This window comes from Strongylocentrotus purpuratus, unplaced genomic scaffold (genome assembly GCF_000002235.5).
Source record: "Strongylocentrotus purpuratus isolate Spur 01 unplaced genomic scaffold, Spur_5.0 spur5_scaffold_5, whole genome shotgun sequence".
In the NCBI taxonomy this organism is placed as follows: Eukaryota; Metazoa; Echinodermata; class Echinoidea; order Camarodonta; family Strongylocentrotidae; genus Strongylocentrotus; species Strongylocentrotus purpuratus.
In genome coordinates this window covers 43,850,932-43,972,964 of record NW_022145611.1, presented here as the reverse complement: position 1 = coordinate 43,972,964, position 122,033 = coordinate 43,850,932, and the positions used below count along the sequence as shown (strand labels likewise).

Sequence of the window (122,033 nt, the reverse complement as noted above, 5' to 3'; positions counted from 1 at the left end):
TTCCGGTTTCTCACCGGCATGTGCACTCAATCGGAACGGGGTGTGTTTCTATCTACGTTATCCGGTTAGCCTCCCCTGCATTATCCTTCTAAAAGAAGGATAATTTTGCCGGTGAACGCGTAAAAGCTCTCTCCGGCATTATCCGGATAATGCCGGAGAAAGTGTGTTTCTATTAGGAAAACTTTATCCCTTACCGGCCATTAACCGGATAATGGCGGATAATGGCTTTAGATAGAAACACGCCGTATGAGATACGAGCTTAGCAAAAATAGTAAAGACCAACAGGAAAAAATGCAATTGTGTCCTGTACTCCAAAATGCCTTAATTGAACAACAGTGTCCAATGTGTAACGTACATGTAGTCATCAAAACACACTGCTTATTACCTTCATGTTTCGCCAGAAATTATGGGATCTATATAATTATTATGTTAATCAATAATTTGAGATGTAAAATTAGATATCACTGTATAAAGCGCATGTATTTTACCTTTTTTAAATTTTCGTTCCATATATAGTCTGCATATTCCAATAGAACGGTTTACTAACAGTCATATTCAAATTTATGGATGTTTCTTTACTAGGGACCTAGCGTCGAGGTATTCCATTAACCCGTTATTAATGAATGAAATACTTGGAATCCATTCTGCATACAGTACTTGTTGCTAAGACACAGGGAAGCTTTCAAAGCCAACCTCGACATTTGAATATATTAGTGAATCGGTCTATTTACCAGGATAATAAAGTTATTTTGTTACAATTACAATTAAATATTGTATGGAAGAAAGTGGAAAGTAGACTTCCGGTTTTCACCGAAGCCGCCGCTTATATTAGGGTGTAGTATTTTGGACGTCTTGTTTCTTAATTTGCAATTCGAACTAACTCATTTTTTAGCAATTACATAAATACGTTGAGATTACATAACGTGTCTGCAGACTCTTTCAGAGACCAGTGAAACACCCGTTCCTTCAGTATGGTCAATCTACACTTGATCTCTCATTCATCTCTCTCTCCTTCCCCGACTCTCGCTCCACCCCCTCTCTTATCCACTATCTCTTTCTCTGTATTCTTATGTAAAGACTGCATTGTATGCCTATCCAATAGGTCTACAAGAAGAGGCCATTTAAAAAAAATGTAATCAAATTGAATGCATAAATCTTTGAAAAGTGCCTCGTTACAAATGATTCAATTCACCTGTAGCAACTAATTGTATTTCAATAGTCAGAATGCAAATTGCATACATGACGTGTTATTAGGTATAGGACAAGCCAAAATGTTTAGCACAGAATACATATTTTGAATCATATTTCATCAAGATATTTTAATATTACTACAGAAGATACTACAATATGAAATCAAAAGCTTCCCTCAAAATAAACCAATTCTATAATCAATATACTTACATTAAAAAAATCAATTTGAATAAAGAGTTAACTGTGGGCTAAATGCCAACCTAATCCCAAACATTGTCTTATGTAAACATATATATGTTAGCACCCACATCTTCCATGTCCCTTATTCAAATATCCCTCAAAGCAAATGGAAAAAAAAAGACAAAGTCAAAGAATCTCAATAATTAGTTTGTATCATGCATATACCAAATGATCACCACACATCATTTTCTGTAGTTCAATATATTGCATTATGTTTCCATTGACATTTGTATTGACATGTTCAAAGTACATGTATATAATATATCACATATAATGTCAAATTAAGATGCGTTTCTTCAATTTTCCTATAAAGAAAAATAAAATAACAAAATAATGAAGTCAACTAGCGACATTGTACAATCTACAGTGAAACAGACATGGCTCCAACAAACCAACCGACATTTACTTGTAAAGAAACAGATGAAAAACCTACCATGTTTTATGTAGAAGAAAAAATAGACTACGAATTAGACGTAATCAAAATTCTTGACTGAATTTCAAATTGTCAGATTTGCATGAATTCAATAGCAGCTCTCCACACACTTGACAAAGTAACTTCAGATAAACAAACAGTTAGAAGCGGTAGAGAGGATGATTGTGGAATGCAAGTCAATTCCTTCCATGAACATCAAGTCAATTCTAAAAAATGCACACTACAACTGCAACAAACATTAAATATACATGTGTACTTGAAAAATTGATTTGCAAATATTAATGTACAATCTAATAGAAGATAATGTGTATGCACTACCCTTCTATAATCAACTCACAGCTGCCTCTCATAATTGATATGTATTAAAAGAAAATAAATGATGACCTCAAACACATTACAGGGATTTTCTTAAAAAATAATTCCAAACTTAACATCATTTTGCTCAAAAGGAATCCAAAATATCCCCAAGGTAATAGTTCAGATAAATTTGGATTTATATTAGAGTGTACAGCAAGTGTAAGAGGTGTCCCAAATAATCCTCCAGTCAAATGATCAGACTGCTATCAAATATGGAATTGTAATTGTGATCTTGGCAATCAAACATTCATAACTTTCTTAATACTTGTCCAATATGCAAAGGTTTGATTGCCCTTTTTAAAGATAGAATTCTACAATGATTTAAAGATTAAATCTTCCAATCATTTCTTTCTTCATATCCAGAAGTGAATTCCAGTGGAAGTAATCACTTGTATCATTTACTTATCCTTTATATTTACAATCTGCAAACAAACTTTGTAATTACAGTCACAACTCATTTGGTATAAAACTTTCAGCTTAATCAAATCACTATTAATGAACTAAAACAGTATGATTTCTTAAATGTAATGACAAATGTGAAAACTTAACTTCATTTTCAATAACAAAACCATGACATATAATGTGCTTGACATGACTATGTACAATTTCTTGGAGAACAAAACAGAATCAACATTAGCAATTTAATATACTGATCCGTGATAAAGAGATACTTGAAGAAAGGGCATTACATTTCTTTGTTTGTTCACATTTTCTTCTTCTCTAAGGCACTTTTAAATTTAGGGTGCAGGCTTTCGAAGAGAAAACATCTTTCATAACTTGGTGAAATCTAAAAACTAAGATCCTTTGGAAGAGCAAGAGTTAATCTACATTGTAATATTAGCTCTTGTTTGTGTAAACTTTAAGCAGCAAAGTGAATGAATGAATGCTTCTACAGGAGTCTTGTAATTCAATGATGAATCTATCAGTTTATATCATCAATGACAAATTACGATATTATCTTCTCCTCTTCAGTCGAATAACATGTCATGTTTAAATTGCAGTGCTCATACGAATATTGCATAAGTGAATAAAGCAAACCATTCTACCCTCTCGATTCTGAATAGCAGATCAATGGGGAAGAATGCATGCAACCTTTATCATTTTTTTTGCTTTTTTAGTTTTAGTTTTTTGTTGCGTTGTCCAGCTCCCCACGGAATGCATACATGACATTCTCAAAAGGTTTACAATGGAAGTTGAGCCTTACAGATTTACAGACACTAATCATATGACTTCTATCACAATGATTAGCTTTCTAATGATATTCACATACCTTTAAATCATTATGAATAAAATCTGCTTACACATCATTATTTCAAAAATCAAAACAAAAGTTAAATAATTCAAATATATCTACAACTCACTTTTTTCACAGCAGATACTTGGGGTTGTTTCAAAACCCTAACAAGAATTATAATCACATGAAAAGAAATTTAAGAATTTTTTTGATATCAGTGATACAACAAATTAGCTCTACAAATGCAATCAATTTTGTAATATCTGTTGTATGATACACTCATTCAGAGCACTGTGTAAATGTTACAAGCATGCTAATAAAAAAAGAAGATAAGTGAAATACTTCAAGCGAGCAAAGTTAACTTACTTATATTATCAAGCTACAAATGTATATCATATCTTATCAGTTCTACTATTCATGCCTTCATGAGAACTGTACATAAATGATAAAAGAATATAATTTGTAGTTAACTGACAATGGAAGGCATTGCAGTTAGACTGATAAATGGTAGATATGGAGAGGAACCCTTCCATACTTCATTCATTCATTCATTCATTTATTTATTCAGTCAAAGTCATTTTTAATTTATTAATGCTTCAATAGAAAGGATCCCGACGCATCAGTAAATGTCAAATTAGGTAAATTTGAAGAAAAAACTTTTCATTATTTTAATAAATGTGACAAATATGTAGATCTTTTGTAAATGTAAAATTACAGAACTCTTCCTCCCAAAATATCACTACAATAATACTTTTTTATCATGAACTGGTAAATTAAGGCATTGAAGGTACAAGAATGAATTACAAGAACTTGTATGACTGTCTTCAATGTTAGATTTAAACCCACTACTAGGTTTGGTTTGATCTACGTCAAGTCTAACAAAAAACCTTGGACAAAGGTCTCCATCCTCACTTTCATAAATATTTCAGACAGAGCGTGAAACCCAGCTGTGATTGTAAAACATTTAGTAAGATATGTACTTTGGTGTTCCATCCAAATTCATCTCTTTCTTCCTCTCTCTCTCTCTCTCTCTCAAGCACATATCTCTTTCTGATACAGACACAAATACATAAATTAATATGAATATTCATGTGTCTGAGTTTTCTTCATCTTGTCTTGTACTCAGATAGCTTGGATTCTTAACGTGATGAAGATGTTCATTCCATCTTGTTCCTCTCCACATTGGTAATGAGCTCTTCTTCAGAATCATCAAAAGCACCAAGGGCCCTACACAGAATAACAAATATTCATTCATGGAAATGATTATGAAATGACTGTAATGAATGTTGACGAGATGATTGAAGTGACTATAATACATGTCATTCTATCATGGAACTGTAAGTGACAGCTAGAATAAATATTTCATATGTCTAATTATTAAGATATTTGTTTTATTTCATTCAATTAATTGTAAAAAAATTGAATGCAATAAAATAATAGCGAATAATAATAACGAAAACAAATTACAAATACATGCTGGCAGCACAGTTTTTCCTTGTTTTCTTTTCAAAGTTTGTCACCTACATAAAATAAAAAAACACTTGAGGTTTTCTTTTGAATTAGGCAAGATGAGGGAATGTGGTCATAGTATTTTTCATCCATGATCAATTTAGTTCTTAAGGTATCAAATGGATTTCAATAGAGCACCATGCTTTACTGTCTATTCTGGTTTGATCCCACATTACTTGCAAACACCTCCACAACTATAGATTAATTATTTGATTTGTTCATCTTATACTGCTTCTAAATGCCCTTAACTGCAATATTATGATTGTCTACATGGCATGAGAGAGATAGAGAGAGAGAGGGAGGGAGGGAGAGAGAGAGAGAGAGAGAGAGAGAGACTTACGCATCAGCCACAGCAGCTGGAATGTTATCTTCTACCCACTGTAGATCATCCACCTCCTTGGGTTGGTTGCTGGACCTGTTAGAGTGTACGTTCCGCATCTTTACACTCTCTACAATCACAAGAAACATAAAAACAATACTTTTGAGATTACAAGATGTAACATCCCTCCATAAATTTATAGGAAGCTAGTAAATATGGGGGGGGGGGGGAGGGGCGGTGACAATTTTTCTATGGAATTTAAATTGAAAACTCCCTGTTTCCTTCAAATTTTAACTAATTAATTTTTGAGGTTCTTTCAGAATGATAAATAATCTTTCCCATTAAATAAATGTTGATCAGTTCTTTAAAAAATGTCCTTGATGCTGTTGCTTTTCTCACATTTTGATACAAAGTAATAAACAATATTTTAATGACCAAGTTAATATGAAGAAAAAAAAAGTGTCATTCAACATTACAGTGTCCTCTTCCAAACTAAATCTTGGTAGACCTACCAAAGGCATCGTTCATCATTGGTTCTTTACTCTCATCCTCTTCCACTGCATCACTGAGTATAGAGTAAGCATAACGTTGGTTGTTAGCTGTAGGTCTGAACAGGATCATGATCACAACCAAGATCACACAGAATAAGATATGCCAATAGGCATCATCCACCCAGATCTCATTCCAGTTCTAAAACAAGAGAACAAGAGAACATTAATCAGTTTACATTTGAAAGGCCTACTCAAACATGAGGTAAGAAACCATTTACAAGGTAAATATAAGAGCAGACAAAGTGTGCTTCACATGTCTGCATCTCCTAATATTAAGATTTTTTGGCATTTTGGGCACAGCTATCATTTTCACCTACAAAATTATTGCTTTTTGCTATCAATTTACAAGCGAAATTTTTCCACATGGCTTTCTTGTGGCACTTTACCATGTCATGTATGAATTGGGCTACCAACACAACGGTTGGTACCTTTGGAAACAATCACTTTAGAGCATTGTTTCAGGAGTATTGAAGCTGTAGTCGCAAAACATAATGATCAAAATATATCCATGATCGTTTGCTCACCACTATCAATCTTCCATATTCTCTTCTTTCATTCCCCCATGTGTCTCTATCATATACTGTTGTATTTTCATTAAAAAACTGTAACTTACCTTTACACAGGTGTTGATCCTATGTGCCTTGAGAGACCACACTAAGAAGACTACAGCAGCAACTACACAGAAGATGAGGGCGTTAGTGAAATGACGATACAGCCAGAGTTTGACCAGGTTACGCCTCAAACGTAGCGTGCGACTGGTATCCACCAGGCTACGGAAAATGTGCATGGTTTGGTCAAGGATTATAATTCACTTTTTCATTATAAAGTCTTTACTGACTATGGTATAGAACTGCAGATGCAGATATTTGCTTCCTTTAAAATAATTGACGGACAAAGTCAATACACTATCATACACCTGGGAAGAAATCCAAAGGGACTGCTTTCACGCGAGTATACATATATAATATCGACTGCTTAGAGAGGACTGGCTGTTTTTATACGCACCCAGGCGCGCCTCGGGTTGATAGCAGCTGAGGCAAATTTCCCGAGAGCCCGTATAGAAACAGCTAGTCCTCGAGTATTAAAGCAGTTGATATCCCTTTTATATGCCAAATTCAAACAAAAATCTACCAAGAATTCTTACCTTATCCTTTAATCGAGTAAAGATTGGTTAAAACATCACAGAAAATCTGAGAAACTGTCTGTTTATCACCGTCAGAAAAATGACTGACATTTTTTATCAGTTGGGAATCGCAGACAAAAAGCACTCTTTGGTGTCCGCTCTCGCTCAAAGAACATTTTAACACGTAAACCAATGGGTATCGCAGCAAAATGTTATTATTTTCCCGGTAACTGGAATTTTACTCTTGGTTCGTTTCTTTACGGGAATGGCTAAATACGACTGCAATTTCGACCAATCAGATGGCTGGATTTCTTAAGTGCGGTATATAAACAGTTATATTCATAGTTACAGAAGCATTGTATACATAGACAGTTATATTCATAGATACAGAAGCATTGACAAGCAGACAGTTTTCATATTCCACAAGCATTAAGCTACGGTTGAGCAAAGATGTACTGATTTATTGAATTTGTGGTCGCAACATACCTTAACTACTGTTTACAGAATTTTCCATTATTCTCTTATTTTGATAGGAATGTCTACCATAGAAGTCTATTTACAAGTATTTGATAACAAAAAGGATATCCACCAGCAGAGCACAGCATCCAATACTGATATTGGAAGGAGGGCTATCAGGTCGTTGGACTTGTGCTACAAGAGTAAGAACAAAATGAAATAGGGCAATTAATCAACACCAGAAATCAAGTCTGCAGGGAAGGAAACAGCAAGAAAAAGAGTTTAAACAGGAACATGGAAAAGAGAACTGTAACCTGTCATGGTACAAGGACTGGAAGTAGATTTGTTTTAATGATTATTGACATGTTTTCAGCCTGACAATGAAGTAAACAATGGCTCATCCTTCAAATTGAAGAATGCTATAGTGATCAAACAAACAAAGAGACATGGTATACCAATCTGATGATGATCCCATCTTATACATCTGTCAAACATTAAATGTCTGCATTTTGTGAGATCATTCATTTACTTGGTCAAATTACATACTCTTGAGTGCTTCCTACTTCTTAAAATTTCCATTGATTTTGAAATGAAATGAGTGTTCTAATATTTACCGGTTCAAATACCCTGAAGTATGCTTCAACGGAAGAAAGCAAGAAGAACAAAACACCAGCACCTATCAACCAGTTGAGGTCTCGTCCCAATCGAGGCCTGCAATGAAACAAATGGTTTCAAAATCGCAATTCATGACTTATCACAACCTCTGTCGATTTGTAATGCACACCACTCTTTATCATAAACACAATACAACTTCACATCCTGTCCCCTAAAAGCCAAAACAGGGTTAACTCAAGTTAACACACATTAATGGCATTCAGGCTCTCAGCTAAAAATATAAAGAGAAATATAGAGGCAAGTGTTCATTCATAGACTGTGCCATTTCATGTCAACTTGACCACCACACTATTCAAACTATTTACACAAGAAGTTATTGAATCTAATATAAAGATTATGCAATTTGGAATCTATCCTAAACCAAAGCACTGTAATGTTTACTAAGATAATTACTATATGTACGTCAAAAGTATTATCATAGTCAAAACAAGTCCCTATCAACCACCATGCATCTTCCTGCACCAGAACAATTCAAACTAGTTGAATAATTTAAAGTCAAGAATAAATGGATGAAATCCAATGAAAATGTGTGTCACATGGTTGAATTGAGGAGGATTCTTACCTTGTGATTCCATAACCCAAGCTGACAACAATAACAAGCATACGAGCCATAGTACGCTTCAATACAGACAACTCTTCAGCAAAGAATAAGCCTGCAGATGTATTCGAACCAGAATTGTTATGACGTTCATACTCTGCTACAAATGCAGCCTTCTCAATAAGCCCTAAAAAGTAAAACACACACAGACAAACAATTATACAGACATCACAAACAGAGTTCCTAAATCACTCAACGAGTCTATCATTTACTAAATAGTCTTGTCAAAGCTTTATAAGCCTAATAGCTCGCACTGTTGCACATGAAATGTATTTGAAGACCCAGTTGGGTTACGACAATCCAGTCAAAAATATATAAGTAATCATTAAATCATGTCCTGATTATGAAGTGATGCTCTATCTATTAACCCTACATTAACTGGGGGGGGGGGGGGGGGGGGAAAGGGGGGTCAGTTTGACCCCCCCCCCCCGTAGAAATTTCGCGACTACTCTGAAACCGCGGCAGATATAACATTTTCCTTTCATGACTTTTTTCTTTTGAGTCTTACGCATCTTTTAAAATGATTTTTTCAAAAATCGGACATATAGTTACAAAGTCATGTGACCTTTTGTCTTCGCATGTCAGCCCGAAAATCGCTCATTTTTGTGATTTGTGTACAAAACATATGGAAATGTCATTTTTCCTAAAAAGAGATAAAACATTGGTTATTTAGTCTTGTTTAGAGTTTAGGTGTTTGTTTTGGGGTCAAAATAGTTTAATTGTAGTTAGAAATGAAATAAAACAACAAAAACAATAAAACACATAAGTTAAAAAAACAATGAAATACATAAGAAATTATCAAAACAAGAGATAAAATAAGGAATAACCTGGCTCTTTCAATTTTTTGTGTTGTATTATTATTCCAAATGGTCTAACAAATATATGCAGTGAAAAAGAATGCTTAAATATGAATAATGTATGATTTATGGGCAAAAATGTGAATTTTAAGACCTTATTTGCCTAACTTACCATAAATATGCAAATGAGTGAATTTTTCAAAAAATTGAAATAACCATAGTATTCTATACACTTCACTTGACATGTACGCAAATTTAGCGCCGATCGGCAGTAAAACGGCCGAGATCTCAAGGGGGGGGGGGGTCTGAAATAGCCCAGTTAAAATAGGGTTAATGTCCCCTATTACTCTTCTTCTATGTCACTGATGTTTGAATGAAATAGAACATTCTCTGAATATTCATCGTACTAGATAAAGATTATTTGACAAATTATGTCGTTGAGAGCAGTTACAAACTCCAGTTAAAAAAGACACAAAACAAGTTATTAAACACATAAGGGAAAGTCTATGCAATACCTGGTGCTAGTGCTCATAATAATGAAAACATTTCAGAAAAAAGATACTGGTAATTTTGTCTTAATAGTTTTTACCCTTATAGTAGGAGACCAGCCTGTAGGTCCCGTGACCGATCTCTGGGAACAAAGGTTTGTAAGTGTTTTTGTGTTCCCTGATGAATACCGAACCATTGTGACTTGGGCTGCCCCCTTGAAAATCCCGGGCATTTTCGTGAGGGGTCAACAAAGGTCATACAGGGTAGAAATTCAAATATGTTATAATTGTGTCGATATGCAAATCAAATTACTCGTCTGGTCATGAGGATTCCAAAAATGTATAGTTTGCTATATCTCCGACCTTAAATAAGGGCGCTATGGTAAAAAACGTTGAAAGGTCAACACACTTTTGGCTGGTGGTCAAATTCACCAACACGGATAACCTTATCAAATTGCATATCAAATTACTTGTCTGGTCATAAGGATTCCCAAAATGCATAGTTTGTTATACCTCCGACCTTAAATGAGGGCACTAGGGTCAAAAAGGTCAATGCACTTTAGAAATTCACCAACACAGTTAACATTGTCCGATTCTAATGATTTAAGGGTCTAATAATATGTTTTCTGACATGGCAATTTAACTATACAACTTTCAAAAGTAAAATTGCTTACCTTGACCATGTACATTCAAAATGGCTGCTGTTTCGGTGACAAACATCTAACAACTACTTATCCATGGGTTTGAGGGAAATTTCAAGGTTATGGCAACCACTTTTGATTTAAGAGTTGCTTAGTTGAATTTGTTATGTCAGAAAACATATTATTATACACTTAAATCATTAGAATCGGACGATGTTAACTGTGTTAGTGAATTTCTAAAGTGCATTGACCTTTTTGACCATAGCGCCCTCATTTAAGGTCGGAGGTATAACAACTTATACATTTTTGGAATCCTTATGACCAGACGAGTAATTTGATATGCAATTTAATAAGGTTCATTGTGTTGGTGATTTGACCACCAGCCAAAAGTGTGTTGACCTTTCAACGTTTTTTTACACGATTGGAACTATTTGAATTTCTATCCCTGTGTGACCTTTGTTGACCCCTCACGAAAATGCCCGGGATTTTCAAGGGGGCAGCCCAAGTCAAAATTGTTCTGTATTCATCAGGGAACACAAAAACACTTTCAAACCTTTGTTCCCAGAGAATGGTCACGGGACCTACAGGCTGGTCTCCTTCTATTATGCTGTTTTGATTAGATACTAACCTAGTATGATGACAACAGAGATCCAGAATTGAATTCTGAGAAGATCTCTCCACTGTCTAAATAGCAATACAATCCATATCAATCCTAGTATGCTATACATAGCACACATTACTCCATAGAACTGGATGAGAGAGAGAGAGAGTATGCTAAGTTATTACAATAACACATAAAGTTCCTAATTTTTGTTGCAAGTTCTCATATTAAAAGTCTTACAGTGTTTCTTGAAAATTATATCAAAGTGCAAACTGACACTATACAATACAGATGCTTCGATTTGGAAACATCTGAAACCATCCACGTTTCTCATGTATGTCAACCAAAAGTCTCAAAGTAGTTACAGAACCCATTGCTATAACATAATAAAACTGTGTTCTTACAGTTTTTATTTAATCATAACATGTACATACATACAGTGGACCCTTATGAACTAGATGGAACTTTGACTGCGCGCAGTCAAAAATGATGCCTCCGCCATAGAGCAATTTTACAAACCAAAACAGAAACAATTTTTAAATTCAAGTTTGATTGTAATCCATCTGTGGGTTTTAATGATAATGCATGCACAAGCTATTTTTGGCATACATAATGAGCCATGTGACCTTTGACCTTCGACCTGGTGACCCCAAAATCTAATCAGTTCATTGGCTCTGCAAGATACATACATGACTTGAGTTTGATAGTAATCTGTCTATTTGATCTCATGATAATGCGATCACAAGCTATTGTTGGATACATAAAGACCCCTGTGACCTTTGACCTGGTGACCCCAAAATCGAATCATTTCATTGGCTCTGCAAGATACATACATGACCTGAGTTTGGCAGGAATCCATCAATCGGTTCTTGAGATAATGCGATCACAAGCTATTTTGCATACATAATGAGCCCTGTGACCTTTGACCTTCGACCTTGTGACCCCAAAATCTAATCAGTTCATTGGCTCTGCAAGATACATCCATGACTTAAGTTTGGCAGGAATCCATCAATCAGTTCTTGAGATAACGCGATCACGAGCCATTTTCGCATACATAATGAGCCCTGTGACCTTTGACCTTGGATCTCGTGACCCCCAAAATCTAATCAGTTCATTGGCTCTGTGAGATACATACATGACTCAAGTTTGGCAGGAATCCATAAATCGGTTCTTGAGATAACGCGATCACGAGCCATTTTCGCATAAATAATGAGCCCTGTGACCTTTGACCTTGGATCTCGTGACCCCAAAATCTGATCAGTTCATTGGCTCTGTGAGATACATACATGACCCAAGTTTGGCGGGAATCAACCAATCGGTTCTTGAGATAACGCGATCACGAGAACGGGACGTACGGACGTACGTACGGACGGACGTACGGACGGACGGACAACCCAAAAACATAATGCCTCCGGCTACTTTGTAGCGGAGGCATAAAAACAGCAGTGGTGCTGATCAGGGTGTTCTATCCCACACAGCAGTGGTGCTGATCAGGGTGTTCTATCTCACAAGTGGTAAATAAATCAATTAATATCACTCATCCTTCTTTAGAGTTTTAGTTTAAAATTTTCTTTAAAAAATGTAATATAAAAATATAACAAAATTCAATTTCAAGAGAGATGTTTCATTAAATCAAGTTTCACATCATGATACATGTACTTACAGGTAGAAGCGGATACTGTGTAGCTGACAAGTAACCATGGGGAGATTTCATTCTTATTCTCACTGCAAGAAAACAGAAAAACATTGATACAGTCATTTTCTATATATATCCCCTTCTACATTCATTTGCACTAAGAACAATTATCTTTGACAATGAGTCCTGTTGGAGTGGAAATTCTTGTTTCTTAACTTCCTAAAATGAATACAACTTCATAAAAACATAATTGTCATGAGATTTATCACCTGTATAGTTCATTTGTCAAAGAGCATCTGATTTAATGAGGTTTGAAGCATTTTAAAACTATCCTATCTTCCTTAAAACCAAATGCATATAATATTCATGATCACTGGGATCTTTAGCATTAAGAGTCTTATTTCATGGAAACAAAAATATAACAGATAATTCTTGTTGCTTGCTTTTTCAGAGGGTTTCTTTCAAAATTGAAGTAAATTCTATTTTATGAAGGATAAGCCTGTGTTTTAAGTTACAAATATCATTCAAATATTGAAGAAAATTTCTGAAAGTTGTTAAATAGATAAAAAAAAATAATCTCCTTACTCCAAACCTAAGATCTATGAGCCTAAAACACATAACAAACCATACCATTACATGTACTTACATGAGATATTTATTTGCTTTGCACTTAGTGATGTCACATTTATAATGAAGAGAAAACGACCATCTTTCTGAGTGGTATGGACAACACGAGACTTCAACTGGAAAACAAACCATAAAAACGCAAAATTAAATTACCAATACTACTTGACCAAAAAGATAGATAAACCACATAAATTAGCTATCAAAGCTATCTGAAGAAAATTGATGATTGATTTGGTCTTCCACTCATCTTGAACATCAAATATAGACAATTCCTGTATAAGTATAATAGTCAGTAGTAATAGCATGGGAAAGTTTTACACTTTTTTTAAACTCTGATTGTACATGATAGTATGTTTTAGTATGTTTGTTTTTCTGTTCTTTTGTTCTTGTTTCCTTTTTTTTCCTGTATGTGTGTGTTTTAGGGGTAGGCTTTCATATAAGGAATCCCTCCTTTCTGCAAGTTTTATAAAACAAAGCCACACATAGTTTATTGAATATATTATGCTTCATCAAAAGTTGTCTAATTACAAGAAAACAACTGAGAAAGTCATTCCTTTGTTTAGCCTGCAACCCTCATAAAACATCACAGCAACATTTTGTAAATGAGAGATCAATAAGTAAGTTAGCATGTCAGTCATACATGAATATTACTAGATGTGTTTTCAGTTAGTAGACAACATTCATGACTGGAGATGTTGATCCGCACTGTATATTTGCAAGTCATCTGGACAAGTTCTTAAGCATACTGTAAAACCAGACATTTTCACAAATAACAAAACAAATTATCATGGTACGACAAATTTGGTATTTAAAAAAACAAATTCTTTTTCAATCATTTGCCATCATAAAACTTTTGAGAATTTAGACTACTCGCATAATTCGCAAATTTTCATGTTTGCAAAAGTTTATGGTTTAACAATAATACAACACTACTATTTGTAAAATTCCCTGGTCTCGAGATAATACAAGGAGACTTAACAAAATATGTTCAAAAATTAATCTTGGATGGTAACGTATTTTAAAAACATTTGTAGAGAAAGAGAGAGAAAAAACAACTTACCAGTGTGTTATTGGCGGCTATGGCTGTAACTTTTCCCTTATGAAAAAAATAAATGGATGTATGAACAAAATTAATGGATGTAAAAAAAACAACATGCAATAAGAACCTTTTCGCAAAAATTGAAGTATGAATAGATTGTATCATTAAAATAAATTCTTAAATTGCCATAGGCCTAAATTTCACAATTGTTTTATTTTCATGACCCACAAATACAGAGAGGTAAAGGTGACCAAACTAAAACTTTGTTTTACTTTGTTTTACTATGTATGTTAAGGATTGCATATTTTTGGTATCCTAAAACTGAAATATCAGCTTTCAACATGATTTCTGTATAGAGATATTGCAATATAGAAATATACTGGCCTTTCACTCAATCTTTCCTGTCAATCCAAGATTATCCAATTCTCCTTTATATATGTATCAACTGCCCTATAATAATCATCTGCTAAATCCTGAGCCCACATCTCAGGTGTTTTTTCCTAATTTGTTGTCAAAATACAAGAGTAAAATAAATATTTATCATTACTTGTTAAATAAAGACAAGTCTAGTTCAGTCTCAGGAAGACTGCCAGGTTATGAACACTTCCCCACCCCCCCCCCCCCAAAAAAAAAATAGGCTAAAGTTTTTTCTAATTTTCAGTCTATTCCTGTGTTCATTTCTAAAATACAAATATTATGTATGTCATTTTTGTCTAGAAATGAAATGAAGCAATTATTGAATCAGCTTTTACCTGGTCCTTGTCTCCTTCGTTGGCATTGTCTGTATCACCCTGAAATTTAAAGAGAAAAAAATGAATCTCTATATCTGGTAATGTGTTTTTGTTGACTCCTATATATTCAGCAATAAGGATATTTGTTGTTGTTAGTGTTTTGTAATTTCATACAGGTAAAAAATGATTGCATGAGCTTCAGAAATACAATAACAATATGAATGGAGCAATGCTAACTGAGTACAGCGAACAGAAACCTAATATATTTTTAAGTTACCTGGCCTCCAGCTCCTGGGTTTACTGTAGCCTAAAAGTGGGGAGGAAAATGAAAGAAAGATGTGGTAATATCTTCTTGGTGACTCTTTTCAATACACACCAACAAGGATTTGTATTTGCTGTCCATGCATAAGGCTTTTGGTACATTTATTACACATTTATGACAACAGCTCAGTGCAAGCCCTGGAGTTCAAAATGTAAAATATGCTCACATCACAGAATTAACATTTTCTAGAGAGCAGTCGTAATTCCCCAAAGAGTATTTGGAAATATTGTTGCTCGAGTTAAAAATATGTTGAATGAGCATGTAGCATTACAATGAGCAATTGTGTATGCACAAATCTGTTTACCTGGCCTTTGTCTGCTTCCTTAGCTACAGGTGTTGTTACCACCTAAAAATTAAGAAGAAATGAAAATCTAGATGAGACAGATCAATGTTGATTGGCTCAATTTTGAAGTCACTACCTTAGCACCATTTTCTCTCATCTTAACGCTGTTACAAAGTCCCTTTAATTCATCCTGATGATTGAAAAGAAATTAATAAAATTCTGTATTAAGATTTGTCCTATAATCTGAATGTACCTTCAAAAAAATAAAACTGTTTTAATTAGTAAATTGATGAGAAACAGAGTAGTATTAGGTATTTTTAAATGTTTCTTTACTACTACAATACATCCACATACATATAGTAACAAATATCTTTTTTTAATGGCTAGAAAAATACATTTTTGAAACTTATGCATTTCAATGAAATACTAATTTAATAAAACAAAAACAAACAGCTTATATTAATCATTCACACACTCAACAGTCAACTGAATAATGATCTAGTTCTAAGTTACCTTTCCTTCATCTCCTGGGTTTACTCCCTGAGGTACATGAAAATGGGGAGGAAAATAAATGAAAGACGTGGTAATATCTTCTTGGTGACTCTTTTCAATACACACCAACAAGGATTTGTATATGCTGTCCATGCATTTCTAAATGCTGGCTATAACTGTTATAGTCAGTCATTTTGAGGATAGATTGGTCTTATTTTTTATTAATGCATGTATGAAACATTTGTTGGTATTGATATGGAACTGAGAAAGTAGGTTTGAATAGATTATATTTTTAATAAATCAGCACTCAGTCATGCTACTGACTCTTTGTGTAACTAATATAAATATAGCAATCCAACCCAATTCTAAAGGATTTCAATGTGGCAAGCAACGACATAAACAACATTTGAGAGAAAGCCTGTACACTTTAATCATGAACACAATGTGAATACTTGACACATATATCTTATCATGCATATGGAATGAGAATAGACCCATAATTACTCTCCTTCGACTACAAAATCAATAGATATTTTTTTTCTGTTTGTAATTGCAAAATAAATGTTGCAATTCATTATTACAAAATGGCACATACCTCTGGATCGCCGACTTCAGCCCTCTTTTCTCTCTGAAAGTGATAGAGAAATACACATTGTATATTGGCGTGAAAGGGGTAAGAAAAAGAAAGTATATTTATTACTGCAACTCAATAAAGCATGTTTCTCAGAGCAAACAATATTTCAAACTCTTGAGCTAAAACCTACAGTAAACCAAATTTAATGGAACTTCAAATGACATATTATTGAGCATATAATCTCTTATATGCTCAAGTATTGTTTTAAACTCTTGTAAACCTAAAAAAATGTGTAATTGTTCATCATGTAAGGGCACACACTTATAATTATGAGGAAGAAAAGGTACACCCTTTAAGAATGTTTTTAAAGATTTGCACAGAATAATGTGCATTAGATTTATTCTTATGCAATAACAATAACTACATGACATGAAATCAATTTTAAAAAATTGTTGTGTTGGAATATTAAGCATAACTTCTGATATGTTGTCTGATCATTAAATTAAACAAATCTACCGGTAATCGTTATTCCAATTTAGCAATGTTGTTGTGAGCTACTGACTTCATTACTCATTCAATTCATAATGCTTTGGACAAACAGTACAAATTTGGAATTTAGGGAAGATGTGAAACAAATTTGAACATTCATGCACATAAAATGGAATTGTAGATATTAAAGCTAGTTGTTCAACCTGGCCACTTTTTGAAGCTGCTTGTTTAGTGTCTACTGAAGGGTCGTCTTAAGGCTGCTGTGCATAAGCGTCCAATTAAGTAGCCATATACACGTCCGGGCATACGGTTGAATACATGGGTACATGTACATTGCCGCCATGTCTTAGTTTTTTTGTTTTTTTTACCATAAATCTCCATGTTTAAGATACATCCCTATTTTTTAAACAAGGCCAAGAAAAAAATGTTGTAAAACTAATACCTAGCCTTTTTGGGGGTGATTTTACCTACACAAGACATCACAATACATCAGTTTTTCATGAAACATTGGCTTCTATTATTAAGAGAATACTTGATACTTTTCCGTCTTTCTCAGCGAGTGTGGGATGGCTGCCATACTGCACAGCACTCGCTATGATAAATCACATTTCGCCAAGAGAATTTTGCTCAGATTTTTTTTTGCTGACTCCATAGGAAGCAAGACAGGTCTGTGTTTGAAAAACCATGCAGGGAAGGACCCTTATTTTACTGCGAGGTGCAGTTGAAGGCTTGTGAACTTGTCACAAATAGTAGTAACAATGTTGTTTTTAAAACTAAAGATGATGTCCAAATAGAAATCCGGACATTGGCAGCTTTTAGTTTTAGTTTCAGAGTGGTGAGTCGACACCTCGTGTATGATTGAGCTGGGAAATATTTTTATTCACGGTGCCATGCTAGTGCCCTTCTGGTCACGAGTGTGCATCGCCCAGCAGTGTCAGGTGGAGGGGCATAAATCAACACTTTAAAAAAATAATTAAAAAATCACTGCGGCCGTGTATAAGTGTACTAGGAATCAAACATGTGTAGTTGTCTAATGGACGTGTACATGGAAGAACTGTGTCATAATAATAATAATAATAATCATTATTAAAAGGTGCTTATAAAGCACTTACCACTGAAGTGTCTACATGTAAGCCCTATAACAAACAAAATACAAAGATGAACAATTACATATTAAACAAAACAAAAAATTACAAATAAACCTCCAAATTACAATACATATGAAATATAAATCAATGTGAACAGAGTAAGTTAATCATCGTGTACACGTCGCAGCCTTACTTTAGGGGGTTCAGCATTCTCTCCTTTTGTAGAACTATCAACAGGTTTGGTAGCATCAGCAGAACTCTTCTTGTCTTCTGCTTGGAGAGTGCAGAAAGGAAGCTTGTTGCAGACCTTTGATGTGTTTGATTTACTGGAGCAATTCCAATAATCTCCTTTCAAGTCATTCAACTATCAAGGACAATAAAAGTTATAATAAAGCATTTATTACACACGTTTCTCCTTGTAATGATTTTTAAATCTTTTTATTCTAGGTAAAATTCATCCCTTTCAATATAAAAAGTCAGTAATAATATCTTTTTCTGTGCTATCTACAGAAATGATCTGAAGGTTCCTCTTGGAGTGTGCACTAACCTCTTTGAAATGGTCTTACATACCACATTATCTTTGATCAAGTAACATAAAAGGCCATAATTTACCTCCAAACGGATCAGATATTGTGGTATCACATTGGTGACTTGCAGGCATAACATCTTCAACAAGTTCAAAACTTGATATGCAAGCAACCTGAAAAATGAGGGATTTCGGTTGCAACAATAGAGTTTCCAATTCGCATATAATCTATAATGGGTAGACCTTTATAAATGACATGTTCATAAGGTAGCTCGTTACTGTGCCACTTTTTAGTAAATCATGACAAATGGATCCTTAAATTTGCTAAAAAGAAGGGGGAGGGGAATCATGTTTGGTTTGTAATAAAAATGTGAAATGTTGTCAGCCTGTATTCACTTCCTGTGATACATGAAATTCCCCTTTCAAGAATCGCTCTTGGTAGCACCAACACTTACCTTATCATGAGTGTCACCACCATTTTCAGAGCAGAGTAAGACTGGATTGGGCACATCTACACTCTTAACGAAAGAGATAGTGTGCTCCTCTGAGAGGAGGAAGCAGTCGGGACGTTTGTAGAGTCCATCCAAACTCTTTGTCCTGCTAGTTTTATTTAGATCCTAACAAAACAAGTAAAACAGAGAAGGTCAAAAGAGACCTTAGGTCAAATCTCTTTCAGATAATCTAGCACATTCTACCTGAAGATTGTGTTATGGCAGAAGAAACCCTGAGAAGAAAAAAATGCACACAAGCTCAATATAAATAATGTATAACTTTTAATGCGCAAACGCTTGTGTAATTGAAACATACTAGCACATGTAAAAAGGCGAGTTGAGATTTTCATCACTTAGTTGTTGTAAGTTAGTCTCTGATTTTCTAGCTAATAAGCTAAATTTGTTTTACCTGTCTATTCAGGAATTAATCCATCCAATATATTTATCAACACAATACAGGAATGTGTGACAAATGCAATCCTGTACTTCTTACAGGAACAAATATGAATGATTACATACCACAAAGAGAGGCCTGTAAACACCATCACAGTCAGATTGGCGGACAGTCCACTCAAGAGTAAAGGAACATCCCTCAGGATCTGAACTGCAGTTAAGCACTGTTCAGACAAACAAAAATGGAAGAAAAAAAAATGAACATGGTGGGAAAATGCTGCAAAAATAAACGTCACTTTGTAAATGGATAATGTTTTGCATGAAAATTGGTTACACATGAAGTACGGCAGTACCAATAGGTATCAAAGTTTTTACACAGAAATGATGCTTCCCTATATATAGCCTGGGAAAAATTAAATATAGATCAATGATTTGTGACTTTATCAAATTTTGTGACAATATACTGATTTTTAACTCAAAGCGATCTTTAAAAACATAGTTTACCTTCGACTCCTATCTCAGAGTTTGCGTACATACTTTTTTGCATCATAAGATACTCAAAAGCTTCTGGAATTTCCTGCAAGAAAGAATATTACAAAAATTAAAAGGTTTTCTAGAGATTGCATTACAAAAAAATACTACCGGTAGGTACTACAGTATACACTACATTTATAATACATGCTCTGGAATTTTACTTACACGACCATTTGAACAAATAAAGCATTTTCAAAATACATTTAAATGGAGATTCATTCAATTAACGATTGTTTTAATTCCGATTCATTAAAAACCACAATTAAGAATGAAAATGCATTTTATTTTGATGAATGTAAATAGTTGATAAAATAAAGATCATAAGAGATCATAATGCAATGCAAGATATAAAAATCCCTGCTAAATGGGAAGTTCACCTTCACCCTCATATATATCAAATTGATAAATAGAAGCAACAAAATTAGAGAAACAATTCAGTTTGAGAAAAATCGGACAACAAATAAGAAAGTTATGAATCTTTAAAAAACCATTGTACCGGTATGCAAATCTATGGAGAAACTAGTAAGAAAACGAGTCATACTGCATACATCATTTAGAGCAGAACAATTTAATGTGTGATGAACAACATGGATTTTGGGCTGGAAGATCTTGTTCAACTCAGCTTTTAGAAGTCTGTGAGGAGTGGACTGGTGTCATTGACCAGGGTCATAAATGTAAAGCATTTGACAGATTAACAATTTTGACAGATTTGAGGAACGAAGCAATTCATCATTACGGTCACTAACTTCTCACACGTGACCGCGCGCTTGCACCCCACCATTGATACGGTATGCAATTGCAATTTTATTGTGCAGTGGTTTGTCGTGAACCCTGTGAGAAAATTTATATCATAAGTCAATTAAGTCAATAAGTGATTAAGTCTTCATTTTGGGGGAAAATACTTCAAAAAATATAAGAAATTGACACGAAATAGGTAACAAACATAACAACTTTTAAATCATGACCATTATTTGAACAATTGATGATAATTTGGTTGATTTTTGGCATGTTTTAGTAGAGTATCACGTCAAAGCTACGGGTCAAAGTATAGATATGTTTCTGAATTAGCGCCAATTTTTTTTGTCAATTTCAAGTGAAATATTAGATAGATCTACTTCTAGTCTACGCAGACATGACACATCGGCGGATAGGCAGATTTTATTCATGTAGGCCGTACCCGTAGGCCTAGAATGTTACTCTCTCTGTCAACAACGTTAATGAATTTATCAACATGATCAGAATCATCACATCAGCATGATCAGATGATCAAGACATACTTCAAGTTTAATAGACATCCTGACATGTGATAGACTACTGATACTAGTCTAAATAGACCCTAGATCTAAAAGTTAGATTCCTCTAGATCTAGATCTAGCAATCTTTTTTACTTTACCGAATCCGAGGGTGTAAATGGAAGCGACACTTGAATATCAAAAACACCTGGTTCCAAGAACATCTCAGTAGAGGCAGCGACAGAAAATGTGAAGTAGAGAAGGACAACAATCCTCAAGCTGACAGTTTTCATTGCGCCTTGAAGCTCCATGTTACCTTCTTTGAAATAGAGTTTATGATATGACCGGTGGCGCGACGGTGTTCGTTGCTCAGCTCAGCTCAGCCTGGGCCTCGGTAGCAAAACAATGGGCCCGGGTCAGTCTCCTCGACAACTCTGTCGACTGTCCGGTTGACCGGGTTCGGTTGATGTCACAGACGTTGAATCTACTTTATATCTAAGCCTAACCTCTATCTGCTATGATGTTAATTAGAACGATAAGGACGTAAGAAGTCTTTTACATTCGAATTCCTCATCGAGGCCTAAACTGATATTAGAAAAATAACACGTTACGTTGATCGTCGCGCGTCGTGTCAAATGAGGAAGTTGGACACTACACGTCACAACATTCATGTCGTCAGCTGCAAACTCGCCCTATCATCATCATATATGTTCCGATCCAACTCAGCAGACACTCGGCGCATCCAAGGCATGGCAGGGAATGTAATTAAGTTAGTTTCAATGAATGCAGAAAAATTAGAGAAACAAATAACTGTAAATTTGAGCATTATCCTATTAATAAGAGGAAAGTTATGAATTTGTTGGAGTTGTCATCAGTGAAACACAAATTGGTAACACTATATATCTTGCGAGCTCCTCTCAAATTTGCTCTGTATACAGATAATGATGATAAACTTTTATTATCCTTATAGTTATTGATGACAGAATAGATTTGTTTTAAAGGTAGGCTTTACTACTTCAGCCAGAAGGGATTAGACCGCCCAGCGAGCCAGCGAGGTTACTGTGACAGGTGGCTATCTCATTAACTCAGCTCTTATTTAACATAAGAAAAAGAGGACCATGGGGGGACCAACAGGCACCGATTGGGGAAGTTTTCTATATAGAGGGAGCAAGTAGCTACAAGTAGGACAGTGTGCCTTTAAAACAAGGGTTGTATAAAAAAAATATTTGCAATACTTTGGTGCTCCCTTTTGGAGGAACTATGAATATGTCAAGTATGTCCTAACTGTGAAATTTAAACGTTAGCAGTGTCATAGTATTCAAATTATTCACGAAAACCCGACTTTCTAGACATCACTGTAAACTATTGAGTGAAAAACTTTGCAAATCACAAGACAAATTGGCAACTCACTGAGTCAGTGACACCATTGCCTCACTATCCACTAATCGTTTTCTTTATATTGATAATATAAATTTCCAATTTTCCCCCTAAAAATCATGTAATATGTTTTTGAGTGGATGCACTATTTTTATAGAGTAATTTTTTTTCAGTTAAATCATGAAAAATGTGAATTTTGATGTGAACTCTTTATATAAAAATCAATGATTATGAATATACAATAATCAGAAAATAGTATCAATTCATAAAAGTTCATAAAAGATTTTTGTGAAATGTCATGCGCACGCAATATGATACAAATCAAATAACCTGGGCAAAGGCATGGGGAAATCAAGTTCTGGGGGATAAACAGGGAAATTAATGGGATAACAATAGTGAGGCAAGGACGTCACAAACTAATAACCAAATTAGCAATTTGTGTAGTGATTTTTAAGTTCCATAGTTTTTAATACAAAACAAAAAAATCATAACTTCATTATTAGTTATTCGATTTTACTCAATTTGTGTGCGTTCTGTTTCTCTTGTTTTTCTTCATCTATCAAAAGCAAATTATTTTTGGAGTGGACTTAGCCTTTGAATCAAGTGAGAGACTAAACATATAAAGTAAGCTTAATTGTGTTTTTTTTTTTAAATAAAAAAACTTTACAGGCATTGTGAAGTTTCATCACAGTGAAAATGAAACGGCTCTTCTTCTGAAGAACACATTTTCATAATAATGGGAAGAAAACTGCCTCTGCCCCTACATCCCAGCATTTGTAACTTTATCCCTTTTTTTATCACAATACCTTAAAATGAAATAAACTTTTAGTACAAAGTAGAAGTATTTCATGCATTTTCCTTGTTGATATGAATATAGTAGCTCATCATAAAAGACATATCACAGTGGTGTTATATAAGCACAAGACTGCTTCCTACACCTAGCTACTCACCCCCTAATGTATAAACCCAATCAGGGAATATCTACAAAGTCTTTCCAAAAATCTGATAAGTTTCTCCTTATTCTCATATCAATCATGATGTTTAACGCGTTGAACCATCTTGTTCTGAACTGGGGATTTTGACTGCAGTCACTGTCACCAAAGGTTCTCTTTTTCACAGAAACTGTTATTTGTAAAGAATACAATGAACGACTGTCTTCAATTTGATGAGTTTATTTCAAGATTCATATGAAATGAAGAAAACTATTCTTTACTTTCTGGAACTAGAATAGAATGCAGGTCTAGAGATGGTGCACTTGCATTTAATACATAGATAAATTAAACTGTTACAGTTTAATAAGTTTGGCCTCAATCACAAATGTAATTTCTCAAGAACAAACAAGAACATACATGAGATAGCATTATTTCTTTTTACACACTCTTGAGGCAAACATTTCCTGTACTTCATGATCAAACTGCTTTAACTTAATGTACATGTAATAATATCATTGGGTACTTAACAATTGACATCATACCACACCGAGCGATGAAACATGTTTATAGTATCAAACAGTTATCAACATTTTATAAAGACTAAAACTTTTCAATAGAAAAGATTCCTTCCTATAAGAGTAGTGAAAGTTCTAGATAGAATTTAGCAACTAAGACACAACAAAAAGAAATTTTCCCTCACATTTTAGTAATAATATTTTACCGCGAGCATAATTGTTTCAAATCAATAGCCAATATAACACTTTCCTTTGTTTCTATTCTTGGCAACATTATGCTTTTTGTAAGAAGATATGGAACTATTCCTACCACACCTGTTGCCACTCCATACCTCGTTTATTATGCAAATCGTTACACCATAGTAATCTTGGTATAATTGTGCATTGTTTTTATGACACTACATGTAAGTATTATTTGCACACTTTTTAAACATGAAATCTTTCTGTAATTTCCACGTAAACGTTGCAGCAAATTAAGGATTAACCCTGTATGTGTTGCAAGGTTTACTGAAGTGTATCACAAATCAGTATGGGGGAAAGATTTTCTGAAACTGTTCATGATCCGAAATTCTGAATAATAGTTAAACAGAAATATGTTGTCACAGTCGGTACAATAGGCTTTTTGTGAAAAACAACAACTAACGAATAAACATATTTTCTATGTAGATAGTCTACAAAGAGACAGTCAGACAGTGAAAGACATCAGAATTATATAGTACATGACATATTAATAGTGCAAAAGATATAACCACAGAATGTAGAAGAAAATAGATGCTACAATTTGCATTACAGGTATCTACAATGACTAGACATATTCACTTTCCTTTTCTAGAAAAATTATTCCTCAAAACATGACTTATACCTAACATCTAGTATAAAAGAAGATCCATATCATTGAGATAAAAACCACAGGAAGACAAAAAAAGCATATATATATGTATGATTATGAAGGCAAAGAAACTACAGCTAAAGCAAGATTCATGGCAAATGAGGCTGGCATGAAAATATGATAAAGAAAGATTTAATATGAAAGATGAGCACAATATCATAGTTGTGTCAATTGGCCTATCAAAGAACCGGTTCTGCAGCCTTCATCGCATTATCAAACTATAATATGCAGTCTGATATTTATTGGCACTAGCCTGCAAAACAATGGCATTTTTTCATACATATTCAAGAGAGGTAAATAATTAATTATTGAAAGCATGTGATAGAAAGCATGAGTATGCTTGTATGTAAGCAAACAAGACTTCCTTTGTTTTTTTATATTTACTATCAAATGTTGACATAGAAAATTTATTTAAAAAAAAATAGAATTGGTATAAATGCAAAATGCGATCACATTGTATATCCTAAATTATGTACATAGCCTGTCAGAATGATAGAATTCCAGATGAGAGTCTGGGTCTGATCACAGCCTAGTTCCTCATTTCTACATCACTATTGAATGATCGCCTCTGATACATCACCATCATTTATAACAATGGTTTTAATAGGAGTTATGCGCATGTGTTCATAGTGATGAGACACAAAAAGACTGGTCATTCACATGTCTTATTACATGATAAGCTATGATACAATCCTATACAAACTTACTATGATGCTGGTACCTGCATGGATGATTTAGATTACTTAATGTCAAGTAAATTAAACAAAGTGTTACATCAGACTTTACTTTTAGTCAGAAATACATTCTGATATACATATAAATTTAGAGGCTAATATTCATCCCCCCCCCCCCCCAAAAAAAAAGAAAGAAAAGGGGTGGACACTGGATGGCATTCTACATGTGCAGAAAATAATCAAATGGCAGACGTATAAATCAAAATAAAGTAGAAAAATATCAGCTGCATAAACATAAACAACTAAAAGTACAAAAGTAAATTTCTGTAGTTAGCCGATTTCATAAAGAACAACTATTCATTGTACTTATTTCAGTGTCTGATTTATTTGTTGCTGATTATGCTCAATGAGTACTCTTCAATAATCACTTTCATGCTGTCTCTGAGCAATTCAGCAACACATTTTTGCACCCTCTTATATTCCACTGACCCAACTGAATACATTGTTTCATCCGTTTTGACCATCTTCTACTGGTTTTAGGCAGGTATTCTCTCTCAGTTTGATCTGTCTCTCAGTTTGATCTGTCTCTCCGTTAATCAACAGTTGTAGTTGAACTTCATCTTGATGAGGTAGCGCATTTGGACCTGTGCAACATCATATACAATGTATCTGAAAGGGAGATCAAATTAAGGAAGAACTTCATTCAACTTTGGCAGAAATGGCATGACTGGTGAGGAACTCTTGAGTTGTAGATGAATAATGGAAACTTAGCCTGATACCACATAGCCTTTGAACAAGGCCACCTGTCTGATATAGACGCCGAGCGACTAAAAAGAGACTAATCGCGAAAGCCCAAGTGAACGACAGAGCGAGAATCACAGCCAGTTAGCCTTTGGTAATCTGGTTTTGATTTCTTATGTTAATCTTTGTTTCCGACTGGAATACTCTACCGAAATAGTAGAACGTTGAGGAGTATCCCAGAAGAAGAAGAAGTAGCGTCCAATCACCGAACATATCCTCGCATTACGTCAGCATAAAGTATCCATCACACACACACACACACACACACACGGAGTAAACTGTACGTATATTACAAACATGGAACTACTAACTATGAACTGACGTTCATAGTTCACACACACACTGACGTTCTTACATGTTTTGATAATGAACGAATCACGAACGAAGCCAACTGGGGGCTGGGGGATGGCCGTTCTAATTGGTCAATAAATCCAATGCTATGAATAATTCATGCGGAGCAGTAATATCCAGATTGCAAAAGGCTCTCGTGGCGGTCGCGCTTTCACCCTGGGTATCTAGACTCATCTCAGCCGCTTAGCCAGAGTCACGAGGCCTTGTCAAAAGGCTAGATACCACAATGCTCTGAATAACCTCAGATAACAGGATCACAGATAACATATTTAATTTTTATTTTCAAAGTTATGAATTTTTGTGTAGATTATGGCATATAGTGTTCATTGAGTATACCATACAGACAACTCTGTTGTGTACTTCTCCCTTTCTTCAAACAAAAACATTTTTTTCTATAAACACATGAAACAGTCACATTCTCTATTATCTCTACTACCGATACTCAAAACTAAAATTTGGTTACTCCTACAAACTGCACTTCTTTTAGCAATGATTTAACAAATATATTTAATACACTTTCCACGTAACAACATGGGGTCACCATGCAATTCCATTCCTCAGATTTTGTGAAAAGATGAACAACCAAATTATACTTGGGTCTATAAGTACATTGTCTTAATTGAAGGCATGTCCCAAAGTCCTCATCTAAAGAAATGTTCGCAGGATTATGTAAACTGAATGAAATAGTAAAAAGAAATGAAAGAGTCAAATATTCTAATACAAAGCTTACATAACCTTGTGACCAAAGCTGTAAGTACAATTCTCTCTCATAGCAATCCGTAACTTGTTTTCCATCCAAACAAATATTGTTATAAAAAGTGACTAGTTTGCCTGGTTGAAAAGGATACTCATTGTAGAGAAGGCTGGTATTGTTGATGTTACTATCGCAACCTTTGCCCATGGGAACCTGAAGATTGTCTTCAATGGTAACCAATCCAGATGGATCAGGACAAGTGCGTCCAAGACCTGTTAACAATCAGTCAAAAGTACCAGTTAACAAGTTACTATTAATGATAACATGATACCCGATTGGCATTTAGTGTTATGGCAGCAGCATGATAATCAAGAGTCTACATTTTCACCAAAAAATAATATCTACAGCAAATTTGGCCTTTTGGGCAAGTTTCATACATTGTTTATTATATTTTTATATTCATAAAATGGTCAAATAAAACGTGTTGTATACAAATATAAGCCCAAATCCTTTTTTCACAGAATTCTTTAAATAATATAATTTTCAAATCAAACGCCATGCAAAAAGATTCTTTTAATTCTATTCATTCAACCAAAGTTTCAAAGTGGTGAATAGCACTGAGATACAAAGACAACAATCATGTCTGTGAACAATTCTTTTAAAAAATGTGTTCCAAAACTGAGACAACCAGAAGTACTTTAGTTGATTTAAAAAGCTTTTATCTACCAAAGTTATTCTGAAGCTCTAATTTTGTGTTGGCAAATTTTAAGAACTAAAAGTTCTGTGAATTTATCGTATTAACAATGTCAACAGTCAACTCCTGCAATTCTCTTGTCAATATTGCCAATCACATTTCATAATAATAACAAGGATGTCTTTAAAATAATTTGCTGGTGGCTAAAAGCTGGTGGCCCATACCTTTAGTGCTGTGTTTGCCTGCAGGTGGCTTTGACATGCCCTTGGCTCCATAAAGCTCATACATATCACCTAGTGCAACATCGGAGAGAATCATCAGCCCAATGTTACTGCTGGCATTGGCGTAACAGTAGTTGGCGCTCTTTGTAACCATGTCAGCAAAGTAAAGACCCTTGCCAAACATGTAACCAGTCTGCGTGGATAATGAATTGGAAAAGGAAATCATGACTGGCAATCAATTTTATGAAATATACAAAGTAGAGTATAATCACTATCATGGGTAATGTGCAAAAGCTTTAAGTTTTTATTTTTGTATTAAGTGGTTATCCTGACCAGCTAATTTAGTTTAGAATACAAGACAATGATCAAATCTTTTTGTCAGATTTGACTTTGAATGAAATTGATCTTCGGGCCCTTTCACCCACATTTAAATTGTTTATAATTATATAGTCCAACCACTTCACTGGAATGACCACCTGTCTGTAAAGTTAGCCATTTTGTTTTGTAGAGCAGTTTTTCTCATTGATACATAGGAAAAGGAACCTGGCAAGAATACCTCTTAATAATGATAAATATTTTTGTTTCTTTCAAATCAGTTCCAGGTTCACTTTGTACCCTTAAACTATTCCACTGGCTTTCTTTGATCCTTTAGAACAGAAGCATCAAATAGAACCAGAAAGTTGTGAATAACAAGTTCCCCATTTGGTATTTAAAGTTATATTAAGATTCAAACTTACTGCTGGGGCTTCTGGGGGTGCAATCCTGAGCCCCTGAGACAGGATTCCTCCAAAGTTGGTTTTACGAGATCCATGCCATAGCAGCTGTCTATTATGAAGCTTCTTGAAAGGCTTGAACCTTGTACCTTCCCCATCTCTGTTAATCCTAAAGACCTCTTCCACAGACAGGCGATACCAGTTGTGGGTAGCTGCATGAGTGTTGTCTGTGTACTCTTTAATCAACTTGAATTCATCACTCTTCTTATCAACCACCTATAGTAACAAAAGGCAAAAGATGTATAGACAAAGTACATATAGCACAAACATTGGACAATGCAATAAAAACAAAATCTTTGTTGCTTGCAAGTATGATGCATATCAATTACCAGAAGACCAGTACCGCTTGCAAACCTTCCAAATAAACAAATAGGAATATATAGAAGGGACAATTGTGGAGACAGTTTCACTTAGAGCAGGAAACTGGCTCGGGCTTTAACACTGTTGCTTTATCCCTCTTTCTGTTCTTATTATTTCACACAAATTTTGACATGATAAGTCCAAGACGTAGACCTGCCGGTATCTTGTTTTTTTAATCACCCACTCCATAGACATACAGTCAATATGAATGGGTCTTGTACGGTACAGTGGATTTTCTTTCAGTATGATTAACATGAATATTACAAACTTTGTGTTAGAGCAAGAAGGTCATTAACTCATCCTCCTCCACATCATCTTCTATCTTTAATAGTAGAAAGACATACCTCCATGGGACATTTGAGTTTTTGATAGTGAACATCGATGGGGTCTACACCTGCTTCTCCTGTTTCTTTGAGCATGCTGTATGCAATCTCAATGTCTAAAAGACTATCCAACATCTGAGTCTTGGCCTGATCATCAGAGATGTTTGTATGAAAGCAAAGATATGCGGCATTAGCAGAAACAACATTAATTGTTACATTAATCTCACATGATCCTACTTAACAGATATAGCTGGATTTAAGTACTTGTCTTTTCAATTTCTTATTTCAGACAGCAAAAATAGTCACTTGTATAATAAAGCATGAAAAAATAGAAAGATATAAAGCCAAGTTTTATAATGAAATGATAACCCCACTTTCAATCTTACTTTTCATGGCAAATTTTGTTGACTTTATAGAGTACATACAACTGATATACTATCTGATCTGCTCAGTGTATCAGTAAGCGGCAATGCTAGTACTCTAACGACCACTCAATATACCTCTCAATACTAAAAAAAAAAACAATTTTAAAATCAAAATCTCAAGCTCAATGTCAGAGAAAGATATCTTTAAGAAATTTTTCTTTCAAGTTAGGAATACAATCTCTTTCCAAACATATAACCTATACAACCTATAGTTCCAATAATTTCTTGTAAACCAATATTGCAAATTTCCTGATCACGGCTTCTTCCAACCATTTGATATCTAGATGGAAATGAAAGACACAAAATATTCAGAATTTTTCTGTTTGAAAGTCTCTCCTAACTCTCACTATAGTGCCTTTCTGAATCATCTATTTTGTGAAGTACATTGTGAAGACTCTTCTCAGTACATCTGCAGAATATTCTATACTGACCTGTATGATGTCTAGTGAGTCCAGCAGTGGAATAGATTTCAGACCAAAGTTATGCGGAATCAGTGTGTAGAACTGGTTAGAGGCATCTAAGATGCCTGATCTAGGGGCTTTATCAGTCAACAACTAAAAGGGCAAAAAGCAATCAGAAAAAAAGTTATTAGTACTTACAAAAATAAAGTGTATAAAAGCCACAGAGGCCTATATATTATTACTATCTACAAACACAGTTCAAGAAATTCAGTTTGTGAAGTTAAATTTGACAGCATCTGTCTATAAATAGTTTATAACTGCATCAGTGACAATCCGGTGGATGATATTTCTCTCAAATATGTTTTTCTCTTATTCATGCATGTTTATACATATCTTGTCATATGAACAGGGTAAATAAGTTGTTTACCTTCTGAAGGTCAGTGAGTACTCTGTAAGCATCCTCAATCTGTTTCTTAGACAGCTTTCCTAATGGCATCTTCTCTAGATCAATCTAAAACAAAGAGAGAAACAACAGTAAGCACATCACACTATAATTGAAATAAACTTTTGAAGAAAATTGTCCTTTTACTCTTTAAAGGGATCCGATAACTTTGTCTTAGATCCTTTAGAAATAATCCTTGATTTAGCTCATGCTGCAATGATAATTATAAACCTTTAGGTCAGTCAGGAACTCAATGACTTTTACAAGCCGATCGCCTGTCTGATTATCAAGATATTAATGATTGGAATTACCAATTTTGAAAACCGTTCACCGAACGATGCATTTTGGCCTTTTCCAAACCGGTCACTTAAAGATTTTTACTTTTTTGAGGCACTTCTTGATGATTTTGAAGCGTGATTTTTTAGGGCTTCAATATTACACCATATCACAGACACTGGTAACATGTAGGACCGTGTATCTCAGATTTAACATTGTTAAACGATCCCTTTAGTACTATCTCTATCCATCTTTAAGCACTGTATAGAAACAGTTATTCACCATGCACATTTGAATGACTTGACCCTCATACTCAGAGCATCCACAGAGAAAGATTTTCCTTTTCAAAATAGAAGAAACTATGCACTCTTAACAGTTATAGGCTATTACTAATTTTTCAATTATTATAATCTTAACATTTTTCTGACCATCAAATTAAAAAAAATGTTTAGCCCCACTGTGAAACAATGCATTAAAGGCAGAATCAACAACTAAAAATTAAAAAAAGGAAACTTTAATTCATAAAATGTATGCAGTCTGCACACAAAAATAATATGATGGTACATTTAGAGTAGACATACAGATAAATACCTCAAATTCCAGCATGGTTTTCTTGAGCTCCTCTAAGTCAAAGATCATTTTCATCAAACTCTGGATCTGTTTTGGTAGCTGAGATGTCTTCCCTGCACGCTCTTTACTGGACGTAATACGCTCCTCCTCCTACAAGGTAACAAAATATGACATATTGCATTCAGAATCCTCGTCAAAAGAAATACATCAACCATTGGTAAAATTCTTTACATGGGCTCTCACTCAAGTTACTGAAGAGAAATGAAGTAGCACATAAAGACATGGATGAAAAGATATAAACATACTCACTGAAAATTATCAAAAATTAGAGAAATAGATCAGTGACAGTTAAGAGAAAAGTCATCCTACAACCATCCTTTAAAGGGATCCAGTAACTATGTCTTAGATCCTTTAAAAAATCCTTGATTTAGCTCATGCTGCAATGGTAATTATAAACCTTTAGGTCAGTCAGGAACTCCATGACTTTTACAAGCCGATCGCCTGTCTGATTATCAAGATATTTATAATTGAAAATCGAAATCAAATTTTGCGTTTGCCAAACTGTTTTCATAACACTACAGTCTATTGGGGAAAACGAGTATGGTAAAACCGGTCACTCAAAGGTTTTTACTTTTTTGAGGCACTTCTTGATCATTTTGAAGCGCAATTTTTGTTTTAGGGCTTCAATATAACACCATATCACAAACACTGATAACATGTAGGGCCATGCATCTCAGATTTAACATTGTTAAATGATCCCTTTAATATCTAACCTCATCATAGCTGATGTCTAGAGGAAAGAACCTGATAACATGTAGGGCCATGCATCTCAGATTTAACATTGTTAAACGATCCCTTTAATAGCTAACCTCATCATAGCTGATGTCTAGAGGAAAGAACTTCATGGGGTGCTTGATAGGGTTCTTAGCACCAAACTTGTTCCCGGTCTTCTCCAGGTATGTGTTCTTGAACATCTCCTTAGCACCAGCCAAGTCAGACCCATAGTGCTCTGACTTGCTTCCTCCGATAGTAGTCCCAACTCGTCCCCAGGATCGGTAGACCCAATATCTACAGGAACAAGAGAAGAGTGAGTAAAATATATTCTTTCTTCATGTCAGCTTGTGTATGATAGTGTGATAGCTTCAACCCTCACAAAATATGAGGTTCATCATCACACCCCCTCCAACCAACCCCCTCCCCTCACAAAAAAAGATTTGCAACTACTTTGCAACCCATAATCTCCCAAACAGTTTTTTTATAAAAACAATTAGTCATACTCAACCTTTGACAAAAAGTTAACAAAATGTGGCACACCACCGGGCATCACATGACCTTTTGTGCAGACAATGGATAATGTATCGGTATGTCAAAAATCCCTTTAGAAAGAACAGCTGAAGAGACTTCCCAGGGTAAACAAATTTATTGTATCATCATTATTATTATTTCTGTTTTCATTGTTGTTCTTCTCCTTCTTCGTATCAATTATATTCATCATCATCATCAAAATCATGATTATTAATACTATTATTATCATCATTATTATTTTAATCATTATTATCATCATTGTTATCATTATCATTATAATTAAAATTATCATTATAGTCGTCATTACTATCATTACTATGCTTCCTCTTCTTATCGTTTTCATTATTATCATTATCATTATCACTACTACTACTACTACTACTTCTTTTTCTATTATTATTGATAATAACGATAATAATATTCTTACTTGGCTTGCGAATCATGTTTGATAAGTTGCAGTTTGTAGTAAGAATTTGTTCCACGGCTGATGTCTACGAGACCCAATGTTGCACTGTATAACACACCTTTTTCCTTGTGAACATGTGTGGCATGACCTAACAAAGTAGAGAAAAACCAAAGCATTACAAATTATGAAAGTACAAACACGGAGTTAACCTGTTAAAAATGAAATAACTGATAAGGCACATTTTAAACATATAAATTATAGGATCAACGGTATAGACACCTTGGAAACATTTACTTGATGTGAATTACCTGCAGAGAAAATTCATTTGACGAACAAATCAACAAATCTACAAGCAATCATGTATATTTCATATATAGTGGATTGGACTCCACATATACAACGTTGCTAGAACCATCAAATTTTTATTGAATTGTAAACATTTGTTTTATAACAAATGTTGGCCAAAACTCCTCAAGAATTAAAAGAAATAAAAAGAAAACTCAACCCAAAATTATTTGCTTTCAATACAGGTTTAAATACACAACACAAAAACAGAAACAAATTTAAAAAACTTAAAGAAAATTCAATTAATTTACAAAATAATAATTTGTCAATGACCTCTATAAAACAAAATTACCAGTACGGTATGTAAAATCAAATTCATAAGAAGTAGTACTTTGTAAAATCTTAGAAATTTTCACAAAGTGACGTACTAAATATAATCTCTGGTCCTTTTTTACATGCTAAATACATATTTTTAGGGGGCTATTTTATATATACTTTTATCTTATTTCCTAGAAAACTTGACTATTTTCTTCTGTTTTCAGAAATAAATGTAAAATTTACAACAAAACATATTTCATTGGCTAAGGATTTGGAACAAAAAGATAAATGAAAATATATTTAGAGTTGAAAATAGTTTTAAAAAACATATTTCTGTGCTGGTTTTTTCACCATTTTTCAACTAGTTTTTTACTATTTTATTTTTACTAAGGGTAGTACATGTATGTGCATGTGTCTACCTGACCCCTCTCCTGTTCAGAAGCTGCCTGGCTCAGATAATAATACATCTGAATTCTAAACCTCTATGATACTTCCTTCATACTTCATCTACTCCTCATCTTATTGGTCTAGTAGCATCACAAGCTCATGAATATTCATGTCCTAGTCTTTGATTCTGGATTGAGTGTGCGATGACTAATGTGTGTGCATACTGGTAGAGTCATACGTAGAGATGAGAGGGGGGACTTGCAATCATACATCACTATCTTATTAGAGGAGAGCAGGACAATATTGACGCTCATGAATAGCTTGTAGGAAATCACTGAATCTTCTTCAGTTCTTTCTTTTGCACCAGATTTTTCTTTCAACAATTTCTGATGGAGAGTCATATAGTACTCTGTTGAGCTTTTTTTTTCTGGGAGCAGCAGCAAATAGCTCCAGCAAGGCGCTAACAACAAGGTATGTACATTTTTTCTTACATTTTACATTTCCTGGTTTGCTTAAAACGCACATCAATACCATTATCATTAGTATTAAAACTTACAATCTAGCTGAGCATGGTAGAAGACATCACTACTTAAATATCTGTTCTGCATCCATTTTTTTAATTAAAGTATTTCAAAGAAAATAGACAAAAAGTGATAAAAGATATCTGCATCTACCTCATGTTTAATAGTAATGTCACTCCAATATTCTTTCTTCACTAAAAGAAGCTGATATATCTTTATCAGATTACCAAATTACTTTTGTTACAAGCAGGCTTCTGTTGCTATGACAAATTAGTAATGAAAGGGGAAGTCCACCCTGATATAAATTGGTTTTAATAGAAGCAGAAAATTAGAGAAACAATTCAGTGAAAGTTTCAGAAAAATCGGACTACAAATAAGAAAGCTATGAATCTTTCAAAATCATGAAAATCCTGGTATCTTTCAGACAAATTGGCAATGCGGTCAGAAATTGAGATGTCATCCCCTCACTATTGACCACTGACCTGAAGGACAGAATGACCCAAAATCTCAATTTTTCTTAATTTTAGTAGACCTATCTTTTAGGGGGGTGCATGAAAGATATATGATCGAGGTAGACATGTAGAAAATATATCTTTTTATCAAAATAGAATTTAATGACATTTCTTGCATTCAACAAAGGATAAAATGTAAGGGGGTGACATCATATTTAGAGACCGCGTTGCTAATTTGGCTCACAGATATTTTGTATTTCATGAAAAGTTATGGATTTTAAAAATCCATAACTTTCTTATTTATTATCCAATTTTTCTGTTCTTCTCATTTTTTTCCTTGTATTGAAACAAATTCATTATCAATTCAATTCAATTCAATTCGTTTTATTCATCCAAATTCACAATTCAAATTTGTTTTGGTCACACATTGTAAAAATATGTAAGATATATATGAATAACTATATCTTTGTGTTTATAATCACAAAAGAACCATCAAAATAAAAGATAGACAACATAGCAAATTAGCAATATTCTCATTATTATCAGGGTGGACTTAACCTTTAATAAAGGAATGCTGCCCTGTTATAGCAGAATAGATGAGGCTTCATCAACCCTGGTCTTCACACTATCCAATAACAACCTCATCTGCAGAACACTTGTGAAGAGATTGGTCAAGGATGATATAAGATCTAACATCCGTGTGAAAACTGGTATTAATTGTCAATTCACAGTCACATATGATTGATGCCTCATTCTTACTGCAAACCTCTTAAAACTGACTGGGATTTTTTAGTCTCCATATCTACTTTAGCCTCATATTATAGAGATAATTTTCTTGTAGTGAATCTTGCAGTGAAAAATAAAAATGATTTCCTGCTGTTTCTGTTTTGTTTCTATTTTTAATTCTAGAAAAAGGATAACAAACTGGACATTTGAAGATTAAAGTAAAAGATATCAATGGTGCAAATACCTGAATATGAAAGAATTCATAATCAAATAGTGTTGATAAAAGTCACTGTCAAGTGCAGGATAAAGACAGAGAAAAGCTAGGGCACTTTGTTTGTATCAGAACAGCTTAGTATGAGTGGCCATTACCAGAAAGGGATTACTAGCTCTAGATGAGAAGTGTGGCCTGCCGAATGTCATGGACGCTTACATCTTGTTGATAAATCTGATACTTCAAGCTAAGCCTGGCACGTACAGTAGGTCTGTCATCATCAGCTCGAGATTGCCAAATACCCCGCTTTCATGTCTGTACCTTTCCTATCGCACTTTGTATAAATGTATCATGTATGTATTTCATCTTTTGCACAAGCTGCGCCTTGAGCATTTGACTGTCAAGTGGATTTGGCGCCTTATAAATCATATGTATTATTATTATTATTATTATTTCAACTATCCTGATCACAAATTATCCAGTTAGTTTCCGTCTTCATCAGCCCGAAGATGTAATTAGTGGGCTATTTGGTTGGGATAATCATCCCAAGATATCTTGGGATAGTTTGCAAAATATCCCACTATTTGGCAAAATATCTCGCTATTTGTCCGGTGCGTCATCACCAGCCCGAAGATTTGCACTATGCACGGTTGAGTTTCAAGTTTCGAGGTCGAATCTCGAGCTGATGAAGACGTGATTTGTAACTTCTGGATTATTTTCCCAAATCAGAAATAGCGGGCTATTTGGCAATCTCGAGATGATGAAGACGCGCCTAGTGTGCTATTTCAAAACAATTACTGTCTTTCTGTTTGATCTGAGAAGTCGATAGTGATCAGATGAAGGAGGGTTCATTTGTGCTTGTGTTTCCATGTGTAAGGATGATGAGAGGTGGGGAACATGATGTTACATTCTTTATCACATCTTGGTAAGAATCTACTAGATTGAAAATAAAATATGAAAAAGTGTACGTATTTGCCGGCATATAGGCCGCAGTATTTTTGGAAGAGAAAATATCAAAAAGTCGGGGTGCGGCCTATGCGGCGAAAGAGTAAAAAATGATTTTTTTTTTTTTTTAATTTTTTAATTTTTTATTTTTTTAATTTTATTTATGGCGCTATGCCTGGCAATGTCTTCCAGCTCAGTAATCAGTGTGTTGACTCACCACTCGGAAACTACAACAACACTCAAATTTGTCTGTCATCTTTGTTTGAAAGTAATCTTTCTAACAGATCTCAATATGTAGTTTATAATAATAATTCCTCAATTTTTTTTTCTATAACAAATGGTGTACCACAAGGTACACTATTGGTACCATAGGTACTCTATTGTGTTTAATTTACATTAATGATCTTACACATTCTTCTAAAAACGACATTGTTACTATTATTTGTGACAAGTTTACAAGCACAAATCAGCGCCTTTAACTGCACCTCGATGTTAAATGAAGGTCCTTCCCCGCGTGGGTTTTCGGCAACAACCAAAAAAAAAACGATTTTTTTTTTTTTTTTTTTTTTTTTTTTTTTTTTTTTTTTTTTTTTTTTTTTTTTAAATTTCAAAATCGGGGGTGCGGCCTATACGGCGGTGCGGCCTTTACGCCGGTAAATACGGTAGTCATTTTGTCTCAAATCCTGTAACGTTACAGAATGTCTATTTTTTTTAACAGACTTTTGTCAGTTTTCCTAAAAACATTCAATCCCAAGTAAAGAAAGATTAAAAAACGATTGCTGAATTGGATAAAAGCCAGGATATATCCTAAACATTCTCAATTGGGTAACATGCAATCTTAGTTAAAGATCTTTCACACAGTACACATCAAGAAGAACTAGGAATCAGATTATATCTTTCAACCTGACCTGTGCCTGTAGGTCCCTGATGACTGTGGTCCACTTGGCCTATTATCAAACTGACCATCAATCAAATTCCATCCACATACCAACTCAGCTTTCAGTCAATTTGTACCTTTGCATTAAATTTCATCTTTCAACTCCTAAATGGTTGGAAATTTTCTACAGCCCCCAGAGGAAATAGAAATCATCTCATCTTCTAAAGTCTAGATTGTTAATGGGATGTTTATCTAGGGTACTGCACCACTCTCAAGTGGTTTACCTGTGGGTTGTAGCAAAGAGCTTCAAATATTAACCCAACAGAAGGGCTGATGAGTCTCAAAAAGAAGAAATATTATAACAATTTGAAGTAGAAACTCTTCAGCATATGATAAATCCTTCTTAGTGAAGAGAGGTATAAAGGGTGATCAACTACCTGAAGATACAAGGACAGAAACTTTTTTTTTTAATGGTTACAACAACAGATATTTGGACTGACCCTTCTTTTCATCTCTCTGATCTGAAGAATTCATCATCATCCCTTAGAATTCATAACTGCAAAAATGGGTGCAACAGGATCAGTTTATTTGCTCATTATCTTATTTTGTTGTCTTCTTCAAATGATACACTTTGTCACACTATTGCTCTTTTATTGGATCATACCAATTTCATTTTTACCCAGCAAGAAAATCAAAGAAATTAAAACACAAAGTGGCTTGTAATAGATAATATGCAGTCCCTATTAAGAGCTCTCGGCAATGAAGTAGATATATTTGAGCCTTTGTCCAAATTTCTATTGCTACATGAGAATGGATGGTGTTAATCCTATATGATTCAGAGTATTCATGTTTGTCTATCCTCTCAATGAAACAACAGTGAGCCATTCTTCAGGCTCTATGTTGACTCAGTGAATAAGAGTTTTGAACCTGTACTGATACACACTGAGGGATACCCCCATATCCATTAGAATGTGTCATGCTAAAAAGCAAGCTTCCTTTTACAGTTCAATTCTTTACATTATCTGTTCATTCATAAACATGATAGATTCAATATTGTGCATGATTTTAAAAAAAAAGTTTGTTTATCTGCTTTGAATGAATTTATATATAATCAATTCATTGGTTTTCAGCCCTCTCAAATTGGAAATAAAACTTTGTAAACTCCATGCTAATATAAAAAAGAAAGAATGCATTATCAAAAAGAGCAAATACAGGATATGAAAACAGGATATGAAAACAGCAAAGAGATGTTTGACATCTGAAAGTTTACTGTGTGACTATGTGTCCTTGATAATACGGGGACCAATGAACTTTCTCAGCTAAAAACTGCTCTCAAAAAACAGGTGCTTTTCTTTCCATTTACCAAGAGGGAATAGGCCTAAAAGCTGAGATATATTACTTTCAACATAGTGATTAGGGTCAAACAAATTATGTATAGGCCTACATGTATACGTAATAGACTCCATTCCCTCTAATAGAAGGTACAAACAATAATTGCTAGGACTAATTTTGATTTCCCCAAGCCAAAACTAAATCCTTAATAAGCAATTTGTACACAAGGTTTCTTATCCAATCTCTGAGGTTATGTTTACTAATTCCTTCTTACATTTATATGCATCTCAGAAAGGATATTGACATATTGATCTTGGTAGGCTATTACAATTTTATAGTGCTGATAGAAAGAGCATCATATGCACCGATTTCAAGCTCTAATAAATTCAAAACATGTGAGGATGATTGATACAATTTCTATTTTATGTAAATTTTATAAATATAATCGTTGTATAAAAACACACAATCCAAATTCTATCAACTTATGTAATTGATGAAAATGACAAAAATAATTCAACTAGCCTGTAACTCTTCTTTTCAATTCTTTTGCCCAGTACAGGATACACATAAAACAGTACAGAATTCCTTGTAATCATAATTCCTCTAGATACTACTTTCCCCCTCTGGTCATATCTCTCACTACTTGCTGTAAATCAGTGGGTAAATGACCCATAATGGTCCTCTATCAGACCTCTATCATATTAAATCATGTCCTGGGGGAATATAATTTATGGAGAATCTCCAGAGTCTGATAACCCACTCTGCTCTGCTGGCTCTTCTACCCAAACTCAACTCATCACTGATCACAAAATGAAGTTAGTCAAGATAGCTTCCTTCTTAAACCTTGAATCCTTCCAACAAAATATTTTTTTCGCATCAAATTACGTTTGCAAGAGAATTTATGATGAATTCTGTCACTAATGTGATACTAAAAACAAGTAGAAAAACCCTAATGTCAATGGATCATATAACTAAACAGGAAACAATATAAACAAATTCTTTAATATGCCATGCATTACATGCTTTGTAAAAGAACACTGGTAATCAAAGGGGGAAATGCCAGAGAAAAGTAATACAATTGAGAGATAGAAAACAGAACGATTCACTAAAGTTGCCTTTATCTTCAGACTAATGTATGAAATCTCTCAACTGAATGGGATGGTAATGAATGATTAGCATCTTTAACACAAGTAGGTCATTTCCAAAGTCCATATCATCAGTAGAAAGCAATGTGTTCCTAACACAGTGAATGACAGCACCATGAGTGCACTTCAGTTTGTCAGATTGTTCTGTTACTTTATTTTGCAATCAATTCTCTAAGCTCCAATTTCAAGAAACTGTCATTTCACACAAATGGGTGATTTTTATTAAACTTTTTGAATTTGAATTTGAAGGAAAAAAAAGGCTTCACAAGTTCAGACATTATTTTAACTTTTAAAATACTGTCTTTCATGTAATTCCTAAATGGTCATATCACAAATATATGTGCAAAGTAATGCAAAACAGGACACTTTTGCCTTTGTTGTGTATCATCAAATGCATGATATTTTAGTCCTTAGATGTACTACACATCCAGTTTCTGGAAATTCTCTATTGAAATGACAAAACAATGTTGATTTGATAAATAAAATGTTTGATCATAGTTTGTAAGTCAAGAATGAAATAAAAATTAGATTTTGTTGTTGTTGAAAAACAAGAGATTTGAAATTCAGCGCAGTAGGCGTATATGTACAAGCTTCTAAGCACATGGAAATACATGTACATTACAGTACCTGTAAAGATGCGCTTCAAAATGCTAACAAGGCACCTGGTATGAAAGTAGTATGCTGTCAAGAGGGCACATCTCCTGTTAAAAGTAAAATGTTTACCCTCCGGTCTCCCTTCTCTCCTCAAGAACAAATTTAATCAGTGTCACACACGACAGGTATACGTTACCTGGCCAAACACGATGCTTTTTCTTTCTATTCTACCTCCAAAAAAATTCCCTTGTGAAAGAAGAAATGGAGTCAAAATGTAATTAAAACTGTGTCTGTATCAGGATATGCTTTCGTCCAACCAACAAGGTTTTGAACATGTAACCGAATAAGGTGACCATTTAAGTGACTTTATGCAAGATAGGCAAGTATCACACTGATGCAGAAATTTCTTCTCATTTTCCTGACTCCTGACTGACAAGTACAAATTTGACATCGGAAATCCGACGGTATCCTCATCTCTGTAACTTTATATGATCGCTTCAGGCTGATTTTACCGATTTTCAACATATATCTTCTATTTCTGACAGAAATCAAAGTATTTCATTTATGGATCACAGCTAGAACTTAAAATAAAGCAATATGAAGCAGAACCAGATGATATTTTTTTTTGTGGGGGGGGGGGGGGGGGGGGGGAGGAGGGAGGGGGGATGTTGTTTTTATATTGCATATTATAAATACAAGTTCTATTTAAAAAAAAAAAAAAAAATCATCTGCTTTCTATGATAAAGCTATTTATCAAGTTATTGATGAAACATATTTACATGGCAAAGACTCCATAAGATTTGTAAATTCAGTCAGACCAGGGCTTGTAATAAAATTAAAACACCTCCCTGGTCAGACATACTTTTTTAAATTTTCTTTTACAAACCCTTGATTAATCAATTCTGTCTTAACTTTTAGGAATAGAATTCCAAATAACATTGCAAATAATTGCCTAACAAAATAATATACTATACGTTGACTCAATGTAAATCTGATCATCTTCTGATGACAGATGGTTTATTTAGAAAAAAGATTTGTGAAGTTATTTTGGACTGCTACTCAAAGGCGCTTTAAGATCTCTTTCATCCCATCCTTCATAAACATCTAAATGTCATTCATTGTTGCGTTAACAATCTCCAGCTTGAGCATCAATAAAAAGAGGTGATGAAAGATTGTGATAGTTTAGTAGCTTCAACGACAAAAGAGCAGAATGATTTATGAAGCATAAGGGGGCATTAAACCAGGATCTATTTACCAGAGGGACATTTCATCTGTCTCTTTTTAATCTTGTACAAATGTGTACAAAGGCCAATACACTAAACCAATGGAGGTACATAAATTATGCTCAACATCTATGGCCAAATAACAAAAATAACGTGCTTCTCGTCCGGACTTTTAACAAAAAAGGAGGCAGGGCATTACTATTTTGCAATTTGATTGCAATTTTCCCCCAAAATGGCTGCCATGCTAATTATAGCTGGCCAAGCCTATTTATTCACAGATATTGTGTTATGTGAGTATACTGATACAATGTATGACAAAACAAATAATTGTTATCACTTTAAAAACTATTTCAACCAAATGTATATCACAGGCTTTTTTGTGTGGCTTTTTTTTCCTTCTGAATAGTAAATAGTTTAAAAAAAGGAGGTGTCAGCAAGAAAGGAGGCAGGTGGGGATGAGAAACACTTCATCTTTGTTATTTTGCCTAAACCCTAACTATTCTATCCAGATCTTTTAACATGGTATGATGAATAAGATTTGATGAGACAAAATGTGAAGATCTAATCACCATTTCATCTTTTAAGGGATCAGGCTCAACATGCATTCTTTCATGGAGGAAAAAAAAAAGGTCTCAATTTTTATCTGAACATGATAAGAATATTTAATACACAGGACATTTTTCTAAAAATTGTCAAATTGGTTAGAATGTGAGGTAAGCCTTCAGATTATTTTTTTGCAGGGACAGAACCACTTCTTAAAATAACTGATGTAAAGAGAAGACATGAAGATGAAGTAGAAAATAGAACTAAGATATTTTGTAACTTTTTAAAAGATCTGCAAAGTTTCTTTTTTTATTGTAAGAGAACAGGGCCCATTGATATTTTGGTCAGTCTTCGTCCTTTTCAGGATAAGAAGTATTTGGTTTGACTTGACTTGACAACAGCTAGAAGGTCAGTAGAACCAAACTCATATCTCCCCAGTCCCTAATATAATCAAATATCAAATGTGATTAAGGTATTTTGGTTCCATTATCTTCTTAATCCTGGATGTATTCCATAGAACACCGACTATTTGATATGCTTACAGGGTTGCAATCCGGTCTAGTCAAAATACATCTTATTGTGAGTTTTATTTGGAGGTGTGAATAAAACTATTGATTTACCACAATTGGTTCAAAGCAAAAAAAGGTTATATGATATTAATTGTGATAATGGTTGCAAATGATTGGGTTATATCCAAGCTGTTTCCTAAACTTGTTATTAATCACATTTGCCACAATTCTGTTTCAAATTTGCGCATAGCCAATTGCATGCCAAAATGTCATTAGTTTATTCAAATTATTACAATTTTTTTTATTGATGGGGATTTTACGAAACTGAGCCCAGATCCCACGCATGCAAAAGAGTCTGTGTATCTAAAATAATATCTATTTTCAATCTTGTTCTTGTTTTTATTCATTTATTAATTTGTTGGTAAAATATAGCTGTATCTTTTTTAAGGAAAAAAAAAATGAAAATGTATCCCTTCAGAATGGGTTTAAGATCATGGCCCAAGATAATTTATAAAAGAGGGGGAAAAAAAAAATCAAATTTATGACCTTAACCAATATCAATGCTAAACTACATATATGAAGAAGAAAATAAGAATACTTGGCATCTAAAAATAAAAAACCTTAAGAGCCTATTGTTTTCTTCTTGAACTGCCACTCAAGGCAAACATACAAGGAACTACAAATGAACACTCATCCCCCCCCCCCCCCTCCCAAACTACCAACATTATGTTATAATGTATGTTTGCACAGTTGTGAAAAGCAAGTAGCACTCTTTTTCATCTACTAATATTTTATGTAAATACACTACAAGGCTTTCAAACATCCTAATGCGAGGTGTATAAATACTGTAACTAGCTGATAATCAATAAGGTTACATGTATCTAGGAATAGGCAAATACACTGGTTCATTGAGAATTTGATCCAATGGCTAAATGTTAAAAGATGAAAGATAGACAGCCTGAAAGACTCTTGCCCCACAAGACCGAGAGCCCATGAGCCTGACAGGTGCAGAAGGCTGATAATGTTAGTCTTAAAGGCCTTCTGAACAGATATGTGATGAGTGAGACTGACAGCCCATGAGACCATCAAAAGTGGATTTACATTCTTCCCGTAATAAAAACCATCAAATATACATAAGACATGAACACTATACTAAGATTAAACAGAGTGATAACGTGTACCCTGCTCAAAGACAAGAATTTGTTGATCTTCCAAGTAAATTTACTATCAACATGCCTAATTACTGATGGGACTACACTTAAGAGACTCATCTGTATCTAGGTAGCAATCAAGCAGTCCCTAATTACTCTATCTTTGTTAATTATTAATTCTGTGATTAACATTCAAAAGAAACATCCTGAGATGACCCCTGCACACCTTCTCTTCACTTTATTTTAACTTGAATAATATCAGTTGAGGAGTGGCATTGATTACAAAAAATAAATTGGATATTTTGCCTATGGCCACCTTGAAACAGGAAGAATAACACACTACTGCCAAATCAAAGAAACAGCCAACAACTAGTGAATTGTCTGTTAGGGCATCATACCTGTTTGGATCTAGTGGAGGAAGATAAGCAGGTACTTTTAGGATTTGAATACAAGTCAGAGGGGGCAGATTATCAAATCTGTTTGTGTTTTAGTAGGGGGTAAAAGAAGCTATGGGCATAAGAAAAATTATTACAGTTTCAAAACTATATTCAGCAATACTACACCCCAGGATTCATGAAGTCGGATTATTATGTCATTGTTTTAAGCAAATCTTCTGCCAAGGCAGGTCCACACATCAGAGACTTCTTTAGTTCCTTCTTCATTCCTCTCTCTTTAGCCTTCTTATTCAATGCATCATATGATCTGTCACCTATACCAAGTCTGACACCATCCTAATTCTTAGTCATCCTCTTCCCTGTTAATTCCATCTACCTTCCCTTCCAAGGTGTCCCTGAGCATGCTACCTCCCCCCCCCCCCTCCACCTTTATCCAGCACTTCTTCATTGGTGACCCTGTCTCTCCACAGCCACATTTCCAAACAGAGGGCAACTTATACTTTGCTAAAATGAGCAATCAAAGTAATGCCTACGATTTGTTTGTACTACCAGTATCAAAAACACCAAGTTTGCAATGGAAATCAAATTCTATTTGTTATTCTATCAGTTTTCTCTGTTTTTCTTGATTTATATGTAAGTGATTTAATTCAGCTAGTCCAAATAATAGAATTCCTTTCATCAAGCTGTACAATCCTTGATATACCAGCGATTGTTGCTAGAACCTACTTAGTCTTCAACTTGGGTGTCAAAGGATAGCCTTTCTGCACAGTGTAAAAATAAGATACAAAATTGCTTCTTGAAAACAAATTCTTGACATTTCATCCTTTTGCATAAAAGCTGCCTTTAAAAAGACCCTCCCACTCCCATGTGACACAAATAGCCATGCCATGTCATAACAAACATGGCACGTAGAGGCACCCCATTAAATGCATAGAGGTGCTTACTAACGAGGTAGAGAGTGTAAACAGAATGCCTCTCATCCCATGCGAGTTTGAGTCATTAAGTGTATGGTAAAGTAAGCATAACTCAGATTCTGTAAGCCATCAAACTAATGCTATAAATTGCATGCCACTTTATTTTCAGCAGAGTAAATTTTAACGACTCCTCACCTGGCAAAAATACATTCATCTTTTTCGCGTCTCATATTTCTGTGCAATTCTTTTGTTGTACAATCTTCAGAGATGTATAGCGTAAATTCATGAGCCCTGATCAAATATATTTCTTTTTTTAAAGCAAATAGTAATGAAGTAATGATGGATTTTTAAAATTCAGCTAAGAAATGTCTCAAGGAAGCTTGTTTTTGATGTTGTAATTATAGAGAGAATGCTCAAATGCATAAGACGCTATAAAAAATCTATATGGTGAATTAATTTATTGTATTACCATCTTTTCTTTTTACAGAAATCTGGACCAACCAAATGTCATCAGTGAGGTTCTACAGGACAAAGTGATAAGAAGACACGCCTGTTTCTAAGGAACAATTACTTAAATGGAAATATAACAGCATAGATCGAGAAGACATTGCAAGGCATCAATCAGTGTGATCTGGATACATGCACTATCATTTACAAGCAATGCAGTAGGAAAGGAAAGGAAAGAGTTTGAGGAATAACAACAATAACATGAGAGAAGTGGATTTGTGGTGAGGAGTGGACTTACAAATGATGTCTTCCCACATTAATGTATGCTCTTTAATAGCACACCAATAAACAAGAGAACAGCTAGAATGGCATCTACAGACGATTGGTATTATGAATCTATATCATCTGATATTAGCTGGACTCAGAACAACAGTATATTGATTGCATCAGAAGACCCACCATATAGCTTCCCTCAACCAAGTGCAATACATTCAGTAGTAGACCTTGTCCTCATGTCGCTCTTCCTTGTATTTGGAACAGTGGGAAACATGCTGGTTATTCTAGTGTATCTGAGGAACTCTAAGAGGAAGCAATCAACAGCTAATCACTTTCTTTGTAGCCTGGCAGTCACTGACTTTACTGTATGCATCATCGTTGTACCAATGCATATTTACTTTGAGATCATGGCTATGTATCGTAGAATCACTGCCTCTGAGTGCAAGGCCATCATGGTCATCTGGCACCAGACTCTCATCTGTTCCTCATGGATACTTGTTGGAATCTCTATCGACCGGTTCTACTCCCTCTGCCGACCCTTTGATATGCGTATGCACTCTCGGATGGTGCGTAAGATCATCATCTGTATCTGGGTCATGTCAGTCCTGGTTGCGTTTCCATCGGTATTCTATTACGGCATACCTGGTTGTCGGTTAACCGTGCCTGTTGGTTCTGTGTGGAGAATCTTCCTTGCTCTAGGACAAGCCTCCATCACCCTCATCCTTCCTTTGACTGTCATAGGAATGAATTACCTCCGTATCTTCTCTGTCCTATCAAAACGAAATCGCCATGCACAGCACCAACTAGGACGGGGTAGGGTCATGAACCAGACGCGCTACATCGTTGCTAAGCGACTCCTTCTAGTTATTGCTGTTTTTATTATATGTTGGCTGCCCAGGACCATCCTTGAAATCTATCACAGTTTTGTGCCCGAGGACCCACAAGTCATGAAGATGCTAATAGTGTATATATGTAGAAATATTCTACCATATCTCAACTCTGTTCTAAATCCACTTCTTTACTCCATGATAAATCCTACATTTCGTCATGAATGTTGGGATATTCTCTGCTGTCGGTATAACAGGAGAAGACTGCTGAGAGCAAACAGCATAAAGAATGGGAGTGCTTCAAGGAGAACATGTAACAGACAATCAAGTTTTAATGATGTGTGGTTATAGCCCTAGCAACAAAGATGTGACTTACAAACATTTGATGAAATCCTGCATAAGCAGGCTATTATCAACTAATTACAGTGTGGGATACTTCTGTACAAGTGAAAAAATAATTTTAGAATGTAAATGACTTGAAATTATCAGTATTACAGGATTTATATTCAATTCTGTTTTATCCAGACCCATAACATTTATAATAAATGCTCAAGTGTACTATTCTTTCTGGTCTTGAATATGTGTTGCCCTTCTAGTATTAAACCTCAGTATATTATCCAACTGAACATATAATATTACAAAATTCTTTTCATGACTATATGACTTATTATTAGTAATGAAGATGTAATTAAAAAAGAAATGCACATACTGCATAACATAAACTAAGGGCAATTTGTATTTTTGATTATTCTTGTAATTATTGTATTGTTTACTTTTGGAAGTGGGGAGGGTAACTTAGTAGCTGATAATCAGAAGGGTCACTGGGTGTAATCTGTAAAGCAAGGAGAAATAGCTTGGCCTTCACAGAAAATAAGGGAAATAGACTACAAACCAAAAAGCATTGTACAAATTACCAAGGAGGATAGCTGGTATCTCTTTGAAATTACACTTGATTGGTTAATAATCAATAATTAAACAAAAATATATAAAATAATAATACACATTACTTGTAAACATATTCCTTTTTTTTTCTTCAAACGTTCAAACATTTTTGTCTTCCTTAATTGGCTTCTAAGCTTCCCTTTGATATGCAACACATGGATCCATTTACGTCAGAGAGAAAATTTGTGACGCAAATCGAGCTCTATGTGAGAAGAAACAATACACTGTTTCAATACTTTAAAGGGTAGCAATTTGGAAGGCTCCTGAGAAGAAATTGTTTCTCTCTTAAGTCTTAATCAATCATTACAGCTAAACAAGCAGGGAATGAAAGTTAATTGGATGTGTGAAGATGTGTGCATAGACCCCATTGTAGAGTAAGAGAGTCATTAGCAGACAAGTATTATGTGTATTTTAATCAAAGGTGTATGAGCAACAGTGGCCACTTGTAAACAATACTCTAACTCTGGTTATTCATTCATAAAATTATGTGTGCAAGGTATGGTCGGAGAGAAACAAAAGGAGTTAGAGAGAGAGAGAGAGGGGGGAGGGAGAGAGAGAGAGAGAGAGAGGGGGGGAGGGAGAGAGAGAGAGAGAGAGAGAGAGAGGGGGAGGGTGAGAGGGAGAAAGGATAAGAGAAAAATGTAAAAAATATAGAATAATATTAAACCAATGAAGAGGTGCATAAGATAAGAAGGCACTTGGGAGAAAGAGGGGGGGGGGGGGGGGGGGAGGGGCGATGTGAGTTTGTATCACAGAGAGTGTGGGAGAGAGAGAGAGAAAGAGAGAAAGATTGTGTGTGGCAAAAAGATAAGTAAGATGGCCAAGAACAAGAGAGAGAAATACAACTTTTCATTAATAATCTGAAGGCCTTGTAATAGCCAATTAAGCCAAAACATCTCCCTCTTACAATGAAGAACAGAAGATACTAATGAAGACAATCCATACAAACATAAGCATTTCCGTTATTTACCTTACAGAGCCTCTGGCAGCCATTCACAGTAAATTTCTTATCTCAATGTGTGTCAATTTTCACTGCCATTTAACAAACTCATCACACCAAGGCAATGTTTATACTGTCGTACACATCGGAAGACACCTATAAATTTGCCATGACCATAAATACACAAACAGGCCAGTAAAATGATCTGTGTCAAATACCTTACATATATTTGCTTCTTTAAAAAAAAAAATAACATGTGTTACTTGTTACAAGTTACAACTGCTGCTATGCGGGTTATACTATTGCTTCACAACAGACTAAATGAATTGACTAAATGAGAAGGAATATAAAATAATGCCACATTTATATATTTTTTTTTTAAATTAAATAAGTTTAAAAATACAGATCAACTCAATGTATGACGAGGCTCTGAGCATATCCATACTGTTAAGTGCAGGTACATAATGCATGTACATGTATGTAACAAATGTGAGTATTAAATTATTCCTTGATTTAATACAAAACAAAACAAAAGCTTCGAAACTTGAAAAAGACACTTTCATTGTAAAAATATGAAAGAGAAGAGGCATACAGTTTATTAAAAGCTAGGAAAATCTTCTAGATGCAACACTAGAGACTTTTTTAAGCAGTTGCAACATATCAAACTGGGCAGCGATGAAATACAAATGACATTCTTCCTACACAAAAGCAAAATGGGACAGAGCAAACACCTAACATCGATATAGAGGATGTAACAGTTTTAAATGTCAGACTGAGAAATCAATAACCATCAGTGGCACTTGTCATCACAGTTCAGATTTACACACCTCTCAGCTCCACCAATCGCTGACTTCCTAGATTGTGTAGTAAAAGCACTCAAACTAGCAAACTCTTTAATAAGAGAGGGAGGTTCTAAAACACACAATCTGAAGCATTATGGCACTTCTCTACACATTAACGGCAGCAATTTGACATCTTACAGCTCTGACAAGTCTGCTTCTCTTGTACATGTCTATCAATTGAACATCAGCAACACTTTTATTTCATGAAATACATGCAAGGTACAGTAGTTTAGATAGTCTTAACTATACATATCAACAGAATTATTTTACTGTAAATTTGATGTTAATTTGTTCAATATAATAAAAGGATCATTTATTTATCAATTTGACTGTGCACGTAGAAAGTAGATAATTAAACAAAATATGAATAATAATATCATACTATTGCAAGCAGATCGTGAGTTTGAAAGTAACGATCAACATGAGAACGCAAGAAATATCCACCATTTTGGCGTATTAAATATATTTGCATGTATTCACAAATTCCACATCTAAACACAAGAGGATTGGCCTTCTCAGTTGTCAAAATTGTAATACCATATTACAGACATAGGGAAACAGTATATATCTTTCTGATTTCATGCTTACATTTTTTTGTGAAAGATACCCTGACTTATGCTTTCAGCCTTTCATGAAGTACATGTAGTACTAAGTACATACATTACTTTCACAGAAGCAGCTATAGGTCTATTCAATTCATCAATTCTTGAATAATCTGGGCTGATCACATACATTTGGCATAATCTCCATCTTTCTTCATCTCATCTGAATAAAACATGTCCCAAGGAAGGCGAGAGTCCCCCCCCCCCCCCCCCCCCTCCTGTAAAATATCAGCAACTGTGGCTGAAGGTTTATAATAAATCAGTTTGGGAGCCGTTTAGTCATGGTTCATAAAACATCTTATTTCCTAAGGTCAGGAGAGACAGCTGATTTACTGGATGCATTAAAGTTCAATTCACGGTACAAGACACTGTATCACTGACATTTTCCATCAGTGTTGGTCAACTCTAAACACTCTTCCTTCTAATTACTTCCTTCCCTATTTATCTCTCTCTCTCTCTCTATTCTTTTCCTATTCTTTCTCTGTCCTTTCCTTACTGTATCTCTCTCTCTCCCCTCTCCTATCGGACTTGCACCTTTAGCTTACTAACTCTTATCTCCTCGCTGGTTAATCTTTGATCTATCCTCATCCATAATTCTAGAATGCCCTCCTTACCCCCCCCCCCCCTTATATTCTCATCCTACCTTTGTCTCTTTTTCTATGATTCTCCCTCACACATTTTCTTCTCTCCTCTATTTCTCTCTATTCTACATACTTTCTGATCTTGTCCCTATCACATATTTTGCTCCCAAAAGGCATTCTATTTGACATCAAGTCAATAGGAAAACTAGTTTGCAAATTTCGCTTGTAACACATTTCCATTTCCAAAGGTACTATTTAACAATTTGATGTGGTTATAAACATAGTAAGGTTGATAATATACTCTTATGAAAAGAGAAAAGATCGATAATTTGCCACTACACATTACAGTCTTCCTCAGATTTTCCTAGAGGTATCTCCATAAGTACCACAGTACCTCAAGGTCAATAGGCCCCCTCAGCATCTGATTTTTTTTTTAAACACCTATCTTTGCACAGCAGCCATCAATGTCACAATAAATTCTTCACAAAAATCAACATTGAAATTTGAATAGAGAGCTTTTGCTTACCTAGATTTTGATCCTCTACCACAGCTCCTCCTTTGAGCTGCATCTTGGAGGTCTTCGGCATGACAGAGGTGAACTTGGACTCTGCAAGGTCAAAGGTCACAGATGCATTTGTATTAGAAAAAAATGTGAATCTAGAATGCACAAATATGAAAACCTTCAGGCAAGGCACAATAATATATAAATAATAAATTCAAGAGATAATTCATATAGTAAACTGAACTGAGATTAAGACAACATAATGTATTTCAGATGGTGTTTAAAATGTTTTTAGATTATAGATATTTTAAATTATATTCTAGCATTCACATAGCCATTCTTTTTAGTTTTTTTAAGTCAATTGACCTTATGGTTCAAGGTAGAAGTATTGGAAACTAGATGGAATTTTGACTGCGCGCAGTCGAAAATGATGCCTCCGCCATAGAGCAATTTAAACAAGTTTGGAGTTTAAATCTCCAGTGGTTCTTGAGATATCATGATAACAATCTCAATGTATGGAATTTCATAAGTTGACCTCTGTGACCCTTGACCTTTGACCTACGTGCTCCAAAATCTAATCAGATTGTCTTCCTATGGTGATACACACTATCCTTAAGTTTGAAGTTTAAATCTCCAGTGGTTCTTGAGATATTATGATATGGTGATACATACTATCATTAAGTTTGAAGTGAAAATTCTCCAGTGGTTCTTGAGATATCGCGATAACGATCTCAATGTATGGAATTTCATAAGTTGACCTCTGTGACCCTTGACCTTTGACCTACGTGCTCCAAAATCTAATCAGATTGTCTTCCTATGGTGATACACACTATCATTAAGTTTGAAGTTTAAATCTCCAGTGGTTCTTGAGATATTATGATAACAATCTCAATGTATGGAATTTCATAAGTTGACCTCTGTGACCCTTGACCTTTGACCTACGTGCTCCAAAATCTATTCAGATTGTCTTCCTATGGTGATACATACTATCCTTAAGTTTGAAGTTTTTACATCTCCAGTGGTTCTTGAGATATCATGATAACAATCTCAATGTATGGAATTTCATAAGTTGACCTCTATGACCCTTGACCTTTGACCTACATGCTCCAAAATGTTATCAGATTTTTTTCCTATAGTGATACACACTATCACTAAGTTTGAAGTTTAAATCTCCAGTGGTTCTTGAGATATCATGATAACAATCTCAATGTATGGAATTTCATAAGTTGACCTCTGTGACCCTTGACCTTTGACATACCTGCTCCAAAATCTAATCAGATCGTCTTCCTATGGTGATACATACTATCCTTAAGTTTGAAGTTTAAATCTCAAATGGTTCTTGAGATATCGCGCTAACAAACTCAATACAAGGAATTTCATAAGTTGACCTCTGTGACCTGTGACCTTTGTACTCCAAAATCTAATCAGATCGTCTTCCTATGGTGATAAATACTATTCCCGAGTCTTAACTTTAAATCTTAAATGGTTCTTGAGATATTGTGATAACGGTCAAACGGGACGGACGTACGGACGTACGGACGGACAACCCGAAAACATGATGCCTCCGGCACCACCTTCGGTGGCGGAGGCATAAAAATTCACATTGGCATTTTAAACTGCATAGTAATTGGCAAAATAGGATTAAGAGTTCAAGTATCCACCCAAACAGACTGTCCTACAATGCCCTTACTTACATATATTTTTAAAATCAGCATATCCTATAGATTCCCCAGCCTAAATTACTATTTGTCATTCTCTAAATATGGATCGTCTCATTTCAAAGTTTATATTTGATTTCTACCTAATCATTTCATTGATGTTTCCCCATATTCATTTCTTCCTAGTAATAAAAGGAACATACAGAGAGAAAAGCTCCCCAAAAGGTTAAATAATGATGAGATGTTTTTAAGAGACGCAAAATAAACATACAGTTGTCATAAGATTAGCTGCACAGAAAGGAGAAACATTCATAGAATGAAAACAATTTCTTACCATCTTTCTCTCTCTGAAGTTGACCAATACTTTTAGTTGGTAGTTGACCAGCAACTGTATCAGCAATTCTAGTAGTAGGCTGGAAAAAATAACAGGTTTGAAATATAGACTAAGAAATAATGACTAAGAAATTAAAATCTATGCAAAATCTCAACAACAACAACAACAAAAGCATTAAATGAGGACAGAAAATATTGTCACTCATATTGAATATATTGAATATTCTTTACAGAATGTTGCATCTTTTTGTATATTTGATTTCTAATGAATTTCCCTTCAGCATACATCATACATGGATTAACATCCCTTCAGGTTAGTTCTTCCTTATCCACTTATAGAAAAGTGGCAATGTTGGATATTTTTCTCTCTATTTTTTCATCCCATTTGGATAAGCACTAGAATTCTAGTTCTAAAACTCCCATACTATTCTGACAGCCAACAAGTTGCAAGCTTCTAAGATGAGCTATGCTCATTTTAACTGTAAATGTTTGTCGGCAGGTGATTTAATCTTATCTACAATGAAAACACATTGCTATACAAGAAAGACAATGGCAGGTATGCATGGAGAATGAATAGTAATAGCACCATCTTACATCTGATCCCCAAGTAGAGATGCTGTGTTGAGTGATCATCAGAGCTGCACCTCCATTCTTAACAGCATCCAAGAAATCCTCTGAAACAACATGGACATCATTGCTCTCAGCTTCTTTCATCTTCTTGTTCATCTTCTTGACCTCAGCTGAAATTATAGCAAACAAACAAAATTAGTTTACTTATGATAGGGAAATTTGTTTCTCCATCCTCTCATCCCAATCCCATCAAAATGGAGAACAATTTCAACTAAAAAAGAAGTCTGATAGACTGCATTCTTTCAAACTGGTACTTCACACTTCTACCAATACAAACAAAATTGTTTTTTTAAAGATCATCTGAAAGAAACTACTGATAAAAAACAAGAATTTAAACATGCACATATCCAATTTACAGCATCAATTCAAAACTATTTATACTTTCACCTTGTTCAGTAACATTGTCATTTTCAGTAATATTGATTAAAGTACCATTAAATTTCATGCCATTAAAAGTTCAAGGCCTCAAACTCTCAATAACTATGTTTGGATTGATATCCAGATTGCATGACATGTGCTCTACGGATAACTGCTCAGCGGTCAATGTCAAACAGTGACCAAATTCCTATTAACCCTGTATCCGGTCCCGGGTCCCACACTATCCCTGACCATAACCCAAACCCTGAATCTAACCTAAAACCTGATTGTAACTCTAGCCCTAACATTATAATCTTTTCACTAAATAAAGCCCACAACAAATAAGAAAATAATGGGTCACCCATGACAGAATACACAATGTGTGCACCATCTCCACTCCCTAGGGAGTGCTATGTACACATGATTGCATTCACAAAACAAGTTCCTTACTTCTACCGGATTGAATGGCAATTCAAATTGACAACAAAAAGAAGAGAAAACACACCTTCATTGCTAATGACACAGGCTGTTTCTGGTGTGATTTTAGTAGCTACCTCTCCTCCTAGATCCTGGATGGTTGTCTTCAGTTGTTTATTGCTCTTGGACAATTTGCCATGAAGTACAATAGTACAGTTGTATAGGGCCTTATCTTCAGGTTTCTTGACTATCTTTCTGTAGAAGAATAAGTTTCATAATTCTAGTTTTATCTAAACACCAAATATCTTTCAGTCTGGGTATCAGATATCAGGCTAAGTATCATACTTCAAAAATATCTATTAAAAAAATTTAAAAAATTTAAAAACAGAATTTTTGAATGTGCACTATGAGAGTCTCAAGAGCCACTGGATTTAAAGAAACCCTATCTCTAATTGGACATCAACTTATAGGACATACAAGATATGTGAATAAACACTATAGACATTATGTTGGCCCTCAGCGATCACTGCCCTAACAGGATATGGCAACAAGTGCATAGAGGACCAATGACACATAGGTCCATACAACCATCCAAAGGTAGTTAGTATTTGGTTTAGATGAGAAAAGATATGTGCTGCTTAGTTGTTGCCTTAAAAAGATACAAGTGACATTGTAAATGGAATATAAGCAAACCTTTTGCCATCACCAGCTCCATCTTGACTTGCAGCTGATGTAGAAGCCCCTTCCTCCTCCTCCGGAAACAGTCTCTTACCCTTGTTGTACGCCACAAATTTGAAGTTTTTCCTGTTTTAACATTTAAAAAAAATAATCAAAATAAGTTATCAATCATGTTTAGTACCAAAATATATGCAAGGATTCACAACAAACTAAAAATGAACTAATAAGACAACCAAGATTTGTTAGTGTTATCAACATTTGAACTTGAAGTTAATTCGATATCACTTGCATTGATGCAGACAAATAAAGAATGATTGTCCAACAATAGTTGACAATGCAGACATATCCATTATATCATAAGTACATATTACTTTTCAACTATAATAATAACTTCTACTTATATAGCGCTTTTCATAAGAGATTTATATCTAAATGCTTTACAATATTGATGCAAGTAAAACTAAACAGAAAATGACAAGAGAACAAAAGTGAAATTATCAAACATAAGATAACAAGGTAACAATTTAAGAACGTGTTGGGGTTTTTTTAACGGTCAAGAGAGTTTAATTTGCAGAATGAAGGGGCCGATTGGGCGTGTATAACTGAATCATTTCAGAAAGATAATTTGGGGCATGACCATGTATAGACTTGAAAGTTAAAAGAAGAACTTTGAACTGGATGCGAAATTTAATGGGGAGCCAATGCAATTGTTTAAGGGTTGGTGTAATACATGGTCATTTTTTTTTGGTGAGAGAGAATAGACGTGCTGCAGAGTTTTGGATTCTCTGCAGCTTGGCCATATCTTTTTCCGGAATTCCGTGGAGCAGGCTATTTCAACTGTCAAGGAGTGACCTGATAAATGTGTGGATGAGGATTTCATACTTACAAGTAATCAATATCTTCCTTAAGATATTCTGGAATGTGCCATGTCTTACTCCTGGGAACATCCTTGCTTCTGTACTGACACTTGGTCCAGGATGTCAGGTTACCTGTACACTTAAAGCTCAGACCTGATGAACTCACAACTAGCTGGCCATTCTCGCATTCTGGACATTTCTCAAGGGCACCAAACATCATGCCATCAGCCACACTGTCTAGAAGCTGAAGGATAGGATAATAAGGATTAATCTAGCTCTAGCAGTACAATCTTGCCTTAAGCATTTCAAAAGTATTGAATCTGCTAAAATATATTTTTGCTGTCCTCATTGTTTTGAGAAGTGTTCAAAGTAGTAGCTGATACAAGGAGCAAAGCTGAGCTCCTAAAATATATTCATAGATGAGGATGATCACAAACATAACCTTATGAAAAAACTTATCTAGTAAGACTGTGAAATATGGAAACCTCTTCATTATTCTAGAGTCATTGACTACATTGCTTCTAACAGGAATCTGTGCAAGTAATCAATACATGCATGTTTTTACCCTACTTTCTCTCTCATATTAATTCTTACATAATAATTCTTAATGAGCACGGAACTTTAAATCCATTCTTTCTTACCCTACTCTCTCCTGGAGGAACTAGTTGATCATTAGCTTCCAGTATGTCCTTCAGTCCATTGTTCTTTACCCATCGGTAAAGCTGGTCACGGATTGCCCATAACTGATCATTCTGGGTCTGATCATTCAAATTCATATCAAGAATAGAGAAAGAGAGATGTAAAAGTATCATGACAAATAATGCAAATAAGCTGCTTGATTTAGATTACATCCTTACTTGAAGATACAATGGAAATAAACATTTGTAAGATATTCTAAAATATCTGAAGAATTGCAAGGAATTACATACTGTGTGTAAAATAATGTGGCATTCAAACTAATGCCTTATTCAATTGTCTTATCATCGAAAACATCTGACCAGCTAAAGGATGCGACTGAAAAAACATTCCAAACTTTGGTATGACTACTAACAAAAATAGGTAAAAGAATCGTTGCAACAATAGTACATGATCAATATTGATGAGGCCTTTTCAGTTTCATTACACCAAATCATCCTCTTGAAATGTGCCATACGAATGTTAGCCAGTTTCTATCATGATGCAGTTCCATTACCAGGGACCAGTTTCACAAAGCCTTTTTTCAAAGACAAATGACAAAAACCAGTGACAAATCTGCTGTTAACCAATCAGAAAAACTTTTATTTGTCACTGATGACAAGTTTGTGAAAACCTCCCAGGCCTCGCGATAGCCTTGGATATATCAAAACGAATGCTCAATACTCCATCTAAAAGCTTCAGGGATACTTAGTTCCATGTAATAGCCTGTGTTTGCCTCAAAATATACCTGTCTTGTATGAAAATATGAAAATCTATTCATTCTCAATCAATTAATTTATAGGGGAGCATTTTTACCTTGAGATCTCGATCTAGTTTGCTGATTTTTGGAGCAGCCTTCTTTGCTGGAGGAGGATCTGTTTTGCCTTTGCCTTGTCCTTTAGTCTTTGGCATTGCTTTCCTGTGTGAAGAATTATTTATTATAAAATGGCTCTAGTATTGTAAGCATCGTGATTGGTCAATACGCGTCACATGACATGTACAAATTTTTGATGCAAGCACGATTTTGCAGAAGAAAGCGCAAAAAAGGTTATATTACACGTTACCATGGATATCCAGCACGCACGCGTACGTATAGTACGCCCCTTTTCTGAGTGCATTGTAATATGAGTGCATTTTAATTGTAAACGTAGGTAAGTATTGTACGCTCCATGATCCATCCCAGCGCAGCGCGCGTACGCGTAGCTTAGCTATATAGAGCGGGCCAGGGTATTATTAGAAAGCAAATTTTTATTTTACTTTATTTTGCCTTGGATATAGGCCTGTTTTGACTTTGGGATTTTATAATGAAGCCAGGAATTTCAGCTGTCTGACTCGTCTCTAGACCCCCTATGGATTTTATTTTTACTCAAGGCAATGAATCCCGTGAACTTTTTGGTAAGCTTGCAAGGTCTTACTCTAGTCTTAGTCTAGAACCAACATAACTCTAGATATAACTCTTGTAGACTCTAACTTAATGCTTCAGATCTAAACTTTTGTTTGTTTTGCATTTGTGTCGCTATTTTATAAAACAAATAACGCACTTGACCCTGTTGTGCAAAACGTAAATGCAGTGTACGCTCGGTTTCTTCAGATGGTGCTCACTGTCAACTCGCCGCAAGCGGCTCGTTGCACAGAACGGCACCAATCTAAAGAAACCTCGCGCGTACTGCATTCACCGCTATTGCACTCTGGGCCGTGCGTTAAGAAAAGAAGCAAAAAGCAATGTTTCAGTCAACATATTTCATAAAATCATCAAGCTATAAATAATAATTGGGGAAATTGCTTTTCTTTTAAGTTTAGGATACTGATCTACCATATGTATTGTATAATAAAATTTGGAGTGGACTTTAAAAAGATTATTATTATTATTATTTTACTTTCTACAGTACAATGTTTCATGCAAACTCACTCCTTCAACATAATGTAATTGGTAATTGATATACTTACTTGAATTTCTCTTCCAGCATCTTCTTATCTGTATCCTTGAGAAGGTTAAAGTCTGTGAGCATACTGGCTTTCCCATTAGCAGGCCATTCAGTGTAATCATTCTCCTTGTGCTTTGCATTAACAAAGCAATCCACATGATACCAGCAAGGTGTAGGTCCATAGTCTAGGTGTTCTTCCATTGGTTTCAAGAGGGCAATCCGAACTGTTTTCTTTATTAAACAGGTACAAGGATGAAACTTTATAGCCTATTATAACAAAATATTCTATCACAATAGAGCCTCATTACAAGGAACATTGCTAAATCACATTCTCATTGCAACATGGTAATATTAGAAGTCCAAGTTCTTCATCTTCTATTGGTTTAAGCATTGATACAATAGAATTCAAAGTTATATAACAACTATGGTTTCAAGGAGTTTGTCATAAGGAGGTTCCACTCTATCACTGAAAATTCAATTTTTCATCCTCAAAAAATTCTTTTAATAAAATTAGTAAATTTTCATGTAATTCAAAGATTGAGGATTTGAAAATATTTAATTTAAAATATGATTGAATTTAATAATATTTAATGATCTCAAGCTTGCTGAGCAAGAGAAACAGTAGTCAAAGAAACTCACAACACAAATAACAATACCAAATTTCAATGCCAAAATGAGTAAATTCCTTACTTCGCTTTCAAGTCTTCAAGAAGCAAGAGCCAGAAGGGAAAAAAGTCGTGAGTGTAAATACTTTTACAAAGAGCTCATACTATTCTGACTCTAAGCACGTGTCATGATGAATTTCCTGTTTCAGGAAGTGTCACAAATTGTTAACTATTAATGATCACTTTACAGTGAGCATCATTAAGAAATCTGTTTCTTGGTTATTTTGCTACTTTCTTTTCAATTTGCATGATTTCCAATGGCACATCTGAAGCTTTACCAAGTGTTACTTTTAGATGACCTATTTAGAAGAAAAAACTTTTATGTACAAAAACCCTTCTTTATTCCAACTCCAGTCTGAGGAGCTTACCATAGCAATCTTTTCAGAACAACCTGAACCGTGACACTGAGCCCGACCAGAACTGGCATAGCCCACAATAAACTGAGCCAATGTTGTTATAGTGTCAACTTCTGCATCAGGATCTGCACTCTTGAGTGCTCCTCCAGTTTCTTTTCCAGACAGTGTTTCCTTGATCCTTTGTTGATCATCCCATCTCAAACTTGGAAAGCCCCCTGCAAGTAGGAAATTTGGAATACTTTACAACTTTACAGTACAAAATGCAGTTTTCATCTTGAGCCATTACAAGTGATAATGCAGGACAATTTATCAGTGCAGTTTGCACCATCAATCCATTATATAGTACAATAGTACAATTTCAACTCGATCCCAGCATTAGAAATGTGTGAAATAGAACTGGATGAGGAAGAGTGTCCCCTCACCGGACTGTCGATCACAAGGTCCGCGGTTTGAGTCCCGCCGCCGCACTAATGTTCTTTGGCAAGACATTGATCTACATTTGCCACACTCTACCCAGGTGGTGTAAATGGGTACCCGGCAGGAATTTATTCCTTGAAATGCTAGAGCGACGTATGGCAGCCGTGCTAAAGCCAGGGTAATAATCGGGAGTGCCAGGAGTGTCATGTATGACAGACATGAGCGCTATACAAGAACCCACTATTATTAATATTATTATTATTAGATACATGTATGTTACATTTTACACATTTCTGTTATTGTCTACAACATCACCTGCTGTTACACCACATCCCATCTCAATGAAACTTGGAAAAGCTGCTTCAGGGATTACCTCATCAAGGTTAAAGATATCCATTGACAAGTATTCACTCATTATATGAATATTCAAGCTTTTGTGCTTTCTTGCACTGTTGTTTGAGTGTGGTATGCTGAAGTATCAATAGTGGTCTTTCTTTTATCTTCAAGTGAGCTAGATGTAGAGGCCTAGTTCAGACAGCAGGGCTGTCTACCTGCCTGCATTAAGAGGGAGTCTCACTCCACGGCTAAAATCGAGCGCATTTACTTCCATTGTGGTTTGTTCGATAGCGGTTAATTATGACCAACCAGTGTATCGTATTAGGGGGGGGGGGGGGGGGTGGTGTCAAGTAAAAAAAAAATAGCTCAAGGGGGAGGGGGGTGCTGAGTACAAAAAAATTACTTAATGGGCGGTGGAAATTTGTTTCACTTGAGGGGGGTGTTTAGCGAATTTTTGTTTGCTCGGGGGGGGGGGGGGGGGGGGTGGTTGTTGAGTATTAAAAAATGATTTTATTTAGTGCTCACTATCACCCCTAAAGAAAAAAGATCTTCCTCCAAGTAGTTCCTCAAAGTTGACAGCCCTGCAGACAGTGTCAGATCTATCAAAACCAGACATTCAGCAGCTCTACCAGTGATCTCAGAAGTCAGAATTGAGAAATTAAGATCAAGTCTCAAACCAATCCTGAAATCACACTGTGGCACCTATAAAACATATACCTTACAAATATTATCTCACATACATAATCTTCATTTCAATGGTGTATTAAAATGCTTGATAATGATTAATGAAGCAACAAAACTTTAAAGACAATCAGTGATATACTCAGCTACCTATATCTGCTTGAGACTCAGGTTTGTTCTTCTTGAAGAAACAGTGGTAATGGAACCAATTTGGTATCTTCCCATCGAAAACTGGAGACTGAAACCAAAACAGAAAGGAAAACATCAGGGTCCATGCTCATAAAAACCTTTAGAAGCTAGTTGTTAACTACTTACATGGCTATAAAGTACATAGTTAACAACCAGGCTCAGTACAGTTACTTTTATGAATATGAGGCCACATTCTAAAAAGTGACCGAAAGTATGATTTTTCTTTTCAAATTTCTTTCAAATTTAATAAATTGTGACATCAATCATGAAATCAATTAAATTCTTATAATGGTTATGCCAATCATATTCAGCTCTAGCCTTCTAAGTTCTACTACTAGTTCGTTGCTGAATGCCTGACCCAAACTGATATTGATGACTTTACAACATCAAAGCTTGGTTTCACATATGCATATAGATCAGGAAGTAGAAGAACAGTAGAACACACTTGTAATTTTCAGTCTATCTCAAAAGAGTACAAGTGTTAACTGTGAGGAGGACAATCTATTTTGTTTTTAGTGAGATAAGGGCCGAGTATAAGCCATATTACTTACAAGGCATTACTACTAAAAAAGTACAAGATTGCTCTGGAGTAGTCCCTGGAAGTTCGTTCGTTAGCCTCTTATTTGGGTATATCGGCTCCTCTCTTTAGAGAGGAGCCGACAACTAATGCTACTGCTTAGTAGTCATGGTAGTGTACTGGGAGGGGAGCCAAGGGGGTCAATCCTGAGCTACCAAGTGTCACGCATTGTGCGCGACAGTCACGCATCGAGGGCCAAAAAACGCTGTCACGCACCCACTTTTGTCGTATGCACATAGCATGCATGCAGGCTGGCTATCACGTCACTTCACGTGGGCGTGCGATTTCGAAACGTACACTAGACTCTAGACCTAATATACGCTACACCCTTGCCCGCGCCGAGTCATGAAAATGTCACGCATAGCTGATCTTTGAACTTGGAATCTCTGTCACTCTCATAAGTAATGCTACCCACCGTGTCCATCAAGCTCAGAAATGGACCCTAATCTAATGTAATCAGGTAGGCTAAGCTAATGGCGTATTATTGCAAGCACCTTTTCTGAAATGACCCTTTTTTAAGAAAACGTCAAAACCTGTGATCCTGAAAAGGTACCCCTTCTTGTGGTTTTTGTTTGATTAGTGCTTGAAAAAAGACCTTTTTTTAAGGAAACGACACCCTTTCGCCACTTTTTCTGGACGCGGGTGCGTAGCCAGTCATGTTGGGTGTGATCCCCATAGGTTATGGGGCTATGCTAAAGTCAAAAACTGAAACTTACCTGCACCATTTTGGCCAATCTCAATGATTCCTTGTCAATCTTGTTGCGACATGACTTGCACGATGCACGGTTACTTTTAGCATACTCTACCCTGAAGGGCAGATCTTTCGAGCTACCATCAGCCATTGTGGGCAGCGCAGACAAATTCTCCTGGTTTTGGATACAAATGTAGTCACGGCTCTCCGGCTTCAGATCAGATCCAGAACTAAGTAAGCAGAAGGACAACCCGGGCACGAAAACAGATCGGCAACACACGCTGAACTTCAGGGGTCAAAGTCTGCTGCTAACTCGCCTCGCGCAGCGCTTGTCTGTCTGGCAATGTGCTGCAGGCCAGGCCAGGGGCTTGTCAGCGCATGTTGACTAAATTAGTCTATATTTATGTTTCTCCCAGACTCCCATTTTCTTCCGTGTTCTACTGTTTCAAATTTCTAGTGTGCAGTTTTCAGTTTTCAGTGCTTCCAGGAAACAAAAGAATGAAGAGTTTTAAAAAAAATTACATGACATATTAAAAAATTAAAATAATGAATAAAAAGGTCATATCCAACGGTGTCGATTTCGTTAGGCCTACCAGTAGTTAGGGGGGGGGGGGGGGGGGGGGGTGGGGTGATGGGTGCCAAAATATTTTTGGCAATGGATCAAAGCAACCAAGAGGTAGAAGCGTGTGGCAAGTTGCACCCCCTCCCTTCCAAGTTATTAACTTTTTCAAATCACCCTCAATAACGATTATTATCCTCTAGCTCAAGCGCGTAGCAAGGATTCTATTTTTATGGGGGCGACAGTGAGCACGCAAAGCGGCGAAGCGCGCTCCCTAGGGGGGAAGGGTGGGTGCAGGAAGGGGGAGTTTCTCCCGTCCCGCGCAAAGCGCGGAAGCTTTTGATGTTTCATTGAATTATTAGAGAAAGAAGACGATTCGTTGTACCGTTCTCGACTCTTAATCCTTGTCTAAATTCAGTTTCTTTTGACCTTTCATTCAATTGTTAAAGAAAGAAGACGATCGTTGTACCATTCTCGACTCTTAATCCTTGTCTAAATTCAGTTCCCCCCATACCCCCTCCTTTCCCGCACGAAGCGCGGAAGCTTTGATGTTTCATTAAATTGAAGAAGACGATTCGTTGTGCCGTTCTCGACTCTTAATCCTTTTTCTTCCTATGTCCTCTTCCTTTCTCTCTCTCTCTCTCTTTCTCTCTCTTTCTTTTACCACCCCTGTATCCTCTCTGTCTCTCATTATCTCCCTCTCCCACTCTCTACCTCTCTTTTGCACTTTTGCGCTTCGCGCTTAACATTTAGCTCGTTGCTTTATAACGCTGCGGCTTTGCATTTGGCGTACTGCATTTCTATGATGCTGTTGATTGAATAAATTGAATAAATTCATCAATTTCTGATGAAGCCGTATGAGCGAGAATTCAATTTATTCTTGTCTCATATAGTCTCATTTACGTGTGTATTTTGAAAATGAGATAGCAAAATGTGTATATTGATGGTCATCTTGCGAGTAATAACAATTAACTACTCTCATCGGGCTCTCATTATTAATTTTTCTCTTCATTTTTTTTTATGGTGAATTATTGGGGGACGATTGTACAGGCCACCCCCCCCCCCACACCTGAAATATTGGGGGGGGGGGGGTATATACCCCCTACCCCCCCCCCGGGATCGACACCCATGGTCATATCGTTATAATCGTTATAATCACTCAGACCAAAAAAGTCTAAATTGCCTGAGAAATCGATTGACGAGTATCCTCCCCACATCAGATCATCCGGGACGATAATTTTGGAATAGAAAGAAAATAGTCAAGATGTCAGGGCCGCTGGGGATCAGCACAGGGGATCAGGGGATACAACTATATATCATTGTTTTGATAATATCCCTAAGTTGTTCAAAGAATTGTCATCACTTCCTCAATATGAATTTGACATAGTTCAATTTTGTAATGTGAAAACATATTAGTCTAACATAGATTTATATTTTTTTAACATTAATACATATAGGTCATGATGATGATCCATGTCCAGACCCACTTCTATCTGTTCTTCGAGTCGATGTCCGAGACCACAATGTCAGTGGCGGATTCAGGGAGCACACGCCCCCCCCCCCCCCCGGTAAAAAGGGGGGAAGGGGAAGGGGGAAAGGAAAAGGGATAAAAGGAGTAACTGAGGAGGGGGAAAGGAAAAAGGGAAGAGAGAAAGAAGTAGAAGGGGGAAGAGAAAAGGGGAGATGAGAAAAAGGAGGACAAAGTTAAGTCGAACATGACTAATGCCAAAGATTTTATCTCATTTATAACTTATAACTTATAACTTACTCTTGAATGAATTTTCCGATATACCTATTCTAAGTGCTCTTTCAGCAGATCATGTCCCCGCCATTAATCCTGCCACGTACAGTTGCTCGTTTCATTGTCATATTATTTTCTGTCATCCTGTGGCCGCGAAGAGTACAATTCTGCCTAACACAAAGTTTCTATCCGTTTCGCAATCATTTCCATCGCATACAATAAATTGTAATGTTTGTTGCTTCCAGTTTGAGCTTCAACCATTTCCCCTTCATTTTTATTTAAACGATCTAGATTGTGGAAATTGTATATGTTCCTGTACTAAGTTGTTAATGTACTGTTATTTTGATGCAAACTGCTTATTTATTAACCATACAGATTGTGGGTCCAGAAAATTTAATGTCAGCTGCAGTAAACCCATACTGTGGGCATTTTATCTTGTGTCTATAATGGTGAAAGAAGTTGAGTTCTCTCAAAAAAATTACTGACATGGAGGACAAGAGTATTTTTTTTTCAAGTACATGCCGTCAAATTTGGTTTTCAAATTGCAAAAGATTCCTTCTTTTAGAGGGGGTAGGAGATAATGTCATACTACTCCAGGAAGTGACTGAAATTGCGCCTAATGTGGTTCTAAAATTTCAAATGCTTCCTACTCTGGGAGGGTGTTCTGACTCCCTCCAGAAGACCAGAACCCACCCCCGCTTGGTCGCTCCGCTCCCTCGTCGTTGACGCCTCGCCGCTGTCGCTTCGCTTCATCGTTTTTTTAATATCTTTCACCCCATGCGATGCTGTGCCCCCCCCCCCCCCGTAAGAAATTCCTGGATCCGCCACTGAACGTCATACTGAATCACCGACGCGGTTTGGCCGTCAATTGCTACTCATGCGACTGAGAGAATGGAATGATGTATGATTGTGTCTGCAAGCGAAGACTCTAACTTGACACTTTACCACAAGTCAAAAAAGTGTGGGGGCGGGGGGGGGGGGGGGGCAAAACGCATTTTTGCCCCCCCCCCCCAAAAAAAAAACGCCCCCCCCCCCTAAAAAAAAACAAAAAACAGTAAAGGAGTAAACATGGTTTGTATTTTTAATCCAAAAGAACGTAACAGTAATAAAAACCTGAATTAAATCACGTATATAATTCCATTCAAAGAAAAAGGAAAGTTCACAGGAATTGAATTTCATAAACATTGCGTATGCCACCTATACGGTATTTATCAATGGAGGTCTCTATAATAGCGATACGCACATATCGTGGACATATTGTGCGAGAATGGGAAAGCGTGTCCGTTTTTTTGTTGTTATAGGGGTGAGAAGACATGAGCCACTGAATGCTGGCGTACTGATGGGGGGGGGGGGTGATGTATTTCTTATTCGAAACAAGTGATTTACAAATGTTGTTGTTGTTGTTGCTCTCCATTTTTTTTGTAAGTCATACCTTTTTATACGTTTGTTGGAAAATAAGAAATTCCCAAATTCAGGCGAAGTACGCTTATTTAGAAGCCTTTATGTCATGGTCTGCAAAGTGGCTGGGCTCGAGCCCCCCCCCCCCCCCCCTCCTTTTTGAAAAAGTATGTTAAAGAGAAAAAGAAAGGAAGACGGAGAAAAAAATAAGTGACCTGCCAATGTCACAAATAAGGTATAAAAAATGCTCATTTTGACCCTAATTAAATGCTTTAAACCCGAGAGCTTACGGGGGCTCTGCCCCCTGGACCCCACCAAGGGCCCTTAAGCGGGCCCCTGGATGCTCATCTGACCGTAATTAAATACCTAAAACCCCTGAGCTTCCGGGGGCTCTACCCCTTGGACCACACCAAGGGCCCTAAGACGGCCCCTGGATGCTCACCTAACCGTAGTTAAATATTAAAACCTCTGAGCTTCTGGGGGCTCTCCCCCCCCCCTTGGAACACGTCAATTGCCTTACAGAGGGCCCCTGGATGCTCATCTAACCGTAATCAAATACCTAAAACCCCTGAGCTTCCGGGGGCTCAGCCCCTTGACCTCCTGCCGAGTCGCATGCCCTGGACCCCACGCCAATTTACGCTCTATATACCTGATCGATAATACTCCACTTTGAAAAACGTTCAACGGGACCTGCATGTAACGTGTAAGACTGGTGGTGATGCAGATTTTTCGTCTGCCGCCCCCCCCCCCTTCCGAACTTTTTTCTCGTTACGTTACTGCCCCTGGAATGTTTCCCCCCCCCCCCCTCCCCCAATCCCAAACTGCTTCCGGCGCGCCTGTTTACCACAATTCCTACAATCTTGAGCAGAGCCTATATTCTGGCAGTTTCTACATGTCAGTGTCTGTTTCCTTCTCCAACAGGCTACTAGCGCTTAGAGACTTCGGTGGTAAGCGCTTTATAAGTAACGTTTTTATTATTATTATTCATTATTATTATTACTGTAGTCTCATATTGCAGACAATGCTATGCATGCCGACTGGCAAGGGTTTGTACCCTTAAAATGCTCGAAACTATAGAGCATCTCGCTCCAAAAAAAGCCTCCCGGGGGCAGGGGGCACAGCGCCCCACTTTTTCAGGTATAGTACGCATTTTTACATAGGACAAGAGTGCCCCTTTTCGTTTGTAAGAACTGCCCTTCCCCTTCTAATAAGTGCCACTTTTCATTTTGATATGTGCACCCCCCCCCCCATTTAGGGGTGGGGGGCATTTAAAAAAAGATCCCCTTCAATTTCTCATAAATGTCCCTTTTTACCTCTGTTAAATTCCCTATTAAAATCTGATATGTGCCCCTTTTCCTATGCAATACGTGTCCCTTGATTCCTTCCTCATAGCAGTGCCCTTTTCCATCTCTGGTCAGTGTCCTGTTTAAGGGACGAGAAGTACCCCTTATCACCTCTGATAACTGCCCGTATTAAAATATGACAGGTACACGTTTAACATTGACAAAATAAAATGACAAGTGCCCCTTTTCCTTTGTAATAATTACATCCCTTTCCCCTTCTGATTAGTACTCTTTTTCTTCTTTGATGAGTTCCCTTGTTTACATATGACATGTGTCCCTTTTATTTTGATACATGTAGGCCTATACGTGCCCCTTTTTCTTTCTTAAAAGTGCCTCTTTTCCTTCTCATAAATGCCCCCCCCCCACACCCCCTAATAATTGCCACTATCAAAATCTGACAGGTGCCTCTTTTCCTTCATAAAAATATATGGCCTCTGATATTTTTGCCCTTTTTTTTCTCAATACTTTGACTGGTGCCCCTTTTCCTTTTTAATAAGTGCACTTTTTCCTTCTAATAAGTGTCCTTTTCCCTTTTTTTCCTTTGATTTTTACGTCCCTCGAGAGACAAATGCCAATAAATGATGAGAGCAAACAGTGGTAATAATCGCAATAATTACGATGTAGGGATATAATATACCAATGTCTAAAAATGATGTTCACTTTGAGGTTTCACTTTGTAGGTCCCCCTTTTCTGTTGGTGCCCCTCCCCCAATTTGGAAGACGGACCACCGCCCCAGTCTCACCCTATGTCTATTTATCCGTGTTGTGTCAACGCATGTCTAGTGTTTTTTGTTTCTTCTTCTTTTTAATGTTCCCCATTATCCTGAAGGGACACCATATAGTCCTTCTCTAACATAAGAGGCAACATGGATCCAATATTAGTTTCATCAGGGAGGTGAGACCTCCTAATATAGTTTAACATTCTTTCCGAGAACCCGCGGACCTGGATGTACCCGCCCCCTCCCAACATTATTACCTGCAATTCAGTAGAAACCTTCAAAAACAAACTCTGGTCATCCTGCTTGAGCAAACAAGCCTTGTTACAACTGAAAACAATTTCAATTTTCAATTTCAATTTCAATTTATTCATGTTTCCAACAAAACATTACAAATCAATATGCACTGTGTAAGAAATACATGTTGGAAACAGAGGGGTCCACTTAACAAATTTAAACAAGACTTTTTTAAGCAATGGACAGTAGGGTTTCCATGAGGCCATGATTATGGAAATCCCCCCGTACGTGATACTCCCAATAACTAAGAATGTTTGGAGAGGCATTTTTGGGGTGGTCAGATTCATTTGACCATATGATTTATTTTATTTCTTCTTCTTCTTTGTCTTCTTCTTACCCTGTAAATTCTGTAAATTCAAGATACATCAGCTTGTAGCTGTCATCATATAAAATCAATTTATTTCAATTATCTTATTTTTATTTATTTATTCATGTAAATAACCAGGGGAATTTCATAATCCGCCGCTGCGTTTCGCCACGGAATTTGGATTACCAAGATGGCAGTTCTGTCCACCAAATATTTCCGCAAGGCTTATCTTCCAGACATCAATAACTAATTCAGTGATGCGCATGCGAATTCGAATGCATTCATGCAGTGTGCATGTCCTCTCTATAGCTCTCGATCTCACGTGGATATCACACAAAAGTATAGTACGCACAACACAGGGCCAGATTACGTACGAGCGGACAAGTCGAGATGGCAGGCACCGGTGATTCTTCGAAAATAAATGTGATTCCTGACATAAAAATAGACAAACCAGTGATAAGTGAGGTAGACAGAGAGAAAGCAGAGGCACTCAAAGACAAGGCTAATACATATTTTAAAGGTAAACCTTCCAAATTCTCCTTCTTTCTGTAAAAGAACTGAGGAGTGCAGTGCGGTCCATGTCCACTGGCGTTGATACCTGTGTTGTAATTGCTGTTGTCGACTTGTGATTGCAATTTGCATTGCCATAGGATTTGTGATGCATGTGTGGATGGAGATTAAAGCCCGCAATATTATTTAATGTGTGGGACCACAAGCAATTGTTTTAAAGAAAAGTAGGTCAGGCGGGAGGATTTTTTTAAACACCTTTTGTTGTTGTCGTCACTTACCTCCCAGACAAATAAATCTTGTTATAGCTGCTCTGTTCCTTCTTCTGAACCTTCTGAGCTGAATTTGGAGTTCAGTCAGCAGGGCGGTATTCCGCATGTCGCTTACTTGTATGGCAGGTGATGCATGCTAAAGTGTGTTTCTGAAATTTTCAACAGATGTGGCTATAGTATTACAGACTGCTGCACTTCAAAAAGGCTCCATCAATACCGGCACTAGCTAGTCTAACTCTGAAGTATTAGTAAAGACAGATGCACAGGCACAGCCATTGATTGAGCCAATGATTGAGCAAATAAATTAATAATAAATAAGACTCTAGATCTAAACTCTATTAAACAAAGGTATTCTACTCTTGTATAACATATAATGAGCTATAAAGGGTACATTTTTTCAATGCCTAATTTTGTTTTGAGGGAAGTTCTAAAATCTAAATTTGTATTAGACTCTATCATTAAATGCAGTCGGTAGGAATATTTAAGACCTTCATTTTGTTGCCTGCAAATTAGAAAAATTACCTTTTATACTAGAGTCTAGACTATTGCCAGTAGGCAGTACTGGTAGGGAATTCTTAAAGTTTAATACAAAACTTGAAACTGACATTATTTCAACTTTTGTCAACCTTCCCCACACACAGACAGTAATCCTTGCTGCACGCACGCCATGATAGAAAGAGGGTCTTGTGGGACTTCAGTCTAATGAATCTGTGGTATTGGACCATCAATTAATGTACTGGGAAGAGCAGCAATACCAAACCATGTTATTTACTGATGCATGTTTGGCACTTTTGTGTGCGTTCCTGCAAAGAGAGTAATTTTCCTATAATATACCTACCTTTTTTAAAGTGACCATCGATTATCTCTTGTGTCTTTTTTTTTTTATCTTTCAATTTTATTCAGCTCAAGATTTTCAACAAGCGATCACTTATTACTCTGAGGCATTAGAGATCAACCCTACAGTAGCTGCTTTCCATGGTAATAGGAGTTTTGCTTACCTCAAGACAGAATGCTTTGGATCAGCGTTAGAAGATGCAAGCAAGGCCTTGGAACTAGACAAGTCATATATCAAGGTAAATACTCCTCAGAGTGATTAAAGACAGAATGGCAAGAAGGTCAGAATTGAGGAAATCTTCTGAAGGAATCCATATTAGAAAAGAAAGGACATTTTTACAACATTTTTTCGCCTACCAACTTGGTACAGAATAATTGAAAAAGTTCTTGTATGGTTATTCTATAGTCATACCAGGAAGGAACACAAGTTGTTGAGTGAAACAAAAATGGGGTATTTGTCTAACAGGACATCTGATTTCTAATTAATTCATCCATGATCTCACCCTATGCATCCATACAATAGCACTCTAGTAGTAATTGCCCCAATAAAATCTTCATCAATTAGTTGCTTTATGAACTGTGAAGCATATTTCTCAATTTTAAACTTAACAGATAGCTCAAAATTAGCAAATACATGTACTGTTTAATTGAATATTTATTTTGTGTTGATTTTAATGAGGAGCAGTTTTATTGGCTAATTATTTGATAAGCATGCTTTGAAATTTATAGTCAAAGGTAGATTTGTGGTAAATGAAAAGCCCTACTTCTGATGTTTTACATTTTATGCCAGAATTATACTAATGCAGTTAAAACTGACGTGAGGACTAAAGTCATGTTGAAAAGAAAAGCAAAGCATAGACTGGACTAGACTGGACCTCGGTCAAACTGCCTTTATTAAACTCACCTTTATTCCAAGCTTAAACTAAGTGTTGGGGTGAAGCATTAGTAGAATTTGGAGTTATTTTGGACCAAAGAGTTTATAGTTTGTTAACTTTTGTAATATGCACTATAGAAATGTATTTCTTAATTGTTATGGAAGAATGGGTACAAACTAATGTTGTATCGATGCATCGGCAGGTAATGCATTGGTTTTTTTTTATTATCATTATAATCATTTAATTTATTCTTTTGTGCTGTGAATCATTTTTCTTTTTAGGGATACTACAGGAGGGCTACAGCTAACATGGCTTTAGGCAAGATCAAGATAGCACTCAAGGACTATGAAATGGTAAGAACTTTGTGCACAACACAGCGAACTATATGAAAAATGTATACAATAGAGTAAACAATCTGATAAGAAAATTTTGCTGAAAAGGGACTAAAGAATTTCATCCTTATCTGCTTTTTTTCCGCCATAAAATTCTGTTGCTTTTGAGATTCACAGTAATGATTTTTCAAAGTGGTTTTTCCCTGATGTGGATAGTTTTATAATCGTTTTCATATTTTAAAAATAATGATGAATAAATAAATAGATACAAAATTCATTATTTATTTTTCAAAAATGTATCATATGTTTTTGTGTGTTAGGTGGTTAAGTACAGACCGAATGATAAGGATGCTAAAACCAAGTATACAGAGTGCAGTAAACTGGTCAAGCAACAGGCCTTTGAGAGGGCAATCAGAGGGCATACTGAGGAGAAGAAGTCTGTCATAGATACTATCAATCTAGAAAACATGAGTAAGTACATGGACCTAATGTTAAACCCACTATCTAACATTCAAAATGAAGTCATGTAGAATCAGCGCAAGAAGTTTTATGGGCCACAAAATGACGGCAAGGTCATTGAGATATCGAGCAATTCGAATTTTTTTTTTTTTTTTGGAGATGTTCCATCCCACATTTCATTTAAGCAAATGTGCATGAAATTTTTCAGGTGAACACTGAAAACATAAATCAATCATTGTTTTGCTTGTAAATTTTCATATGTAATACATGATTATAAGTTATCTGGGATGGTTTTTAATTCTATACATCAATGTAACATCCACTACCAAATTACCAATGAGTTCATTCAAGTTTCCTCGGGTTCAAAATTCAATTTTTGTAAAGTAGATGCATGCATTTTTTTTCAGCACAGAATAAAACTGAAATACATATAGGTAGGTCATTTGAATTGGAAGAAACTGCTATCAAATTCAAACTTGGTTAATATGGGTCAGTATTAATGAATCATAAAGAATATAGGTCTATATGATTTTTAAAATGTAATTGAAAGCCAACATGTTATCTTTTCTGAACACAGTCATGTAAGTGTGTTTATATTCTGAAGGCCTTTGTGTTGTGCTGATGTTTACTAATGAATTTTTTAAACATTTAAAATATGCCACAAGTTTCGGAGCCAGCTTCTGTTAAAATATTTGTGAGGCAATTATGAAAGGTAGACAAGAATTAATGAAAGAGACAAATATACATGTATGAATAGAATTACAGGTCATAGAGTCTGCTGAAATGTTAGGATTGGGAGGACCAGCTGGATTTACATTGTTTGCTTTGGATAAACAAGGTAAATAGCAATTAATAAGTAAGAAATGAAAGTTCACTTCAACGGCTCAAAGAGTTGTTCTGTGACTTTATCTTGATTATTTTGTGTGTGTTGTGATTGATGTTTCCCAGTCATTGAAGGTGATTATGAAGGACCAGCTCTAGAAAATGACAAAGTAACCAAAGATTTCATGGTGAAACTCTTACAACACTTCAAAGATGAGAAGGCTCTTCACAGAAAGTTTGCTTATACGGTGAGTGCACTTCTAATCATTATCAATGAAGGAGGAACCAGTTGATGGCATGTGTACATGCTTTATCAATATGAAAACAATCCACACAACAAGTCATTTGAGTATAATTTTTTTTTTATAAACACCTACCAAAAAACGTTTTGAACTAGAAGTAGTTACACTTAACCTACATGGAATTCCCTTCCATTTTCTTTGCCAATGATTAATCATGTGCTATCAGCAATGCAGCATCCTGTTTAGTTATATAAAAATTATATTAGTAATTTACAACTATTGTCAGCTACTTTACCTTATTGGACGTTGCTATATTTTTTTATCAGAATTTACGTAAGTTTACTTTTAATACAGTAGAGGAGACTGATCAATTGGGTATCTATTAGAAGATATAGAATCATTATCAACACATATTCAGAGCAATATATTTTTTACTTTTGGTCCCATTTTTTGTACTGTTTATTGAATTAAAATTTTGTATATCTTTTTGTTTCCCATACAGATGTTAGTACAAATCCTGGCCATGTTTAAGAAGTTACCTAGCTTATGTGATATCACTATACCAGAAGGCAAGAAGTTCACAATATGTGGAGACATCCATGGACAGTTCTATGATCTACTCAATATATTTGAGATCAATGGCTTACCATCAGAAGATAATCCATATGTATCCTTTTCAAAACAATGCATCGTTTATTTAACTTCATTTGTATCTTTTGTATTATTTACATGTACTGTATATGGCTAGTTTATTAGTCTCTCCCCAAGTAATGTACATGTTTACTGTCAGATTGAGAACCATCTGCTTAACACCAGGAATGCAAAGTACTGATGTGTGTGACTGTCACAAACAACCAAATGAAAAACACAAAATTTGTGTACCGTAAATCTCTGTGTATAAGAAGCACCTTTTTTCTACCGAATGCAGAAATAAGACGCAAACAAAAATTAAAAATCTGGTCTTGGTTCTAACAATAGGGTGTGTCTTATACACACAGATTTGATTTGATATGAGTGTTTGTTACCATTTCTCTCTGTGAAAGCTGATCATTCTTAGTAATAGTTACCCCTGCCCCTGGCTAGAAAAATGAGACTAAAGAGACATAAAAATATAATATGAAATATATGGAGGAGAGGATCTTCTACCAGTTTGTTTGTTCAGGAGGTTTACAAGTGACAAAACATATAGAAGTTACCATCCTGCCAAATATAATGTGGCTTGTTTAATACTAGTCTCTCCTAATTCCTAAGTAATTGATATTTTTTATTTTACATGTTATGAGAACTGTCAGCTCAACATCAGGAATGGAAGTATTTTGAAATACCAAAACTATAATTTAATTGTTTGTTAAAGTATAAAACATATCCTTAACACTTGATGTGTAGCTATTCAATGGTGACTTTGTAGACAGGGGGTCCTTCTCAGTAGAAGTTATTCTCACATTATTTGGTTTCAAGCTGCTCTACCCAGATCACTTTCATTTATCAAGAGGTAAGTGTAGAGAATTAGAATGGTACATTCTTAAGAAGTAGTGATAAACAGGTATTGACTTTGAGTTGTTCAAATATCACCCTCTGCTTCATACCATGTAAGTATGTTTAAGAGAAGATGAAATCTTAATCCATCTAACAGATTATAGAAAATTTTAAAAAAGAAGGAGAAGAAGAAAGAGCTGAGGAAGATGAAATGATATTGATGATAATGAAGAAGGAGGAAGAGGAGAAGAAGAAGAAAAAGAAGAAAGAGAAAGAGGTTGAGGGAAAAAAGACAGATATATGAAGGAAGTGAAGAAAGTAGGAAGATGTAGGAGAAAGGGATTCAGAAGTTTTGAACTAAATTACCATGTAGATTTGCTCTTTTAATTAGTTTACTGAAATGATATCTTGATGTGCAGGTAACCATGAGAGTGACACAATGAATCAGATGTATGGTTTCTATGGTGAAGTGAGATCAAAGTACACCAATCAAATGGCTGATCTCTTTCAAGAAGTCTATAATTGGCTACCTCTAGCACAGCTCATCAATAAAAAAGTCATGGTAACTATGAGTGTTTTTTATTTGAGTTGTTTGGGTGGTAAATGTTAGTAGATATCTAATGTAGTAAAGCATAGTAACTAGGCCAAGTTCCATAACATTTACAATAAACTGTTATAAACTACTGAAATTGTGGCATCTAATCGGCTGAGAGCTTATTTGTCATAGGAAATTTAGCATTTGTTATTGTTTTATAAAATAAGGTCCAGATGTATTTTCTTTCCAGGTTTAGTGCATGATTAGATCTAATAAGGAAGCTATGCTATCCACTGTATCTGTGCATGTAAATACCTCAGAACATGAATTATGCATTGATCTTTAAATACTAAGTGATGTTTGTTTAATTGCATTTTTTGGTTGATGTGTTTTGTCTATGTAGGTAATGCATGGAGGGCTATTCAGTCAAGATAATGTAACGATAGATGACCTGAGAATTATTGATAGGAATAGACAACCTCCTGAATCAGGTAAGCTAATGACAGATGACAGGTATGTTACCCTCTGACAGCAGATTGATCACTCTGGAAATTCCTCTTCTGATGGATCATTCTAAGTTATTAAGAGCTTTCAAAAGTATTAGGACACGTATCAAGCATTTTCTGATTAAGTAAAGGCAATTATTTTACTGGGTTCTCAAGATTATTGAAGACTTGTAATATTTTGTTGAATCCTTTAATAGCAAAATCACTTACAGCCTGGAGGTCTTTTCATTCCTTTTTTCAGGTCGTAAAATGTATTCAATGTTTTCATACCTATTAAACACATTTAGTTGCATTATAAATAAAGAGAATATCATTTACATGTTTGGTAAACTTGTAGGCTTGCTAAAGCAAACCATTTATAAACGTAAAGTGCCTTCTGTTCGGTCTTATTCCAAAATAATCAGTTCATTCTTAATTCTTGAACATTTGTATCTTTGTACCGGTATGCAGGTTTGATGTGTGAATTACTGTGGTCAGACCCTCAGCCTAGACCAGGTAGGTCTCCTAGTAAGAGAGGTGTTGGGATCCAGTTTGGACCAGATGTCACCAAGAAGTTCCTGGAACATAACAACCTAGAGTACATCGTCAGGAGTCATGAAGTCAAGAATGAGGGCTATGAAGTCACCCATGATGGGAAGTGCATTACAGTGTTTTCAGCTCCTAACTACTGGTAAGGATATTTAGAAAGTCACCAAAATGGTTCAGTACTGTACCCAGCAAGGAGTTTATTGTCAAATGAAATAATGATGATAATAATTAATCTTGATGTCACATTGGACTTGCATTTTGAATGTATCACATTTATGTATCCCTTCCTGGAGCTCCAGGTGGCAAGCGCATTCATGTGCTATGTGTGATAGCATCTGAACGAGTAGTATCCAACTTTACTTATGTTATATGTTGCCATATTTTGGGTTTTTCTGATTCTAAGCATGAAAGTGAATTAGTAAACTCACTATCATCCTATTGCAATGCTCATTTTGGTTCTGAACTGAACTTCCTGGAAAATTCTTTGAATTTTCTTAAAATGAAAAACACCCATTTTATTTTATTTAAATTTTGCTAAAATGTGTGTCAAGAGGTGTTTAGATATTTTCTTTGTCATGTAGACTATAAACATGAAGAAGCAAGTCATTTGATTAACCTCTTGATTATTATCTGGCATTGTATTGCTTTGTTTTCTTAACAGTTATGTATGGGAATGTAGATTTTGATGTGATATATATTTTGGTCTGTTTATAATTTCAAATGTCTTTTTCATCCTCTCCATCGCTCTACAGCGATCAAATTGGCAACAAGGGGGCTTTCATCAATCTAGGCGCAGACCTCAAACCAAACTTCAAGACTTATGAAGCAGTGGTAAGTAGAAGAAAGACTTGATATACATTGCCATTACACAAATTGTTTGAATGTGTTAGTTTGAGCATGTATGAAAGCTTTAAAAACTATTTTTACTTTTCAACACTAAAGGTACATTCAATTTCAAAACTTTCTGTGCGGTTGGTGGAAAAATCTTGGAAAGGAATAAGAGTTTGTACCATGTGATTGCACTGAAGGCAAAGTTTTCTTGCTGAAACAGAAACAAGTATCTTAATTGTGAAGTTTTTATATAAGAAAGATATTGTATGCCCAATGATGCTTCTGATAGTTCAGTAATACAAATAAAAAGTTTTAAATTTCCTTTCCTCATAATTGATTGAATCTTCAGTGTCCAAAAAACAGAGACTTAATTTTGACGAGTTCACCAGAATTTGTTCATGAATTCTATCTTCCCATTTCTTTGTGCAGCCTCATCCTAACGTGAGACCGATGGCCTATGCAAATTCTATGTTTGGCTTCATGTGATGATAAATTGACTCCTAGTCAAAGACAGTGTGTGTGTGTGGATTCTTATAGTAGCACAGAGATAACCCTGCCAGCTGAACCCTGTCAACATATACCGTTAACCTGAAGTTATTGGATTCCCTGCAAGGCCTGCATCATATGGATGAAGGATGCTTCACAAACAAAAACATTATAGATGCTCCCATCATCATTTGTCCAATGTCAGCAACATTTCCTCTTAATGTTAGATTACCAAAATTAGATTCAATGGATCATACAGAATATTACACCCTTAGTGCCAATACCAAGCATGGAGGATTTCAGGAGAAACCCCCAATGGAAAATTGTCCCTAACAAGTAACTTGTAATGGGTAATAAATATATCAGTGCATACTTTCAAGCTGCAAAATTGATGTAGTCCTCTTAAACCACCCACTTGGATGTAGTCTGACCAGAAGGTCAGCAGTAGCTCATCACTGTAGGTTAAGTAATGAATTTATATCCTCCGGTATGTAATGAAGATTTCACGATAGTCAAGATAGGGTGTAAAGAGAAGATTGTTAAAAACTTAATATCAACTTTTAATCAGACGGGCCCAGAGCTATCGAACTACAGAAACAAAGAAATTGGGCCAGTCAAATTATCATTTTGTAATGAAACTTTGTTATAATGGTGTTCTTGGTAATGAAATTCCACTATACTTCACAATGCGACATTAATGTGAGTTGTTATCAGCTAGAATGTAGATTTGTAAATGGTGTGAAATAGAGTCCATCATAGGTTCAACAGTGCTCGTCACTTAATATAGGGGCTCGGTATACAGATCGTCATATTCTCAAAATGTAAACACCAGCCAGATATTCGCAGTCCAAAGTAATTTCACTTTCACAAGAAAGGATAATCATTCTACAGAGTTGAATTGTCCTGGGGTGATTGCCTCGCAGATTACTTCTCATACATTATTTGTTTTCTGTAATAAGACAATTAGGCAATTACTTAAGATGTAATGAAACATGATAAGTGAGTAAAACAATGCGGCCAACACACAATTTGCTCCTCCTGTTACTTGTGTGGGAGAATTGGAATCTATTGGCTTGATATCCTCCTATAATCAATCACATTGGAATTATATTAATCACAGTCTCTTTTTCAAAACAAGTCAGTCCCCTCCTGTACTAATCAGTGAACACTGGAGCAGCATTTCCCTGTTTTTAGACTGGTACTCCTGTATAATATAGTTCAACCAAGGTTTATGTTAAAACAGGCCAAGTCCTCCATATTGGTACAGTACTTGTATACATGGCATTTAACTCCCTATTAATTAATGATGTACCTTATTTACCCTTATTTCAGAGCTTTCCCTGTACTTGTAATAGAATGTTCTGTCATGCAGTGTTAAAGTAGTCCATCATCAGGGATATAGATATGATTCAGCAACCCTCTATTTTTGCAAGTTATTTTTTACAAGATGTTTTGGCCTTGCTCTATGCTAGAACTAGTATGCCTCTTTACTTTGGCATTTCTAGATCATGCTGTTTGCTTGGATATTACAAGCATTCCAAATCCAATCCATTTAACTTCTTTAACTGTCTGCAGGGAAATTGGTAAGAACTTGAGTGAAATACTGGAAATCCTGATTTTACCTGACCACAAAATAGTTTCTTTCTACATGCTTTTGAGCATTCAAAACATGGAAGCAAATTGTAAACAATGGAATACATGTATAAAAGATTAGAAGCTCAATATAAATAATCCTACTTCATCATAATCTTTTATTACACATGCAGATATCGTTGAGGAGATACTGCCCCATTATGATGTCTTGTTTATATTCATTTTTTGTTTTGCAATCTCTTCATAATAGGTCATTGGACTTTTGATGTACATTGTATTTGCCTGGTTAATCTTTAACCAACTACGAGCTCATTCCTCATAATGTAAACAATATATTTTTGACATCATATGTATCTAAGAGATGACAAAAACTGACGCGATGTGATTTATGCTATAGATGTTATGTATTTCATGTTTTTTTAAAGTGAGGAAGAGACAGAGAATGAGAAAGTTTTATGTGTATGTGAGTGTGCGATTTTATTGTATTTATGTGAAATGAAACTAAGCTGCATTTCTCTTGGCCTAAAGCTGGATACTTTTGAGTGGAAAGTGAATTTAATGTAAATCCTGAAAAACAAACTAGTGAATAATTGATAATGCTCAAGAGTGCTAGAGCTTTTATTGAATGTTTTATAACAAATATTTTTGTTACAGATTATGTTATATTTTGAATGTGTTTGACTGTCGGATAATATAAAAGTAAAATGGTGTTGTTGAACAAAACCATTGTAGTAATGAAAATGTCCTTCATTCAAATAATCAATCAAAATCTCCCTAAAGTTACAGTGCAAGTTTCAGATGAAAACACGCTATCAGCTGTTGTAAAATTTGATCTACATTTCGTTCCTGTCTTCACAAAGTGACGGTAGTGAGGAAAATCTGCACGCAAATTGAATGCGATTTTCATTCACTACCGTCACTTCGTGAAAATAGGGACGATTTAATCAATGAAGTCAAGCACAAAGCACCCTGAAAAATATTGACCCCAAAACAGTCAAAATATTTGTTATCTTAGAAATTGTCTTTTTTTTTTAATGACAGCTACATGGGCAAGATTGTTAAATAATTAGCAAAATAAGATGACATTGAAACTGATGATAATATTTCAAGTAGCATGTTAACAGTGTAATTATCATGTAAGAAATCTGCCGTGAAGCACCATCATCAATGGTGATTGAAAAGGCATATTAATCTTGATTTATTATTGCATCTTTCTGAAGCGTTATTAGTTGCAGATAGGTTGGGTTTTTCTTTTTAATAAGGATGTCCAGATAACCAGGAAATTGAATTTTATTAAATGATACTGCGAAGTGAGAGCATGAGTCAATTATCAGGCACATTCTGAGTCTTTCAAACAACAAAGTTTGTTTGTCCATTACACTGATTTCAAAGGAAGAATAGATGTATTAGCATATTGATCTCAATACCCTCCTCAATGGATGATAGCAGTAGCACACAAGAACATCACATTCAGGTTTATTTCATTGATATTAATATACCAGGGCACATATTGAAAGATATTATATAAGTTTTAGGTTCTTCATTTCAACCCTTTTGTTGTGTTTAAAACCACTTATTTAGTCATGTAGATACGACAGAAACCTTCAAAGTTTAATATGGAAAGATTTCATTATCCATGTTTTTCATGTATCTTGTCCTTCATCATAATAAGTGTTGTGAAAAAATCAAGCCCCTAAAAATAAGTAAATTGTCTTTTCTGCATTGCATGGTACGATGTTTAAATTGACAGTTCAGCCTATAAATTTTTACGAGAGTAGCAACCCTTGTTTTTACTTCCAAATAAAAAGGCGGTATGATCTTTATGATACTGATACAATGTATTGGTGGAAAATGTCTGATTATGAAACACAAAAAGAGGTGGCCATTTAAGACGAATTTGTACAGTTTGAAAAATAAATTCATAATTTCTTTATTTCAAATACTTTGTGATTGGTGCCTTATTTGCTTGCTACTGGATGATATTTGTTATGCTACACATTGATACACAATGATTTGTATGGGAACGATGCCTCCAAGTGACTGGCAGTAATACTAGAATGTACCTCTGAATCAATATGTTGTAATCTTCATTTTAATCATAAACACTAGATATTGGTATCTAATAAAAAATATCTTAATTTTATTTGAGGTTCTCATAAAAATTGTATGAATAGCCATTCAACATTTAAAAGACATGCAATGCTATAACATGTTTGGTGAGCTCCACTTAGCCACAAAATTGTCCACCTCTCGTCCATACATGTATGTGGAGGCTTGTTCGGAACGAGTCCTTCCTTGTCCCAGTAGAGACATAGATCAGATTGTATTCTTGACTATAGTGAAGTGCTTGATCCACACTATGACATATATTCATCATGTTTTCCCTTGAGACCTTGCTTGATTGATAGCCTTTAAGATCTCTTCTATGATTCCATCACGATTGTCCTTAGAAATCTGAAAAGAGAAATGTATGCTGGGAAGTTCAATGACAAAGAGTAATGGCCTTCTAGTATTCTGCCCTTGTAGATGTTCCATTTGAAACCTAAGTTAACACAAAATACATGTACTTGTATGTGGCTTTGTGGAAATAGAATACAGAGTACTGAATCTAGCATGCTCTCATTAGTATAATACATAAATTGTTCAATTAATCGTAAAACGTTATGGCTCACAAAGCATTTCTTAGTAAACATGTTCAGATTTCAAAATTGAAAGACATACTGTAAAGACTTGCACATCAGGTCTGCTGCGGACTTCCTCCACTAAACCAAGAGGTCTTCCTTTAGGCACTGGAATGGTTCCAAAGATTGTTGTGTTGGGTTGATCAATAAGCTTTCTAACTGCTTGGATGAAGCCTTGGCTAAAAAGTTCCATCTTACCGATCTCATCAATTACATAGATTGGTGAGGAATCTTTCTGATGTAAATAAAAAAGTGATACAATTTTGCAGTACATGGGTCGACCGCTTACAAACGGTAAAGCCCAGCATAACACTAGCCACCAACCAAAAATGACCAATTGAAAGTGGTTTAAACTGTGAAATTATTTAATCAGGTTGATTGTTCCGATATCAGCAGTGTTATAGTGCATCAAGTCAGATTAAAAACCCACCCTTTAATTTCTCGATGATATTAAACTTCTGTCTATTCCTAGTTTTCCACAAATTTACACTTACACAATTATTTAGATAATTTGTTCTGATTTTCCATCTATATGCCTTATATTATTATTAATAATAATAATATGTCTTGTTTACCCAGTGTAGCCTCATCAGTATTCATACTGTTCTACAGCATATTTGATAACTTAATTTCAAAATATCCCTGTTGTAAACTTTAAATGCCCATTAATAAAACATTTAAATTTGCTAATTGATGTATTAGGTGAAGATGGAGCATAAAATATAAATATTATTTCTAAGACTTTTACAAGCTTTATAAATCTACATGATTTAATAAAACCTTAAAAACCCAAACTTTATTCCTTCTTTCTTACCTTCGGCAGCAGTACAGGCAATGCTGACCTTTCAAATGACTGGAGGTTGACTGTATACTGTCCAACTTTTGGCCCTTTCTGGCCTCTGTGCAAGGTTTATTTTGTGTGTTAAGAAAAAAAAGGGTGATAAGACATGCTTGTAAAAAAAAGTTGTAAAACGATTTTATTAACAACATGCATATTTTGGTTCTTCTCAGATAGAAAATAATATTTGATAACTCCTCAGTTCATTTCGCATGATGTGAAAAAGTAATACATAGTTTGTATAAGGTATAAGGTAATCTAATGTTTTTATATATCACATAAAAATGGTAAATACTGAGTTCTTGTTCATTAATTGAAAGTCAATGTTAGGCAACAGCACAGCTCTTTTCAAATATTTCTTCATGTTATCTTCAAATTCATACTCACCCTATTTTTGCCAAAGTGCCTCTTTGTCCATCCAATGTGATGATATCAAAACCAGTTCTCTTTCCACCTTCTCTCAGTTCCTCTGTGTAGAAACCTTGGAGAGGAATCGCCTTTGACATCAACTCTGAACATGTTTTTCTCACTAATGTTGTTTTTCCAACCCCTGCAACAGACACAATAAATATAATGAGTAACCTCAACTGAGCTGCAGTCACTACTCACTAGATCTACAGTATATAAAACAAACAGTAAAACTAATTATGTAAATGAAAGGATTCAACTTTATTCATTTCAAAGAATACAACTGCAACTTGCAAGTTATACCAGGGAGGTGAGACTTTAAGAATCTACATTAACCATACGACATACATGTACCTTTATATTTCGCTTTAGAAATTCAAGACATTGGATGAGTGGAAGGGAAGAAAAAAAAGGAGGAACCATGACTGATAATATACCTGTACTAGTATAGGCTCAATGGCTCATTATTATTATTAACTTTCTTACTTAGTATTTTTTAGTTAATTTAATATTACAATATTAGATCTACTAACTCCAGGGAGCTCATGCAGGCAGGGAACAAAATACATCATTCTAGAGTCCACAAACCAAACGGGTAATCAATTCAAAGTTCGCGGTAACACCTATCAGTATCTATAAAATAGTACTTTACCTGGTGGACCCGTCAAGAAAACGTGCTTAACCCTCGGGTTATTAGCCATATCAGACCACAGACAGGGAGAGATTCCAGGAGAGTTTGAATAACACCACGATATACGCTCGGATCTCTCCAGCTACGGAGCTCCACCACACGCGCGCCAGGAGTTGTGGGTGCAGTGATGAAGGTGCTCCGCTCCCGAGTTGCTCCACTCCCTTCGTTGCATGCATTTGTTATTAAATAGCCTAGCTTCCAGATCAATTCGAATATAATCTAAAGAATTATGTACACATGCAATATGTCGTCACATAATAAAGTGGAACAGCTTCGATTATATTGCTCTTCTGATATAAGTACATATGAGAAGTCATATAGATAATTCGAAATAATTTTCAGTAAATTGCAAATTATGTAAGAAATACTTCTTTTTTTCAACAAACATTAAAAGCCTGTAATGAATTCTAATTTCGAAATGCCGTTTGCGGTCCGTCGGATAAACCTGTTTTGGCTGTTGGCTTTTTCGATTTATTTTACATTATTTCGATATCTTTTGAAGCATAGCTGATACAGAATACTCTTTTAAACTCTAGCGTGAAGTTTAAACAGGAGAGCTTACAATGGATGACAATGAAACATTGTTCTCTTTGGAGTTGGCTGTCAACTCTCTACGAATAGACCCACATACTGTGATTTGTCGTATGCCCGCAGTCGCATTTCGACTTTTGGACTTTCCCTCCATTATGGTGGAGCAGTTGGACGAGACCGAAGCGGAACAACTGAAGAGAGCTATTCAGCATTCATGGGAATATGAAGAAAATATCCCACCTCAACTTGAAGAATTGAAAGATCGCTATGGTAACCATGAATTTAAGAAGGGCAAGTCGTCTCTTTACAAGTACAAATTAAACTCGCTTGTTTCTCATCTTGACAACACGCCTCTCTACATAATGATTGTTGATGTTTGGACTCCTGTCCCAAAGTTGATAGCCCACTGCAATGTCTCATTGAAAGAAGTTATGCATAGAATTAGAAAGGATGTTTCAGAATTTGGAGTCTCTGTCCCATCAGTTCATGGTATTCAGGGGAAATTCCCAGTATTTAATTTGATGGGAACTGAGATAGGCTGGATATCCTTAGGGGTTCGTTTACTTAGCCTTGGTGGAAACCTCATCCATCACATTGCTGATGCATCACTGGCGAAGAACAAGGAATCTGCATTAACCAACGATGTTGAAAATGTAATGGCAGATCAACAGGAAAATCTTCAAATGCCAAGTGTGACTGTGGGCCCTGTAGTTGTTCCCCAGAATACAGGTCATCGCTGTGATCATGAAAGGATTGAAGATAATAGTCCAGCCATCGGAGTGAATTTTGCTTGTCAGACCACAGAGGACTTTCCAGTTTCAACAAAGAGCAAACAAAGACCATTGAAATCTTTAAGAATTGCTGCAGATCACATTCTCAGAGAAAACGAAGCAATCATGTGTCCTGCGTATGAAGATAATGATTGGTTTATCACCAATACACATATTCCTCCACCTCTAATATACAATTCAGAAAATGATGTCAAAGTGAAAGAAAGTAGGAGACACAGAGTGCCAGAGCATGTCTTTCAACACCGAAGTTTCCCTAGTCCTCTGAAGACCAATAGTTATGTACCTGCCCCAGATAATTCTGTCTTCTCTTCACCTGATGTAGACGGTAGGAAAGATCTTGAAGTTCAGTATGTGATACATCCTCCAGAGTATAATTCTTCCCCGAATGTACGAAAGATCCTGAGAAGCAGAAAGAAAGATAAGTCTACTGTAGATGCCAACCCTAGTATGCAGTCTGAACATAGAAGTAAAGAAGAACAAAAGGGTTCTGACAATGACAAGAAAGGAATGAAATCAACATCTGACATGGTAGAGCATCTTCACAAACTCCCAATCCTTCAGGCCCTCCTTAGAGAATTGAGTATTTTGAACAGAAGGGACTTTGATACAGCCGGACAAATATTGCATTCCAGAGATAACACTGACTTTCAGATAACTTCTGCTAAACATTCTGTAGAACATGGAAATAGTGGAAAACAGAGCAAATCTCATGTTGCTCAGGAAGGACTCAAGGTATCAAAGTCTAAGCCTCCAGTTCAGAAAGGTTATCGTCATAAACACAAAGAATGTGCCAAGCCTCCAGTAGGAGTACCAGCTTCAAAAGGTTGGTTAAGACAACAGCCTCAATATGGCAAGCAACAAAAAGAAACCAAACTAACATTCAAAATGACCAACTCCCAAAAGCTTCGCATCCAGAAACACAATCCCGAAGCCTTTCGGCAGTTGGAAGAAGAGGAAAGAATTGCAGAAATCAAATTCCAGATGCGAACTGCTGCTCAGATGCGCGAGAAGGAAACCAAGCAGAGGCCGTTGGCTCCTCATCCATCAGAGAACATGTTGCCTTCACCTGATGCTAACATATCTACAGAGATTGCCAGACACTTTGAACAAGAGCAACCAGATGTGGAATATGCTGATGACATTTTCAAGAGGGGAATGGGTATGCTATATTTCAAATTTTCAAGTAATTGACTGATGTGATCAGTGATTTCGTATTAATCATAAATATATGTACATGTATTGTAAATTATACATGTCTGTTCACTGTTCAGTATGACTTTCAAACATAATTCTAGAAATTTCCATTCATAATAGTGATATTTATCTACAAATTTGAAAATGCACTACTAATATCAGTTTTTGTTTTCTTCACCTACAATTTCCTTTATAGAAACTTTTAAGATTCCTACCGTAGAGATAAATGATGAGGACACAGATAACCTGATCAGTAAGGAGGATGTTACTGCATATTGCAGTGTTGATGAAAAAGGTAAAGCTGCACATGAATTTATTTTTATTATTTTTTTTTATATATTTCATATATACAGTAATTCCAGTTATTATGGAATCAGTTAAATTAAGTAGTCTACATGGCACAATATGTTGATATAATTTTGAAGAATGTAAAAAGAATATTATTGGACAATGCAATTTTATAGATCTTTGTGGTATTGAATAGTTTTCTAGGGTATCAAATAATTAGGGCGAGTCTGGCAGAATCTTGTGTCTGAATGCAATGTGAAGATGCATGGATGGTGCTCAAAGTAATATTTTCTTTTGTGCAGATTACCCTAATAAAAATTACTGATCTCTTTCATTTCAACATTTGAATTTGCACCTCATTGATTTACTCCTTGATTCTATCAAAAAGCAATATAGGTAAATATGGTTGGCATGTATCGCAAATAATAAGTTGCCATAAAGAGATTACGTTATACATGTAGGTATTAACCACTTTGTTGCAGATGCCAGTGGAAGCGAGAAGAGTGTACGCAGCATCAGTGTTCACTTGCCAACTGCTTCAGTGCAGGAGGATGATGAGTCATCTTCAGATGAGAGTCAGGAGGGTCCAAAACATTTGTTTGTACCAGGGTTTCCAGAAGGTCCACAAGAAGACGAGAGACCACTAGAGCATGTGACACCTACCCAAGCTTACTCTGATGACTTTGAAGATTCATATAGGTATGTATCGACAGGTGAGCAGGAGCTAGCCAACATCCAGTCATCCATAGCCTCAGGAACATCATCAAACGCTAGACAGGACCATTCAGTGGAGCATACAGACTATGATCATTCTGATGACAGTAGTTACAAGACAGCAGAATCTGTGCAATCTGCCAGAAGTGTCAAGGATCAGCCACCAAAGGTGGAGAAGCCACCTTCCAAATCAAGCAGTAGTAGCACAAGCTCCAAATATCCACCTAGTGTTCTTAGCATACCTCAACCTCAAATGTCTGCCAACTCTCCTGTCCCTCTTGCCAGGAGATCAATGGCAAAGTCTGCTATCTTCAATCAGCCTCCCCAACCCAAACCTAGGCTCTCATTAGATCATACTAGCTCTATATCAAATATGTCTGTGTTAGCCCCAGAGTTGTCAAACACTTTGGACAGTTCAGAGGTTAATACATTAGAACTTAAGCCAGATTTGAGTGCTGATTATGGACAGGATGATGCATACTCTGATGACTTTGAGAGTGATAACTAATGGGAATTATGCAGGCATACATGCAAACAAAAGTGGTATCGGTAGGTAATTGGTTGAAAATGTTTTTGTGCATAATATTATTTTAATGTGTACGACATGTACAGTATAATTTTCTCTGAAGTTCTATTGTGGGCAAATTTAAATGAAAGAGAAAGAATCATCTTTTTGTGTTTATGTACTTATCAATACTTTTCATAACCAGTGTATGTGTTGGTATCAGACTAGTTTGCAGCAAGTGTTCTAAATGTGCTTTCCTTAATTGAGAGCATAGTATGTATGTATTATGCTGGCCTGCCTTGAGAAATGGAATATGATACCAGTCAATGAAACAAAGTATAACATTTTTTTTTTCTTGTTTATTATATCACTCTGAAGATCCAATAAATCATTCAAAACCATAGTACAATATCTGGGCAGTGGTCAACTGAACCATGTCCAAAGCAGAAGTAAATAATAACACTTTGTTATATTGGTGAATGTATCCTTCAGTACAAAGAACCATAACCATTCAAGATAATGATATTAAACCCTGGTTACTTTACTCTCACAACTCTGTAAGAACACTGGGAGCCTCATGCACATGATATGTTGGAAAAAACAAATACCAACTTATTTGGCAGTTTTTAATTGTACAGACACTAAACATCGTTTTTTTTTAACATGTATTTTCTTTACAGAGTTGAAAATACTCTTGAATGTTGCAAACAACAGAGTAAAACAAAATTTCCAATATAATTGCCTCCAATGAGTTGTCTGATATTACAAGCTTCTTGACTGTACTTTGTCACAAAAGTAGATGCTACACGAAATCTGTTGTTTCTACTATGTACAAGATTATGAGTTGACATTAAAACAATGCAAAATACACTTTTTTGGACTGTATTTAATCAATTCAATTGATAGAATGAGCTGGATTGAGGTGGTTCAAAACCCAGCAAAAGAAAATCAAATACTTCATTTCCATTTTAAAGGTTTTCTGTACTAAATAATATGAGACTTTCATCCAACTTAATCAGTAGAGATGATTATTGTATGTGTATTAGAATATATTTAATAACCCGATACCTGTACACCTTAAAATGTTCCTTCTTTTTATAACAAAGTCTATGTATACAACAACAACCCTAATTAATCATCAGTCAGTAATCAGGATCACTGTGAACATGCTTGTACATGATATAATGTAAATACTTATCACATTCACATTATAACTTTTTTTTTCTTCTTCCGAAGTATGAAGGCACAAAAACTGGCCTTTGTCAATGTTAATGTTTATTTTTGTTCCACTTTTCAACAAAATAAATCCTACTTATTTAACCTTTACACAACAAATGTATGTACAATATACATGCAACAATTTATTGGCAAAAGCCAAAAAACATAATTTTCCACCAAAAAGTTCCTGAAGCTCAACATACACAGAAAACAGAAATTTCAGACCACCTTTTGCAGCAGTAACACACTTTCGAGAGATGCTGTATGATAAATGCAGTAATTTATCAATTTTTCTTTTAATAGAATTTACAAGTCATATGAATTTCATATTGGTAATGCAAAGAACTTATGCACGATGTTCAGGCAGTGTATTAGGTGCGAGGGTGTGGCTAATTTTTATTAATAAAACAAACGATTACTGCAAGACCTGTTAATGGAAGATGAGTTAAAAATTGCATTATCACTTATCAGCCTCTTCTTTAATCTGTCACTCAAGTTTTTTCCTTTAAACAAAAAACTTAAGAATCAATAATGTAAATTGTGAATAACAAAAATGGTTTAGTCCAGCCTTTTCTCTTTGATATCTGAACAAATGGTACAATAAAACATGATTTTTTTTTTTCACAGATAAAATTAAGTACATTTGTACAGATTAAGGCAGATTCAGGTAGATTCATAAGTAATTACCCTGTATATAGCACATGATTTGGAATGTATTAACACTTTATCTGCTGATTGATAATGGACTGGCATACGGTACAAGGTATTTGTCAAATTTGATGTATATGTCTAAACTAGTCATAATACTGAAATAATATTTATAACAAGCTACACCTGTGTTTGTAATTTCAATCTTAGCTGTATAACAGCATTTGATTGAGATGAATAAAGCTAGGGCATAGCGACCTAGATAAGATAATACAAAGACCAATCAAATATGTTAAAATCATATGAATCAAGGAAATTGGAATGACAGTTACCTTGCATGTACCTTGCATGTACCTTGTAAGTATTATAGTTTACCCTGCATAATTATATGACGAGTCTGACATCTAAGTGAATGTTGATTTACAATTAATGTATAACATCAAGTTGAAGTGACATAACAAGCATTCATCATTAGTAGCACAATGTACAAGGATCAAGTTACAAAAGAAAGTCTCCCTCCGCCAAGAATAATTTGGCTTGATTCTAGTGTGACTTCTTACCTCATACAGCAAATGCTCAATGAGAGGGACTTAGAATCTTGGTCTTTCTTTAAGCCCAAATAGGTACCGGTAAGCCCTTTTTCTTGCTTTGGTTCACTTATGCTGGTTAACAATTTACTAGTAATCCACTTATGTGGAACCACATATAGATCTCAGAATACTGCCTCTAGTATACTACATGTATATTAATACATGTAAATGCATTTGTCAGAAACAATGTCAGACATAAATAGCGAGACTGATTTAGTTGAAAATATACAGTGTATGGTGTTGGACTTTATGTGTATGTCCAAACTGAAGATAATTAGTTCTTATTTTATATATAAATATATAAATATATATTTACATAAACTGTACATTACACCAAAGAACTAAAAGGAATTTTGGCTATAAATGTAGATGTACTTGAATGACCATGAAAGGCTATCCACAAAAAAAAATATGAAAAAATACATGAATAAACTAAATGAATAAAAGGTAAATATTTTAAACGGTCAACATAAAGATACTCTATGGAACCTAAGAAAACAAAACAAGAATCTTAAGTTTGAACATTTCTTTTTTTTCTTTTTGTCACAAGCAAGGTGATATCCAAATTCCCTACGCCCCTTCCATTCCACCAGCACGGCCCTGAGTCTATGCACCTAAATCTCATCATAGATGGCCATTACACATTGAACAATATGTGTACACCACATGATACACCATGGCCGTAGCCATGGGGGAGTAAACTCAATTGTGCTATTTCTTGACTGAGTCTGATGCTCGGCACAAATTGGTTTAATCCCAAGATTGAGCATGGCTACGTCCTTGGTAGTAAACACACTGGACAGTGGGGGGCATCATCATCTTCTATGGAACATTTCCAGCCGACAGCAGAGGTTAATACTCTATAAAGAAACAATCCATGGGAAGAAGAGAGAGAACTGGATGCCACAGAAGATTCCTAGAATCAGGAAGAAGACCATCATCGATGCAGCTTTACCAGCCCAGTTCGGATTAGATACCATCCTACAAAGAAAGAGAATTAAAGGATTCTTGTATGACAATGCAATATCATAAACATTAGACATATTGTTGCTAAAAGACCATGGGATAACCACATAATGCACACCCATATCATCCTGGTCAAGTTTTCTTGTCTAAAATTACTTGCACAAAACTAGTCAGCACGTTGTAGAATAACAGAAAATGATTTTTATAAGAATATATTGGTTTTTCAACTCAACAACGATTATTCATTGGTTGGTTCTGATGAAAAAACAAAAGCGAGATCGACAAAAACAAAATTCTGGCACCTTCTAAAGTGACAAAGGGATAAATATTACATCTGATATGACAAAAAATGAGTATAAGATATCTTACTTTGGTCCATCCATCATGATGACGGTCTTGAGATAGCCGTTAGATACAGACATGATGACAACCAGGAAAGCATAGGCATAGTCGTTGTTGATAAGGACGGGAATAGTGCGACGATCGGGACGGTAGTTACAGAAAATGAAGATTGGGTAGAATAGTAGGCGACTCACAACCAGCAGCCATGTGTAGCTGGACCATTTCTGATAATATAAAGAGATATTTACAGTAAATGATTAGAACACCACAAATATCAATGTCAAGTTACATTAATAATGTAATCAATCAGTCGAAATAACAACCAGCTTTCCTTTGCGTCGCCAACTCTCTGGCCCGACCGCATTTTCATACAGTTGGCATTCCCCACACATTAATATTATAAGAAACCGAGATGCCCTCTTTGGGCTGAGAAGAATACAAAAGTTCCAAACTGTATAACAAAATCACAATAAATTTATATTGACATTGTACTTAATATTATGAACAGCCTACAGCATGTCGGCAAGATAAAACCGCTAAAAGATTATACTCTGCTTCATATTCAAATAAGAACAATAAAATCTTAGAAAATCTAGTGATGAATTGATTGTGACAATAGCAACCGCTTGATAGTTACCCATCTGAACCATGCCGGGAGGACGCTCCCGAAGAAGTCACCAAGGTTAAAGGTGAAGAAGCAACATAGAGGAATGAAGTAGACCTCCTGGAAGTAGGAAGGATTCTCAGCAACAGACGGGATACCAGCCAGTACCACGGGGAAGATCGCCAGGGTCACAACGAATGTCAACCAGATGTTAAACACTTGCATCTTGATCTAGAAAGGAAGAATACATCGTTTACAATTTGACGTTTCAAAACCAGGTGCACAGCAAATAAATTACCTATTCCCGTAGATTCGAGACGGCGAATATCTTGCCCGTAAAGGTTTCTAAGAAAAACGTCTCCAACAGTGTGTACAGGGGTTACGGAGATGAACGAGTAACAACCGTCAAATGAACTTTTGGACGTAATTCAATAAAAATGAGAAATATGGGTGATTAAAATACGAAAGTCGCAAAGTTACTCATCTGAATATGTCACATTTATATACGACGTCGTTCAAAATCGCATTTCAAAATTGAATTCTTTTTTGTGTGCAAGTATTTTTTTACTAAATGTTGTGAAAGAGATACAATCATAGGATTTGTGCACTTGACAAGATTTAAAATGGTTCTCCACTTGAAATGATAACGAATCTCGCAACGAATTATGGATCCCTTCTCAAAGTTTGGAATGATCAGAATCGATCGCCGATTACGACATTACTGATAAATATGATAGGTATTACCATCATATACATGTATGAACCCTTCCAGTGCTCCGACATTTCAATTATTGGTTATGGCAACATTTTCTCCGGGATTTATTCCAAAAATGGTATAGGATTTATAGAAGTTTATTTAAAAAGTTCATAGATTAGATGAATAGTAAGTTATGAAGAGGGGGGGGGGGGGGGTGGTATCAGAAGAAAAAAAAGTATACAGAGTTATACCCAGGGGCGGATCCAGCCGGCGGCGAGGTAGGGGGCCCCATTCCTGTGAAATATCTAGCGGCGACTCAGCCGACCGGCCAAATGGGGGGGGGGGGGGGCTATTGAGCTATCTTTTTTTTTTACTCAACACCACCCCCTCCCCCCTTTGAGCACGAAACAAAAAAAAAAAAAAATACTTTTTTTTGGGGGGGGGGGGGGCCGGGGACCCGGCCCGGTCCACCTGCCCTGGATCCGCCACTGGTTATACCCCTCTCTCCCCAGAGAATCCTGGATCCGTCATTGATATAAATGAGACTATTGGAATTTGACGGCGGGCGAATTGTCGCCGGAGAAGTGGAGTAATTTGTGTTTTTTTTTTAAAAGGCAATTCTTTGTCTGTGTTTACAAGTTCCTGACATGTTAGCGGGGGTTCTAGGGCAATTATCCCCTAGGCAATCACCTCCACCCCCTTACCACTTACCAACGGGACAATTACCCCCCCCCCCCCCTTCCTGAAGGGCAATCTACCCCTCTGAGGACAATCATCTTCGGATTTTTTAAAAAATGAATTAAACCCAACTTATTATCAAGCCTTTTATGATCATGGCGGGGGGGGGGGGGGGGGGGCAATTGCCCTTGCTTGTCCTGGAAAGGATGGGCAATTGTCCTGGGGATTATATCTTTTTTAGGGATGGGGGTAATTGTCCACGGGGGTTACTGTCCAGGGGGCTATCGTCCTGATACGGATATCGGGGTATGACATGAAGGAATCAATAGCTAGAAATGGCAAGCAAATGCCATGACTGTTTATATAACCCATGAATCTCTCTTTCATAGGAAATTAATTTGAAACTTTATCTTCCGATGAGTTTCCGATTCAATGGTCTTTATCCTTTACAATAGAAAATCTCATCCGCTTTGATTTGTAAAGTGTTTGCACTATTTGCCTCGCCCGCGTAAAGTGACGTCTTTTTAGCTAATTGTTTCAAAAGTCGTTGGAACCTTCTCTTCACTCCAATTTGAATCAGTTTATTAACGATTATAATCCGAAAAGCGAATTTGTTACAACATTAGCAGACAGAGTAAAGGCCTTGAACGGCGCGTACTTTTCAAGTGTTAACTTCCTTTTGCTTTTTCTCTCATCGCGACTTTCGTTTCCCTTAGTTGGCCTCTTGGCATACCACCACCTGTTCGTGATATGACATTATACGAGGTACTTGAACCGACACTGCACTCATTTTATAACTCATAAAACAGGTTGATTTTAAAATAAGTAGGGAAAATTTACAATTGGAAAACATGCGACATGACATATATGACATCACACGAGGTACTGAGTAATTCATCATGATATTCGAATTACTTTCATGAAGTATATTGAACTTTCCACTACAAAATATTTTATTTGCATGAATGAAATGCATGGACATGAATTAGTATCTCACGAATATAACACATTATACTTTGCTATACTTGACGGTGCGAGAGTCTTTTAGAGGCTCTTTCAACTACACTTCGATATACACATTTGATTTCCTCTTCTTTTTGTCTTTATTCAATCATAGTAACTCGCTTCAGGCAGCCTAAGTGGTTATGCATCGAGAGTTCGTGGACTCAGAACAATAACTGCCACATCAAACGACTCGGTAGAGCACAAGTTTATACCGGTGTAGACATGACGCTTCACGGCAGAATACGTTAACGAAACAAGTCCAAAGTACGTTCTATCTTTGTAAATATTATTCATTTCTCATTGTCTTTCTCTCGCATCCTTTTGTATTGTTAAATATCCAGCCGTCTGCACGTTTTCATTCCATTGTATCTGCTTGTGCTTATTATGTATTTTATTTGCATGATAATTACTTCGTTTACTCCCAGTCCATTTGATTAATAAAGACGGTGTTCCAATAACTCATACACTCATTACCTGTTTAAAAATGGTCCAGAGAGGTGGAGACTGGTTACTAGGATCATCTTCAGCAGCCTCGGTCTCTTTGTCATTAGTAACCATAGTAACTAGACCCAAGTAGTGCTTTATTATCGGCTGTAGACAAGAGAAGATGAAAATATTATCACGAATCAATGTTTACATCAAAAGAACCATATGACTTCTGCAAAGGCAGGAGAATAAGGATTTTGAAATGTCATAATACGGCGACTTCAAATGTTTTGAAATCGGATGATTTGGATTCCTCTCAAACTTAGTGGTTTTCTTATTTTCTCTCTTCAATTTGAAAGTCATAATATCGCATTACGAGAGGACACTTTCAGAATCTAGTCCGCCCACATATTATATGCGAGCCCAGTAAACAGTAGAAAGGTCATTGAGTCACACTTCTTACCAGTTTGAAGAGCATGGCATACGTTATTAAGCAGATGAGTAGAACTAACACAGCACAACAGAAGTACCCGATAGCGGCACTACGGAGGCTTCCTGCAACTAAATCATATATACAGCAAACGTTTATTATTTGGAAAGGCAAACTCCGCTGAAATAGACTTCAGGGAGGATACGAAATCTTAAAAGATCTCCTCTCTTCATTGCACAATGTACATGTATAAAGAATCAATTGAAATAATTGCATCGTCTTGAGAGTACAACAATTGGTAAAATCGCAATAGCCAATGCGTTTTCAATGTCTTTGTTATCAAGCAATGGTACATAATTGTCGGCCATTTAAGTCAAAATTACAATTACATTTGAAAACCCTTTAAAAAAGGATATATGTACATATTTGTGCCAATTGTGGGGATGAAACTCAAACGAAAAAGAGTCAGAAGTTTAAATACTCAAAGTACAAGTGACAAGGCTGTTTCATATATTACGTAACCTGTAACCTTAAGTAACTTCCTATATAAAGTTGTTAAAGTTACACAATACTTACAGGTTATCGACATGATAGACAGGACAGCAACAAAAGTTCCTCCGATTCCCTAAAAGATTGAACATTATGAAAGAAGGAACTCTCGTATCAAATAAATCGAAAACGAAATATATTGTTGATCTATCAGCTGTTCGAAGAGGTCGTATGAAAAACGTAAGGGAGTTCAGATTTAGTTTTCATGCTAAAGACGTGCTCAGATTTTACTGTAAGTCTAATAGACGTCCTTCCATCATTTGTTCTTATTACTCCAGTTCTTTTCTTGTTTCATGAAGAGTAAGACATTGTTCCTTATATCAGGGACATTGTTCCATATGTCAGGGTCATTTCAATTACTTAGAAAGACGAAGCCAGCTATTATCAAACTGGCGAGAGAAAAAACATGATACTAATGATAAATTAATATGTATATTTAAGCATATTTTCTCTTCGTAATACATGTTAAAATTAATTATTTTCATTTGATCACTATGAAAGAAAAAGTCATTCGTAGCTATTAATATGGTAGAAATTGTTCCTATAAGTCTCGTGTGAGGATCTCTTTCTCATGACACCCATGAAGCAATATCAGATTTAGATCACCTGCTATCTTTTAATCCTGAGTCACTGAACGGATTATTGCATTAACCGCAAACACCACGGAAACGGCTATCAACTAATATGGTTATAATCACCTGTCCGACAATATAGCTTTGAGTGTATCCCTCTGGGAGTTTGGCTGCTAACGCGTACATCCCAGATTGATAAACGGCAGAGGCAGCTAAAGGAAACAAAGTCAATTTCAGATAGTCCCATGAAATGATGATGAAATGGAACAATACAAACGAGAGTATGCATGAAGATATAAAATAATTGGGATTTTCTTTTTTGGGATAGACGTTCACGTTTTGTAATTTTTTTAATTTTCTACAGGTTCATCATTTGGTTTTCGTTGTCAACCTTTCATTGTCAAACCTTAGTATAATTCCCCCGGCATTTCCCTCTGTTAAAAATACCTTTTGCGGAGTTTGTAACCTCTTGTATTTTGAAGACGGCGTATGATACGATTATTTACAATGTATCTTCAGAAGTGATTTTTAGTCACAACTTCCGTCTTGTTTAAACAATGATAACTGTGTTTACGTAAATACGCCAATCTCCGTGATAACCGAGCTTTATATTCAAATCTTGTTTTTGAGGGTCACCAACACAATGCATGAGAAGATGAACATTGACACCAGGTCATCGTCTTAATATTGATTAGATTAAGTTGATGGGAATGACCTACTTAAGTTTATTGGCAAGACAAAAGAGATCAATAGTTCGAAGATATCTAATGATGACGCATGAAAGTCAATATGTTTATTAAGGAGAGGAAAGTCCCATTTCCTTCCTTTTAAGCTGGGTTTTATATTTCCCCGGGTTTTATATTTCCCATTCACAATGTGATTTACGATCCCAGACAAATACCTCCGTTTTAAAAACCATTCAATAATACGACGTCACACTCCCACCAAAATAATAATACTAAGTTTCCATCATGAAAACACAAATGAATAAATATTTAACATTGCAAGGGAATAATACCATCTGTCTCGCTATTGAACGTAGGTTAGGAGTGGCAAAGCAAAGACAAACTGCTATTGGATGACGAATGAGTATTTGTCTTAAGTCCGGGTGTTATATTTTTCAATTTGAGCCATTGTGAAAATAGATTATAACAAACAAACTCATGTGATGTGATTGACGTTCGACATGCAACCCTCACACAGCAAAATACAATACGAAAAATAATACCATATTTCATTTTCTCTTCGTCATTTGAAATAATCCGGCATACACAGTATAGGCAACATTGAAAAAGGCCAGTCGCCGTCACACAATATACTACTTTCCTTACTAAAAATGAAAGTAACAATCGACAGAGTATTTGCAATTTCCTGCCATTCAATGGCTACCATTTAGCTGAGAAAGGAAGGAAGAAATGGGTGACTAGAGTTTAACTATATCCTGAACAGCTGATATCTAATGATGTAAAGAACAATCGATTTCACGATCAAAATCGCTTGAGAATTCGGAACTTTTAGAGGCAGAAATTTTAATACGATGCGTCAAATTGGGGGACTATTCTTTACAAATAACATGGCTATGGGAGTATGCACTTCCCAGAACATCGATATGTGTTGAAGACTGGTAACTATTTAATGTTTGTAATTCACCCATGTGAACTTCCTTTCTACAGTAATTGTTGATGTTTCGGGCGGCTTGTCTAGATGGAAACCACAATACACTACCCCCGCGGTGTGGAGCAGTCATTGCTGAGTAAAATGTGAATGAATTCCGAAAGCCCTCCATTAGGGGGAAGATGTACGAGCTTCTTTTCATGTTCCTATATTCCCTCACTCTATCTGTCTCTATCTTTTTTTCTTCCTGTCTATTTCCCTCTCTTTAATTTCCATTGCTCTACTTTTCAACCATTCGGTTAGACTATATAGCTAGGTCACTGTACTATCTCTCCCACCGTGAATCATGAACGTGCACACAACAACACAGACGCATTCATAAAGACAAAGTATAGATGAGTGTACTTGAATCAACATGAATCATACCAATATCAAATGCATCAATTAGTTTAAGACACAATAAACTATGAAAATGATCAACACTTACCATTAAAAATAACAATAGTTGCCATGGTAATTCCAAAGAAAAGTTCCGGCCCTATAGCAAAAAAGGAAGAAAATCAATAAAATGTTACCAATAACGCAATTCAAAACACACGCATATATGCCGCAGCACAAAAAGTGTATTATATTCAACACTATGCACAACAAATCAAGTAAGATCAATGCAGCATTTACTACACATAAAGAGAAAATAGATTAAAAAAGGAAAAACTTACATCCAGAAGAATCGACGATAGCAAGTATGGTTGTTATAATGAACAGCACAAACATCACAAAAAGTCCACCAAACGTCGAAAATCTTGATGATCTGCAACAAGAGATTTCTTACATGTTTATTGTCAAATCAAGGAGCTTTATAAATAGTGTAATAATTTATAGTTTTGATATAACCCCCCCCCCCCTCCCCCCTCCCCCATCCCCAAGTGACATAACCGAATTAATAAAAACATATACGACTACTGTGTAGAATATTTATCTGAGATATGGTTCTCTTTATTCTCTTGTCCGTTGTTCGGACTAGGGCATATTCAAGTGCTTGCCCAATGCAACATTAACCTATATAATACGATCAACGCTGACTCAACCTTCCTTTGAATTCATACATTAAAACATGTCCTCTCTAAAACATGATCATACAGTAGAATACACGGAACGTGGAATGCTGATCAGGAGAGATAAAAAAAAAAGTAAAATCTATTCATCAATATGATTGATATCAAGCTATATGTCAATATTTCATTGCCCCCCCCCCCCCTTTGGAAAAACCCAAACCGTTATACATGTAAATAGTAATACAAAATCGAAAGATAGAAAATCATTAGTAAGCTTGTATTCGCTGCTATTTCATTATAAAACGAAAGCGTACATTCACTACTTCATAACGAAATACATGTATATTTATAATTGGAAGAACGTTGCCTTTGAAATTATTATATTATGTACACACAGTACCGGGTACATATCATTAAAAAATGCCTTCTCATATTTTGAAGGAAGAGTAGGTTTCCCGCATTATTTTACTTCCGCGTTCACACATGGGTCAAAAGCAGGAAGTACAACCTTTATGTCATTTGACTGTATGTTGTATTCTATGACTGAAGAAATAATATTTAAATGTTAAATGTAAAACCTGTTTGAAACACCAGACGCTAACCTCAATTTACAATGGCAAATATTAAGAATGACCTTTAGAATTTCAGATTATAATACGTTACATTAAAGCTACATGTAATTCTACCAAACTATCTCTATCAAATCCCACCTTACCAGTACTATAAACAACTGATTTACCAAAGCACAGGCAAATATTATAAATCGAAAGGATTGTATGTACAAACGCAGCTTGTGCGTTTATGTCTTTGTGAGATCAGAATAATAAGGGTTCAATTCAGAATTTGATAATCTAATCAACAAAACACACAGACATGGGTCACATGGATACAATACATCTTTAAATCAGCGCAGCAGGACACTAATAGATGACAGAACAAAAACCTCTACCATTTTGCGTTGTCCTTCGGTAGACAAACAACATGGTGACATCGTGTCACAAAGTCGAGAGTTGATCTGTCGATTCCGTGACATCTGTAATAAGCCTTGACTAAAATGTGCAAAGTGCAGTTTACTCAACGTTCATCTACATCATATTGACCGATAAAATGCAAACATTGCAAACACGAACATGCTCGAACACGCGGAGTATAATACCATGGCCGCATGCACGGCATATTTCAAGGTAAAGGCTTTTTTTTTTAAATAGAAGTATATATTTCTCAACCTTTTCATTACATTTTATTTCTTGGCGGTCTATTGGCGGTCTATTGTTGTACATACATGTACGTCTATGAGTATTAATAATATTATAACTCTCAACAAGACACAGACTCAAGACGTGAACGAATATATGTCAGCTTGATATCATTAAACTGCTAAAAGAAAAACCATCGATATTGAACTTCCTTATGGACTTATTTCAAACTCTAGCCGTATATAATATATTTTCGCTATTAAGAAATAGCTTCCTATTCAGAATCAGTACCACACTTGCATTCATCCAATTTTAACTCGGTTACCAAGGAAGTTCGTTTTGGGCGTAGACCGCATACTGTACATTTCCTGCCACTACAGTGGACTTACTGGTAATCAAAGCAATTCAACAATCTAATCGCGAACTTCAATGTTGTTCAAAGAGTGGCGTTAATCTCTTCCGGCAAGAAATATATTTGTTTAACCCAAAATGAATGTCAACAATGTTTGCATTTCTTCCCAATTAATGGCAGACAGTACAAAAGCAACTTCTTTACAGAGGTAACGATAAAAACACGATTTCAGGTTCATGACGTTTACATTAAATGTGATCAGTAAATAATAGGACGCCATGCTTAGGAAATCATAGCTTTCTACCCGTTCTACATCTGAAAACCCACACCTGCTCATGCAACTACTGTACTCTCTTAAAGACTCTGGTTTCATTAAACTTGAAATATGTTTTACATGTACTGTGTGTGTACTTGTTTTTCTTCTACTGCTTTGTTTATGACCAGGGGCACGTTTTACAAAGCCTTTTTTCAATGACAAATGACAAAAATCAGTGACAAATTTGCTGATAACCAATCAGAAGCAAGGATTTCAGTAGCTTATAACAACAACTGTCATTTGTCACTGATGACAAGTTTTGTGAAACGCCCCCAGGTGACTTCTACATTTAATGAAAATCATTGAATGCAACACATTGTATTTAAAATAAAATAAAATAAAACTTACAATTTTATAATAAAAGCACTGCAAATTATTTTGTTTCATAAGGCCATAACATTTACAATTTAATTTGAAACGTGAAAAAGAAAATAATGACGTTTGACGAGAGTAACTTACTTTGGTGGAAAGAAGAGAGCGATGAAGAGAAACGTGACGTTAGGGATGAAGCCTCCGATACCAAGGTAACTGATGAACTTGTCCTTGTATTCAGTATCGTCACTAACGTTAGCAAACTTATGCTCGGTGAAATACTAAAGATAAAACAAAATATGCGATGTCATGATCAACAACGGTATTTGTAGGTACTTTATTGTTGTTATTACTAGAGCTATTGTGTTCTAAACTATAATACGACTATAACGAGATATTAAAAAGATGACGATCAACATTTTTAAAATAAATAAATCTCTATGTATGAATATGCTTACTAGAACAATTTAGCCTTCTAATCATAATTTTCATCGGGAGAAGTTGAAGCTACATTATGTACATGTATTTTTAAATTACCTTTTCTGCAGTGATAAAGCTATTCCAGGGATAAAGAGTTCCAATTCCATGGATGGCAAAGATGATGACAGCTATCAAGTATCTGTGAATATGAGAGTAAAATCAATATCATCATAAAATGACTTCTATACATCTTTTTCAATACCAAAATGTATTGCAACTACATAATTATATTTAGACAAAGTATGTGGGAAGATTGTTAATTTACCTATCTTTGGGTGCTCTCGTCGACGGGCCTTGTTCAAGCTCTCCTTTAGCATCAAACCTTGTCTGGGTGTGTTCAGAGACGGCTTCCATGGCCGTGTATTTTTCACGACTAGGAGATTTACCACCGACAACATACACATTCATGGTGTCCATCTCCATGTCTCCATTAGGTTGGATATCAGCTACAAGCATCTGACTGCTCGGGTTAGAAGGCATGACGCCGTTAGCGACCGGTGCCGTGGTCGACCCCGTGGTCGGCCATGCAGACCCGTCATCCAGATCGGCCTGCACTTCCAGAGTCTTTGTAGCACTCTGCGGCATCGTGTATTAGTCGTCTGTGGAACAAGAACAGGAGTCAGAGAATATAAAACAATCATCATTATGCCATGTTAATGGTAAAGTAAACACTAAATAATATGCCATTCATGTACTTTCAAACTGTAAAGTACTACACTATTTCAACAAAATTATGTAGTAAGATGCCTCTGAAACCCAATTCGTATAAAAAATATAAACAGACAAAACATAATCCGTGTATCCGACCAATATCATTGATACTAATTTGGACATTCTGATAGCTCTATGGGTTGCCGAAGTACTACTACATACAGACCCAGCCAGAGAATATACAGACTCAGCCAGAGAATATACATTGCAGTATACAATTTCACGAGGGCAAACAGCAATCATTGTTATTATTCCTTGTTAATAACTGCAGAATTGAAAAAGAAAACGATGACAAAGAAAAATCTCATAACAAAATTGTCCATACACTGATTGTGGCTCACGAGAAAAGAGATAGAAGCTAGAGGACTCAACGACGTTCAGATGCGAAAAGAACTCTTTCAAGTGATATATCCGAACGATGAGACGGACACGATCGCAAATGAAACACGCTAGATATACAATGCTTATATGATCGTGGGTTGTACGGTAGTACTAGAAGTCACTTGGCCTACACACAGTCAGATAAGTACGAAGTACAATCAATGGATTTTGGTGTCGAGTTACTTCACGTCTTACATGGCAGTCATGACGTCACAGAAGGTATTGTAAAATGCTTCGGTTCGAGTACTACACATTGCATACGAATGATGCAACAGGTTACGCCGTTTTGCACAACTGGGGTGTTTCAAAAAGATCCTTAGTCGAACATGGAAAGCCGTTAGCATCTTTGAAAATATTTTGTAAAAGTTATTTAAAAAGGCATAAAATGTCGATTCAAATCATTCATTTTTTTCTATTATCAAGGAGATTTTAAGTTCTTGATGTGGAATTCATGAAAAGATTACACTTGGGTTTTTGCTTTTGAATACATTTTATTTTAAGGCTACAAACGGCTCTCCATAATATTAAGTCCAACTTCCAGGATTGAAAGCGATTTTTTTTTTGTGCGTGTGTGTAAAAACAGTGTATAGGTCGGTGCATTAAGATCTTTTTTTTTCTTGTTTAAGTGCACTTCAAGAGCAGTCACTCTCCTAGGACATTAATACTAAAGACATTTTAAAATTCTTCTACATGGAAATAATTATTTTTCAATATTTTTTATTTTAAAAATAAATGAATACACGAATGACATTGAGCAGCAATCTTGTGACTAAATTTTTTCGCAATAAGCAAAATATGAATGGAGTATGTCAACATTACATACGACGGTGCAAGGGACTTTTCACTACCTTGATTAAAACAGGCAGCCACCCATGCAGTAATCTCTATACCACCTATCGACTACACGGACTGCCGCCATCTACAAAGTTATGACTGAACAAGGGGGATAAAGAACTACATGTATATCATATTCCATACTACACATATCAACGGCATAGCTCGGTTTCAAATTCCACTACTACGAATACCACACATCTCTCAGACGAGTTCATTCACAGCGAGTATAATATAGCCTAGGCTATATCCAGGCTTTACATAGGATGAAATAAACGATTAACATGAGAAAATTGGATCTAGATTCATGTGATCTCTGATTCTCTGTTGACTATCAACATGTACACAAAACTCGTAGATACACAATATGGCCGATCGACACACCCCCACTACGCCCATCCAGCTTGTGCTTGCCTGGGAGCCCTTGAACTTGCGCTGTACCTGTTCCTCGATTCTATCAGTCAGTCTAGTCGGGGAAGGGAAGAGCCAGGGGTCAAATATACCATATAAGGCGGTAATGCAACAGTCAGCACAACTACCGAGTACTGTATCATGAACGTATCAAAACATTTAATACTACGTACATACATGTAGCAACCAGGAAATCTCAACATACATCAGTGTAACTTGAGGATATCATGATATCAACATGATATATAGTGTCACAATCCCATGATATAAACAGTATTTATCCTTTTCAAAATAAAGATATAAGTCAAAATGCAAGTTCACAAACGTATCAAGAGAGAGAGAGAGAGAGAGAGGGGGGGGGGGTGTGCTTGCATCTGGGACTAATTCCTGACAAATAGCGCCTTTCACAGGCGTAACAATTTAACATAGAACTAATATCAGCTTTGATGCATATAGTTGAATCATAGGTGTACTATCAACGATTTCCTTTTGTTTTACCTTGAATGTAGCAATATAATGGCATTATTTTGTGCTGAAAGTAGAACAGTATCTCTTCAATTTCCCTCTTAACGACTATTTCCTATTTCCTATTTCCTCCGTTTGTTCCCCAACATGGGTACAATCGATAATAAACAATGCACATTTTCTAAGTTGTTAGTTAGAAGTGAACTTCTACATGACCCCAGACAATGTTGATGAAGATTCTCTCCCCACAAATCCCCCCCCCCAAAAAAAAGAAAGAATATATATATATATATATATATATATATATATATATATATATATATATATATTAAACGTACTGCATATGTTAACAATTACAAGAGTTAGCGAAGGATAAGCGAAGGGGTAGATATGGATACGAAGAGGGAGGGAAGAAAGAAAGGTAAACAGATAGAGAGATAGAGAGAGAGGGGGAGAGAGAGAGAGAGAGCAAGGACGGTTGAAATCGTGAAAGTACTTATTCACAACTATAACAGAAGAAATTGGAAAGTCAGGAAAAGCAGACTGCTATAGGTAAGATAGGCAAAACTGAAACAATGTAACATACGGAATACTCATATACACAAAAGTACAAGAAACAGTACATCTGATGAAAAGTGTTTATACTTAGTTTAACATTAAACAATGATTAATTGAACAATATGTAGACATAATAAACTTACACAAATTTCATGATTTGATTTGAATTTGTTACCGTAAAAAAAGAAGTACAATAATCGAAACATTACACAATATTATAGAGATAAACGACTGGATGGCCCTACTCAGCATCCACCAACATGGTGGCGCTGTTCCACCAAGGGGTCCAGAATTTGATACAAATAATTTTATATAGAAATATGATATCGAAAGTAACTATACACAAATGAATAATCAAAGAAAGAGATCTAAGTCCAAGCAAAAGTAAACGAAACATCCCAAAATTACACACTAAAAGCAACGCCCTGTAGCAGGCAACCATCGGCATAGAAAAAACAACAACGAAGTTGTAAAATAAATAAGTCCCAATAATTGAGGAAGTGCATATTTTTTAAGGTTTACTTCCATCAGAAATACAGTATTTCTTGGAATAAAGTAGAGTCCCACACCGTGTCACGCGTGACTGCATGCATTGTTCTAACGTTACATTGTTCCATAGACTTTGGTGTGACTTGGTGGTAATGTGTCTACTTTATTTGAAGCAATACTAGTTAAAACTTTTGAAATGATAGTATCTCATCGATTTATTAAAAAGTAACATTTCCGGAGTGCAACTATATACGTGGAAGATATATGATGTGGAGTTTAGTTAATGGAGCATGATGAATATACATGTATACATGAATGCATTAGAAATGTGACAAAGGATAGATAATCGGACACACGTAGGCAGAGAACAAAGAGAGGGAAGGGGAAGGATATAAAGGTGGAAGAACAAAGAAGATAAAGACAGATAGTGGAAATGTTAGACAGAAGGAGAAGGAGAGAGAGTGAGAGGGGGAAGATTTAATAGTGGGAAAACCTGTTTCGCAACTGCCTCGTGCTAGTAACATACTTTGAAAGGCGTAGAAGGTGTTTATGATGATCCGATTTCATGAGAATTTATCTAAAACTTAGCAGCAATGAATCTGTTCTTTAATTCTTTCTCTCTTTTTCTCAGTCTCTGACTTTCTCTCTTTTTCTCAGTCTCTGACATTCTCCCTTAAAAAAAAAAAAAAACCACGCTTGATTTTTAAGTTACATGTTCAAATATCCTGAAAAAGACTCCCTGGTATTATTGGCAAATAATCTGTTAGATAAACGTTCCAAATTCTCAAGAACTAAAATGATCGACATAAATATACAAACACATACATGTGAAAATTAGTATACTCCAGCTACATGCACATGTGAAAGTATAAATGTAAAGCACCATATTTCACAACTTTTCATTTTAATTTGTTTGCTTGCATTATCGGCATCTGGGAAAAGGGTAAACTGATTAAAAGATAATTCCTATGAGAAATGATTCCCAGAGAAAAAAATATGGAAATTAACTTTGCTCCTTAACATCCAAATTCCAAAATGGTATGATTGGTATTAATACTTCTTTTAAAAATTAATAAGTGGGTATATCGTTTCAAAAATAAACCTAGTTATCTACATACTGATGAAAATATATACACATATTATTTGATATTTAACATAACTCTCAAACAAGGTAAAATTACCATGAAATCCATTTCAAATCAATGTAGATTTTTCTTGCACCGACAGCTATCTGTATCTGTCATCTGCATGTATAGCCCGGCCCAGTCAGCCTCATACTGTAAGTCAACCATGAGTCACATGACATGAACAAAACTGGAATACTCTACCCCCTTACCCAGTCTATTTAGTAGTACATGAGTGAGCAACATATATTTACATGGATTTAGAGCCTATATAATACAGGGTGTACATTGTTTCCAAATTTATAAAATATTACAGCAAAGCTTCATAATCAAAGTTCAATATATATGCACATGTAGGTCAGGTCTACAACACATTGATGCACAGTGCACCTAAGTATCTATCTAATGTTAAATTTCTCTCTGGTTCATACTGAAGAAAAAATGCATGTAACACATTACATTATTATTTGATAAATTGATAAAACATTGATGAAATCGATAGCTAATTAGCTACAATAACAAGTTAACAACAATACAAGGTCTATACAGAATTTACAGTCTGGTATGGGGATTCTTTATTAAAACTGACATGTCTTTATTTATGAATTTGTCAGAGGAGCCAGACGTATTCTCAGATGAACAACAGTTGATATATGAGTCTGAAGCTTTCGGTCTGAACAAAATCAAGCTTTTCACAACACGCACACATGTACAGGTACCCTGTACATGTACACATACACTGTAAGATAATATGCTTTTAAGGTCAGAGTTTTACTAAAACAAGGTAAACTATGTCTGAGATGAACAATGGTTGATATACGAGTCTAAAGTTTTGGCCTCACAAACAGGATCACACGTTTCACAACATGCATACACACACCTCTCCTGTACACACACACTGTAAGATAATTAATAGGCTTTCAAGGTCCAAGTTTCACTAAAACAAGGTAAAATTTCACAAAATTATTCTTGTTCCTAAAATCAACAACTTCTATAAAATATATGATAAATGTACATGTAGACCTATATATTAAATTGTACAACAGCAAAATGCAAATCTCAAGAAACGTCTATTTATATCACATGCAAGCCATGATGAATCAAAATCAATATAAGCATGCATAGACCTAGACAGAAATAACCGTCCGATATGGGTCATTTTAGAACTGACATTTGTTGACAATCCCCAATACTATAATATAATCGGAGGTCTAGTGGAGCCAGACGTAGTCTCAGTGGAACAACCAACAATATAGAGAGACTGAAGCTTTTGGTCTAGCATCTAGACCTAGGCTAGTCTATTAATTATTATGAAATTTTGTAAAAAACAGAGGATCAAAATTCAAATATAGAACACAGGAGGTAACCTCTAGAAATCTGTATAATTCTGCTCACTATCTGAGCATGCATAAGCATGCACATACTACCTAACTTTAATGATTAATGATTTGGCAGAATATTCTGGTTTAGTTACTTCCTTGAAGTAGAATATCCAAATACAATTTTGTTGAATTTCTTGTCTACTAAACTACCATCATTAGTAGTGTAATACTAAGTACTAGAACTTCTTCTTCTTCTTCTGTTGAAGTACAGGCCACCATGTTGTTGGTGTATATTCGTACTAAAAGTAGGCATCTACTACAAATACAAGTTGTAGTACAACGAATAGAGACCGTACTTTGTCTGTAGGCGGAGATACTAGCTACAGGCAGTTACAACAAATTACAGGACTCGGCAGTCTGGTATTTTGCTCATGGATACATCACCCTGAGATTATAAATGTACATCTGACTCCACCGAAAAGCCTTAATTTTTGTTCACATTTTATTTTTTGCTAACAACCCCTCCAAACAGATGTCAGTTGGACGGCATGTTATTCGGCAAAATTCTATCTTGTGCATGTGCTGTATGCTGCGCAACAAGGCCTTGCGACCGCGGGGAAGGCCGTGGCATGGCTGCAATGACGTGCGTACTACTCGATAACTTGGGATCTTTTCCAACATTTCTTACCACTATATATAAACGTATGTGAATATTTTATTCTTCATTTAATTCAAACATAATATAATCTGGCAGCCTATAATCTCACCTTTTTGTTGGCTTTAGATACAGCAGAAGGTAGGAGACGAGACCGGAGATCTAAGTCGAAATATGCCTTGACCGCATGCAGTTATGTGTACACATATGAAAACGTAATTACGTACGTGTGTAGGCCTACTACGTAATATACGCCTGTCGTGCTTACATAGAAAAAAATAACAACAACAACCAAGGCTATCTCATTATTATTCACACACTGTCGTTTAAATACTAATCTGCCTGTGCCATACTTAATCTCTATGGCCTGTGCACACTTCGTCATGACTATAATGGAGGGTCGACGCAAGTGATTGGCTGACGTTCTAAGATTTGAGAATGAACAATGGAAGCAACCATTAGCTGTTGTAGGGGTGTCGTTAACGGAGATACAGCTTCATTGTGGATCTCGTATTTCTCAAACTCAAAGGCGCCTCTGATTACCAAAAAAAAACACCAGATATGTTTGACTATTTCATTATAAGTTTATAGACGCTTTGACAAGTAGACACGTTCATGTCTTCTGTTTTCTTCAAGTCTTATCTGATTGTAACGGTACATAGTAGGTATATACCATACTCTCGTTGGCTTAATTTTTGTTATATGCTCATATCAGTGAGCAAATATAAGTGGTGGGGGAAATTTGACAAACAGTAACAGCCCATCTTCTCATTCTCATTGTAAAAGTGATAATCACTTCAATCTCTGTATTTCTAATAAACTGCAAGCCGTCGAATACCAATATATACCCTAGCTCTGAGCCGTTTGTATTTTCAAATGGATGACTCCAATTACGAGAGGATAAGATCAATGAACGGGACAATAGAGCACAAGGTGACCTAGGTATTTATTACGTAATGCTATCATGGCCCCGGCCCCTCCCCTGGGCTCCTCCCCCATCAAGCCAGTACAATAACACAAATTAAAAAAATTGTATGGACAGCTTGACATGCCACTGAATAAGAATAGTACCAATTAAGTGATTCGATTTAACCAATCAGTCGCCGGTATATTATATTCACTGGTCACTGGGACATGGCGTATCAGGACAATTACCCCTGGAGAATTATCCCCGGAAACTACACCAAGCATAGGCGCCGGAAGTGGGGGGGGGGGGGGGGCTTTGCCCCCCTTCCCCCCAAAAAAGATTAATAACAATAAATAGATAAATAAATAATAATAATAATAATTATTATAATAATAATAAATAAATAAATAAATCAGCAGTAAAGGATTAAAATTGGTTTGTATTTTTTAACCCCCCCCCCCCAAAAAAAGGAAGTAAACAGGAATTGAAATTTCCTAAACATTCCGCATGCCCCTATATTTATCAATGAAATATTTTATAATAGCGATACGTGCATATCGTGGAAATATTGTGAGAGGATGGAAAAGCGTGTGTGTGTTTTTTTTAAATATAGGGGTGAGAAGACATGAGCCCCTGAACACTGTGGCGTAGGCCTACTGATGGCTTTTACAACCTCTTCGATTCGACATAATACTAGTATAGTGAATGGCTGGATAACTTGAAGTGAATACTTTAAATGCAGTTGTAAATGATGTACAGCAATGTGAAATGTCCTGTGAAAATCATTGTGAAATGCACCATAATTGTCAAGTGCAGAGTGTACAGTGCAAGTAAACAGGCTCTACAACTACAAGAATGTGCCGCTAAAAACATCTGAAGCTCAACCTTCTGCTTGAAAAGTTCGAAAGTTCGAAAGACGACAGCAGATGATAAGGACTTCCACAGTGGGATAGTAGTAACCCTGTCTGGGTAGAATGTGGTTGGAAAAGCAGTTACTTGTTATTTGTAGTTTGTTGGTTTCATTTCACCACCAGCAACTCCTGCTTCAAAGCCCGGCATGCATGCTATTATTCTGTTTTGCTTCAAACTGAAGGGTAATCAAAGCACTAAACTCTCTAGTCTCAATACTATAGTGGTCACGGTCAGGCGCGTACACAGGGGGGGGGGGTTGAACCCCCCTTAACTTTTTTATGTGTGTGTTTTGGAGAAGAAAAAAAACACCCTTATTTTTATTTATTGAAAAAAAAAAGAAAAAAAAAATTGTGGTAATGGGTGACCCCAAAAGAGGACCTTACCCCCCCCCCCCCCCCCTAACACCGATCGGCCAAATTTTCAAATTTTGAGACACAAAAAAAATATTAAAAATGTCCTCTTACCTCTTACTAAGAAGCGAGTGAGCACAATCAACAGGCTATCATTGATCTGGTTATTCCGTCATTAGGATACTCTAAGTAAAATATTAAGAAATAGGTATTCACGAACATCCCCCACGTGGTGACGATTGCCCGAATAATGAATATTGATAAAAAAAAAATTAAAATCCGTAGGGGATGCAAACCCAAGCCCCCCCCCCCCCCCGCCCTGTTGGCCCTTCTAGTATTGTAGCCCATTGTTTGATCTTGTACCTCAGTGGCGGATCCAGGGGGGGGGCCGAAACGGCCGCGGCCCCCCCTATTGGCGGCGCTAAAAAAAAGGAAGAAAAGAAGAGGAAGAAAAGAAAAAAAAAGGAGAAGAGGAGAAGAAAAAAAGGAGAAGAGAAAAGAAAGGAGAAGGGAAAAAAAAAGGAAGAGAAGAGAAAAGAGAAAAGAGAAAAGAAAAGATAAAGAAGAAAGCCCAACTCCCCCCCCCCCCCCTCCCCCTCACTCCCACTCCGGGGTCGAAGGGACCGAATTTGTGTTCCCAAAATTTCCGCTAAAGAGTTACTTTTCACGCAACAAAGTCCGGCCCGTAATACACAAAAATCCGGCCCGTACTGACTTACACCGGAGATAGAGGGGTGCTTTCAAAGAGAGGGAACATACATGTGCGTACCCTATAGTAAGTGGGTGGGGGGGGGGGGGATTCGGTGAGAAAGGGGGAAAGACAAGGAAATGGCGCTAAGTGACAGTAACGACGAATAAGGGAGAACTGTAATCGGGAGATTTGGGGTCATTCCAGAAGGTTTGGCAAGCGTTATTGAATAGAGGGGGCCGGGCCGGCCGCATAAAATCTCGAGCCGCGGATTCAAAGTTAAACGTAAAAAACAGCTCCCTGCGCTACAAAGGTCATCACTCTTTAGTGAGAAATTTGAAAAGGGCACAATATTTTGGATGTCTTTTAAATAGAAGCTATATACTCAACAGTCAAATTTTAAATTAACGGTTGGGCCGCTTCATTACTCTTATTTTGCCCTTCATTTGAATTCAGCTCATACCAACTCGCTCGTGTTTGTATTTGAACTCATGTTGGTAGTAATCATGGACAGAGGCGGCAATCCTGGGCCCGATAGGGAGACACGTCCCCCAGAAAATTTAGAAATATAGCTAGAAAGAAATATAGCGGAATTTTCTAGAATGCATAATTTCAACATTGCAAAATCTTGCTTGGTTGCTACGCCCCGGCCCTCGCCCGATAACACAAAACTATGATATGACGCTCCCGGCCGTGATTTATCCATGCAGGCGCGGATCCAGGGGGGGGGCCGAGCGGGCCTTGGCCCCCCCCCCCCGCAAAAAAAAAAAAAAAAAAAAAAAGAGAGAAGAAGGAAAAGAAGGGAGAAAGGGAAAAAGGAGAAAAAGGGAAAGAAAGAAGAGGAAGAAGAAAAGTAAAGGGGGAAGAAGAAGGGGGGCCGAAAGGGCCTTGCCTCCCAGGCTGTTAACCCCCCCCCCCCCCCCCAATCAAAAAAAAAAAAGAGAGAAGGAAGGAAAGGGAAAGAAAAAAAAGGAAAAGAGGAGATACTGGCGTACTGATAGAGGGGGGGGGGGGGCTTGGGGGAAATCAAACGTGGTTTATTTCTGATTCCACAACGGTGTATTACAAAAAATGCTGAAATGACATAATTTCCGAAATTTTTCCTCACTTTTTAGTAAATTATACGTTTGTATGTGTTTGTTGGAAAATAAAAAAATTCCTAAATTTACAACCAGGCAAAAAATATGATTCTTGAGATTCCTACATGTCAGGGCCCGAGGTACGGCGGGGATCGAGAGCCTCGAGGCATCAAAATATGCTCATCTGACCGTGATTAAATGCCTAAAACCCCTAAGCTTCCGGGGGCTTTGCCCCCTGGATTCCATCTAGGGCCCTACGGCGGGCCCTTAGATGATCATCTGACGGTAATTTAATGCCTAAAACCCCTGATTTTTTGGGGCTCCGCCCCCTGGACCCCACGTCAAATAGTGACTTGCCAGTGTCACAAAATAATAAGGTATACACAAAAATATGCTCATCTGATCTTAATTAAACGCCTAAAACCCCTGAGCTTCCGGGGCCGGCTCCGCCGCCTCGACCCCACCTCTTTGAAATTCAGACAAAGATTAAGAGTATAGAGAACGGTACAACGCATCGTTTTCTTTCTCTAATAATAAAACGTCAAAGCCTCGCGCAGGAGGGGAGGAGGGGGGGTGGGGGGACTGAATTGAGACGAGGATTCAGAGGCGAGAACGGTAATACGAATCTTTAATTATTTAATGAAACGTAAAAGCTTATGCGCTTCGCGCGGGATGGAGGGGGAACTAAATTCCGATGAGGATTATTTTCGAGAACGGTACAATGAATCGTCTTCTTCTCTAATGATTAAATGAAGATTAAAAGCTTCCGCGCTTTGCGCGGGAGGGGGGAACCTGAATTCAGACGAGGATTAAGAGTCGAGAACTGTACAACAAATCGTCTTCTTTCTCTAATGATTTAATGAAACTTAGAAGCTTCCGCGCTTCGCGCAGGAGGGGGAGGGGAAGGAACTGAATTTAGACAAGGATTAAGAGTCGAGAACTGTACAACGAATCGTCTTCTTCTCTTATGATTAAATGAAGATTAAAAGCTTCGGGAGGGGAAAAACTAAATTCAAACGAGAATTATTTTCGAGAACGGTACAACGAATCGTCTTCTTTCTTTAATAGTTTAATAAAACGTCAAAGCTTCCGCGCTTCGCGCAGGAGGGGGAGGGGGGGGGGGACTGAATTTAGACAAGGATTAAGAGTCGAGAACTGTACAACGAATCGTCTTCTTTCTCTAATAATTTAATAAGTCGTAAAACTTTCCGCGCTTCGCGCGGGAGGGGAAAAACTAAATTCAGACGAGAATTATTTTCGAGAACGGTACAACGAATCGTCTTCTTTCTTTAATAGTTTAATAAAACGTCAAAGCTTCCGCGCTTCGCGCAGGAGGGGGAGGGGGGGACTGAATTTAGACAAGGATTAAGAGTCGAGAACTGTACAACGAATCGTCTTCTTTCTCTAATAATTTAATAAGTCGTAAAATTTTCCGCGCTTCGCGCGGGAGGGGGAAAACTAAATTCAGACGAGAATTATTTTCGAGAACGGTACAACGAATCGTCTTCTTTCTCTAATAATATAATGAAACGTCAAAGCCTGGGAGGGGGAAACTCGCCCCCCCCCCCTGCACCGATCCCCCCCCCCGCATTACGTCACTGTTGGTCACCATAACGTTCCAATATTTGGCTCGCATAATTTCAAATTTGGGCCCCCCCCCCCTAAGAAATCCTGGATCCGCGCCTGTATCCATGGTTAGTGTAATAGATCTTTTCTCCCTTTCATTTCTACTAACCTAATTGTGTGCTATCACAATCATGATTGTTTCATTTTCCCTTTAAAGCAGGCGCGTAGCCAGGGTCGGTAGGGGCAGGAAGAGGACATAGGACGAAAAAGGAGCAGACAAAGAAAAAAAAAAATTCTGACAAGTCGAGTACGGTACAACGAATCGTCTTCTTTCTCTAATAATTATATGTAATGTCAAAGCTTCCGCGCTTCGCTCGGGAGGGGGGCAACTGAAATCAGACAAGGAATGGTAAAACGAATCGTCTTCTTTGTCTAATAATTTAATGAAACGTCAGAAGTTTACGCGCTACGCGCGGGCGGGGAAAAGCTGAATTGAGCCAAGGATTTAGAGTCAAGAATGGAACAACGAATCATCTTCTTTCTCTAATAATTCAATGAAACGTCAAAGCTTCCGCGCTTCGCGCGGGAGGGGGGGAAACTGAATTCAAAGAAGGATAAGAGACGATAACGGTACAACGATTAGTCTTCTTCCTCTAATAATGTAATGAACAGTCAAAGCTTACGCGCTACGCGCGGGCGGGGAAAAACTGAATTCAGACAAGGGTTAAGAGTCGAGAATGGTACAAAGAATCGTCTCCTTTCCCCTTATAATTTAATGAAACGACAAAGCTTCCGCGCTTCGCGCGGGAGGGGGGGGGCGGAACTCAATTCAGACAAGGATTAAGAGTTACGAGTCGTCTTCTTTCTCTAATAATTTAATGAAACGTCAAAGCTTCCGCGCTTCGCGCGGGAGGGGGGGGGGGGGAGCACTCAATTCAGACAAGGATAAAGAGTCGAGGACGGTACAAAGAATCGTCTTCTTTCTCTAATAATTTAATGAAACGTCAAAGCTTCCGCGGTTCGTGCGGAAGGGGGGGAACTCAATTCAGACAAGGATTAAGAGTCGAAAATGGAACAACGAATCATCTTTCTCTAATAATTTCATTAAACTATGAAAGGCCAAAGTTTCCGTGCTTCGCGCGGGAGGCGGGGGGGCTGAATTCAGTCAAGTAATAAGAGTCGAGAATGGTACAACAAATCTTCTTCTTTATCTAATAATTAATGAAAGGCCAAAGCTTTGAAAAGCCAAAGCTTCCGCGCTTCGCGCGGGCGGGAGGAAACTGAATTCAGACAAGGATTAAGAGTCGAGAATGGTACAACAAATCGTCTTCCTTCTCTAGTAACAATTAATGAAGGGTCAAAGCTTCCGCGCTTCGCGCGTAATGGAGGGGGGGGGGGACAGCGAGCTGCCCGAATATGAGTTTTTGATATCTTTTCTCGTTTATTTTGGTGATAAATAACACTTTCACAAATTATTGTTGCTCGCTCGCTTCGCTCACTATTTCGAATTGTGAAACCAGAAAATTACTTTCCGGGCAAGGGGCTATAGCGCCCCCCCCCCCCGATGAAAATGTCAAAAATTCTACCGGTATCGTGCTTCTAATATGACCTTGTCAGTATTGGTATGTTGAGTTGAAAAAATGGTCTGCGTAATTTTTAAATTTCCGGCCCCCCCTATTGGAAAATCCTGGATCCGCGTCTGTACCTCTCTATTATCTAACGGAATTGTGTGACCATGGAAGTTACATTCGGCTATTAATAATAATTATGTGAAATTTAAGCCTGTGCCCCCCCCCCCCCCCCCCCCCCCCCAATTATACCCCAATATGACTTCATGGATTAGCCGGTTTTACCACTTCTGTATTTTGCAGGTAGGTCGGCACTTAATTTTTGAACGCAGAGTGGTAGGCTACGACGTGCAGACGCTTTTATGCATTTTTTCACAATTTGTTTTTCTTCTCCGATCAACATAAAATAGAAGCGTAGGGAAGAGAGAAATCAAATTATTAGTTATCCCTCACTCCCCCCCCCCCCTCCAAAAAAAAACCCTCCCCCTATTTCAGTCAAAATGAATTACGCGTCATTTTTAGGAATGCCGGAATTCGAGGCGTTCATTGTATAAGAGGGCAGCAGTCCAGTTTCACGTTCTTTCAGTATAAGACATACTCTTCGACTTGCGCGAGTGGTCCGACTATATTTGAGGGAGCGACTGTGTCGGGGAGGGGGTGCAGCGGACTCTCTGAGTGGATGAAATACGAGATGCCTGCAAGTTAGGGGAGGATGTATAAGAGGGTCACGTATCATTTCATTTTCACGTTGCCTTCCCCTGTCCCCCGGCTCCCCCTCCCCTCTCTTTGTTTTGCTTGTTTGTTTGTTGTTGTTGTTGTTGTTGTCGTTTTTTGTTTGTTTTGTTTTTTGTTGTTTTTTGGGGGGGAGGGGGGGGGGATTGTGATGTGTGTTTCGTATAGTTTACATATATTTTTTTTGCCGGGAGGGGTAATTAAAAAATAGACGGGTGGCGGTATTTTTTCCAATGTTCAACTAATCCGAAGCGTGTACATGTTTCATTAGGAGGAATTGTAGGAGCGGTACTTTATGGAGGGATGCCTTGCAGAAAAGGGCGCCCCCCCCCTGGGAAAAAAATAGAAGAAAAAAAAAAAGGAAAAAAAGAAAAAAAAGGGAAAAAAAAGGGGAAAAAAGAGAGAGTTGTAATGTAAATGTATCATCTTCTTGCTTGGTTGCGCCGCTCTCTTGCATAAAATACTTTAATTTTAAGATATCAAAAGTCGTAGATGTATAGTAAACAAAGATAACTACATAAACAGGGATACTTAAAAGCGATAGAAAATCAATAGGGCTCTACTCATGCAACGAAATACAGTGACGGGGAAGGAGGAAGGCGAAAGGGTGCGTTGGGCAGGCGCGGATCCAGGATTTGTTAGGGGTTGGGGCCCAATTTTTTTGCTCCCGAAAATTGAAAAATCGCGCCGGCCGAAAATGCGCTCAGTGGGGGGGGGGGGGGGGGGGGGGGGGGGGGGGTAATGAGCACTATTTAAAAAAAAAAATTTTTGGCCCCCCCCCCCCCCCCCTCCTGGATCCGCCACTGGCGTTGGGAGTGTCACGTCGCGTCGCGTTGACTGGAACGCGACCATTCCAAAGCCCCCTCCCGGTTTTGCCGAAAGGGTGTGTTAAAAAAAAAGATGGAGAAGCAGAACTATCCTATCCGTACTTTTAGGTTGCTTGAACTTTTTTTTTATTATTGAAACTGTTTCACACAAAAAAACTATGTGAAGTCAAACACAGAAAGACATGAACGTGGACACACACGAATGCATACGCACATAAGCCCATGGAGGCGCGCCGGAAGCAGTTTGGGATGAGGGGGGGGGGGGGGGGGAGGGGATATTCCAGGGGCTCACCTTCCAGGGGCAGTGGCGTAATGAGCAAACACGTTTTTTTTTGGGGGGGGGGGCAGAAGAAAAATCTGCATCACCACCACTCAAATGCAGGCCCCGCGAAACGTTTTTCAAAGTGGAGTATTAACGATCAGGTACAGCGTACGTGTAGGGAGCGTAAATTGGCGTAGGGTCCAGGGGCTGACCCCTCGCTAACTTAGGGTTTTTAGGCATTAAATTACGGTCAGATAAGCATATTTAAATACCTTATTATTTTGTGACACTGGCAGGTCACTAATTGGCGGGGGGGTCCAAGGGGCAGAGCCCCCGGAAGCTCAGGGGTTTTAGGTATTTATTTACGGTAAGATAAGCATCCATGGGGCCCGCCTTAGGGCCCTTGGTGGGGTCCAGGTGGCAGAGCCCCCGGAAGCTTAGGGGTTTTAGGTATTTAATTACGGTCAGATGAGCAGATGAGCAGAAACACAGAAACATATTATGTTATATGTTATATTGTTATACCTCATTTGTGAAATTGGCAGGTCTCTCATTATTTTCTCTCTCTCTTTCTTTCTTTTTCCCTTTAACATACTAAATAGATGGAGGGCAGGCCCTGACAGAAGGCGTCTAAATAAGCATATTTTTTCGCCCGACTGTAAATTTGTGAATTTGTAATTTTCCAACAAACGCATAAAAAGGTACGATTTACAAACAAAATTGAGAAAAAATACCGGAAAATCACGTCATTTTAGCAACATTTGTAAATCACTGGTATCGAATTAGAAAGACACCCCCCCCCCCAACACCCATCAGTACGCCAGTGTTCATGGGCTCATGTCTTCTCACCTCTATAATTAAAAAAATACACACGCTTTCCCATCCTCTCACAATATTTCCACGATATGCGCGTATCGCTATTTTAGAAAAACTTCCATTGATGAATATAGGGGCAATCGAAATGTATACGAAATTTAATTCCTGTTAACTTTCCTTTTCTTTGAATTGAATATAATTTGTATGTGATTCAATTCAGGTTTATTATTTTTATGTTCTTTTTGGTTAAAAAATACAAACCATCTTTACTCCTATACTGCTTCTTTTTTTTTAAGGGGGGGGGGGCGCATTTTGCCCCTCCCCCCCCCCCCCCCACTTCCGGCGCATACGAGCCCATACATACGGTGTCGGATATGCCGAGGAAATAATGCCAGCGGATAAAATTGCCAGCGACAAAAATGCCAGCGGTAAAATGCCAGTGGTAAAAATGGCAAAACTGGGTGGTGGGGAGGGGACTTTGGACGAATGGTCGCGTTCAAGTCAACGCGAAGCGACGCGACGCTACCCACCCTTCCGGCAAAACCAGGGTGGGGGGGGGGGGGCTTTGGACGAAAGGTCGCGTTGAAGTCAACGCGACGCTACCCACCTTTACGGCATAAGCCCTTTCAAATGCAGCCTATCCTCAGATGGTAACAATGTGGATATTAAGATCATACTTTCAATTGCCTGTGTGATCACTGCTGCCCTGAGATGCAAGGCTCAATAATTAAAAAACTTTGCACTATAATATATATTTGCTGAGGGCGTCGTAAGAAAGCAAGTTATCATACTCAAAATGTATTTGAGGGAGGGGGAGAATCGTAACCCCAGTTTGTGTTATATTGCGTTTCTGGAGGTTAAGAAACTGTTTGAATTCTTACTAGTTCAATCCCATCACTTTGTTTGACTTATTATATGTCACTTCATTAGACTATCTCCTCATAAAAACAGGAACGTGACATTACTTTGATCCTTCAGATGGAGCAAACATGGTTTGATTATGAATGAGGTTAAAAAAGGAGGAAATTACTTACCCCAGGATGCTTTTATTTTACCACGGTAGTGCCAATACTAATATTAGGGACTTTTAGATTTGCACGACGAGAACGTAGACTGCTCGTGTGACATCCTTTTAAGGCAATGTGACGTCACTGTCAGTACCTTAAAAGGACGTCACATTGCCTTAAAAGGATGTCACACGTCGCAGTCCACGTTCTCGTCGTGCAAATCTAAAAGTCCCTAATAGCTCGAGACAGTGGCGGATCTAGGGGGAGGGGGCTCCCCTGACCCAGGAATACAGGTAAATTTAACCTTTTTTAAATAAAAAAATAAGACGGGCCCCCTCCCCCTGGCGCAAGAGGGGGGGGGGGGGGTGGAGTGTTGATTCGGCGCTAAATAATTTCCCACGGATTTGGAAGAAGAAAAAGATTAGTGCTAAAAATTCTAAAAAATAATGATAAAGAAAAACGAATTACAATACAAAAAGAATCAACATTTTTTATTGCGTATACACCCAATAAGCATTTTATTCATCATACGACGACAACAGAATGATATTACAATGTATATACTTTGCCCCACACAATTGGAATATAATATCTCATTTTAGCGGCCTTTACCAGACACACTTTCTATCAATGTTAGAATTCAATATTAGATTAAACAACATTTTGGAAGAAACCCGTTTCCAATTAAAAATGACTATGATTTCAATTAGAGGAATATATTGTTCCATCGGTATAATGAATCAGAGGTAACTATAAACGGAATTTCAAAGGCCATGAGAAAGAACAAATATAATTATTTATGTTTCCACTCAAATATCCAAAAATTAAAATAACATACATAAACCATACAGTATTACAATATATAATAATAGAGCAAATTAATTATACAAGTAACAAATACTGATAAGTATCCACGAAACAAAATAAGTTTACAGAGTACATTTAAGTTTGAGAATAAGATAAAATATTTCATATTGCTTGATTTAACTGA

General features: G+C 36.3%; 7 protein-coding genes across 9 annotated transcripts; 3 read left to right on the top strand and 4 right to left on the bottom strand.

Annotated features, from left to right (window-relative positions):
* Nucleotides 1–1,292: 1,292 nt before the first annotated feature.
* Nucleotides 1,293–22,393, bottom strand: LOC581289 (transmembrane protein 87A). 2 transcript variants are annotated; one of them, XM_030998330.1, is made up of 21 exons: nucleotides 21,832–22,393; nucleotides 20,409–20,481; nucleotides 20,031–20,128; nucleotides 19,476–19,637; nucleotides 18,688–18,858; nucleotides 16,939–16,971; nucleotides 16,365–16,391; nucleotides 15,873–15,914; nucleotides 15,524–15,553; nucleotides 15,268–15,306; nucleotides 14,537–14,572; nucleotides 13,496–13,592; nucleotides 12,877–12,938; nucleotides 11,241–11,361; nucleotides 8,651–8,813; nucleotides 8,028–8,124; nucleotides 7,543–7,608; nucleotides 6,448–6,615; nucleotides 5,796–5,973; nucleotides 5,305–5,413; nucleotides 1,293–4,682 (listed from the first exon to the last, which is right to left on the bottom strand). In XM_030998330.1, exons 1-21 carry the CDS (start codon nucleotides 21,979–21,981, stop codon nucleotides 4,613–4,615), a joined length of 1,992 nt encoding a protein of 663 aa, XP_030854190.1. In that variant the 5' UTR covers nucleotides 21,982–22,393; the 3' UTR covers nucleotides 1,293–4,612. The 2 variants fall into 2 exon arrangements, with proteins under 2 accessions (XP_030854190.1, XP_030854191.1); XM_030998331.1 differs by lacking the exon at nucleotides 15,524–15,553.
* Nucleotides 22,394–24,203: 1,810 nt separating this feature from the next.
* On the bottom strand, nucleotides 24,204–64,384 carry LOC752216 (poly [ADP-ribose] polymerase 1). Its single transcript, XM_030998348.1, has 22 exons — nucleotides 64,054–64,384; nucleotides 62,722–62,809; nucleotides 61,150–61,352; nucleotides 60,139–60,347; nucleotides 59,008–59,110; nucleotides 58,158–58,274; nucleotides 57,546–57,760; nucleotides 56,675–56,785; nucleotides 56,070–56,236; nucleotides 55,172–55,317; nucleotides 54,579–54,657; nucleotides 52,611–52,691; nucleotides 34,121–34,247; nucleotides 33,258–33,456; nucleotides 32,410–32,538; nucleotides 31,528–31,611; nucleotides 31,131–31,253; nucleotides 30,296–30,421; nucleotides 29,556–29,807; nucleotides 28,822–29,011; nucleotides 28,058–28,175; nucleotides 24,204–26,726 (listed from the first exon to the last, which is right to left on the bottom strand). The coding sequence occupies exons 1-22, from the start codon at nucleotides 64,177–64,179 to the stop codon at nucleotides 26,654–26,656; spliced, it is 3,066 nt and encodes a 1,021-aa protein (XP_030854208.1). The 5' UTR covers nucleotides 64,180–64,384; the 3' UTR covers nucleotides 24,204–26,653.
* LOC100888633 (neuromedin-U receptor 2) lies at nucleotides 35,277–48,903 on the top strand. Its single transcript, XM_030998349.1, has 2 exons — nucleotides 35,277–35,560; nucleotides 47,115–48,903. The coding sequence occupies exon 2, from the start codon at nucleotides 47,398–47,400 to the stop codon at nucleotides 48,526–48,528; it is 1,131 nt and encodes a 376-aa protein (XP_030854209.1). The 5' UTR covers nucleotides 35,277–35,560; nucleotides 47,115–47,397; the 3' UTR covers nucleotides 48,529–48,903.
* Nucleotides 64,385–70,510: 6,126 nt separating the features above from the next.
* On the top strand, nucleotides 70,511–82,627 carry LOC592155 (serine/threonine-protein phosphatase 5). Its single transcript, XM_791692.5, has 12 exons — nucleotides 70,511–70,909; nucleotides 72,072–72,241; nucleotides 73,159–73,230; nucleotides 73,530–73,680; nucleotides 74,617–74,738; nucleotides 75,235–75,399; nucleotides 76,119–76,224; nucleotides 76,628–76,770; nucleotides 77,147–77,234; nucleotides 77,700–77,919; nucleotides 78,530–78,608; nucleotides 79,038–82,627. Exons 1-12 carry the CDS (start codon nucleotides 70,780–70,782, stop codon nucleotides 79,092–79,094), a joined length of 1,503 nt encoding a protein of 500 aa, XP_796785.3. The 5' UTR covers nucleotides 70,511–70,779; the 3' UTR covers nucleotides 79,095–82,627.
* LOC592174 (cancer-related nucleoside-triphosphatase homolog) lies at nucleotides 81,690–85,620 on the bottom strand. The gene is made up of 5 exons (XM_003723821.3): nucleotides 85,267–85,620; nucleotides 84,594–84,756; nucleotides 84,183–84,267; nucleotides 83,409–83,603; nucleotides 81,690–83,141 (listed from the first exon to the last, which is right to left on the bottom strand). Exons 1-5 carry the CDS (start codon nucleotides 85,313–85,315, stop codon nucleotides 83,061–83,063), a joined length of 573 nt encoding a protein of 190 aa, XP_003723869.2. The 5' UTR covers nucleotides 85,316–85,620; the 3' UTR covers nucleotides 81,690–83,060.
* A 90-nt stretch (nucleotides 85,621–85,710) lies between these two features.
* Nucleotides 85,711–90,715, top strand: LOC100888354 (microtubule-associated protein 10). Its single transcript, XM_003723820.3, has 3 exons — nucleotides 85,711–87,786; nucleotides 88,018–88,116; nucleotides 88,592–90,715. Exons 1-3 carry the CDS (start codon nucleotides 85,869–85,871, stop codon nucleotides 89,329–89,331), a joined length of 2,757 nt encoding a protein of 918 aa, XP_003723868.2. The 5' UTR covers nucleotides 85,711–85,868; the 3' UTR covers nucleotides 89,332–90,715.
* On the bottom strand, nucleotides 89,918–110,581 carry LOC592207 (equilibrative nucleoside transporter 1). 2 transcript variants are annotated; one of them, XM_791744.5, is made up of 13 exons: nucleotides 110,441–110,581; nucleotides 103,644–103,977; nucleotides 103,436–103,517; nucleotides 103,046–103,179; nucleotides 100,387–100,478; nucleotides 100,155–100,205; nucleotides 98,180–98,265; nucleotides 97,509–97,557; nucleotides 96,966–97,063; nucleotides 96,551–96,667; nucleotides 93,730–93,927; nucleotides 93,120–93,316; nucleotides 89,918–92,765 (listed from the first exon to the last, which is right to left on the bottom strand). In XM_791744.5, exons 2-13 carry the CDS (start codon nucleotides 103,961–103,963, stop codon nucleotides 92,645–92,647), a joined length of 1,545 nt encoding a protein of 514 aa, XP_796837.3. In that variant the 5' UTR covers nucleotides 103,964–103,977; nucleotides 110,441–110,581; the 3' UTR covers nucleotides 89,918–92,644. The 2 variants fall into 2 exon arrangements, with proteins under 2 accessions (XP_796837.3, XP_011680171.2); XM_011681869.2 differs by lacking the exon at nucleotides 110,441–110,581 and adding an exon at nucleotides 104,415–104,745.
* Nucleotides 110,582–122,033: the final 11,452 nt, after the last annotated feature.

Excerpts from the sequence above, each read along its gene's own strand:
- LOC581289 (XM_030998330.1), bottom strand. The coding sequence starts at position 21,981 with ATGGAGCTTCAAGGCGCAATGAAAACTGTCAGCTTGAGGATTGTTGTC. Across the intron at positions 14,573-15,267 it reads ACGAAGGAGACAAGGACCAG|GGAAAAGTTACAGCCATAGC; the intron begins GTAAAAGCTGAT and ends TTTTTTCATAAG. Across the intron at positions 5,414-5,795 it reads AATGATGAACGATGCCTTTG|AGAGTGTAAAGATGCGGAAC; the intron begins GTAGGTCTACCA and ends TTGTGATTGTAG.
- LOC100888633 (XM_030998349.1), top strand. The coding sequence starts at position 47,398 with ATGCTCTTTAATAGCACACCAATAAACAAGAGAACAGCTAGAATGGCA.
- LOC752216 (XM_030998348.1), bottom strand. The coding sequence starts at position 64,179 with ATGGCTGATGGTAGCTCGAAAGATCTGCCCTTCAGGGTAGAGTATGCT. Across the intron at positions 60,348-61,149 it reads GTTCTGAAAAGATTGCTATG|AAAACAGTTCGGATTGCCCT; the intron begins GTAAGCTCCTCA and ends TGTTTAATAAAG. Across the intron at positions 31,254-31,527 it reads TACTCACTGACCTTCAGAAG|TTGTTGACTGATAAAGCCCC; the intron begins GTAAACAACTTA and ends TTGCCCTTTTAG.
- LOC592155 (XM_791692.5), top strand. The coding sequence starts at position 70,780 with ATGGCAGGCACCGGTGATTCTTCGAAAATAAATGTGATTCCTGACATA. Across the intron at positions 77,920-78,529 it reads TTTTCAGCTCCTAACTACTG|CGATCAAATTGGCAACAAGG; the intron begins GTAAGGATATTT and ends ATCGCTCTACAG. Across the intron at positions 78,609-79,037 it reads TCAAGACTTATGAAGCAGTG|CCTCATCCTAACGTGAGACC; the intron begins GTAAGTAGAAGA and ends TTCTTTGTGCAG.
- LOC592174 (XM_003723821.3), bottom strand. The coding sequence starts at position 85,315 with ATGGCTAATAACCCGAGGGTTAAGCACGTTTTCTTGACGGGTCCACCA. Across the intron at positions 84,757-85,266 it reads TTTCTTGACGGGTCCACCAG|GGGTTGGAAAAACAACATTA; the intron begins GTAAAGTACTAT and ends TGTCTGTTGCAG. Across the intron at positions 83,142-83,408 it reads CTGATGTGCAAGTCTTTACA|ATTTCTAAGGACAATCGTGA; the intron begins GTATGTCTTTCA and ends TTCTCTTTTCAG.
- LOC100888354 (XM_003723820.3), top strand. The coding sequence starts at position 85,869 with ATGGATGACAATGAAACATTGTTCTCTTTGGAGTTGGCTGTCAACTCT. Across the intron at positions 87,787-88,017 it reads CATTTTCAAGAGGGGAATGG|AAACTTTTAAGATTCCTACC; the intron begins GTATGCTATATT and ends TTTCCTTTATAG. Across the intron at positions 88,117-88,591 it reads TTGCAGTGTTGATGAAAAAG|ATGCCAGTGGAAGCGAGAAG; the intron begins GTAAAGCTGCAC and ends ACTTTGTTGCAG.
- LOC592207 (XM_791744.5), bottom strand. The coding sequence starts at position 103,963 with ATGCCGCAGAGTGCTACAAAGACTCTGGAAGTGCAGGCCGATCTGGAT. Across the intron at positions 97,558-98,179 it reads AAAGCTATATTGTCGGACAG|GGAATCGGAGGAACTTTTGT; the intron begins GTGATTATAACC and ends TCAATCTTTTAG. Across the intron at positions 92,766-93,119 it reads ATCATGATGGATGGACCAAA|GATGGTATCTAATCCGAACT; the intron begins GTAAGATATCTT and ends CTTTCTTTGTAG.